Consider the following 131,198-nt stretch of genomic DNA (forward strand, 5'->3'; position numbering starts at 1 on the left):
CAAAACATGTACATTGATCCCCCATGATGGGGGATAATGCATGTTTACACACTCTGTGCATCTTAAAAAATTTTAATTTTGCAAAATACAACATTTTTTGGAGTTTCACACTATCCCCAAAACATCAGTGATGTTCTTCATTTTATTTTTAACTTCATTGATGTTTTGTTGGACAATTTTCAAATCCCGATTGCACCCCATTATCTCCCCGATCAAGATCTGGGCACTTTCACTGGTAAAACGAGAATCTTCTTCCACATCACCTACAAAACAAAGCAAACAAACACACCATGTAATCCAAATATGGTTATATACATTGATGAGCTTACCGGAAGCTGTGTTCTCCGACACTCACCTGTTGTGGTGACAATTTGCTCAACCTCCACAATCTCTCCTTCCTCCTCCTCCTCCTGCTCCTGCTCCTGCTCCTCTGTTTCTGCTTTTGGAAGTTGCCCTTCTTTGGGAGGGGTGTGGTCCCTGGTGTCCTCATACTTGCTGAGTCTTCTCTCCCCTATGAGAATGTAAACAAAGATTAATTAGCACACAGAGGGCAGAAATAGGAATCTGAAACATTGCTTGGAAGTGTTGTACAATTGTGTTTTTGGGCTTAGTTACAAAGTGAGAACATTATTGGGGACACTTTGTTAAGCTGGAATACTTCCCTGCAGAACGATGTTTCATACGAACAAACGAAACAATGACCTTGAAAGTGGCCATTTTAAAATGCACAACATGAAATCAAAGCACATGGAGCAGTATGCAAGCAAGAATAATCATATGAACACAAGACAACTACTTACTTTTTTTAAGAACACGCTTGATCCTTAGGTACTGCTCGTGCTCTGTCAGTTTCAGGTCTGACCAGCGTTTTCTCAGTTGATCCTTGGATCGGTGTACCCCAAAATTCTTCAAAAGACTCTTCACAACTTTATTCATGATCTTGGCCTTTCTGATATTTGGGTTTGGGTAAGGTCCATACTTTCCATCATAGTCGGTCCTGTTCAATATGTCGACCATCTCCAACATGTCTCCAAAAGACATATTTGAGGCCTTAAATCTTGTCTTCCTGGATCGGGACGTTTCAGGCTCTGGGCTTTCCTCACCCTCCTCGTCGTTAGTGGAACTATTATTAGTGCGCACCTGCGTTCTCTCTGCCATGTGCTCTCCCCACTGCGCGTGAAGCGAAGGGGCGGGGAATAGTCTGGAAAGAACGTCGGGGCGGGCGGAGTTTCACGCATGCGCACTGTATATAAAACGCAACACGCGTGTATCGTCCATACGATCTGGGAGAAGAGTGTGAGGCGCGGACGCGACGAACGTGGAAACGAAGGTAACATTTTTTACTTGGTGCTTCACTAGACTAGACTGCTTCTATCTAGGCCGATGTTGGGACAAGATTAGGAGGGTTCTTAATTGCATTATTAGTATTTGAGGGTTTGTCTTGTGTTGTGTCTTGCAGACAATATGGATCCTTTCCCAAATGCAAACTTTATGGGGCTATTCATAGAACTGTACATGGAGATGCCCTGCCTGTGGCAGTTCCACAACAAGTTTTATACTGACAGAACAAAGAGGAACGCAGCACTGGAGAAACTGCTTGCTTTGTTGCGGATCATGGTCCCCACGGCAGACATGGCCTATCTGATTGGGAAAATTGGGGACATGAAGCTATCATATCTCAGGGAGAGAAAGAAGCACCTGGAGTCCTTGAGAGCAGGAGATCCAGATGCTGTTTATTACCCCAGGATGGTTCACTTTGAGAGGCTGCATTCTCTGGTAGACCAAGGGGTACCCAGGCCACCATTCAGGCCACCACTCTCCAGGCTTCCTTCAAGGCATCCTTCACCCCCAGCTTGAGACAGGTATTGCATTGTTGAACATATTTCTTGTGTTACATTTAGTGATGTTAAATAGATGTTCTTATTGATCAGTAAGTTGTGATTTCTCAAAGTGGTTTACATCTCAATAGACAGTAGTGACCAAAAATGATTGGGACGGGAAAGAAAAATGCTGGGCTCAGAATGATAGTCTGTTCTATTTGGTAACATTCAATTTGCAAAAGCCAGGAGCACAAAACGGTGTGATTGATGATCAAAAAACTAAAACTATGTCCCCTTTTCATACACAGGATGACTTCAGTTGGGGGGAGGCTGTGGCAAGTGGCAGCCAGGAAGTTGACCAACGCCCTCCTCCTCCTGCCCCAGCTACAGGAGCCCAGCCACAGCCTCGAAGGATGCCTGGTGGGAAGTGCCGAAGGAAGACGAGAGAGTGATGGCCTGGGTTGAGTCTGGTCTGCCAGAAGATGCAGCCTCTTGAAGATCCACATCCTGGGGACAGAAATGGCATCTGAATTTCCTGCTCTCTAGGACTTCGGGACCAGACTTCTCTCCCTGAGATATATACTCCTCAGGCCACCAATTTTTTCAATTAGAATTTATTCATGTCTGCCCTGGGGGCCAAAGGCTGCACCAAAGTTAAGAAGTTTCTCCAGTGCTGCGTTCCTATTTTTAGTTTCTAGCGACCAAAATAAAGGGTTTTTTTTGTTTGATGAAATGCTTGTGTAATGTGTTTTCCTTCCAAAAGTACAGTTTATTTGTGAGCAGGCAGGCACATTTCAAAAATACAAAGTGAAATGAATAACAAGGGGTACCAACACTAAACAAACTCCTGTTGATTAAAAAAGAAAAACAAAATATCAAAAATAGAATAATGTTGTTGTTGTAAGTTTACACACAAAAAGAAAACACAAAAAAAGGAGAAATGAGCAAAGTGTCTTTAAAGGAGATTTTTAGTGAATCCCCCAAAAAAAACATCCAAAAAAGAAAAAATAAATCAAAAATTGTGTAGATGTGACGCAAACTAAAATTGTATTGCTGAAATGGTTAAAAAAAGAGTAATAAAATCCGTTCGGGAGAAGTGAGTGTGACTATGAGCATCAAAAGAAGTTCGTTCTTGCAGCATTGTAAAGAACAAGAGAATGCGCTTGATGAAAGAATTTTTAACATTGTAGCGTGACGAATGTGCTATATCGCTTACGAGCAGTAGTTTTACCTGAACGAGCACTTCCGTGTCGGAATTTGAATGTGAGCATGGGTGGCACTTGGTCCGATCAAAATTCTCTACACATGATCGGAGTATGTCCGACCGGCCCAGTTGGTCGGGAAATATTTCCAACATGTTGGAAAATTTGGTCCGACGGATATTCGGACGGAATCAGTCCGATGCATACCACACAAAGTCGGATTATCCGACGACACGGTCCAATAGGACACATTCCGACGGATTCTCCGACCGTGTGTACAAGGGCTAAGCCCACTTGCTAACAAACCCCCCAGGGTACTGAAGCATGTCCCTAGGAATTGTGACATATGCAGAAGTCCTGTTACTTCTAATTAATCACTATATGCCAAAGGTATATTGTATTACTAATTTATGTTGCTTTGACTTATTAGACAATGTTAATAAATCTATGTTTGACAGACACATGCTGTATTAGACATTAAATACATGACCACTTTTTAACTAGTGAAAAAGTTTGAGAAGTACACAGTAGACATACAGGCAAGTAGAGTAGCAAAGTATGTCAAAGATGTTAATATATTCTCCCAATCCTGTATAGACAGGTCTATATGTCAAGCAGAGCATACAAAGGAAATAATTCATGTAAAATATCTGCAAAGGGCTTTGGATATGTATCAGCAATATCCATGTATTGAAAGTAAAAAAAAAAGACAACTCTAACTCAGCATAGGTGAGATGCAAAGAAAATACAAAAAGATAAAGAAGTAGAAGAAAAAAAAAAGAGGGGAGGTGGAGGTGAAAGACAAGGAACCCCATCTCCTCTGTGGCAAATGAAGCCGGAAGAAACAAGGATTTCATCACTTTAGCTTTTAGGGATGTCATTCCCTGGCCATTAGAGCCAGAGAAGTAGCTGATTAAATACGATCTTGTGTCGGTCACCTTTTAGTACATTAGCAGGTGAACCTCTTTATTGCAATAGAACAATATTCAGCTACTGTTTTTTTAAGTTAACCATGTCCTTTCTGGTCTGGAATTCTATAGCTAATTTTAGCACAGGGCTCAATAACCCACATGAGCTAGAGCCAAATTAGGCATCCAGCAGCCAAATTTGGTAGTTAGAGGTCTGGTTGCGTGTCAGATTAGAAACTACTAGAGAGGGACTAAAGCACAAAGTAAATAGGCTGACTTTGAGTTCCAGTGCACACCACAGTCTCTGCATGTGAGAAGCTGCGTTCCAGACTGGCTGGACAACAGTTGGAAGATCTCCCCATCACCACTGATCTTGTCTTCAGGTCCTCAACACAAAGACAGATGCCACATCATGATCCTCAGGGTATCTTTATTAGTAACTGTTTATACCCAGGTATATGTGGACATTTTTCATACATAAAACTAGTATTCTTCACATACTGTTGTGAGTCGATATATTTGTGGTTAATGGTATATGTGGGTTGTAGGAGCTCCTCTGCGCCCAATTCAGTTACACGATTCAGCTACATTTGAAGAACGGATAATAATTCTTTGATGTACAGTATGTCTTAACTGCAGCCAAACTGAATGCCACAGGACATCGCTGGCTAGCTGCCTTATTTTATTTTCAGGTAAGTAAATGGTATTTTTCTGTTTTCAAAACAGTCAAATTGACATGGAATGCGTAATTATAGATCACACAAATTGCAATTTCAGAATTTTGTGGAATACATAAGCCTTTTAGTTCACTTTGTCAAGTTCATATTTTTCATAGAGTCGGCTTACTTATGTACGGTACATGCAATTTTAGCTTCTGAATTAACTAGTTAATATATTACTTTTTCTTGGCAATGCTTTCTCGATTATAAAAGTAATTTGTTTCAAAGCCCTAATGATTCATACTCACTCCCTTTACCACACCTTTGGATGCTTTTCATTTATTTAGATTACTCTGAGTCAGTTAAAGGTAAATGAGTTTAAAATTACACTATTCTGTTGACCTCCCAGCAGAGCCTCTTTCTTGTTCGCAGTGTGAATCTGGTGTCTGGGTCAAAAATGTTGTAGTGGTTCCCCATGCCCTGTATTTTATATCAATGGTACAACAATTAGTCAACACTAAATTCAATGGGAAATCATCTCTAGCTTGACTAAAATTAGATAAAATCTGATTAGATTGCTGTAGGTTGCTACACTTGGCATCTTTTTTTTTTTTTTTTTATTGAAAAAGCCTGATGAGGCAAGCAACTGAAAGCAGATATTGCTCGCCACAGGACTTTGTGGTAATTTTATTCATAAAATGTAGAGCACAGTGTCCAGAGTCTAAAGTGTGTTTTGGAGTACTGCAGAGAACACTCCAAGATACGAGGAGGCCTTATGGCATAACCTGTCCTCCTTTCAGCACTTTTTTCCTCTTTCAGTACACTGAATGAGGTTTGCATGCTTCAGAGTCCCAAAGCAAGTGCATTTGTAAAGTGTACAGATGTGCATTAACCCCTTCTCGCCACTGCTTCCTAGGCCTTTAAGAGCTTCTAAGGCCTTTAAGAGCTTCCGGGAGGCAGAGCCGGGCATTCATGTCATGTGACCTGTGATTGGCTGTCACAGTGGTCACATGACCGGTAAGCTCCCAAACGCAAGTATGCACCAGGAGTTTTCTGGTCCCTAACTGTGACTGTGCTGGGAGCACGCAGGGCGCGTGCTCTCAGCAGAGAAAAGCCATACCGTTACTCTCCAGAGCACCCTTAAAGGCAGTCTAACACTATGCTATGTATACCTCAAGTAAAGAGGGATCTACACCAGGGTTTCTCAACCAGGATTCCATGAAACCCTGCCATTCCTCCAGGGGTTGCTAGTAGTGCCTTGAACAATGAGTTATTTCTGCCCCTGACACTGACACCATTGATCTTCTTTGCTATCTGTAAGGGGGTAATTCTTCTCAATGACCACAAAGCTAAAATGCAGCTTTATAGAACTGTCTGCAAACCTACTGTTTAATATATAGAGCAGAACAGAATATAAAAGGAAAGGCAAGGCAAGTAGACCACTCAGGTTGGAAAGAGGTGATTTAAGGGGATTGATTTACTAAAACTGCAAAATCTAATGCTCTGCATAAAAAACAATCAGCTTCCAGGGTTTTTCTTCAAAGCCTAATTGAACAAGCTGAAGTTAGAAGCTGATTGGCTACCATGCACAGCAGCATCAGATTTTTCCCTCTCCAATTTTAGTGAATCAACCCCTATGAGTATTTTGGGAGGAAAGATGATACATGGTAAAAATAAAATGAGTTAATTGTTCACATAAGAAAGTCCAACTACAGTTGTGGAAATAAGATAGTAGAGTCTTAACTGGCTTTATCATGCCCAGGGCTCTTCATTTAGGAACTTTGGAAAAAAAGACAAGAACATAATCAAATTCTTACTTGTTCTTGTGTGCCTAAAAAAAAAATGTAAAAAAACAAATAAACTCATAGGCCTGATATACATATAAAATTAACACAAAAACAAAAAAAAGTATCTATAAGTATATGTATATATTATATATATATATATATATATATATATATATATATATTATTGTAGCAGGGCAGTACCCTGCCAGGGTCCAGGTCTATTGAACAGCCAGTACACTAATTGGTCAGCTGTGTTCTGAGCTTTATTTAAGTAATGACCAGAACAAGGTTCTGAGCTCCAACCTGGCAGATAGGAAGTCTGGCCCAGGAGTCAGGTGAATCTCCACCTAGATGAGAATTGGGAGCCAGTGTAACATGAGGCTGTAACGATTAGGAATGAGCTCTCGCATGCTCTACGTGTAGAGCCCACCAGGAAGTCAATGCAGCTCTGCGCTAATCACAGGCAGTGAGACATTGCTCGATCTCTGCAGCTGCGAATCGGGGCAATGTTTCACTGCCTGTGATTAGTGCTGCACCAACATCCTGGCCGGCTCTGCACATGGAGCATGCGAACATGCCTGAGCTCATCCTTACTAACGATAAGCACAGAGTTGCTGAGCGTGCGATCTGTGGGAGACAGACCAAAGCCTAAAGCATAAGGCCTGAGCGGGAGAACTGCAGTTATTAGTCAAGCACGCTGAATGTTGTTTATTTCTGTAGCAGAACTGGAATGCTGAGGGAATCTACTGTATTTGTTGAACTTTCTTTTGAATAAAAATGGGCAAAACCAGCCCTTAAATGATGAAGGAAAAGTGAGTGGTGATGTCCTTACAATATCTCCCTCTCTCTCGCTCTCCTTATTATCATTATTATTATTATTATACGCGATTTATATAGTGCCAACAGTTTACACAGCGCTTTACAATGTATAGGGGGGACAACACAATTACAATTCAATACAAAAGGTACAGGAGGGCCCTGCTTGTAGAGCTTACATTCTAAAGGGAGGGATATTACATACATACATACATACATACACACATATACACACACCACACACACATACATATACACAGTGGGTAAAATAAGTATTGAACACGCCACCATTTTTCTTCATGTAAATATATTTCTAAAGGTGCTATTGACATGACATTTTCACCACATGCCTGTAACAACCCCTGCAATCCATACATACAAAGACACTAAAACAAATAAGTTCATAAATTAAGTTAAGTGTAATAAAATGGAATTAGACAGGGAAAAAAAGTAAAATAACGAGGGCAAAGACAGACCAATATTAGCACCACATGCCTAAATAAATTGAAAATGAAGACAGGGACAAAGGGGTAAACAAAACCCCGGAACTTTAAAGGTGCTGTATGATGTATATAGAAAATAGATATGTATGTATCATAAAATCACACTTTTTTTTATTAACAAAAGTACAAAATCATGTTTACAATATATTAAAATTGTTATCCACATCAATACTCTATGATGAAACAAAAGAAATAGTATTTGTCACTTCAGAGTATACCACTCGACATGTTTCGCTCCTCTGAGCTTCCTCAGGAGAGAAGGTACACTTAGTGGATAAACTAAAAGTAATAATAGAGAGATACGGATCAAACATATATCATAATCAAATTCACATTTCCAATAACAATGATAAGATACAGTACTCCAATAATACCCAAATCATGGACATAACAACATTGTATGAATATGCAGTGTTCAATTCATGTATTTTTTTTAAAACATAGGTCCACATAAGATCTTACCAAAAATATGCCAATTAGCCAGTTACACTGCAACAGTATAGAAGCCACCAAGTGGAAGGTGCTGTAACAGGATTTTGAGTCACAAATGGGTATTTCTGAATCCGGGGGTCACAGGAAGGCTATGGATATATATGATGATCTGTATGAATAAAAACAGGCAGTTGAGTATACTGAAACCAACTCAACTGGCCCCCTCTATATTGTGTTATTGGGCAAATTACCTGAATACTAATTACAGTAGAATTAGGGAGGTATATCCTCATCTATGGTTAGATGCCTATTTGATCATTCGGTAATAACTTGACCCCTTAGGACCAAAAGCAAGATAGAGAAACCCCAGAAAAATAGTTCTATAGAGGTATAAAGAGTATGGATAATATGTTAATAAATAGTAGCTAGCCCAAAGTACATCCCACGTACACAAAGACAGCTAAATATAAAAAACTTAAGTACCTGATGTAATAGAGTATCAAGAGCTGACAGATCATGAGGTGATGGATGGATATACCACCCCACTGATACGCTGGCAGAGGCAGAAAATTGGTGGAGAATGCACCGCATCTAAATAGCCCTCCCAGCCCGGCGGTGACGTCAGGCTGTGGACGCATATGGAAAGACAGCAGCGAGAGCAGATGACTGGCTGCATTAAAGCAAATGGCGCATACAGCACCATAAAACTAGTACTGGGCATGCGTTTCTCCATCCAATCAGAATGAGAAAGACTCCCCGGTATTGGGCATTTGCCCAATCCTACGCTTGTAATATCCTAGAGGAAGGCACGTATGCCCTTCCTACAGCGGAAGCGCCATCTTAAGTACTGGATGCCACCTATTATATCGATGCCCAGAACTAACTGGCGCTTGGATATCACACAGCAACCAAATGCTCCAAACTATCGACTATCTCAAAACAGGCACAGTGTGGACAAGCGGCTGATTATCAGCCTGAATCGCTACTGTGCCCCGGGCGTCCATGTGACCCACCCAACAATATTCAGGCATACTCAGTGACAAAATCTCATTAAATTCAGTAAAATTTGGGTGACACACAAAATATAAAATCAAATAACGAGGGCAAAGACAGACCAATATTAGCACCACATCCCTAAATAAATTGAAAATGAAGACAGGGACAAACGGTTAAACAAAACCCAGCCACCTTTAAAGTCCCAGGGTTTTGTTTACCCCTTTGTCCCTGTCTTCATTTTCAGGGAAAAGGGGAGGTGCAAAAAGGCATGGAAAGCCAAGACACCAGCTGAAATCTGCCAGTAATTAGAAAGCAATCCTGCCACTTGTCAGTTCAAATTGATATCAGCTGGTTCAGTCTCAACTGATGGCCCATAAAAAGATGTCTCATTTTCAAGGTTTCACACAAGAAACCTCTCATGATGGGTAAAAGCAAAGAGCTCTCTCAAGATCTACGCAACCTTATTATTGCAAAATTAGGATGGCATTGTTTACAGAAGGATTTCTAAACTTCTGAATGTTCCAGTGAACACTATTGGGGCCATAATCTGGACTTGGAAAGAACATAATTTCACCATAAACCGGCCACGATCAGGTGCTCCTCACAAGATTTCTGACAAAGGAGTGAAAAGAATTATCAGAAGAGTTCTCCAAGAGCCAAGGACCACTTGTAGAGGGCCTGCTTCAAAGACCTGGAATTAGCAGGTACAGGTGTTTCAAAGAAACGAATAAGTAAAGCACTCAACCGCCATGGCCTGTATGCACAGTCACCAAGCAAGATTCCATTGCTGAAGAAAAAGCATGTTGAAGCTCATTTTAAGTTTGCTGCACAACATTTAGACAAGCCTGTGAAATACTAGGAGAATAGAGTCTGGTCAGATGAGACCAAAATTGAACTCTTTGTATGCTATAATACACACCATGTTTGGAGGTCAAATGGCGCTGCACGTACCCACAGTGAAGTTTGGAGGTGGGAATATCATGGTCTGGCGCTGTTTTTCAGCATATGGTACTGACAAACTTCATATCATTGAAGGAAGGATGAATGGAGAAATGTAACAATACATTCTTAATACAAATCTGCTGTCGTGTACTAGGATGATGACGATGAAATTAGGGTAGACATTTCAGCAAGACAATGACACTGAAACTCTTAGTTAGTTTCATATAAAGAAAACAAAGCTGCTGTACATCAAGCCCAGCCAAGTCAACCTACGCATGAATGACATGATCAGAAGGGACCCCGATCTGCTTTTATTGATAATTTTGGCTGTAGCCAAATTATCCGTAAAGAAGATGACTGAATGACCCGACCAAACCGGACCCCAAGTGACTGCTGCTGCCAGAATCCGATACATTTCAAACAAAGCTGAGGTCAGAGTAAACTTTGGCAGGAGGAAAACCTCAGGGGGCCAACGGCTGGCCAACCACTGATGACAAAAAATGGCCGAAGAACCGACTGACGCGGCGGCGTCTGAAAAAAATCCTGGGGGAATTACCCAATGGCCGGGGAATGAATATGGAGATGCCATTCCAGTCACACAGGAACTGATCCCACATGACAAGATCCACTAGGGCATCAGCTGGAAACTTAACCACCACGTCAGAATCATGATAAAGCGGAAGAAGAGCCAGCAACCTGGACACAAACGCCCTACCCTGCGGGATGATTCTCATCGCATAATTTAACACCCCCAACAGAGACTGAAATTCTTTCTTAGAACATACTGGTGACCGGACCAACAGATGAATGGTCTGCCTAATTCTAACCAGCTTCTCCAATGGCAGGCTAGCCACCATGAGATTGGCATCAAGTGTAATCCCCAAAAAGGTGATGACTTTTGATGGACCCTCCACCTCGTGAGCAGCTAAAGGGACATTTAAAATCTGAAAACAGCCTTGTAAGCGCATGCAGATCCCTGGGCGGTACATCTGGTTCCTCCAAAAGTAAAAAATCATCAAGATAGTGGATTACCTTCTGACAACCTTTGCAATTTTCCAATATCCAGGGAAGGGCCTGGACAAAGGTATCAAACAACTGAGGGCTGCTCTTTGACCCAAACGTTAATCTGGTAGCGAAATAATACTGACCGCACCACTTGACACCATGCCATTGTCAGAGAGCAGGACTGATGGGAAGTAATTTAAACGCATCAGTAATATCAGCTTTGGACAACCAAACACCCCTGCCTAACTGCACCATATGCTGAATAGCCAAATCGACTGATGAATACTTCAGTGAGAACTCTTCAGATGGGATGAGTGAATTAAGACGAGGGACATGAGATGAATGAGGCATGGACAAGTCATAAATCAAACGAAATTTATTTGAAAATTTGCATTGGTTATAGTTGCACCCAGTTTAATTGTAATTATTGCACAGCTGAGCTTTGCCTAGATAATGGATAGGTCTACCCATCTTGTCCACCTGACCAGAACTAAGGGAAGAACCACCCGCCACCTGTTTGGAGGACCCTGGTTGACTGGAGACCTCACAGTTTGGACACCAAGCTGTGGTGTGAGCTGATGACTGGCAGTTGGCACATACAGGGGACTTCTGATTAGCGAAATGCCTACAAAATAGTTCCATGTCGACGTTGTCCCAACACGTCACCACCTGAAACTGGGCCCAAGTAGCCGCCACCTTTGCTGCAAAGGAACGATGATAATCGTAAAACGTGAAACCCCCGTACTTGTGTGCCAAATCCACCACCTTATGACGATATAAGTCAAACTCCTCCCTCCTCCCTGGACTGACCAAACAGACAATGTCTCTGAAGCTGCCAAAAGCCAGAACAAATTCCGTCACACTAAGTTTGCGACTAAGCCTGGGATCCTTGGTCTTGAGCACCACCGACACCTCTCCGCAAGAAAAAGACTTGTTCTCCGAAACATCCCGAGCTGCTATTAGCAGCGAGGTTAAATTGACATCTTTCCCTTCCAAAATATCTTTTTTGATATTGGCAGGAATGAAATGGGCAGGAGACACCGAAGGCAATACTGCCAATGGTGAAGGGACTGCTGAAGGTAAAGACAGTGAATTACCTGTAACTGGGCTAGGTAGGACCGGAGCTGGGGGCGCAGCAGACACCTCAGTACTGGCCGTCACTGCCGTACTGACTGAGCGGGCTTCCGTCACCTCCATCCTATCCTGCAACTGCAGCATGGAGGCAGAGAGAGTATTTAAAACCGCATGTATCTGCGTCAAAGAGTTATGCACTGACGCATGTTCCACGCTGGTGGATGCCAGCGCTTGAGACGGAGATGGAAACAGCAACCTGAAGGGTTCTGCCTTCCTAGCCGCGGCAGGGAAAGGAATACCCTTCCGACTAAGCTCTGCCATCAGCCTGGGTACCGTCCAACTCCTCAATGATGGCGAACTGCCATGTTCCGAACCCAAATGTTCCGAACCCAAACTCAACACTCTCTCACATGTGAGACATATGGATATCTATGAAGAAATGAACTGAGAAAAAAATAAGAACAAAACAACACCCCCAAGAACCCCCCCCCCCCCCCACAACCCCAGTGCCTTGCTAAACACAACGTGTGTGAAAAAGGTGACAGACCAACAGCGCGTGAAACTAGAAAAGTGACCCACCATCTTACCGTGAATGAAATTAATAAGCCAGAGAAAACCTGCAGCGCAATACAGGCAATTAACAACGAACACTCAGGGCTTTGCAACCCACAGACTGTGGTGGGTAGATATAAAATGAAATGAGGTGAAAGTGCGACGTATGATGTATGTTGTACAGGCAAGACGATTGTGGTCCAAACAATCACTTAAAAACGAAACCTCAGCCTGTATGGGTCTGTAGACGTGACAGACCTTGAAATGTACCTGTATCTGCCTAGTACCTGTGGAAAACAAAGCAACACACACCTTTCTGTTGTTATAAGCAGAAAAATCCAGACCTGAAATAATGACAACACCTGCAAAGAACCCACCCGACGTAACAAAACATGACAGACACGAGTGTATAAGGAAATTAACATAGTCGTAACCCAATGATGAAAACACCAGAAAACACAAACGAGCATGGCCATACCACCCATGACAGTCAGCGAGGCTCAGGCCCAGCTGGTAACTGACCCCCCCCCCCCCCCCACCCAAGAAAACCTCCCCTGACCTGCGAAGCCAGAACAGAAAAGACCCCATGCGATAGAGAAAAACAACAGAAAACATGACAACGCATGACCGACGAACATACTGACACACAAAAAACTGACATACAAAAAATAGAAACACACAATCGACTGCGTGACCAAAAGAAAAACACAATCACAAGCTAGACCGCCAGACCAACCACAGACAGACCTTAAGAACCCACCAAAATAAATCGATCATACTACCGCCCCCACCTAAAACTGCGAATAAACACCAGCAGCAATTACTATATGAATGGGATTGGTCCCTGAACAGAAACCCTGGGGACCCCACATCCACCCCTACCCAATCCGAGTACTCCCCATTTAACACCACCCTCAGTACTTGCCCCTGTAGCCAGTTTAAACCATGTACTCACCCTATGGCCCATGCCAACCGACCTTACTTGTACAGTAACGATTAAATTAAATTGAACAGAATGCTATGCAAAATCCAGGTACACCATGTCTATACCTTCCTTTAACTAACGGCAGCTCACCTATAGAGGTGTAATCAGCATAGTACTTAGAAATACAGTAGCCTCTAAACACACTTTTTTTTTTTAAACATGACACAACCTGCTGATACTGCCGCCGCCCCCCCCCCCCAACAGGCTCCCACACATACCTGCTCCCACATACCTCCACACATTTAAACATGACACATAAATGAACCAGCACACGTCTGCCCCCCAACTGAGGCCCCCCCCGGATCCTCCGCAGTAGCCTGTGCCGCAACGATGAGCCCCCCCACCCCACAGCTGGGATACCTTGCCACGAGGTGACTGAGAGAAAGAGGCTTCCTCTGGCGATCCAGCACCAGACGAATAGCGTGCGCAAATGACGTCAGCAAAACCCGGAAGTGACAAGCGTCAGCTGTTATCACGGGAACCGGAGCCGAGCCGACGAGGGACTTGTAGGAAGTAGGAGGGATATATACCTCCTCAGACTTCTCCTACAAATCCAGCCAGCCTTCAGACAGATTGTCAGGACCCAAGGGGTTAACAAGCAGCTGTGAGACAGTTCAGTCAACTTAAAAGGCTTATTCAGCAAAAAACAACAGAAAATTGACAGGCTTTGTCTTTATAGGCAGTTCAAACAACACAAAAACTCTTCTTACCAGTATAGGTCCTTTTAGTTTGAGGATCTCTGCCTTAGGGGTTGATTTACTAAAACTGGAGAGTGCAAAGTCTGGTGCCACTCTGCATAGAAACCAATTAGCTTCCATTTTTTATTTTTTTTTGTCAAAGCTTAATTGAACAAGCTGAGATTAAAGGCTGATTGGCTACCTTGCACAGCTGCACCAGATTTTGCCCTCTCCATTTCTAGTAAATAAACCCCAAAGAGCTTTGGTTGTATGGTTGTACTTTTATGTATTTTTTTATTTTTCATTATACAAAGGAACACTGAAAATTTTGAGAAGAAAACAGTTCCCCCAATTTTCTGTTATAAAGCTATGCAAACAAACATTTTTTTTCTTTAAATAATTTAGGCCAAAATTTATTCTGCTACAAAAAAGTGTATATCTTTATAAATAAATTTGAAATTGATCAACCCTAATATTCCAAACACCTATCTCATTCCTTGATGCCCTAAATTGTCAGGATAATGCAAATACCCACAAATTGCCCCCTTTTGGAAAGTAGACACAGGTATTTAGTTAGAGAAAATAATAAGTTTTTTGCAGTTGAATACTTTTGTCACAATTTTTGGAAATTGAAGAAACAAATTCACTTTGATTTTTTTCTTCTCACAGATTGCATAGGCATACTTACAATTACCACCTATATTCTTCTACTCTTTCCAAATATTGGGATAGCATGTAGGAGACTTTTTCACTGTCTAGACAAACATTGGGCCAAAAATCCAAGGAGTACCTCAAGGCTTTCAAGGGGCATAAATTACTCATCTGAATTCCTGAGTACATAACACATTTCTTGAGACCCTGAAGTGCCAGGACAAGGGAAGCTCCCACAAAATTACCAGTTTTACACATCAGACCCTCCTATGTCTTTACTAAGAGGAATGGTTAGTCTTTTAAAGATCACATTTTTGCCACCTGTTTTTTGAAAATAAAAGTGTATTTTCTGTTAATGAATAGGATATTTCTAATGCATAGCATGAGCATACTTAGAATTACATCCCAAAAAACTTTCTGCTACTCCTGAGTATAGAGATACCAAATATGTGAAACTTTTTTGTAGTCTAACTGCATAGAGGAGCCCAAAATCCAAGGAGTATATTCAGGCTAAAGGACATAAATTACACATCTGTTACTTTGATTATGTATTACATTTTCGGAAGCCCTGGAGTACCAGGACAGTAGAAACACCCACAAAATGACTACATTTTGAAAGCAGACACTGAATGGTATTTTTCAAAAGGCCTCATGAGTCTTTTGAAGATGTTGTATTTAGCCTTTTTTTGGGAAAAAAAAAACAAGGGGATAGACGCAGGCTAATTCAGGTGATAGGACACTGGCAAAAAAAAAACTTTGCTAGGGCCACCCTTAGGGGCACCCCACCAACTATGTGAGACTCCAGTTTTTGATGATAAGCCTTAGGTGATGAGTCTCTTCTCCTAGAGAGGTTCCTTTCTGAAGGGACACCAAGGAACAGTACACTAAGCCGATTACCAGGATGACATGTTTCGGGGCATGCAACCCCTTTCTCATATACTCCCCACTAACTGACTCATTGTACTGTTTCTTGGTGTCCCTTCAGTTTGTTCCAGGTCAGCAGCCGAGGACTTCAAGTTTTTGGTGACATCACTTCCTGGTTAGAGTTCCTTGGAGCTTCCCCGCCATGGATGGCAGTCATCTATCTTCCTGTCCATGTTGGATGTTTGACTGGAAATCTTCACACTACATCTGCTCTCAGCCTGCTAACTTCCCATCACTGCTTGGGATTATTGCTCGGCACAATGTAAGATTTATTTGATATTTTGTTTGAGAGCTGATTGAGGGGAAGGACACACCCCCATTCACACAGCACAAAGGGACAGAGCTGAGGTTGTCAATCAGTGGAAGATCCCTCCCCTTTCACCATTTTTCTCTTGATGTCAGAAAAATTTGTCAAAAGTGATTTATTTAGCAGAGCAATGAAGCAGCAGATAGAAATTACACATAGTGCTCCTAGGTCAGATAAGCATACATTATAGAAGGATACAAGGATACCCTCTTTTCATATTTTGTGATGTTTACAACCACTTTAAGTTTTGACAGCAGGTGCATGTATTAGTGAAGGAAATAGTTTATTTGGACCAGCTTGATTTCAATTTAAATTAAATCTGTGAGTTAGGTTCTAAAACTGAAGGTATCTGCATATCTCACTTCCATAACAAATCTCAGAAATAAAGGGTTTATTTCTTATTTCAGGATAGTGAGCAGAGACGTGCAAATCATTTCTTCATTCCTCTGAGCAACTGTGCACCCGAACATTTGGGTTACAGGACAGTTACAGTCTAATAGCATGCCAAATTGGAACAGAAATCTCTTCCTTGATTCAACTTCCTCAACCAAAGTTGAGAGGAGTAGAGCTTACTTATAAGAGCTTGGGCTTTATTTAAAATTGGGCTGCTATGGGCTAAATACCCATTTATTACAATCGCATTCTTACAATCATAGAAACTCAAATAACAACTGTAGGTTGTAAATATTAATATTCCCAATTAATATATATATATATATTTTTTTTTTTTTTTTTAATCTGAGAGGTATCTTATTACAAATGAAACTGAATGTTATTTAATTTGTGTACATCAACCTGTGACTGCCTCAAAAAATGAAAAACAAATTTTATTTTCCAAAACAGCACGTTATATTTTATTTTGTTCTAGAACTATACATTATTATCATATTTACCAATCACTATCATTGTGTGTTACACTGAAAAAAATGATCTTAATGCATATGGACAATATAATGTGTCACAGTATTAATGATTAACAAGAGTCTTTTTAGGAACTCTGTGAGCTTATTGGTTGTCTTCATATCTGTTACAGGTAAAGCAAAGATTACGTTTATTTGAATTACAAAATGAATTTGTTACTTAATACATGACTGATGGTTTAGCACACAAACCTGGTACCAAGAAGTGCTTTTCTTTGTTTTAAGCAAACTGAATATGATTAGTGTGTGCCTTTCATTATCAGATTGGGTGGAGTTGAGCATTCTCTACAACTGCTTGGTTTGCAGTCCCCTTTACTAATTTGCTGCTGTGCTGCGTGAGAAAACCTACTCTACAATGTTCGGAGGACAATATGTAAGTTCATTTTTTTTTTCTAATATTTCTGAAGCATTACATAATTATTTTGTGAACCTTAAATATTAGGACAGCCATACATAAAATGCAGTAATATATCTAAAATCCCCCCCAATTTTTACCACTACAGGAGCTGCAAGTTAAAATTTATCTTTCAAATGTTTCTCCTTGCACAAATCACACAAAGATCTTTCAGCATGTTTGATAAATGTAATAAATGATAAAGATAATTTGTGATATATAAGCACATATTTACATATTTAAGTGATTCTGTGTGAAATGTGTACACGAAAACTTTAAACAACAGAGCTAATCAATATCATGTTTCCTGGGGCATATTTTGCATGCATATTTAAAAAAAAAAGTAGTCAGATGTTAAAGCGTATGTAAACAGGATGAATTTAAGTCATTAGTTTTAAAAATATGCAAATTTTAAGGCATTTACAAGCGTCAGTAGATCCATAACTAAATGCAAGCCTAGATGGCCTTGGAATTCTCCATTAAAGGGAATTTGTCACAGGGCTGATTAATATAATCACATTCAATTTAATATGTTTATTCTAAATCTGTTAGTGCCTGGATTGAGCAGCACAGGTTGTTCCTAACTGTATGCAGTGTCTATGTGGCTTATTGCAAAGGTGTCAGAGGTTCAGAACTGCCCTTACTGAACAACAAAATAACCTTCCACAAATTTTATGAATAACCCCCACAAAATAAAATTCCTCAAAACTACAAACTAAAGTGTATTGGAAACCATTTATTTAGTTTTGGATAGTGTTATTTCTTTTCTGTTTTAACTATCTTTAAATTATAATACATTATTTTATTCACAAGGGTCCAGCTAGTAGTTAGTAGCATCAGTTGATAATAGATTTAGATTTTTAAGTTGTAAGGTTTGTCTGGGATGGCTGATCCAAGCAATGTGTTCTATATTAGCTATTTCCTGGGTCCATTGTTTCACTTGGGTATAAAATTATTTTATCATTTGGTTTTGAATAGATTAAGAAAGTATTTTAGAAAATATTTTGACCAGTTATTTTTTTAGTAATTCTATTTTTTGCCAAGAACTATATTTAAAATATTAACCACTTCAGCCCCGGAAGATTTGGCTGCTCAATGACCAGGCCATTCTTTTTATACGATTCGGCACTGCGTCATTTTAACTGACAATTGCGACACTGTACCCAAACAATATTGATATCCTTTTTCTCCCACAAATAGAGCTTTCTATTGGTGGTATTTTATCGCCTCTGCGGTTTTTATTTTTTGCGCTATAAACAAAAGACGAATAACAATTTTGAAAAAAACACAATATCTTACTTTTTGTTATAATCAATATCTCACATTTTTTTATCAAAAAAATTATTTTTTCCTCACTTTAGGCCAATATGTATTCTTCTACATATTTTTTGTAAACAAAAATCGCAATAAGCATTTATTGATTGGTTTACGCAAAAGTAATAGCGTCTACAAAATAGGGGATAGGTTTATGGCATTTTTATTATTTTTTTTTTTACTATTAATGGCGGCGATCTGCGATTTTTATCGGTTTACACACAGATGTTTATGCAATTTTTTTATGTTTACACACAGATCCCGATTCTAACTCTGTCACGAGCGATCACATTCCGGGCACATGCTGCAGGCATGCACGTGTGCCCCTAGTGGCCAAAAGGCAAAGCGACGTAAGGTAACATCGTTTTGCCCAGCCGTGCCATTCCGCCACAGTAAAACAGCGGCTGCTGGTCGGCAAGCGGTTAAAGGCGGACATTTTCTTTTAAAACTTTAAAGTTTTTAAAATTGCATACATGTAGGCATACACTAAAGAAATTCATGGTTTTGCATGATCAGCAGTGCATCATGATCAGTGATTTTTTTTAAACATTTAAAGTGAAACATTAAAAATACCCAATTCCTTTAACCGCTTCCGGATCACCCCATGTACATTTACTGTGACAGGGCGGCCCAGGTGTGCAAAATTCTGCACCTGTACGTGATTTCCTGCACACGGTTTAGTGGCCACACAGCTCCCACAGTGATTGGACACAGCAGCAGCCACTCTGCGGGTCCGACGGCCACGATGACCGACTTGACCCGCCGATCGTTCACAGGAGAGACGGATCAGCGATGTGCCGATGTAAACAAAGCACACCACTGATCTATCTGGGATGAAAAGTGAGAGATCGTGTTTCACTGGTCACCAAAAAGTGTCACTTAGGGTCAGATTTGTCTGCCGCAATGTCGTAGCCCTGCTAAAAATCGCAGATCACTGCCATTAAAAAAGAGTAATAATAAAAGTCCCTAAATGTATCCCTTAGTTTGTAGACGCTATAACTTTTCCACAAACCAATAAATATACGCGTATGGGATTTTTTTACCAAAAGTATGTAGCAGAATACATATTGGCCTAAATTGATGAAGAAATTTGTTTTTTTTAAATATTTTTATTTTGGATATGTATTATAGCAGAAAGTAAAAAAAAAATTTTGGAATGGAATTCCTAACTACTTTGTTTACAAACACAAGAAAGCAGGTAGGAGCTGTCATTTTGCCAGCAATTTAAATACACCTTTTTCTTTGTAAATGTCAGCTTTGCTGAAGTAGGTTATATACATCATAGAACTGAGCCAACTCACTTCTTTGGTGTCTCTTTGTCAGACTTTGTATGGAAATAACACATTTGTACCACAGTGAGCAAGCCTTATGTGAAGGAGCCAAATTATAGTATGCACAGGCCAAGATTAACCTTTTTTTATTTTAGATAGTCTGGAGTCTCTTTCGCAGACTTTGGATAAAAGTAACAAGTAATAGGTAGTCAGGAAATTAGATGTGTAATGTATGTCCATTACCTGAAAGTGCTCTTTGGATTTTGGTCCACTCTATGCTGCTAAGCAGCAAAAAGGTCTCACATACAGTATGCAGTATCCCCATACTTGGAAGAAGTGGCAGAATGTGTTTTGTGGTGTAATTGTAAGTATACCCATGCTGGGGGTTAAAAAATATCTTATTACTAGAATATATTTTTCATTTTATTTTCACGTTACAAAAACTTGTGGCAAAAAAAAAATCTTTAAAAGATGCTCACTGCTTCTTAGATAATATCTTGGAGTGTCTGCTTTCCAAAATGTGGCCATTTTGTTGGTGTTTCTACTGTCCTAACATTACAGGGCCTCCAAAAGTGTGACAGGTAGTGAAGAAATTAGATGTCCCTTGAAAGTCTGAAATTGCTCCTTAGTTTACATTGTTGTGCAAAAAATAAATTTATATATTTATTTTTTTTCATTCATTTTCCATAAACTTGTGGCAAAAATGTGATCTTCAAAAGACTCCCTATGTCGCTTAATAAATAAGGTAGACATTCTGATTTCCAAAATGTGGTCATTTTGTGGATGGTTTTACTGTTCTGACATTTTAAGGGTCTCCACAAATGTAATAGGTAGTCAAAAATCAGATGCTTAATTTATGTCACTTGAAAGCCTGACGGTGCTCCTTGGATTTTATGCCCCTAAGACAGCAAAAAAAGTCTCACACATGTCATTTCCCCATAGCTGGGAGGAGTAGAAGATGTGTTTTGTGGTATAAATGTAAGTATGCCTATGATGTGTGTTAAATAAAACTTGTTCAAATGTAAATTGTATTTACTTTAATAATTTTTCAAAGTAGCAAAAAATACAATCAAAAAAGGTCACCATACTAAATATCTAAATACTAAATATAAATACTTCTAAATATCTTGGAGCATCTGCTTTCCAAAAAGGTTTCATTTTGGGTGGATTTTTAGTTTCCTGACTTTTTAGGGCCTCAAGAAATGAGATAGGCAGTCACAAATGAGATAGGCAGATACATTTGAACAAATACCATAGTTTGTGAACTAACTTTTACATGGTCTAAATAATATACACCTATTAGGGTTTATTTTTAACCAGAGAAATTGAGAAAAATACATGTTAGCCTAAATATACAGTGCCGCGAAAAAGTATTCATACCTTTCACTGCAATTACAGCTGCAAGTCTGTTTGGGTATGTCTCTACCAGCTTTGCACATCTAGAGTGAAATTTATTTTTCTTTGCAAAATAGCCCACACTGTCAGATTGGATGGAGAGTGTCTGTGACCAGCAATGTTCAAGTCTTGCCACAGATTCTCAATTGGATTTAGGTCTGGACTTTGACTTGGCAATTCTAATACATGAATATGCTTTGATCGAAATTATTCCATTGTAGTTCTGCCTGCATGTTTAGGGTTGTTGCCCTGCTGCAAGGTGAACCTCTGCCCCAGTCTCAAGTCTTTTGCAGACTCTAACAGGTTTTCTTGCCCTGTATTTGGCTCCATCCACCTTCCCTTCAACTCTGACCAGCTTCCCTGTCCCTTCTGAAGAAAAGCATCCCACAACATGATGCTACCACCACCATGTTCCACAGTGGGGATGGTGTGATCAGGGTGATCTGCAGTGTTAGTTTCACATATAGCATTTTGCTTTTAGGCCACAAAGTTTTTGGTCTCCTCTGACCAGAGCACCTTCTTCCACATGTTTGCTGTGTACCCCACATGGCTTCTTGCAAACTGCAAACATTACTTCTTATGGCTTTCAACAATGGCTTTCTTCTTTCCATTCTTCCATAAAGGCCAGATTTGTGGAGTGTACAACTAAGGCCCAATACACACTATTAGATTTTCTGCAGATTTTTGTCTTCAGATATACCAAAACCATGTAGTGCAAAGGCCTGCCTGATTGCATAGAAATGTAAACTCTTAAGTTTTGACCTCAGATTATATGGTTTTGGTAAATCTGAAGACAAAAATCTGCAGAAAATCTAATTGTGTGTATGGGGTCTAAGCCCTTGTACACACGGTCGGACATTCCGACAGAAAATGTCTGATCGGACCGTGTTGTCGGATAATCCGACCGTGTGTGGGCTCCATTGGACTGTTTCCGTCGGAATATCCGACCGACAAAGTTTTAGAGCTGGGCTATAAAATTTTCCGACAACATGATCCGATCGGACTTTCGATCGGTGCCACGCATGCTCAGATCAAATTACGAGACCAAAGCTATTGGCTACTAGCCTGAACGTAGTCCCATCGTAATGAAATAACGTCATCACGTTACGAACGATCGGATATTCCGACAACTTTGTCCGACCGTGTGTATGCAACACCAGTTTCGGACAAAATCCGTCGGATTTTGTTGTCGGAATATCCGACTGTGTGTACAAGGGCTAAGAGTTATCCTGCGGATAGATCCTCCCACCTGATTTGTGGATCTCTGCAGGTCCTCCAGAGTTATTATGAGCCTCTTGGCTGCTTCTCTAATTATTGCTCTCCTTGCCCGGCCTGTCAGTTTAGGTGAACGCCCACGTCTTGGTAGGTTTGCAGTTGTGTGTCTTTCCATTTTCAGATGATGGATTGAACAGTATTCTGTGAGATGTTCAACTGTTGGGATATTTTTTTTAAAAACCTAACCCTGCTGTAAACTTCTCCACAACTTTATCCCTGACCTGTCTGGTGTGTTTCTTGGCCTTCATGATGCTTGTTTGTTCACTAAGGTTCTTTAACAAACCTCTGAGGCAATTGGTTCTAATAGATTTTAGTTAATGGTATCAGAGTAAAGGGGGCTAAATACAAATGCATGCATGTTTATTTGTAAAGAATGGGGAAAAAAAATTTGTAAAAAATGTGAAAAAAAAATTTGAAAAACATTTATAATTTCCTTCCACTTCACAATTATGTGCCACTTTGTGTTGTTCTATCACATAAAATCCCAATAAAATACATTTACGTTTTTGGTTGGAACATGACAAAATATAGAACGTTTCAAGGGGTATGAATAATTTTTCAAGGCACTGTATGATGAAAGATTATTTATATGCAAAGTTTTATAACAGAAGCTAAGAAAAATGTTTTTTTTTCTTTTCTTTCAAAATGTTCAGTCTTTTATATAAAAATGTAAAAACCCAGTGGTGAGTAAATGGCACTTAAAGAAAGCACTCTCTGTCTCAAAAAAAAGAAAGAAAAAAAAAAAAATATATATATATATATTTATTTATTTATTTATATATATAATGCATTTGGGTACAGTGCTGAACGAATGAGTAATTGTCAAAGTATGAGTAAGTATTCCTGATTTCTGAACATGCAACTTTTTTTTTTTGTCTCAAATAGAGTGGAAAGAGATTATAACACCTGTCAGTTTCTATTGCTATCCATGCCTGCCCCGTTAGGGAGAGTCACCCTCTCTATTTGTCCTGTGTACCTTTATTACCGAAAAAAAAGGAAATCCCAAATCTTGAGTTGACATTACAATAGTGGGAAAATCTTGCACTGGGGACACTAGTTCTGGTGACCTTGTTGACACATGGGGATTACCTCAATTTGTAGGAATGTCCTCTCACTTTCCATTTTGGCTATGGGACAGGAAGTGAACGGAAATCTCCCCAATGGGACACATATGACAAAAAAGTATTTTAATCCTCCCTTACTCAATCCAACAAAAAAGTTCTGCCTTAAGTTATACTTTAAAAACTTAAAAAAAAACTACTACAGTGTAATAGAGTGTAAGCCTAGTTTCATGCACACAAGTTGTATGATCACTTACACAAAAGTTGTGTCAGAACACACCAGGAAATATTTTAAATGTATTACATATTTTGAAGCTTGGGATTTCTATTCAAGTTTTTTTTTCATGCCACTATTCTTTTTCATTAAGTGACTAATAGTCACATTGTAGCACAAGTGAGATAAGTTCATTACTTACATAAGGGATTGGTCACTAACCAGAAGTTGACTTTGTGATAAGCTATGTCCTATTTCAAATGAAAGTACAGTATGTGTAACTATATGGAATCAAGACTTTAAATTTTAGGCTTGAGAAATTTTAATATAGACAGCTGCTTCGGCAGGAAGCTGCAGGTAAATTTTTAGAGATTTTTTCAGCTGAAGTTGTGAGCTTTTATAATACCTACAGTATTACAATACATCTGGTGTCCAACTTAAAAGGACCCAAAGGCCACATTTGTATCCATGAGTCAAGTGGAGTGTCATAACCAAACCAAGCAATTTTGAAATTTTTCAATTAAAATATCAGGCAAGGCCATAGTTATTATAATGAAACCAAGAAAAGGCATGCAAAAAACAGAGAACCCTCTTTTTAAACATTTAAAGTGGAAGTCCATGCAAAAACTATAATCCCTGCATCTATAGTCACCAACATTCTAATGCCGCATACACACAAGAGGATTTTCCGCCAGCAAAAGTCCGATGTGAGCTTTTTTTGTCGGAATGTATGCTCCACCAGACTTTTGCTGGCGGAATTCCCGCCAGAAAAATATTGAGAGCAAGTTCTTAATTTTTCAGTCGGAAAAAGTTCCGATCGGAAATTCCAATTGTCTGTACCAATTCCGATGCGTAAAATTCCTACGCATGCTTTAAAGCATTGAACTTAATTTTCCCAGCTCATCGTAGTGTTGTATGTCACTGCGTTCTTGACGGTCGAAAGTTCAGAGAACTTTTGTGTGACCGTGTGTATGCAAGCCAAGCTTGAGCAGAATTCCGTCGGAAAAACCATCCAAGTTTTTACCGACGGAAAATCCGATCGTGTGTATGTGACATAAGACTAACCTCTCTAGTCCTGTAAAGAAAAACTCAGTATACATACCTTTTCAGCAGGCAATCTGACCCAATCTCCAGCGGTGGAAGCCCTGCTGAGTACACATCCAACAACGGCTCTTAAATGAATGGGAAATTACGTCACCCATAGAGTTACTTTGGGGCTTCCGTTGATGGACGTGTCCTCTCCACCTGCCCACACAGCAAAGCCGCGGCTGACAGTGAAGCGTGGGATCAGAGCTTCCGCCGCTGGAGATTGGGTCAGTTCGTCTGCAGAAAAGGTATGTATACAGATTTTTTCTTTATAGGGCTAGATAGGTTAGTTTTAGAATGTTGGAGGCTTCAGATGGAGGGATTTTAATTTTTGCATGGACTACTTTAAAGAATAGATTGAGCTGTAGTTTGGTGGGATATAATCACTGGGTTTTGTTTTTTTTGACAAAAAAAAACATTGCAAATAAATAATTTTTTTCATAAACGTAAGCCAGAATGTATTCTGCTGTATTTCTTTGGTAAAAAAAAACAAGTATCTGTATATTATTAAGGCTGTGTGAATGCTATAGAGTCTACAAACCATGGTATATATAGAGTTTGAAAATTGATCAGTCCTGATGTTCTGACTGCCTATCTCATTTCTTGAGGCCCTAAAATACCAGGACAGTACAAATATCCCTCAAAATACCCATTTTTCAAAAGGAGACAGTCCATGCTATTAAGTAAGAGGCATGGTGAGTACTAAGACAGTGGAAACACCTACAAAATTACCACAATAGGGAAAGCAAACATCTCAATGTACTTTCTAAAAGGCATAGTGAGTTCTAAGCAGTTTTACATAGTATCCTGAAGTACTAATTGCAAAAATCAAACATGCAATATCTTGTTATAGTATTGTGAACATTGCAAATTCATTTTTTAACAAAAAGTTGTCAATTATTAAGGTATTCATATCCCACAACATGGACATATTTTGAAGTATACTCCCAAAACTCATTCTGTTACTCAAGTGTGAGGATACCACATGTGTAGAACCTGTTCAAAGTTTGAATTAATTATGTTCCCAACATTGCATCTTGTGTACCAAAAAAATCAAGCAACACTGTATAGAAAACAGTGTACTGTTATGTCGCCCCTGTACACGTGGTCAGGGAATACAGTTTAGTGTAGCTTCACCTACAGCAGTGCCTGCTCCTAAAAGCCAAGCAGGCCTAAACTACTGCTAAGGGGCTGCCCCCATAGCACAATTCAATGTTCACTGGCCAGGAAATACAGGAAGATGAACAAAGGGTGAACAAAAGCGTAACTATGCTGTGCTACCAGTAATACAGTTGTCACAAAGGATGGCTGGGACTGGTGTCTTGTAGGAACCTAGTCAGTGGGACGTGCAAATGGATCAGTACTGTTGGCAGGCAGAGATGTAGCTAGCAAACAGGCAAAGGATAGGTCCAGGTAACAGACAGAGAGGTGGTCAATATGCAAGTACAGAAGCAGTGGCGGCAGACAGAAATGTGGTTGATAAACAGACCAGGGTCAATTCAGGCAGAAAACAGAGACATGTACAGTATTCAGGCAAAAGATCAGTCTGGGTGGAAGGCAGAAACATAGTTGAGGCAAAAGAAAGAGTCGTTGTTAGTAGCTTGCAAAAGATCACTCCAGGCTGCAGGTAGAAACATGGTCAATTAATGGGCCAGGATTAGTTCAGGTAGTCAGTATGCAAGCAAAGGATCAGTCCAAGCGGCAGGCATAAAGTGGTCAATAAACAGACTAGGGTCAGTTTAGGCTGCAGGCACAGACGTGGTCAGTATGCATGCAAAAGAAAAATCCAGGCGGTAGGCATAAACATAGTCGATTAATAGGCCAGTTCAGGCAGCAGGCAGAGATGTTGTAAATAGTTAGATTTCAGGCTTTATCATTTGATCAATGAAATCTACATCTCCCATGTATAGATTATATTTGTGAATGTAAAGAGGTTTTTGACTCAGATTTGACCTTCCCTGAATTCCTACTGAGGCGCCTTGGCGGGTGAAAGAAAGGACATCTTGCTTATCCATTCAATTTATTGTCAAAAGTTCCTTATTATGCAAAGTTGCTGCACCCCCCCTTTTCATCTTTGTGGTAACCAATCTTTACAGAACCCCTTGTGATTTGGTCACAGTGTACAGCCAGCTACAGTTTGCTGCAGAAAAAGGCACACTGATATAGAAAATGTCCACATAGAGGAGGTATCCCTTATAAAATAAGGATGACATTATTTTTCCACTGTTGCCCAAAGTTAAACATCCAGGGGGCTCCAGCTTTCACTACCTTTGTAAACGCAGTGATATGTGTAGCCTGTGGTCCTCTCACAAAGTTTATAAAACTTCAACCCATATCTGGCACGTTTACAATGGAGATACTGTTTGATGTTCAGTCTGCTTGTAAAATGTATTAGGGAGTTGGGACTCATCAATGCAGATATTTTTTTGTTGGGAGTATAAATGTCAGAACATTTTTGGGAAAAATAAGTGATAAGTTGCCTAATTTAAAAAATGTATCTTATGTGTGATGACTCCGGGGAGGGCATAGGAAATTGTGATTAAAATGTGTGAATCTCATAATCATTTTATAGCATATTCTGGTTCTAACTGAGGAATACATTGGCATATGGTGAATGGGGAGTGCAAACTAATAGGAATGCAGTTACATTTTTTGGGGGATTCTCATGTTTAGGGTAGGAAAGATTTTAAGTTAGTCCACTGTGATAGACCTCCACTCAAATGGTATGGCATGAAAAGAATTAGGACTATTGAATGTACTGTTGGCCGTACAGATTACATCGGTCCACATTTAAATTGATTAATTTTTAATTGAATCTTTAATTCTTCAGTGAAAAGAAAATACAAAGAAACATAATGGATGTAAAATGTTTTACATGAATGCCCGGTTGGGATGTAAATGAGTGAATGATATGCACTGCTGAAATCCGCAGGCAGTTTTCCACAGGTTCATATTTTGAAATGGAATCAGACACTGAGAGTTCATCCCTTTTACTCTTATCATTCTTGTTCAGAATTTTAGGCATACATTTAAAGTTTTTTCTTTTAGTGAAGTCTCAGTCTAAAACATTCATTAGAGATCAGGGCTGTGAAGGAATGATCCTGAAAGCACAGGGTAAAGCAGGGATTCCCAAATATTGTAGGAGGTGTAACAGGTTTAACATGTGTCCCCAAACATGTATCGGCTGTGTCTGTCCATTTAAAGGATTGGTGAAGAATTGTAAGGAGTTGTGTGGACAATAAAATGTTCATGGCTTGTGGTTTCCTAATATTTATTTTGAAATTGGTGAAGGTACCATATATTCTTGTAAGTTCCTACTGTACATTAGATTTGGTATGGCTGTTTTGGGGATGTAGTTTATGTTGTCCCTGACTGGTGGAAAATCCTTTGATATTGGGATTGTTGCATATATGGAGTAACAGGGGTTTGAGTGTAAAAATAAAAATCAAGAGGGATAACAGAAAGACCTGTCGGGTTCTGTTTTGCAGGGAAAATAAGTCTAACAGGGGTTCATTTGCTCAGACTGTCACAGTTAGATGAAAGTAGATGGCTTTGACCCTGCGATGCATATTCGGGCCCAGACCAGTAGATTTAAGGGTACAATTAAGGGCACAATTCCCCTTCAATCACACCTCCAGACTGTCATGAGGAAGAATGTGGTGTAGAAATGGTGTTAAAGAAGTCACTCAGGTGGGCTGCTATGGAATTGAATCATTAGGTATGCATTGCATCATATTTTAGGGCAGGGGTCAGCAACCTGCAGATCAGGATCTAGTAAATCACAGACAGGTGACTGGTAGATCACGGTGTGGCTTGCTGACCCACCATTCCAGAGCCTCAGAGTGCAATACAGAGGGACTGCTTGTAAAGTTGGAGCTGTAATAGGGACGAAGAGCCACATAAGCCGATCCCTCCTCTGTAGAGCAGGAAAGAAGAGATCTTCAGGCCAGTGTGAAGAAATACACTGGGCATAATAGTATAGGTTTACTTTCACACTGATTTGCTGCGGTTTACCCACACTGCGGGTGCAGTGTAGTGTACCTGCAGCTTTCCTTTGGATTTGCTGTGTTTAGCCATGAACGTCTAATATATCCTGCACGATTGTAACACGGTAGCAATTGGAGGTTTAAATAAGGTGTGAGGAGGTAACACTGTTCTCGATCATCTTTGACTTCTCCCATGTTGTTCAGGTAGATCTCCACCTCTTTAAGGTTGCCTGCACCTGTTTTAGGGGATGTTTCTCCAAGGTGTAAGGAGAAAGAAATTGACATGTGATCTGCGAGTGTGATGTTACCTATGGAAGAGGCAGATACCCTGTGAAGTTTGTGATGTTGCATAGATATAGTCACTTCATGAGTAAGAAGAACATGCATAGGAATAAAATGTATAATCTTTACAGTCAGGTTGTGAAATACACCAGACATCAAGCAGTCTGTCCATGGCAAGTCTATGCTTAATTCTGCTGAAGTACATAAGCGAGAGGTGGTGGTACCTCAGGAAAAGGGTCCAAAGCAACATTTAGGTCATCACTCACTATCCTTAACCGGTTCCCGACCAGTGCACGCCGATGTACGTCGGCAGAATGGCACGGGCAGGCAAATGGGCGTACCTGTACGTCCCTTTATATTTGCCGCCCTGCCATCGCGAGCGCGCCGGTCGGGACCTCCGTGAGACCGGTCGCGGGTCCTGCGGACTCGATTGCTGTGGGCATACCCACGATTGTCTCACGGGACGGCTGAACGGAGAGATGCCATTGTAAACAACATCTCCCCGTTCTGCCTAGCAACTAGTGAAGCTGATCTCTGCTCCATGTGATTGGAGCAGAGATCAGTGTTCACTAAATGAAAGCCCAGCCACCAACAGTTAGTAACACACCCCTAGGAACACTTAACCCCTACACTGCCACCCACTGGTTAACCCCTTCATTGCCAATGTCATTTACACAGGAATCACTGCATTTATATAGCAGTGATTGCTGTATAAATGACAATGGTCCCAAAAATGTGTCAAAAATGTCCGATGTGTCCGCCATAATGTCGCAGTCACAATAAAAATCGCTGATCGCCGTCAGTTAAAGCGATGCAGTGCCAAATCGCAAAAAGTGCTCTGGTCTTTGACCAGCAAAATGGTCCGGGCTGAAGTGGTTAAATTATCCCTTGCACTGAAAATGCAAGGGATTAGAGATTAACTAAGGTGACCTTCTGCCCATTTATTGTCCTTTTATTGCCAGTTTACTGATCTATCTATAAGGATTGAGACTACCATGGATTTTGAGTCTGTGGATATGCTATGGTATATGTAGAGGAAATATATGCACAGGAAAATAAGTGTAGCACACACAAAATATATAAAATACAATGTTGTGGGGATGCAACATTATCCTTATATAGCGATACCCTCACTTAAGAGGGCCGCAAGTTTGGTTTGGGCCCTGAGCACAGCTCCGCCAACCCCCCCGGCAATCTGCTCTACCCACTCTGGCACAGTTAGTATCTAGCAATCCACATTAAATCGCTTATACTCTAAATATGTGTGTGTGCGTGGGTGGATAACTCAAGCTCATAGACAATCTTTGAAAGTATATAACTGACTTTACTTGTTGTTTTTATAAAAGGAATAACATGAATCGAACATTTGGTTTGCAACACATAAGCAGGTCCCTGCAGTAACCAGTAATAAAGATAAACAGAGTAATCAGCATAATAAAGTATTGCTATGCAACTCTAGCGCTGCCCTTTTTCAGCTACTTCCCCGCATGGGTAAACTAACACCCAGCACTATCTACCTATGCAGTCAGGCCTGACTGATCTAGATGGAAGTCCAGTGAAACAATTTTCGCTAGCAATCTTTCGGTGGTGCACTTGAAGAACAACTTTGTAATCCAAACGAATAATAAAGATAAAGTATCTGTCTTTAAACAGCTCTCACCACCCGGACAAGTCCAAGTCCATCTCCTCTGCCAATTCGTCTAGGAACAGGAATCCACCGACCTCCGAGTCTTCAATCCTTCTGGTGTACTGCAGCAAGGATGAGAAAATGAGAAACTGCAGCACAGACCTCCTCTTGCTAGGAGAGGGGGGGGTGTCCAAAAAGAGCGAACTAGGCCTCTCCCCCTCCTTATATGCCCTCCCCCATGAGTCTCTGGGGCATAACTCCAAACATCCTGGGAACCAGCGGGGTTCTGGGAACAGTAGTTTTAAAGTCCTTAAAGAGACCCCGCTACACTTAGTTAATGTAGATCCCCCAATGTACATGTTCTTTTCTCAGGAATGTTGAGGCTTTTCATGTTCAGTGAAACAAAATTAAGTTTTTGTCATTGGGCATTTAGGCATTGGCGAAGGGTAGCCAGCTAAAAAGCACTAGTGGAGACTGGCTTGGGAGGAAAGAGAGGGATAAAGGGAGGGAAAAAGGAGGGAGGGGAAGAGATAAGGGGATAATACTGGATGGAGCATTGGCTAAATATAGAGCGAAAGCGAATGACCCCTTATTAGACTGGAGGTCAAGAAGGTACTGTGGGAAAGGTTAACTACAGCAGAAAAAACCCAAGATGCACCCAGATTCTGATATGATCTGCTTGAGAAGAGCTGCATGTGTGTAAGTAGAGAGTAATAGGGTACAAGATAACAGGGTTATCAGAATCTCAAAGAATGTAATGTTCTCCTAATATATATACTTGTAATAGGGGATATTAACACTTAATAAAAAGTAACCTTTTTTAAACAACATAGCTTTCAGATTATAGTCTACACATTCAACCTGTGGTTGAATAAATTAAATAGCCACAGGGAGGCAAAATGAGTACAGGGCAGACCGGACATTAAGCATATATGAAGTCTACCCAGATATAACAATATTGTAATAGAACTTAACTTAACCACTTAAGCCACGGATCATTTTGCTGGCTTAAGACCAGACCACTTTTTGCGATTCGGCACTGCGCCGCTTTAACTGACAATTGCACGGTCGTGCGATGTGGTTTCCAAACAAAATTGATGTCCTTTTTTTTCTCACAAATAGAGCTTTCTTTTGGTGGTATTTGATCACCCCTGCGGTTTTTATTTTTTGAGCTATAAACAAAAATAGAGCGACAATTTAAAAAAAACGCATTATTTTTTTACTTTTTGTTATAATAAATATCCCCCAAAAATATATTAAAAATTTTTTTTTTCCCTCAGTTTAGGCCGATACATAATCTTCTACATATTTTTGGTAAAAAAATCGCAATAAGTGATTATTGATTGGTTTGCGCAAAAGTTATAGCGTTTACAAAATAGAGGATAGTTTTATGGCATTTTTATTAATATTTTTTTTTTTTACTAGTAATGGCGGCGATCAGCAATTTTTATTGTGACTGCGACATTATGGCGGACACATCGGACATTTTTGACACATTTTTGGGAACATTGTCATTTATACAGCAATCACTGCTATACACGATGGCAGGGCGGCAAATTTAGAGGGACGTACAGGTACGCCCATTTACCTGCCCGTGCCATTCTGCCATTCTGCCGACGTACATCGGCGTGCGCTGGTTGGGAAGTGGTTAAAGTGGATGTAAACCCTCATATATAGTCAGTGAAGTGAACAGCCTCAGGTGACACACAGAGATGAAACAAATCCACCTACATAAGTTTTACATGTACAGTATCTCACAAAAGTGAGTACACCCCTTAAATTTGTGTAAATATTTTATTATATCTTTTCATGTGACAACACTGAATAAATTACACTTTTGCTACAATGTAAAGTAGTGAGTGTACAGCTTGTATAACCATGTAAATTTGCTGATCCCTCAAAATAACTCAGCACACAGCCATTAATGTCTAAACCACTAGCAACAAAAGTGAGTACACCCCAAAGTGAAAATGTCCAAATTGGGCCCAAAGTGTCAATATTTTGTGTGGCCACCTTTATTTTCCAGCACTGCCTTAACCCTCTTGGGCATGGAGTTCCCCAGAGCATCACAGGTTACCACTAGAGTCCTCTTCCACTCCTCCATGATGACATCACGGAGCTGGTGGATGTTAGAGATCCTGCACTCCTTCCGTTTGAGGATGCCCCACAGATGCTTAATAGGGACGAGGTCTGGAAACATGCTTGGCCAGTCCATCACCTTTAACCTCAGCTTTAGCAAGGCAGTGGTCATCTTGGTGGTGTGTTTGGAGTGGTTATCGTGTTGGAATTCTGCCCTGTGGCCCAGACTTTGAAGGGAGGGGATCATACTCTGCTTCAGTATGTCACAGTACATGTTGGCATTCATGGTTTCCTCAATGAACTGTAGCTTCCCAGTTCCGGCAGCACTCATGCAGCCCCAGACCATGACTCTCCCACCACCATGCTTGACTGTAGGCAAGACACACTTGTCTTTGTACTCCTCACCTGCTTGCTGCCACACATGGTTGACACCATCTGAACCAAATATGTTTATCTTGGTCTCATCAGACCACAGGACATGGTTCCAGTAATCCATGTCCTTACTCTGCTTGTCTTCAGCAAACTGTTTTCTTGTGCATCATCTTTAGAAGAGGCTTCCTTCTGTGATGACAGCCATGCAGACCAATTTGATGCAGAGTCCGCGTATGGTCTGAGCACTGACAGGCTGACCCCCCCACCCCTTCAACCGCTGCACCAATGCTGGCAGCACTCATATGTCTATTTCCCAAGGACAACCTCTGGATATGAGCATGTGCACTCAACTTCTTTGGTCGACCATGGCGAGGCCTGTTCTGAGTGGATCCTGTCCTGCTCTATGGTCTTGGCCACCATGCTGCAGCTCAGTTTTAGGGTCTTAACAGGGGTGAACAGCGGCGCTAGATATGTATGCAGATATTATGTAGCAACTGGAATATAGGTATACATAAAATGCGTGTGTGCGAATAAGCACACATAATATTAAAACGTTTGTTTAAAACATAATGTCCATAAATGATCCGAGATATTGTATGATTAGCACCTGGAGGCAGGTCCCTTAGAGTGAAGCGATGGGCTCTGTGTAGAAATGGGTACAATTAGTGTACAATTAGTAACTCACAGGTCAAATTTGATGAGTTCAGTATGTGGTGAAAATCACCAGTCCTGGAGTGTCATAAATGTCTTCCCTTTGCAGCCTGGGGCACTGGTGTGATCTTACAGGGATCCAAAGAATGCCGGGAACCAGGAGGCAGGAAACAAGAAGCAGCTGGTCCTGACTTCAAAGGAACAGGAAATGTGATAATGGATAATGATGGTGTAATCATGGGTAATGATGGTGATACCTACTGGGTACATATGTGTGCATATGTATTGTATTTGTATGTATGATTATAAGTGTGCACACATGTACCCAGTAGGTATCACCATCATTACCCATTAACCATTTATTATCTGAAGATTTGATTATTTCCCTTTGAGAAGTATTTTTGGTCATGATATAACTTAGAACCTTAATATTATATCTAGCATAGAGTCCTTTCCTTCCTCCATTTTCACCATTTTATTAACTCATTATAATTTATAATAATCGATTGATTACCAATTGCTAATCATTTTCTTCATTCATTTATCAGTTAATTTATTCATAAAAATGTATTCATTTTAAATCTGAGGTATATTTATACATTTATATTTATGCATTTAATCAATTAATTATTTGATCGATTTCTTCAAACTTCATAAAATTATTATCATCCACTATTAATCAGCAAGCTTTTTACTCATATTTACATTAACTTCGGTCTCCAACCGTCTACCTCTTTAAATCTGTCTATTTGATTGACGGGGCCCCTCATATCTCTCTGTTTCTATTTCCTCTATATTTAAGGCTGCCAGGTTTGCCAGCCAATCATGGTCTGATGAAGAAGCTGTAGCTTCGAAATGCATTACCATTCTTTGCCACTGTGAATAATCACATTTCCTGTTCCTGTGAAGTCACGACCAGCTGCTTCTTGTTTCCTGCCTCCTGGTTCCCAGCATACTCTGGATCACTGTAAGATGTAACATAGAGGCACTTATCCTCCGCCTGGAGGAGACTCACCGCTGTGATATCCAGGAGGTGAGGGACGATGTGAGTGCCCTGGCTGAGAGAGTGACCACAGGGGAAGCCTCCTTCTCCACACTGCAGAACCGGGTGGCGGAGCTGGAGAGAGACCACGATCATCACCGGAGAATCGCCATTGCCCTCCAGCTCCACCTGGAGGACGTGGAAGACCGGAGCTGCCGGAATAGCTTGCGGCTCAGAGGACTGCCGGAGTCCGCAGAGGCAGAGAACCTGGAGGAAAAGGTGCAGGGGATTTTCCGCTCTATTTTGGAGGACTCCGATGACCCGGTCGATATAGACAGAGAGCACAGATCTCTCGGGCCCAGAACAGTGGACCCAGGTCAACCGCGGGATGTAATATGCAGATTGCTGCGTTACCCACAGAAGGATGCCATCCTGTATAGAGCCTGGGACCAAGGAGAAGTGGAGCTGGACGGCGCACACATAAAAATCCTACCTGATCTCTCCAGGGCGACCCTGCGACTAAGGGCCATGCTAAGACCAGTCCTGCACTTGGCAAAACAAAAAGGGTTCACATATAGTTGGGGATACCCACTTGCAATAACATTCAGGAAAGACGGATCCGCTTTTACCCTGCAAACCCCAGCAGACCTTCCAGGTCTTTTTCGGTTCCTTGAATCTGAACCGATCCCAGTTCCAGACTGGCTCCAAATACTCCCCCGCCTCGCCGGCAGATCGGGTCCCTCCACATACAGAGGACAACTGCAACCACGCCAGCAGAGAAACAGGAGGAGACCACGGGCTGCACCTGGGGAAGAACAATGTGAGTAAACTTTGAACCAAATGCCCTGACCCGGTCCATACCTGTATGTAGTCCCACAGTTGCCCACGCTCCCTAGCAGTAATGCCACCAAGACCATAAGTCATATCTACAGGTGAACCATGCTGGAACCAAAATGGACGGTGCGCCTAGCATTTCCCTTCCCTGCATTGTAAACAATCCCGCTCCCCATGCTGTCTGTAAGCTGGGCTGATTTCCACCAGAGGTCCACACCACATGGCGGCTGGCACCAATCTGTGCCCCCACCCCCCTTCCATTATATGAGCGGTTCTGCTCCTCTTACTGTTGGTGAGTTACATCGCCATGCATTTGGGGTTCTGCATCCACTGGCTATTGGCGACAATCAGAACCCCCCCTTGTTACATGGGTAGCTCTACACCTTTTACTGTCGGAGAACTAATCTGTCATTCATCTGGGATCCTGCACTCAATGGCCAGTGGTGTTGGTCTGAAACTCCATCAAACCACTAACCCAGACAACATCCAAGTCACCCAATGGAATACCCCGGCCAGATGACCGAGATCCTGCCAGGGAGCTTCTTACCACCCCCGTGACAGGAGACCAGGAGGGTCACTCCTTCCACTGCTCAATCGAGCACTAAGATATAGGCAGACTACCATAACCGCTACCCCTGCCCCAGAGCAACAACACATGGCTTTTTTTGGTCCCACGTCGGGGAGGGAATTACAACCTGTGCGGATATAATGAGGGCTTGACCAGTCTCTCACACCCACCCCTCCTCCTTCCCCCCAAGAGCCGCACGACGAGCAGCCACGCCCCATGATCCGTCTCCTTCTCAATATCCCTGTGGTCACTACCATGGTACTGAGCGGGGCTCTACCCACATGCTGGACCACTGGCAGAACAGACGAGAGTCTCCCTTCAGTCACGCCGATGAGGAGTGGAGAAAGCCCAAGGACTGACACCCGGAACTGTCATTGCTCTTGTTGACCCTTAACGGCCTCCTAGAGCACAGCTGCCTGTTCTACTTTAAACCCCCCAACTACATAGCCAACGGTCCATGCCTTGCTCGGACACTGGTAAGAAATGGGGTTAGTTCTTCATTCATTTCTTTTTTTTTTTTTAAGGAAGGAGGAAGGGGAGATATGAATGGACACCTTATTCATATCCAGTTATAAACGTTTTTCAGTATTGTTTGATTGGCTTTAAGTTCGTTAAAAAGTGCATCATATATTGCCTTAATGCTTGTTACATGTTTTTTGCCTGTACTTAATTGTGACATGCACACTTCGGTGACATTCCAGCTCAGAAAAAAATAAAAATCAACAAACATAACAACCGGGGGTGGGAAAAAGGGTTTTGGGGGCTCATCTCTCAGCCCTGCTTATCCACTAACCCACCTAGGATAGAGCTCAATTCCCAGTGTTTGACTGGAGAGTGCTTTAGCGGGAATAGCTACAGTAGTACCCCTTTCCTCCGGAGGCTGCACGCCTGGTGCCTGCTCCCTCCCCTCCTACACCTAACTCTCCTTCCTCGGGCTTGCTTGCCTGAACTGTCTGACTCCTTCCCACATCTACCCCTCCTCTCGCTCCATCCCCCCTCCCCCCCTTCTAAAACATGGATGTACTAAATATAGTCTCCCTAAACACAAAAGGTCTGAATACGCCCGAAAAGAGGCGAATGCTGCTTCATGACATGAGACGCATGAAGGTAGACATTATTATGCTGCAAGAGACCCATTTCAGGGAAAATACGCTACCTATACTCAAAAACAAGTATTACCCCATGGTGTATCATTCCACATACACAGAAGCCAGATCTAGAGGGGTCTCCATGCTAATCTCAGCCAAAATAGCGTGGACACACATAGACACAATCACTGACAAAGAGGGAAGATTTTTATTTTTCGCAGGCCGTATTGGGGAGGTTAAGGTGACCTTTGCTAACCTTTACACCCCAAACATCCATCAGGATGTATTCTTGAAAAAAACACTAGTACAACTCAACTACAACAAGTCACAGAAGGACAACTTATTGTAGGAAGAGATCTTAACATCCCCCTTTCACCAAAAGAAGACACATCATCGGAGCTCTCCTCGACCTCACGGGACATGCGCAACAGAATTTCCGTTACCCTACATTCAAAGCAGCTGATAGACGCGTGGAGTCTCTTCCATCCCGGGCAACAGGATTATACATTCTATTCTAAACCACACCAGGTATACTCAGGTATTGACTATTTCCTAATACCCCATAGGCACTTACAAGAAATCAAAGGCACCACAATAGGATCAATTACATGGTCTGACCACGCTCCAATATCCCTAAGTTACGCCATAACAGATATCTAGAAAACACAGAGACAACCATGGAGGCTGAACGAAAGCCTGTTACGGGACTCTGAGGTACTAGCCGACTTAGTGAAAGAAATATAACACTACTTTAACACTAACTCCACACCTGATAGTGAACCGGGGGTGGTTTGGGAAGCCTACAAGGCTGTAGTCCGGGGGGTACTAATCAAACACGGCTCCCGCTTCAAACAACAAAAGACAGCTCAACTGAACGAACTACTGCGTAAACTACAAGACCTTGAGACAAGCCATAAGCAGACCCCATCTACACAACTAGATGCTGAATTAGATACCATCCGCAGACAGATCACTGACCTGCTACATTACAGAGCCAAAGCGTACTTCAAGTTTATCGGAAGAGGATTTACGAATCAGGGAATAAATGTGGGAAACTTAGCCCAGAGTAGGGATGAGCTTCGTGTTCGAGTCGAACATACGTTCAACTCGAACATCGGCTGTTCGCCCGTTTGGCGAATTCCGAACGTTATGGGCCGTTCGCGCCAAATTCGTGTGGCGCTCATGGCCCACAATGCACTGCGTCATCGCAGTGCATTGCTGGCTCATGATTGGCCAAGCATGCACTGTGACCCCGCATGCTTGGCCAATCACAGCGCCAGCAGTGAGGAGAGCCATGATTGGCCACAGGCAGGATGCCTGTGGCCAATCATAGCTCAGGCTGTGTAGTACACGCCCCACACTATATAAGGCCGCCAGCGCGGCGGCCTAGTGTAGTGTGTTGGCGTCTGAAGCAGTTAGTGGGTGTTCTGTGTACCTTCAACACAGTACACACCGATCGTTATCGGCCGATTTTCGATCTTGCTCTTCTGTAGTGGTTGTTGTCTGCTTGCCCTGACCGCAGTATACACCGCTATATTCACCTCACCTATATAGCTAGTGATCTATCTTTTATAATAGAGCTTGCAGTCAGTAGTGTTAGGAGCTTGTGCGTGCTGTCTGCGTGCTCTGTACCCAGTACACACCGCTATATCCACCTACATAGCTCTTCTCTATTTGAGCCCACTTGCCATCTGCAGGAGTTATTGGAAGTTGTGTGTGCCTCCAGCACAGCACAGTATACATCTGTATATACCCCTTTATCTCTGGTGTTCTATAATAAAGGCATCTGCAGGAGTTAGTGGGTTTTTTGTGCCTCCAGCACAATATACACCTGTATCTACCCTTTATTGCTGTTCTCTAATAGAGGCATCTGCAGGGCTTAGTGGGTGTTGTGTGACTCAATTACAGTATACCCCTTTATCTCTGGTGTTCTATAATAAAGGCATCTGCAGGAGTTAGTGGGTGTTGTGTGACTCCAGCACAATATACACCTGTATCTACCGTTTATTGCTGTTCTCTAATAGAGCCATCTGCAGGGCTTAGTGGGTGTTGTGTGACTCCATTACACTGCTGTTTTACCCTACTCCCTTCAGGCCATTACCATGTCTGGAAGGCCAGCAAGGAGAGGTAGACAGGCACGAGCCGATAAAAGAGGGCAAGCAGGCTCTGTGTCTAGAGACAACAGTGCTGGTTGTGGACGCGGTGCATTGTCATCAGCACGTGGCCATGGGACACGCTTGTCCTTCTTTTCGGCAGCTGGACATGTTGAACCGCAACATGCCAACGACTTGGTAGAGTGGATGACCAAGCCCTCTTCATCCTCCTCATCCTCTCTCACCCAGTCTCAGGGTACTAGCAAAGCAGCTGCCAACGCATTGTCTTCCCTCCTCTCAATGTCATCATCGGTGACTCCTTCCCTAGACCCACCACGTCCTCCTGAGGAGTATCCTGAACTCTTTGAGCACAGTGTTGGGTACATGCTCCAGGAGGATGCCCAGTGTTTTGTAGGCTCTGATGATGACACTCAGCTAGAGGAAGGCAGTAGCGTGAGCGCAGAGAGAGGGGATGCTCAAGAAGGACAGCAATCTGGCAGTCATGTTCCACAAGCTGCAGCATACTACCAGGTTTGCTACAGCGATGAAGAGGGAGGGGATGATGAGGGCACTGACTCCACGTGGGTGCCTGGTAGGAGAGAGGAGGAGGAGGAGGAGGAGGAGGCACATGTCCAATGAGGCAGGATGCCCTCCGGGGGCCAGCTTAGGGGCAGCACACCGACTGAATCACACCGCAGAGCTCCGCCTGTGCAGGGCGCTGCCTCTGCGCGTTATTCTAAAAGTTCTTTGGTGTGGGCCTTTTTTGAGACGAGTGCATCAGATCGCACCGCTGCTATTTGCAACATATGTCTCAAGCGTATCTCGCGTGGCCAAAACATCAGCCGCTTGGGCACCACATGCTTGACCAGACATATGTTGACCTGCCATGCAGCTCGTTGGCAAGCGTACCCCAAAGACCCACACCAAAGAACAAAGCGGACCTCTCCTTGCTCCTCATCAGCTGGCATCTACAACCCCACTAGACCTTCAGTCCTCTCTGAAACCTGCTCTGAGAGGAATGAAGGTGTATAATTAGGTGTGTCACAGCCAAGTGCTTCCGGGCACTCTGCTAGCAGTACACCCACGTCCGATTATAGCAGGCAAATGTCCCTGCCCCAGCTGCTGGACCGGCGAAAGAAGTTCACTCCCAGCCATCCACATGCCCAGCGGTTGAATGCTAGCTTGGCTAAATTGCTAGCACTTCAACTGCTGCCTTTTCAGTTGGTAGACTCGGCCCCCTTCCGTGAGTTTGTACAATGTGCGGTTCCTCAGTGGCAGGTCCCCAAACTTTTTCTCACGGAAGGCGATTCCGGCTCTCTACCGGCATGTGGAAGGCAATGTCCTTGCCTCGCTGGACAGGGCGGTCAGCGGTAAGGTGCATATTACCGCTGACTCATGGTCCAGCAGGCATGGACAGGGAAGTTACCTGTCTTTCATGGCCCATTGGGTCACTCTTCTGGCAGCTGGGAAGGATGCAGGACAAGGTGCAGTAGTGTTGGAGGTTGTTCCGCCACCACGCCTCCAAAATGCTACTATTGGTTGTGTGTGCATTTCCGCCGATCATTTAATGCCTGTGCTCGGCTGGCTGAGCTCCAAAAGGAGTTGAACCTGCCCAAGAACCGCCTTATATGTGACATGCCCACCAGGTGGAACTCAACGTTGGCCATGCTGCAGCGGCTGCACACGCAGCAGAGGGCCATCAATGAGTACCTGTGCGACTACGGCACCAGGACAGGGTCAGGGGAGCTTGGTTTTTTCTCACCACGCCAGTGGGGCATGATCAGGGATGCATGCACTGTCCTGTCACCGTTTGAGGAGGCCACAAGGATGGTGAGCAGTGACAGTGCATGCATCAGTAACACTGTACCTCTTGTCCACCTCTTGGAGCATACGCTCCGTGGAATAATGGACAGGGCACTTGAGGCAGAACAGAGGCAGGAAGAGGAGGACTTCCTTGCCTCTCAAGGCCTCCTTTATCCAGACAGTGTTCCTGCTGTGCCACCCATCACACAGGAAGAGGATGAGGAGGAGGAAGAGGAGGAGGAGGATGATTGTGTCAGCATGGAGGTGGAGGCTGGCACTCAGCATCAGCAGCAGCAGTCTTGTAGGGATGATTTACAGTCCCAAGAAACACGTGGACTTGTACGTGGCTGGGAGGAGGTAGCTGCAGATCATGTTGCCCTTAGTGACCCAGAGGACTCCGGACCGAATGCCTCAGCTAACCTACGCTGCATGGCCTCCCTGATCCTGCAAAGCCTGCGGAAGGATCCTCGTATTCTTCGGATCAAGGAGAGGGACCATTACTGGCTGGCCACTCTCCTTGATCCACGGTACAAGGGTAAGGTTGCCGACCTTATCTTGCCATCGCAGAGGGAGCAGAGGATGAGACATCTCCGGGAGGCCTTGCAGAAAGGTCTGTGCAACGCGTTCCCAGAGACTGGGAGGTTACAAACTCCTGGTCCTGGACAACGTGTTGCTGAGGCATCGGTCAGAAGGAGCGGTGGAGAAGGTGGCCATCTGACTGATGCTTTCAGACAATTTTTTAGTCCGCAGCCCCAAGGTATGATCGGTTCCAGCAACCATCGCCAGCGTCTGATTTACATGGTGCAGGAATACCTAGGGGCAAGGTAAGACTTGGACACCTTTCCCACCGAAAATCCTCTGGCTTACTGCGTCTTGAGGATGGATCACTGGCCAGAGCTTGCACAGTATGCAATTGAGCTACTGGCCTGTCCTGCATCCAGCGTTCTTTCGGAACGCACCTTCAGTGCTGCTGGTGGCTTTGTTACCGATCACAGGGTGCGCCTGTCCACCAAATCAGTTGATCGACTGACCTTCATCAAGATGAATCAGTCTTGGATCACCCACAGCTACCAAGCACCTGAAGCTGATGTAACCGAATAATTTTTTTTTGAAATATCACATCCCCTTCAAGACTGCCTATGCTGATGCTGAGTGACTGTCCTGTTATGTTGGTTGTCTATCCTCTTCCTCCTCCGCTGATATGTTGGAAGAACATTTCTGGTTCTGGGTGATGCCATCAGCCCAATTTTTCTGCCCCTGTTTAACAGGGGCGTTTAATTACAATTTTTGATGCAATGCTTTGCAGCAGGGCTAATTCCTGCAATAAAACTAGAGTATATGGGAGAGGTTGCAGTGTGGTGGCACCAGCACCAGTGCCTAAGGCCCAATTTTTCTGCCCCTGTTTAACAGGGGCGTTTAAGTACAATTTTTGATGCAATGCTTTGCAGCAGGGCTAATTCCTGCAATAAAACTAGAGTATATGGGAGAGGTTGCAGTGTGGTGGCACCAGCACCAGTGCCTAAAGCCCAATTTTTCTACCCCTGTTTAACAGGGGCGTTTAATTACAATTTTTGATGCAATGCTTTGCAGCAGGGCTAATTCCTGCAATAAAACTAGAGTATATGGGAGAGGTTGCAGTGTCGTGGCACCAGCACCAGTGCCTAAGGCCCAATTTTTCTGCCCCTGTTTAACAGGGACATGTAATTACAATTCTTGATATAATATTTCACAGGAGGGCCCGTTCCTGTGCCCACCCAGAGTAACTGTGAGGACTTATAGTGTTGTGGCACCAGCACCACAACCACCAAAGGTCAATTTTTCTACCACTGTTCAACAATGGCATGTAATTTCAATTCTTGATATAATCTTTCACAGCAGGGCGCTCCAGCGCCCAGCAAGAGTCACTTTGAGGGCTTACAATGTTGTGGCAAAACCAACACCTTGTTCCGCCATTTCTGCAGAGCATATAGGGCAGGCCCCTACTTTCAAACATCCAACTTACAAACATCTCCTACTTGCAAACGGAAGGAGACAACAGCAAGTGAGATGAAAAAAGATGTACGACAAAACAAATTAAACAGGGGTGATAACCCTTCCCTATGTTTTCCAAAAAGCTTAAAAATAGTTTTTTTGACTGGAGCTACACTTTAAAAATGTACCAGTTGAAAATTACAAACAGATTCAACTTAACACAACAAACCTACACAGTCCCTGTCTTGTTTGCACCGCCTGTATACTGCTGTTCTGAGTATATAGGGCCTGGGGGCCACACGCATTTCCTTTTTTTAATATGGGTACAGGGTTCCCCTTGATATGCGTACAAGACCCAAAGGGGCTGGTAATGGGCAGGGAGGGCTACCCATGCCATTTTTCTCAATGGTTTTCAACCATATTGCAGGAACCATGTATAACATTAAAACCACAAGCAGTTTTCAATGATGTTATTTCTGTTTAATGTCATTTTGTGCAGGGACTGTTCTAAACACGGGAAACACGTGGCACTTCACAGGCATACTACAGACACCCCCCAGGCACCATATTTAAAGGAATATTTCACTTTTTTTTCACTTTAATCATCATTAAAATCAGTGCTCCCGCCAAAACGGCCATTTTTAAAAACATTTTAGGCATTGACCCATGTCCCCTGGGACAGGAGCCAGGTCCCCAAACCCTTTTTAGGACAGTATCTTGCATATTAGCCGTTAAAATTAGCACTTTTAATTTCTAACATTCGAGTCCCATAGACTTCAATGGGGTTCTAAAGTTCGTTCGAATTTGGGGTCCGTTCGAAAGTTCTGGTGCGAACCGAACCGCGGGGTGTTCGGCTCATCCCTAGCCCAGAGCCTGCAAGCACAAAAACTGGCGTCTTACATTCCACATATAATACCTCCCAACGGCCAAAGAACTTCATTATCCCAACAAATTGCACAGGAATTCAGATCCTTCTACAACTGCTTATACAATCTAAACACACCACCACCCTCACAGGAAGCTACCTTAGACTACCTAACTACTTCCCTCATGCCGACTTTGTCATCTGAGGTTAAAGATCTGTTAGAGGAACCCATCACTCTGCCAGAACTTCAGACTGCACTAGGCAACGCCAAGCCAGGTTGTTGATAGTATACAGCCTCCCCCCATGCCTGCAATAAGACCTCTCATGGTGCGCTGCTCTCTGCCGGCCCCTCCGCTCTTCTCGTCCATCCCGGATGATGCCATGTACAAGCACCTGGGGTGGACAGGTGGGAAGGAGGGGCCGGTGGGGAACAACATGCTGTGAGAGGTCCTATTGCAGTCTGTAGCCGCTTCCAGTGCTAGTGTTGCAAAGCCTCTCATGGAGCCCCACTGTGCCGATAGGTCAGTCCACCCCTGCAGTACAGCAGTGCTCAAAGTAATAGCTGCGCGGGCTGTCACTCAAACAAGCCCACTGAGCCATCAGCCAGGACATGCCTGCCATCATTATAAGAACAGCTGTAAGATTCCGAATATTTGAGATTTGGATTATCGGATAATTATTCATTATGTTTTCCTATAATTGCTGGAAGTCTTTTTTCTTTTTATTGTTACTGTTGGTAGTTTGATCTATCTATTTACAAAAATGTTATTTGTTGAGGAAATCCTGGGTTTGGCAGATGTTTCATATTTTTCCTAATGCATACAATATAATGATGATTATGCACATGGGCTATCCAAAATCCTTACAATATGCTTCAATGTCCTTTTTATCATTTTGCTTACTGATGTATTTGGCTTGATCTCAAATGAATCAAAATGAAAACTGTAGAGTTGTATAATTTTTTTGTACAATTTGTTAAGAAACAGTTTTTCAAAATAATATACAGTACATATTGTTCTGTCAGTCATTATATCAATATGGTTTACTGATTTTTTTTAACTCTATTAAATGCAGCAGGTCCAGGGAACGATATTCCCAAATGCGAACTGCAATCCGATTATGGATGCACAAATGATTGGTGGAGCTCTCCAAGGTTTTGGTTAGTATTCATCTAATTAATCTTCACATTTAAATTTGCTTGGTGCCTACTGTATACATGGTTTGGATTGTTTAGTTACATTTATAGGTATTTATGTCTGATTATGTGCAAAAATGTGTAAAAAAACAACCAAAAAAACCCCATAACAATCAATCGGTTTACACGACCAATTTATTCAGATAGCCAGTCCTGATTTGTTGTTCACGTAGGCGAGCATCAAATGATCAAGAGACACGGAGACACATATTACCTTTTATAATCTTTTAAAGTTTAAACTGACTACCACTAAGCAGAGATGCAGAGTTCAGTCAACCGCACTTTGAAGAAGTTGTGTGGAATGGTCACGTATGTTAATTTAGAAAGACTAATTATTATCTTATGCAGTGGATTTAAAGAATAAATGCACTTAACAATAAATACCTTATTCCACTGTCTCGCACTTTACCGAATCTAGTTATAACTTATGCAGTTCTCAGACATACCATAATGTGATGTTCCCAGCCTTCCAATGGCCATGGCTTTGTTTGCATACTTTAGAGCAATACTCTGTCTAAGCTGACCAGGCCTGCATAGCTATTTTTGATAGCGATGAAGATGGCCATCTCTTGAGAGTCTCCAATCCCACCAGCCTGAAAATAATTGTAGCGCCTACTCCAACTTTCTGGGAGCCTGGTGGTGACCCTCAGAGGCTGGGAGGCAGGGAGGGCTGACATATTTCCTCTGGGTGCAGGTTACTAGGCATGGTGGGTGATGTATGAGATAGAATTTGGGCGCTAGTCATTTTTATGCTTAAACAAAGAGAAGTTTATTTCTCACAACAGGAAAAATGTGGGAGAGAGGGGATAGGGCACAGGACATCCTTAGTCAAAAATAGTAATGATCAGCAAATAGGCAGATTGGCAGACTCCTTAGACAAAAATAATGAGATAAGGTAGACAGCAGTACAGCAAAAGAGCATTTAAGCTGAACCAGCACACCTGTACTTTGTAGAATAGGCTGTCTCCTATGGCAACTGAACTTAACTCACGGAAGGTGTAAGAATTCTATGGATGATTCCATCTTGACGCTTTCCCAGGCTCTCCATGGGTCCCCTGTCCATGCAAAAGTCACCTCTGGTACTTCATCTCAGGTCTCCATCCTTTCCTTTACGCTTCTGAGTAGTGAGTAGGCATGCCTCTGCAGAACTTTGAGCACATGGTCGGGCCTCAGGCTTCGGGCCTAACTAGGCCAAAATTAGCAGTGTCAGAGATAACTTGCCCATATCCATATAGCTAATTTGCATGCTTGGGAATTTTTTTCTTATTGCATTTTAGTGTAAATATGAGATCTGAGGTCTTTTTGACACCAGATCTCATATTTAAGAGGTCCTGTTATGCTTTTTTTCTATTTACATGTTCACATTCCTTGTAATAGGAATAAAAGTGATACTTAAAAAAAAAAAAAACTGTAAAGATAAAAAATGAAAGGTAAAATAAATAAGAAAAAAAAATGTTTTTTAACGCGCCCTGTCCCGCCGAGCTCGCATGCAGAAGCAAACGCATACATGAGTAGCTCCCGCATATGAAAACAGTGTTCAAACCACACATGTGAAGTATTGCTGTAATCGATAGAGTGAGAGCAATAATTCCAGCCCTAGAACTCCTCTGTAACACAAAACATGCAACCTGTAAAAAATGTTAAATGTTGCCTATGGAGATTTTTAAGGGATTTTTACGATTTTTACGTTTGTCACCATTCCACGAGCGGGCACAATTTTGAAGCGTTCACATGTCAATTTTCTCGGCGTAACATTATATTTGACAATATTAAAAAAAAATTGGGCTAACTTTACTGATGTCTTATTTTTTTATTCAAAAAAGTGTATTTTTTTTTTTTAAAAGTGCACTCCTAAGACTACTGCGCAAATACAGTGTGACAAAAAGTATTGCAACGATTGCCATTTTATTCTCTAGGGTGTTAGGGAAAAAAATATATAATGTTTGGGGGTTCTAAGTAATTTTCTAGCAAAAAAGTTTTTAACTTGTAAACACCACATCTAAAAAAAGAGGCCCGGTCTTAAAGTAGTTAAAACAATATACTTTCTTAAATTTAAAAATAAGACAACAGTAAAGTAAAGAACAATTTTTCTATATTGTGAAATATAATGTTACGCTGAGTAAATTGATATCCAACATGTCACACTTCAAAATTGCGCCCGCTTGTGGAATGGCGTAAAAATTTGACCCTTACAAATCTCTATAGGTGACGTTTAAAAATATCTACAGGTTGCCGGTTTTGAGTTAGAGGAGGTCGAGTGCTAGAATGATTGCCTTCGCTCTAGCGATAGCGGCGATATCTCATGTGTGGTTTGAACACCATTTTTATATGCGAGCGCGACTTACATATGCATTCACTTCTGTGCATGAGCTCAGTGGGACGGGTGCTTTAAATGTGAGATCTGGGGTCAAGAAGACCTCAGATCTCACATTTACACTAAAATGCAATCAAATAAATAAATGTAATTAATTTATATTTTAAGACCATGGGGCGGGGGCCATCTTTCCCTCATTCGGTATCCAGCCTGTGAGGGAAGAGGATACGATCATCTCTGCTGCTACCGACGGCTCCGGTAAGCAGGCAACTGGAGCGCGGCGGGAGGGGGGCCCTCTCCCGCCCCTGATAAAAGTAATTTTGTTGCGAATCCACCAATGAGACAACTTTTATCGGAAAGCCGACTGCACGCTGTTGAAGAGAATATCGGGGTTATGGCAGCTAGCTGCTGCCATAAAAAATGGTATTCCCCTTTAAACAGCGGCCGTATAATGAACGCGGGCGGTCAGTAAGTGGTTAAAAAAAGTTTATATTTTCTAAGTACTAATTTTATCAAGAGGGTATTAAAGTGGAACTTAAGTAATTTTTTTCATCTTTCCATCTATTAAATCTTCTGCCCTTGTTGTTTTAACTTTGGATAGTAAAACATTTTTTTTCTGCCAGTAAATACCTTATAAAGCTCACTTCCTGTTTCTTGTCTGGAAAAAAAGCCTAGGCTTATATGACATCAGGCAAAGCTCTCTCTCTCTCACTCTCGTGGGAGTTTGCCAGGAAGGGAGGGGGGTGAGTCATAAGAGGGCCAATGAGTGCTGCAGAGCTGGAAGTGTGCTTCTGTGTGTCTGTGTAAATCCAGGAAGTTCACAGGCAGCAGGGTCAGCTGCCCACAGTTAAAATTATTGCAGCCAGACTCAGTGGAGGGAGATTTCTGCAGCATAATTGGCAAGTACAGAATCACAGTATATATAAAATAAAATGCAAAGTGGTTGGAGGGAAGCTTCAGAATGGCAAAGATGTTTTTATTACAAATTATGTGAGCAGACTGCAGTTCCTCTTTAACTAATAAATATACTTTGTCTTCTTTATATCCAGGCTGTGACAAGGATGTTTTGATTGATATTCTCACCCAAAGATCTAGTGCACAACGAATTATGATTGCAGAAGCCTATGGGAGTTTGTACAGCAGGGTAAAATTTGTCTATGTTTTATTTTTACGTTTAAAGAGTTAAACCTACTTTGATATAAAAAAGCTACTTTTAAGGTAGCGTTCTATATATATCTCCGACACACCCAACTTTTCCCAAATAGATGATCAAATAACCAAGTGCAAGGCTTGCTCCCCCTTGTGTCTGGGATAGGAAACACCACATTAGTGATCACAATGATCTGCGCTGTTGCAAATAGCCAAAAGCCAACTCTTGAAACTCATGAAACGCACACAGATGCAATCACTGGAAGGGAACTTCTTCTTCTAGGACAAGCCTCTACAGTCCATAGACTGTACTTATATGCAAAGTAAACTAATAGGTGTAATTATATATACTGTGCAAACATGCAAAATAGACTAATACATATGTGAATAAATCAATAATGTGTTATGAAAAATTATTAATAAATCTATCAGTCATATGTGTTAATATATAATTAACAATTAGGCATAATTGACATGACACCAAATATACATACATATATATATATATATATATATATATATATATATATATATATATATATATATATTGTAGACATGTCACTGGAGAAGTGGTTGAGGGGGTGTACATCTCACCTAGGTTGCTACACAGTGTGAGATGGTAAATCCAGGATGGATCAGTTTCTCAGCAGCGATATGCTGCTGAGTTGTTATTTAATTTTGCCGGGCCTGGGTTTATATGGAATGGCAGGTAGGTTTGGTAGAGGGACCTGTCATTCCACATCCCCCGATCCAGTTCTGGGTTTGGGATCAGGTGAGCTTTGATCCTAATTAGCCTGGCTAAAGGCACTGCAGGGTCTGCAGGTGGTTGCTCTCAGCCAGGGAACGAACAATCTGTGTGTTGAAGGAAGCTGCAAGCACAGCCACTGCTGGAGCTAAAACTCACCCTGCGATATCCAGGCGAAAGACGCTGTGTTTGTAAGTGTCAGATAGGTGAGCAGAACCTGTTAGTAAGCGCCCAGCCGGGCTAGGACTTTTATTTTTGTTGTACTTAGAAAGCACGGTGTTGCTGTATATTTTGTTTGCTGGACTGTTTGTACCACGAATAAACGCCAAGATCTGCTTTATAAATTCCAAGTCTGCTGTGAACTGTGTCCAAACACACCCTACCCCGGGAAGATCCCTTACAATTGGTGGAGGTAGCGGGCAACGCGGTTGCTAGGGGCAACGGTGTGGACAGACTTGGCTACAGCTGCTGATGTCCTGGGTGAAAGCTGCAACTACACTCCAAAAACAGTCCAGCAACATGGAGGAGATGCTGAAGCAGTTTATGCAAGTGAGTTTGCAACAACAGCAGGCTCAGACAGAGGCCAATAGACGACATGAACAGTCCATGGCTGAACAACAGCAGGCGCAGACAGAGGCCAATAGACGACATGAACAGTCCATGGCTGCACAACAGCAGATGATGGCTGCACAACAGCGGATGCATAAGGAAGAGTTGCAAGCTTTGCGCCAAAGCCAACAACAACTTATCGAGCACCTGATAGTAAATCGAGAGGCGCCTGTGGTTGCTAATCCACCCACAATGGAGGGAGCCGCTCCAGAGATTTTTTTTGGGAGAAGGACTGTGCAGAAAGCGCTGCAAAAGATGACTGCTGAGGACGATGTTGAGGCCTATCTAACAGTATTTGAGCGCGTGGCTGAGCGAGAGAAGTTACCGGCCGCTGAGTGGGCAGAGGTAATTGCGCCCTATTTAACAGGTGAACCTCAAAAGGCCTACTATGACCTCAGTGAGCAAGAGGTTAAGGACTATACTCGGCTAAAAGAGGAGATACTTGCCCGACTAGGAGTTACTACTGCAGTCCGTGCCCGGAGGGTACGCAACTGGAGCTACAGTCTGGACAAATCAGCGAGGTCCCAGATGTATGACCTAATCCATTTGGCAAGAAAGTGGTTGGAGCCAGACACTTCTACTCCTGCACAAATCCTAGAGAAGGTCGTGATGGATCGCTACCTCCGAGCGCTTCCTACTGACTTGCAACGCTGGGTGGGACAAGGTGATCCTAGGAACGCAAACGAACTTGTCAACCTTGTGGAGAGGTTCCAGGCGACTGAGGACTACCTCCGTGATGTTCCTGCAGCATCTTCACCTCCCCAGAGCGCCAGATCTGTGCCGTCAGCTGGTAAGAGACTTCCATCTATTGGGGGAGTGTGGAGGGGTGCTGATGGGGGGAAAAGGGCTCAAGTGGTGTCTCAGGGACAAAAGACTGGTGATGGTCCCGGGTGGCTAAGGGGCTCTGAAAAGGACTCCTTGCCAAAGAGACCAGGCCCTATCCAGTGTTGGAGATGCCATGAGGCGGGACACGTGTCTGCCCATTGCCCTCTTACCTCTGAACCCATGGAATGTGACGCTAGCCGGCGTCAGTCGCTATTTGCGGAACCATCTTGTGCTGCAGTTCCTGGACTAGAGACTGAACCGCAAATCTGCAACATCACAATCAATGACTTTCCTGTTAAAGCGTTAATGGACTCAGGAAGCCTCGTAACCTTGGTGCATGCTAGCCTGGTGACTGGGGACTTAGAGTCTAAAAAGCATATGAGTGTTGTGTGCATACATGGTGATACAAAAGTGTACCCTATAGTGCTGGCTAAAGTCGGGACTGAACAAGGCACCGTACAATATGAAGTGGGTGTGGTTAAAAACCTCATGCATAATGTAATATTGGGGCGCGATTTTCCATTATTCTGGGCTCTTTGGGAAAAAAGAAAAATCCCCAAAAGGAGTGAGGATACCTCTAAGGGGGTTGCCTTGTCCACTGTGAATGATAAAAATGTGCAGGATGAAAATGATTGTTTTCCTTTGCAGGTCCTGGCTGGGGAGGAGGAGGCTCCTCCCACTGAGCAAAATATACTAGACTTAGAGGTGTCTAGCGATAATTTTGGGACTGCACAATTACAGGACCCCACTCTCAAAAATGCGAGAGAGCAGGTTGCTGTTATGAACGGGGTACCTCAGGAACCAGATGCTGAAAAAAGATTTCCACATTTTTCGGTGACTAATGATCTTTTCTATAGAGTCAATAAGGTTAAAGATGAGATTGTGGAACAGCTTCTGGTACCTAAGCCGTACCGGCGTCAGGTGCTTGACATGGCACATAACCATGTTCTTGGGGGACACTTGGGGACTGACAAAACGCGAGAGAGGGTTCTCCAGAGGTTTTTTTGGCCGGCCATATATGATGACATTAAAAAATACTGTGAGTCGTGCCCCACATGTCAGGTTAGTGCCCCAGTGTCACATTTTCGCAGTCCTTTGGTTTCGCTCCCTATTATAGAGGTGCCTTTTGAGCGTATTGCCATGGATTTAGTGGGTCCCATTGTAAAGTCAGCTAGAGGACACCAGTATATTTTGGTAGTCCTGGATTATGCGACCCGCTATCCTGAGGCTGTACCCTTAAGAAACACTGCATCTAAAACAATTGCACGTGAGTTGTTTTATATGTTCTCTAGGACTGGGATCCCCAAAGAAATCCTAACTGACCAAGGTACGCCATTTATGTCGAAAGTAATGAAGGAATTATGCAAACTATTTAAAATCTCACACATCCGTACCTCTGTGTACCACCCCCAGACGGACGGATTGGTGGAGAGATTTAATAAAACTTTGAAACATATGTTGAAGAAAGTGGTGGCAAAAGATGGTCGTGACTGGGATCATTTATTACCCTACCTCATGTTTGCTATTAGGGAGGTGCCCCAAGCGTCCACAGGGTTCTCACCATTCGAGTTGGTCTATGGTCATCACCCTAGGGGTCTACTGGACATTGCAAAAGAGACATGGGAGAATGAGTCCACCCCATACAAGAGTGTTATTGAGCATGTAGCACAAATGCAGGACCGTATAGCCACTGTAATGCCCCTGGTAAGGGAACACCTCCAGAGGGCTCAAGAGGCCCAAAGTAGAATTTACAACCGGTCCGCAAGAATCAGGACATTCAACCCAGGCGATAGGGTCCTTATACTAGTCCCCACTGTTGAGAGTAAATTCTTGGCGAAGTGGCAAGGTCCTTATGAAATTGTTGAAAAGATCAGTGAGGTGAACTACAAGGTGCACCAACCAGGTAGAAGGAAGCCTTTCCAAGTTTATCACATAAACTTGATCAAGCCCTGGAAAGACAGGGAATCCTTGGTGGCGACAAATACTGTTAATGATTTGTCACAACCAATCCCTCCAGTCAAGGTAGGTGATACTCTATCAGTGTCACAGAAACAGGAGGCTCAGGAATTTTTACAGAAAAACAAAAACAAGTTCTCTGACCTCCCAGGGCGTACACACCTCATCCATCATCACATTGAAACTGAGCCTAGAAGCAGAGTAAACCTTAAGCCCTATAGGATACCGGAGGCACGTAGGAAAGCCGTATCTGCCGAGGTAAAACGTATGCTTGCTCTGGGGGTAATTGAGGTGTCACAGAGTGAATGGTCCAGCCCAATTGTGCTAATCCCAAAGCCCAATGGAACTTGGAGGTTCTGTAACGATTTCAGAAAGTTGAATGAGATCTCCAAGTTCGATGCGTATCCTATGCCCAGGGTAGATGAGTTGATTGAGAAGTTGGGTAACGCCAGGTACATAACCACTCTCGATCTCACAAAGGGCTACTGGCAGATTCCACTTTCTGGTGAGGCTAAAGAGAAAACTGCATTCTCCACCCCTGATGGGCTATTCCAGTATGTAGTGATGCCATTCGGGTTACATGGAGCGCCTGCAACTTTCCAGAGGTTGATGGACTTGATTCTGCGACCACATCGTGATTACTCAGCTGCCTACCTCGATGATGTGGTCATTTTTAGCCCTGATTGGGAAAGTCACCTCTGTAAGGTACAGGCCGTGTTGGATGCCATAAGTGATGCAGGGTTGACCATAAATGCCGAGAAGTGTGCTCTAGCCCTAGAAGAGGCCAAATATCTGGGCTACATTATTGGGAGAGGGTTGATTAAGCCACAGCTAAATAAAATTGAGGCAATACAGAATTGGCCTAGACCCCTGACAAGGAAACAGGTTAGAGCTTTCCTGGGTATTACGGGGTATTACCGTAGATTTGTGCCGAACTTTGCCTCAGTTGCTGCTCCACTAACTGACTTGACAAAGGGCGGAAAGACAGCAATGGTCACGTGGACCCCAGAGGCCGAGAAGGCTTTCCAAAGCCTTAAGTCTGCCTTGTGCCAACCACCTGTGTTAGTTTCCCCCGATTTCAGGCGAGAATTTCTGGTCCAGACAGATGCCTCTAACACAGGCTTAGGTGCAGTACTCTCACAAGTAGTGAATGGTGAGGAGCATCCAGTGACGTACTTGAGTAGAAAACTAACCCCGGCCGAGAAAAATTATGCCATTGTGGAGCGAGAATGTTTGGCAATAAAGTGGGCCCTAGAATCGTTAAAGTATTACTTGATAGGCAGGAAATTCAAGTTGGTGACAGACCATGCCCCCCTAACATGGATGAAGTTAAACAAGGAGAGAAATGCAAGAGTGACTAGATGGTTTCTCTCCCTACAAAACTTTAATTTCACTGTGGAACACAGGCCAGGGAAATTACAGGCAAATGCTGACGCATTGTCAAGGGTGAGTTGTCTGTGGGGACAAAAGGCTCAGCCCTCCGGTCTGAAAAAGAGGGGGGGGATATGTAGACATGTCACTGGAGAAGTGGTTGAGGGGGTGTACATCTCACCTAGGTTGCTACACAGTGTGAGATGGTAAATCCAGGATGGATCAGTTTCTCAGCAGCGATATGCTGCTGAGTTGTTATTTAATTTTGCCGGGCCTGGGTTTATATGGAATGGCAGGTAGGTTTGGTAGAGGGACCTGTCATTCCACATCCCCCGATCCAGTTCTGGGTTTGGGATCAGGTGAGCTTTGATCCTAATTAGCCTGGGAAGCTAAAGGCACTGCAGGGTCTGCAGGTGGTTGCTCTCAGCCAGGGAACGAACAATCTGTGTGTTGAAGGAAGCTGCAAGCACAGCCACTGCTGGAGCTAAAACTCACCCTGCGATATCCAGGCGAAAGACGCTGTGTTTGTAAGTGTCAGATAGGTGAGCAGAACCTGTTAGTAAGTGCCCAGCCGGGCTAGGACTTTTATTTTTGTTGTACTTAGAAAGCACGGTGTTGCTGTATATTTTGTTTGCTGGACTGTTTGTACCACGAATAAACGCCAAGATCTGCTTTATAAATTCCAAGTCTGCTGTGAACTGTGTCCAAACACACCCTACCCCGGGAAGATCCCTTACAATATATATATATATATATATAGCAATAATATCATTTCCCTAAAAAACAATTCTGCAATGTTCTTTGCATATATAATGGCTCTTCATGCCAATTGAACACCCAGTGTTCAAAAAAAAGTCCTTCACCAATTTCACTAATATAGATTTGCTGTTTGAGATTGTGGATCTTTTCAATGATCTCCAATCACTGATCCGGTGTATTATCTCAATCACAGACACATGTTGCCATGGAGTGTGTAATGAGTGAGGGGAAAGAAGAAAAAAATGCTTCTCATAGTGTAATATACTGTAGTTCACACAGGCATTCAATAAAAGCAATTATAATTTCCACTCATATATTTCAAATGCCTGCCTGGCACTAAGGATAACACACTCAGTTAAGATGATCGTTGTGTGCTCCAGTTATATCACATAACATGGGCTCCAACCATTCACCATGTGATATCGTCAATGTCCCTGTCTCACTCGACGTATGTTTCGTCTGATTGACGTTTTCATGGAGTGAATAACCAGAGCACACAACGATCATCTGAGCTGAGCGTGTTTTCCTTAGTGCTAGGTGGGCACTTGAAATATGTGAGTGGAACTTATAATTGCTTATATTAAATGCCTGTGTGAAATATATTACGCCCTGAGAAGCATTTTTCCTTCTTTCCCCTCGCTCATTACACACTCCATGGCAAGATATATAATTACACATATTAGTTTACTTTGCATATTTGCATAGAAGATACATGATTAGAAATATATTTAGTATTGTATTGAGGACTACATTCCATGCTGTAAACCAGTGGTCATCAACCCTGTCCTCAGGGCCCACTAACAGACCAGGTTAGCAAGATAACTGAAATACATCACAGGTGTTATTTGCTGCTCAGTGATTGCAGTATTCTAGTCTGCATCTCCCCAAGGTAATACATAAAACCTGGCCTGTTAGTGGGCCTTGAGGACAGGGTTGATGACCACTGCAGTAGAGTATTATGGACCTGCGCTAATCTTGCTTTTACTTTACCAGCCATACAAACCTTAGATGCATTAAAAAGCCCACTTTGAAGCTTAGCAGTTATCTTTCTGTTCATCTTCCCAGCACACTACAAAAGAATGTCTATTTGGATTCCTTCAACTTTATTTTACACACATTTTACACACTCTGATCCTGCGTACTTCCCTTTTATGAACTGACGAGCATCACTCTGAATAATACTGTGGGTTGTAGATTCCAAAGCCCCAAGGCCTCACCGCCTAATTCCTTGACTCTTGCAAATCCGCCCAATGCCAGTTCTAGAAAGTGTCTCTCACTAGATCCTTGGACACATAGCAAGTTTAATAAGCACCACTGGGTTGCACTCCCTTTGCTCACCTCCCATCGACAGTACATGTTTCCCACAGAAGGTCGATCCCAGTTTCCTCCATCCGCCTTACACCTACTTCCTCCTCTGCATGGTCTGGTGCATCCCCGGCTGGGACACCCAGTTTTTCCTCTGGGCTACATGACGATAACTGTTCTGATTATCCAGCACTGGGGTCTCTGAACCCCAAGGCCTTCAAACCCGTTCCTGCTATCCAGCACTGGGGTCTCTGGACCCCCAGGAATTCAAGCCTGGTCCTGCTGCAATCTACATCTTGGGTTCTCTCCTTCTCCTCCTCCAGGAAGCATGTGACCCCCAGCTTTATGTGAGTCCTGCCCCTGCCAACACAAATTAATGATTGGTCCAGCGCTCTCCACATAAGCTGCCTGCCTGTCATCCGCCGGGTCCGCTCAGCTCAGCAGGGGTTCAGCGGACATATTCCCTGCTGAGAAATACAGATCCTTAATACAGGCCTTAAGCTTTGACAATAAAACATAAAAGCTGGTTACTATGCACAGCTGCACCAGATTCTGTGTGCATCAGTTTTAGTAAATATCTCCCTTTGAGTCTGGTATGTATTTTAGGGGGTGATCTCTTGCAAAAAAAATAGGAAATCCATACAATATTTTGTTATTACACAAAGAAAAAAAAACATGGGGGTCCCCCTAAATATTCATAGCATTCAATTAATCCGAGTATGCAGCCTAGTTGGCCAGGAAAGGGGGGATAGCATGTACACCCCCTCCTGAATCATATCAGGCCACATTGCCTCAACATGGGGGGGAGTGTCTTGCTAGGGGGCCCCTCTGGCAAATCACTTGTCCCCATGTTAATGAAGGCAAGGGCTTCTTCTCCACAACCCTGGCCTGATGGTTGTGGGTGTCTGCAGGAGGGGGCTTAAAACTAAGAGGCCCCCAGAAACTGCTCCTCTTCCCATGTGACTAAATAAGGAGTACCGTATATGGTACCCATACTCATTTACAAAAAAAATAAAAAAATTGCAACCTAGAAATAAATACATCCAAACATTTCACAAGTCCATTGATTAAAAAATCCTCCAAAAAGTATCTTGTTAAACTATTATCAATCATGATGACTGCTGCACATCGACTCGCCAAAGGAAAAACCCAATGGATCCAGAGCACACGACCAATCCCATCACTCCCTGGAGTTGTCACCAGCTATTTAAGGGTGGGAATAATGGTGACATCACTGCCCACATATAGCCAGTGGCCATATGTGGGCAGTGATGTCACCCCTATTCCCACCTTTTTGTTTACAATGCCAGGAATTACCCTCTATGTTAGTTAATGGTGCTGGTGATCTCAGCAGTTGTTAGGGATGTGACATCTGCCAGCACCCGCCCTTTCCAAAGGAATCTTTGATAGCTGAAAACTATCATACTGTATATAAAAATAGTAGAAATACCATTTCTACACATGATTTTCAGTTCCTGCTGAGCAGGGTGCCGAACTCCCAAACAGCCAGAGTTTGGTCAGAACCTAGGCTTGGACTAAACCTTTGGCTCGTCCCTAGCCAGTGCCTTTCTATCCTGCTGGCATACATTCTGCTTTCTGCATTCTGGTGTCTCATTAGCAATGACCTTAACTGTGTTGCAAAACATGTGCCAGTATTGATGTAGAATGCATGTTTGAATATACAGTAACTAATGATGTGAAAAAGAAAAATGACGTATCTGACACTCTGTGTATATTTCTTTAAGGATCTAGCTAATGACTTGAGCGAAAATCTTGATGGGCACTTTAAGGAGGTCATGGTAGGACTGATGTACTCTCCTCCAGCCTATGACGCGCATGAACTTTGGCATGCTATGAAGGTAACTTTTATATTTTTATAAATAAACGGTTTATATTTTAACCACTTTAGCCCCAGAAGATTTGGTTGCTCAATGACCAGGCCATTTTTTGTGATACGGCACTGTGCCGCTTTAACTGAAAATTGCGCGGTCGTACGATGCTGTACCAAAATGCGACCTAGGCACATAAACTATAAATGAGGGTATCTTTTTGTCTTATTACTAATGTCTTGTTAAAAACTGTATTGTATAATTATTATTGCAAATCCCAAAAAATTGCTCTATCAAAATGTGCAACTTCCTCTGGTCTATATAGCAGGGAAGTGTAGTCTAGTCTAGTATCAGAGCCAGATACACACAGGTTATATATTCACAAGTTACTTATTCTATAATTATTATATATTGTGTTTAAGGTAATTTACTATATTTTCAACAACTAGCAGGTGGCCATTGGACACATTTATGAATTTTGAAATTATAACGTCAAACCAGTGATTTCATAGTAAATAGATAAATAATAAATGATTATGTTATAACATTTAGCATATCAATATATTATTTAGCTTGATTAAAGTACCTTTTCATGTTATGTCCTTTTAGTTAAGAGGGCACCGATGACACGTGGCACTTATACGCAGGACTGATGACACGTGGCACTAATACGTGGCACTGATGACAGATGGCACTAATACGTGGCATTGATGACAGATGGCACTAATACGTGGCACCGATGACAGATGGCACTAATACGTGGCACCGATGACGCGGGGCACTGATGACAGATGCCACTGATAAGTGCCATTGATGACACGTGACACTGACAACAGATGGCATGTGACACTGACAGGTGGCACTGATGACAAATGGCACTGGTACGTGGCACTGATGACAGATGGCACTAATATGTGGCACTGATGACAGATGGCATTATGTGGCACTGATGACACGTGGCACTGATGACAGATGGCACTTATACGTGGCACTGATGACAGATGGCACTGGGGACAAATGGCACTGACAACAGGTGGCACTGGGGACAGATAGCACTAACAGGTAGCACTGGGGACAGATAGCACTAACAGGTGGCACTGGGGGCAGGTAGCACTGGGGCGGATGGCACTGGGGCGGATGGCACTGGGGCAGGATGGCACTGGGGCAGGATGGCACTGGGGGAGGATGGCACTGGTGGAGGATGGCACTGGGGGAGGATGGCACTTTCATTTATTTATTTTTTTATTCTCCCACTTACGGCCGCTGCAGCCATTCATCTCTCCCCTCTCACACGCTGTCTGTGTGAGGAGGGAGAGCGGAGCTGAGAGATGATCTCATATGTTTACATATGAGATCATCTCACATTGGACACGCCGATCGCGCTGTAAACGGCCGCTGTGATTGGCCGTTTACAGCGATCTGTGTTTGCCTGTCTACAGGGGACACGGCAAACAAAAAACTTCCCCGATGCGCGCCCGCGGCGGCGCGCATTGCGGAAGTAAACACCAGGACGTCCAGGGACGGCCTCCCGGATGAAAGCGCCTGCTCTACGGCCGTCATTCGGCTATAGGGCGGGCGGGAAGAGGTTAAATAAAGATGAATTGCAGTAAAAAATAAAATAAAAAATAAAGATGAATTAATATCTATTAAAAAAAACATTGATTGATTCCAGAATGGTTTATATTTAAATTGTGTGCATCTTGAAACTGGAAATGTTGGCATATATGTTGTGTATATACAGCATATCTTTGTTTTACTCTTTTGACAAAGACACTCTTGGCACCTACAGTTTCCCCATACGTTTTTTCAGTATCAGCTGTGAAAATGTAGAACTTTCTTCAAAGGAGGTAGTTATAGCCAACTTCTTAGATTGCCAAAAAAGGGCTTATGTGTTTATAATGCACAAAATATTATTACGGTAGCTATTTTTTTTTTAATTAATACTGAAAACTTGATCCAGTGAGTAATATCTGTTTTCCCTGCTAGAGCAAACAGAATCGTAATGTATTTTTGGCTTCCTCTGGAACTGTGGCTCTAGGACTCTGAGGATGCAAGGGTTTTAGTCATAGGTGTGTGCAGCCTATTGCATTAGGGTGTGCACCCCAAAGCTCACACATGCATGTGTGTGTTTATGATATCAATATTTATTGATATATATATATATATATATATATATATAGATAGATTTTATATTTATATACATACATACACACTCTAATGGCAGAACCGATGCAGTGAAAGAGAAGTATGGTAGCACTCAATGAATGGCAGAACTGGTCAGAAGGAAATATTTTCTATCTCACTGCCAGCACAGAGAGCGATAATGCTAATGCGCACAGGGTGATTAGGGTGTGCCCAAGCACAACCGGCACACATCTATGCTGTTAGTTTTATTCTAGGGCTTGATATGCCTTTTTTTCAACCATTTAATATATAATTGCTCTCATGTATTCTCCTTTGTATGACAGTTTACTGTTGGGTTCTACTTTTCTTCAACAATAAAGGAAGTATGTGAAAATGACCAATGGACTTAATATTACAATGCAAAATAATCATATACAGTCATATACTTCCATACATGGGAACTTTTGAAAATCAGAATTGCTGAGAATGGGGACAGAGGGCAAGGTGTGGCTAAGGTGTGGCTAATGGTGGCAGAGGCTTAAAATGTGAGTCTGCATACAGTGTGAAGGAATCAGAAGTATGCAACATGTATAATGCAGAGGTTTTGACTAGATATAGTAAAAAGTGCAGGGGTCAAGTTTTGGTGGCGTATGGAGTGCAGCAGACCGGAGGGTAGGTAAAGTATATTGTACAGGGGTCAAGGCTGTGTAAAATAAATAGTGCAGCCAGGGGTCTGGGGTGAGTAACATATATAATGTGGGGTCAGTTGTGTTATGTAAAAAGTGTCACGGTCAGAGTGCATAAGTCAGGTGTATATAAAATATATAGTTTAAGAGCAGAAGTATGTACAGCCCAGTATGCAGCACCCCGTTTGATTCTGTTCACTATGCCCTTCTTATACTTAGCACAGCAATACCACCTATGCACATACTGTATATTCCCACTGCATATATATGTTACATACATACACACACATGTAACATATATAGTATATACCATGCTGCACATGCAACATCGAGGGCTCATTCAGTGGTGCAATTAAGCATGCAGGCAGCCTATAAAAGTGGATGTGCACGCAGTGGCTGCATATACACAATCGCATGTCAAAGTTGGACTTACGGGCAGGAGTGGGTGCACAGGTTCAAACGCAGAGGCTCAGCGTTTGGATCGGTGCAACCGCTCCTTCTTACAATCGATCGTGGCTGAGGAGCATGAGGAGCATGTGGGGGACCAGAGGAGCAAGTGGGGGAATAGAGGAGCACGGGGGGACCAGATGAGCATGGGGTGACCAGAGGAGCATGGGGGGAACAGAGAAGCATGGAGGGACCAGAGAAGCATGTGAGAGACCAGAGGACCACAGGGGTATAGAGGAGCACATGGGGGACCAGAAGAGCATGTTGGGGACCAGAGGTGCATGTGGAGGAGAAGATGAGCATGGGGGGGACAGAGGAGCATGTGGGGGAGCAGAGAAGCATAAGGGGGACCAGAAGAGCATGTGGGGGACCAGAGGAGCACAAGGGGACCAGAGGAGCATGTGGGGGACCAGAGGACCATGGGAGGGAACAGAGGAGCAGGGGGAACCAGAGGAGCATTTGGGCGACCAGAGGGGAAAAAGGTAACTCATGCAGCCATCACAGCTCATGATTGGCTTACCTAGTGTGGGGATCTAACATTGCGATTACGGGGATCGAGCGTGGAGATTGGTATCCATCCTGCTTTCATCCTGTAAAACCTGCTAGTGCCTGATCGATCGTGGCTGATTGAAGGATTCCTTTCCTATTGTATGCCTATTTGACCCCTGTAATAAGTGTCCAAAGAGGAGGGTAAGAGGCAGTGTGTCTGGGTGTTGGTGGTGGCTACCCTTTCCTAAACACTCTTCTGCTATACCCCATGGATTATGTGATTATTATCCACACTGATGATTAGAGGACTTATGGACATTTCTATTAGTGCTGCACCTATTATATATATGGATGAGTCATCCAGCCTAACCTCTAAAACTCTGACCCAATTACAGACTCACAAGCTAAGCATGAGTCAGAGTATAGTTTGCCTACTCTCACTCTAGTAGAACACACTAGGGGGTGCTACATATGCATACATTCAACATATACACACACTGCATACGGTACACATGCACACAACATGCATACACACATGCATACAACATACATACACAAACACTTCTCTGGTGTCCTCTTTATTTCCCCATGTCCCCACTCCTGTGTGCCGAAAATAAATAGGGGTAGCAGCTCACCCCCGCCTTGTCCACTTTGCCACCACTCAACCTCATCCCCTTCCTCTTCCTCTTCAGGCAGCTGGTAAATACAAGTTAAAGCATTCGTAACTCAGAAAAATTACATAATGCAGACTGTGCCTTGCTTACATCTCCAGAATAGAAATTCCAAAGATGTAGCCATTCCATTAATGACCCAGCAACCGGAGCTAAATTCTGGTATTGCCAGATCAATACTGCTAAGTTCCCAGCTGTGTAATCTAATATACTAGTTAACAATCAATTCCTACCCCCGGTTTAGCAGGAACCGCTAAATTTAGATCCATGTGTGGCCTTCTCTGTTTAATGACCGGCTTCTGTGGAATGGTCCTGCTGGAAAATTAACAATCGATCAGCGTATGCGGATAATGGGTTGCAGTGTTGATCAGTATAATCTGAGGGTGGGGGAGTCCCGTTTTCTGAATACAAAGACACAGTTAAGAGGATTTCCCCATCCACCTTCAAAGTTAGGATGATGAAATCGGTTCGGTTTTTTTGTTCAGCCCAAAGCAGTCGTTTTTTTCTGCAATAGCAACCAATCAGAATCCCCTTTGTATGGCTCTGAATTAAGCAGTGTAAAACCGATTGGTTGCTGTGGGTCAGTGCTCTTAAAAATGTACATTTAAAGACAAGCATTTTATAATGTAAGGTAGACTAAGATGTTTTAAACAAAACGCTGCACTCTGTCTTGTAAAAAAATTACATTGGTATCTTTTTTTATGATATTATGCCCGTGTTTACAGGGAGCTGGCACAGATGAAAACTGCCTCATTGATATTTTAGCAACAAGAACAACACCAGATATATTTCAGTTGAAGGAAGCTTATTTAATGCGTGAGTATTCTTTTAATGTGATTTATGCAACATAATTATTATTCATAGGATTAGCCTCCATGCACACTAGACACTCAAAAACCATGGAAAAAAATCTGGACAAAAAATACAAATATTTAGCTTTTTTTGCCAGCATTTTTACACTGTTTAGGAGTGTTTTCAACAGAGTTTAGGAGTGTTAGTGTTTTTGATAAGGATCAGACAGCCATTGGCATCCTTAACAACCAGTGAATAGATGGATGTTATGGAGCGACCAGGGAAGCCGGCTGCTGCATCCTTAACAACGGATGACTCATCAGCTGTCAGCAGGGTTCAATGTACAATGTACCCCATACTCATTCACATGGGGGGGGAAGATCTGGGGGCCCCCTTGTTAAAGGGGGCTTCCAGATTCCCATAAGTAACCTTCCCACATCCCCACAACCACTGGGCCAGGGTTGTGGGGAAGAGCAGGCCAGCAACCCGGGGTTGCCCGCTGACAGCTGAATGTAAAAACAACTTATGCCGACAGTATGGGGGTCACCATACTGTCAGTATGGTTGTCACCCTCAATCCATACCAGGCTCTTTTGGGTCTGGTACTGATTTTAAGGGGGAACCCCATGGCAAAATGTTTTAAAAAATTGTGTGGGGTCTCAGCCAAAATCCATAGCAGACCCTTATCCGAGCATGCAGGCTAGCAGGCCAGGAAAGGGGTGGGGGGGCAGACGAGCGAGTGCCCCTCCTTCTAAACCATACCAGGCCACATACCCTCAACATGGGGGGGTGTTTTTGGGGCAGGGGCATTTCTGCACACGTCAAAGCACCTTGTCTCCATGTTGATGAAGACATGGGCCTCTTCCCATAATCCTGGGTCTTTGGCTGTGTGGGTCTGTGCCCAGAGTGCTTATCAAAATATCGAAGTTCCTTTAATAATAAGCAACAAAGAAATGGATGTGCAAGATCCTCGGTAGAATGATTAAAGAAGTAATTTAATCCATAAAAATTTGCTTATTTGTTTTTATGGATTAAATTACTTCAGCATTCTAATGAGGATCTCGCACTGCCATGTCTTTGTTGTTTAAGCTTCTTGGATATTCCCGGACCTTCATCTAGCAAGCTGCATGACCCTTGTATGTTGGAATTAACATTTGTCCTCACCATGCTGATACCATAGATTGCTGTCTGTTGGGCTGGACCTTGTAGTGCGCTTTACTGGTTGTGTTTTTATATCCTTTAATAATAAGGGGGGCCCAAATACTGACCCCCCATGTGAATAAATAAGGGGTACATAGTACCCATAATCCAACCTATAGGCATAGAAGGGGATGTTATTCACGTGCAAGACCTTGCTTTTTACTGTGGGCCAAGCCCTGTCCTTAAGAAAGCAACCCACCACTGAAAACAGCAAGACAAGGTAACACCATACTACACTTCTGACTGAAACCTTCCAGCACACAGGCCACCACTATACATGTTCCGCATTGGCTGCTCTTTCCTCTATACACCAACTCATTTATACTTTGATACCCTTTTTGCATACACTGTGAAGGCACATATGAGCTCATCTTCATTAACTGACCAGACCTTGCAGAATAATTAAACTTATTTACTGAAGTAAAATTCAGAAATGGTACATGAAAAAACCCAAAAAGCAGTGTGGCACTAATATCTCCTTGTGACTATTTTAAATATTTTTACACCACCTTAAATATTATTTTTTTCCCCAAAAAATGACCATGTGCATCAAAGTTTCTCATGTGTTTTCTTCAGTGCTTTTCAATAGTTCATACACACTCTCAAGCTCTCCACTTCTCCACCTTTTGTGAAACCCCACCACCACCAGTTTATGACCCACATATATACTGTAAGGTCATAGACAGAGTGTATCCCTTTAAATAGGATCCTCTATGTTCCAGCTACTTATTTCCTTCACCACTGCAAGGGGCGTCAGATCCCTTTAAATGTAATCCTGTATCATCCAGCAGTCCGCTTATGCCTTGCTGTTCCTCCAAGATAATTATAAGAAAAAGAGAAAAGCTATTGTGCTTTACCTTCTAAAAACACTTTTATTATAACCCACTTTACAAACAATCCACTCACATTTAAAAGTGCATAAGTGCTCTACTAAATTACAGCCACAAAGCAACACTGCCGGTATTCTGACTGCCTAATAAGATACCGCACTTTCGGTTTCCGTACTGCGTGCTCCAAAGGCTCCACCACAATGCGTTTTGTCACCAGGACATGTGACTTCCTTAGGGGGAATGAGAAAGTCATGTGTTTTGAGCTGTCCCCAGAAAAGTAATAGAAGGGGAATCTTTTAATCGGGACACTGGTTCTGGTGACCTTGGGGGCCCCAAGAGATTCCTTAATTTACAGGGATTTCCTCTCACTTTCTGCTTTGGCTATGGGACAGAAAATTAAGGCAAATCTCCCCAATGGGATACAGATGGCAAAAAAAAATAAAAAAATAACATGGGTTATAATCAGGGCAGGACTTACCATTGGGCTTGACTGGGCTCAAGCCCATGGGCCCCACCCAATAGGGGGCCCCACCGAGATACATAGCCGAGTGTACTCGGCTCGGCTCGGCTCCGCTCACAGTCATGCCCAGTCCTGCCCTATGATGGACATAACACAGGGAATGGGCATCACTGTGAGCCGAGCTGAGTACTCTCGGCTCCACTCGGGACTGCGAGAGGACCCAAGAGCCGCCAAGAGGACCCGAGAGCCGCCAAGAGGACCCGAGAGCCGCTGAGATACACAGAACTCTGTATCTCAGTGGCTCCATTTTTAAACTTCAAGACTGCAATGACAAAGCTGCAAATGACACTGGACAAGGCTGCATTGATGGGGGTTTAAATGTAAGTTTTTTTCCTTAAACTTCCCTCCTAAACTTAGGGTGCGTGTTATACGCCGGCACATGTTATACACTGATAAATACGGTAATGTTTAGAAGGTAGGGCCCGAAAGTGACTCAAGCCCAGGGGCCCCCACCACCCTAAGTCCTGCCCTGGTTATAATACTCCCTTACTCTATTCAAAATTTAAATAAAAAGGCTTTGCCTATAGTTCTATATGTAATGTATTTTGTGTGATACGATATTAAAATGATTTTCATCAGATATTTATTTAGAAAGTTATTAACTGTTTTTTTAAGTTAGAGGGATGAAAATGTAATTGTTTTCAATGTTTCATGAAAGTGTTTGCATGCATTTAATGAAACCCATGTGTGATGTTTAGAGAATGGGCAAAAAAATTGTTTCTCTTGCAGAATATGGATGCAGTCTGGACCAAGACCTTTACGCGGAAACTTCAGGACATTTTAGAGATTGTTTAATAAATCTGGCCCAGGTATTGTACTCTGGATGGTTTGAATAATAAATACGTTCAAAGCTGCATTACTCTCATAATACTCTGATTCTCTTATTATATTGCCTCTCTCTTCCTCTCTATTGAGAATCATAACATTTTTGAATTGTATGAACTTGGAGTGCTTATGAAATACATGATATTTTGAGAATACAGGCCATCCCATGAGAAAAAAAAAACAGACTATATAACTGACATTATATTCCTAATCAACCTGTGTGCACTGTGTGACTCAAATAAAAAAATAAAAAAAGCAAGTTTTACTTCTTTCACTTGTTCACTGACAGAAGCTGTGATTCAGAACCATGAGCTCATTAAGTTCCACAGGAGAGTCAAGCAAAGCGAAGAAAGTGAAAGTGAACAAACTGAAAAGGTTTTTGGCAGTACTGCCTATTAGAACCAGTACATCTTCCCAGATAACAAGTAATTGAGCTGCAAGTTTGAAAATGACTTGCTAAGCTATTACTAGACTTGCCAGGCTTCACATGTTCGTTGCACAAATGCAGCAAGTCTGCATTGCATGACTAAGTTCTGGTTCATTTATGTTGTGCAATGGTCATCCTACCACAGGGGTCACTGTGACTGGCAGAGCTCTTGCTGTAGACTCACCACTGCAACGTTGCTCTTGTTAGAGACAAAAAATAATAAAAGAGTATGAGACTTTAGATGAGGCAGGCTCAAATACAAAGTAAAAGTAAATATTTTTTTATTGCACATGAATGTCAAATTGCGTAACGTTGTATATGACAAATAGTTACTCAAAGCATATGCAGGCATCTTAGAGAGTACATAGCATACATATAAACAGGATGTAAACCATGATTACCATAACAGGGGAACAATTGTACATGTTTCATGAGTATGATAAAAAATAGACCTAGTAATAAACAGTTAAATTCATAAGATATTGATGGAAATGTGAGGGGTTACATCCTCAAAATCCCGGCACGTTTCGTCGGTAAGCCGACCCATGAGGAGCGGATGCTGAATATCTGTAAGTAATAGCAGATGTTCTCAATCAAAAAAAGCCCATGATATAAAAGTATTATATGTAAAGAGGTTTATATAGAAAAAAAAAGATGGTCAAGTCCACAAACTTACATTCCATTGGAATGCTGAACTCGAAAGATCCTGGTATGCAGGAGTCCCCACATCAAGCCTCCCCAGGAGCTGAGGTGTAAAGGTCCACCCGTAACAACAGGCCCAAACCGAAAAGTCCCCAAACAGTGAACAAATGGGAAATCAGTGTAGGTGAAAAGTGGAAGGAGTGAAATAATAGAGGATGAACAGACCGTGACATACAGAATTACCCTTTAATAGCAGGTACAGAGTATTGGTGTGCAGTGAAGCAGACAGTGCAAACCGGTCATCTGGTCAGCTGTGAGTATTACTAGGTCTATTTTTATCATACTTATGAAACATGTACAATTGTTCCCCTGTTATGGTAATCATGTTTTACATCCTGTTTATATGTATGCTATGTACTCTCTAAGATGTCTGCATACAACGTTACGCAATTTGACATTCACGTGCAATAAAAAATTATTTACTTTTACGTTGTGTTTGAGCCTACCTCATCTAAAGTCCCATACTCTTATTATTTTTTGAATTTGGATTAGGGATGGAGGTGCACTACCCCCTTTCCTTGTGCGCTTCATTTAAAGTCCCAGTATATGGAGATATACATCCCCCCATTGCCTCTTGTTAGAGACTTAGCGCACACATTTGCTACAAATTGGAAAAGTGTCAACTAGAACTTGTGCTTCATGTGCTCTGCACGTGTACAACTTGCCAGTGAGCATGTGCAGCAAGTTAACAAGACTTACAATTCAACACCCGACACAAATGTTTGGCAAGTTATTATTGATATCTGGGTTAGCACTGTTAATAACAGACAAGGGCCAACACTTTAAATAACCCACAGTTTTTCTTGGACTTTAAAGCCATATTAAAATGGTTTCTCTGTGTGAAGGGGAATAGAGGGGAGAAGAGAACCAGTGCTGTTAACAGCTGCACCTCTTCTCCACTCTCTTCCTCTTCTCACAGGGACTCAGCAGTAACAGGAGCCATTGGCACTCAGCTGAGAGCAGAAGTCAGCTGTGCCTGTCCTTTCTCCAGCTCGGCACTCCAGTGAATGCTGGAGGAGCAGAGCATATCGTGGTGACTGACAGTCACTGTTCTCTGCTCAGAGCTGACCTAGAATTGAGCAATCAGTGGTCATGTAATTGCTCAGCTCTCGGGCTTAAAACCAGCGGGGTACAGCTGCTGCAGACCGATGGTGCAGTGCGGAGGTAAGTATGTATGTTTGGTTTTTTAATAACTCCAAACTTTTTCTTTAAAATCAATCATAAAGAAACAATATACTGTATGTGTTTTTCCCATACACTGCTTGATGATTTTTTTTAACAATACACAACTTTGAACTGCTTTAAAAAAAATGTTGCTATGATATCATACTTAATAAAGCAACTCAGAGTTGCTGATCTAGAAGCTTCTTAAAATATATCGATTCACTGACACAGGAAAATGTCTAAATAGACTGGCCTCATATATTTTATTAGCGGCTAAGAAAACTACCCTACTCAATCCCAACTCCTACAAATATCTCAGAGGTTCAGAGAATGGAATATGTGACTGCTCTGGTGGGCAATGCCGTGACTTGGTTCAATAAGATCTGAGTATGGATACCCCCCCCCCCCATCTTGATTGCGCCTGGTCTTTGTCGGCATTGCCTGATAACAAACCCTCACTTTTCCATATCTCCTTTTTACTGACCCGGAACCCCTGGTGTATATTTCTAATTAATTTTTAGTTTTCTAGTTTTAAGTATTGATATGTATACACGCCATATATGTGATTGTGTTTCTTTTGCAACGCTCTTCTTTTTTTCCAAAAATGCAAAGTTTGTATTTTCTTTTTGGAAAACATTTAAAAGACATACAATAAAAAAAAAAAAAAAATATATATATATATATATATATATATATATATATATATATATATATATATATATATGGAAAGCAAATATAGCCTGGTGTTTTTGAAAGTGCCTTGCTAAGTCTCCGTAGTCCACACATCACTATCGTTAAAAGTCAGGTGGCTTGATAGATTAATAATGCAATGCTACCTAGGTATTTAGATTCGATTATTCAAAGGATAATACATTTGGCTGAATAATGCTTTTGTTTTCATTACAGGCTGTAAGAGAGGAAGGCTATGCAGATCCTGGGTTAGCGGCTCAAGATGCAATGGTACATAAAAAGTACACTTACCTCCCTTTATATATGTAACATAGCTTGTTTACAGAACATAGGGGTTTAAAGTGGTTGTAAATCCTTTAAAACCACTTTAAACTACAGGCAAGCCTATAATTAGGCTTATCTGTAGCTGCACTGGATATCTCCTAAACCTGCACAGTTTAGGAGATATCCCTGTATTTGCATGTGCCGACATCATCGGCACTTGAGCACTTAAGCCAACTGAAGCAATGGCATGTACATGTCATTCCTTCAGTTGTACTGTGCTGTCCCCAGCGGCTCCCGTGCGCATGCACGGGAGTGACGTCATTGTGGCTCCGGCCAATCACAGCGCCGGTGCCGCGATACCCAGAAGTAAGTCCCCGGGGAGATTTCGGCCACTGGAGCGGTGAAGAAGGGCAGCTGCAGGGGCTTCGATCTCAGGTAAGTCATTCATAATGAGCTAGTATGCTATGCAGGTTTGACCAAAAATATGAGGACAGCTCTAAAGCCTCATACACACAATCAGATTTTCCAATGGGAAATGTGTGTTGACAGGCTGTTGGCAGAAAATCCGACCATCTGTACGCTCCATTGGACAATTGTTGTCGTATTTTCCACAGATAAATGTTGGATAGCAGGTTTTAAAATTTTCCGCAGACAAATATGTTGTCGGAGTTTCCGAGCATGTGTACAAAAGTCAAAAGTACAAACACGCATGCTCGGAAGCAAGGACGAGCCAGAAGCAGTCAGTCTTGTTAACTAGCATTCATAATGGAGAATTAACATTCGTGACGTGGCAAATTATGAAATCACTAAATACAGCGCACATTCTCTTCTTATTTAATGGGATAATAATGAAGCTGCTTTGCTGGTGATACTGATGGAGTTATTGTAAACAAATTTTCAAAGGTTTTTTTTGTCTAGAGATGTCAAGAATAATAATATTATGCTTCTTTTTTTTTGGGCAAGTTACCACAACACCATTATCCCGTAGTTTTTAAGCTCAAATATACAACTATGTTGGTGTCCCTTGTCAATTTTACATTGTATTTTTTTAAATGTACAGTAACTGCCTACTCCCAAGCTGTGCATTCTATGCATCCAAAAATATAGAAAATATACCAAATCAAATCATTATTCAACCAAAAAAATAATGTCAAAGCAATAACTCCAAGGCCAATAATAAATAACACGTTATCTCCTCCGATTCCGCAACATGTCTGGATGACGAATGGCCGGTCAGAAAAGAACTGAAAAGCACGAACTGAAAAGAACGAATCAACACTCACCAAACTTCTACTAACACGAAATTAGCAGAAGGAGCCTAAAGGGTGGTGCTAAAGAGCTGAAAAACAATGTAGTACATCACTACGTTCGTATTTGTTGGCCGACAATTCCTTGCCATTTGTATGCCAGACAAGTTGGGGCCAACGCCCTTCGGACAGAAGTCCACAGCTTTGTTGGCCAACAATCTGATTGTGTGTACGAGGCTTAAGGCTGGCCATACATTATACAATTTACCTTCAGTTATGTAGTCCAAGTGCCTGCCTGATTGCATACAAATTCAAAGTGTTTAGGTTTGACTTCATATTGTATGGTTTTGGCAAATGTAAAGGAAAATTGTATGAGAAAATTGTGTAATGTATGGCCAGCCTTGGCCTAAAATCTCAATTTATTGTGTATTGTGGAGAATCTCATCAAGGTGAGCAGTGGGAGGGAACAGAGCCAAGAAAATCTCTCCACTAGAGTCTCCAAGAAGCATGGAAAAGTGCTAGTGCATTAAGCCTTATACACACAATCGGATTTTCCGCCGACAAAACCGCTGACTTTTGTCCAAAGGGCGTTGGCCTCAAATTTGTCTTGCATACAAATGGCACACAATTGTCAGCCAACAAACACGAACGATGTATTATGTGTTTTTTCAGCTCTTTAGTGCCACAATTTGGGCTCCTTCTGCTAATTTTCGTGTTAGTAGAAGTTTGGTGATTGTTGATTCACGCTTTTCATTTAGTTTTTTTCATTTTGTGCTTTTCATTTTTTTTCAGTTCATTTTTGAATGGCCGTTCGTCAACCAGCCATGTTGCGGAATCGGAGGAGATAATGTGTTATTTATTATTGGCCTTGGCGTTATTGCTTTGTCCCAAGTCCAGTCCAGGAACAGGGGCAGGAGGATTTCTTGGACCAAAAATTGGTTGCTTTATTAATCGTGACCAATTATGTCATATGCCTTTGCTGCGGGAGCTCCAGGAGAATAATCCAGATGATTTTCGGAATTATTCCCGGATGACGGACCACTGCTTTCACCAACTCTTGGCACTGGTGATGCAGGACACATGCATGAGGCTTTTATTTAGTTGTGGTAACTTGCCCAAATAAAAAAAAAAAAGCATAAAAAAAAAGCCTTTGAAAATCTGTTTGCAATAACTCCATCAGTATCACCAGCAAAACAGCTTAATTATTATCCCATTAAAGAAGAAGAGAATGTGTGCTGCATTTTAAGATTTCATAATTTGCCATGTCACAAATGTTAATTCTCCATTATGTATGCTAGTTTACAAGACAGACCGCTTCTGGCTTGTCCTTGCTTCCGAGCATGCGTGTTTGTACTTTGGACTTGACTTTTGTCCAACGGACTTGTGTACACACGCTCAGAAAATCCAACAACAGACATTTGTCCATGAAAAATTTTAAAGCCTGCCATCCAACATTTGTCCGTTGAAAATCTTAACAATTGTCCAATGGAGCATACAGGCGGTTGGATTTTCTGGAACAGCCTGTCATTACACATTTCTCATCGGAAAACCCAATCGTGTGTACGAGGTTTTAGTGTAAAGAAAAGAGTTCTGGGTGCAAGTCACTGGCAGCAAAATAATCTCTTGATGAACCATCCCTTTTTTTTTTTGTAACTTATTGCATAACCCAGGTTCCACACAACATTTAATAGTTTTGGAAAATAAGCAACACGGTGCAAAATTAAGGGTTGTAACCAATAACCACACCTGCAGCATGGCTTCAAGAGTTTAACCCTTTCACTGACAAGCTTTGTGCTCCAACTTTAAATCCAGGTGGCTAGATCACTTTTGTGATTTTTCACTTTTTTAATTTTTTACTTACAGCTTTAAGGCCCCTTTCACACTAAAAATAGCGCCTGTATAGCGCCTGAAAAAAGCGTCTCCTTTCACTCCAGTGTGAAAGCCGGAGGGCTTTCACACTGGAGCAGTGCGCTAGCAGGAGGGTAAAAAAAGTCCTGCTAGCAGCATCTTTGGAGCGGTGAAACTCCTAAACCGCTCCTACTCATTGAAATCAATGTGGCAGCGCGGCTATACCGCCGACAAAGCTGCACATTTAAAAAAAAGAAAAAAAAAACTTTTTCTGAATCACTGTTTAGATCCATCCAGTTCTTACCTTGTTTCTTGCTCCTATGTAAAATGTGACGTATGACAAATTGTAATCCATTAATCCCATCCCCTGTTTACAGAATATTTTTACTGTGCAAAGTACATTTCACGTTGTGAAAATGATTTCCTTGTTATTTCATTCTGACCTTTATACCGTATTTGTCAACTAATAAATTCTATAAAAAAAAAAAAAAATCAAGCACTCTGGTGAAGTGTAAAAATGCATTGCTGCACTTGAACTCACACCAGCACACGCAGTTTATGCACTCTATAATGTGTGCTCACTGATGTGAAAATGGGCCTGTGCATTACTGTCATGTTTGTAATGCACATTTGTATTCACATTCAAGTGATAGTATAGGGATGTATGAGTGGGCCAATTTGAGTCCAGAATGTAAGGTTACACGTGTACAGCCACAGCATCTGTCAGCCTGTCAGCATCTGTCACCAAGCTATCCAAGCAGAAGTTCTCTTCTCCACCTCCTGCCTTCCTGCAGTCAACCGGGAAGCATCACAGGTCCCAGAAGACTGGAGGACAATTCGCAATGCGCAGCGTGGCTCACGCATGCACAGTGGGCACCCAGCTGTGAAGCTGCAAGCTGTCACAGCTTAGTGCCCACAGTTGACATGCCGACACCAGGAACAGAAGACCAAGTGAAGGGACAGCTCAGGTGAGCACATCACTGAATCCTGGGACAGGTGAATGTCTGTTTATTAAAAGTCAGCAGCTACAGTTTTTGTAGCTGCTGACTTTTATTAGACATAAAATTACTGAAGCTCCTCTTTAACCTAAAGAATTAGGATGAGGAGCTCCTACTAGGACCACAGGTATCAGTAAGGCCCCATTCACACCTGAGCATAGCGTTTTCAGACAGAAAATTATGCAATTTTACAGCGTTTTTAACACGATTTTGCTGCATTTTTTACTGCATTTTTGTGCAGGGCAAAAGGTCACCAATGTAAAAAAAAGAAAAACACCCAAATCTGCCCGATTTAAAGCGGAGGTCCACCCTAAAATGGACCTTCCGCTCATCGGAATCCTCCCCCCCTCCGGCGCCACAATTGGCACCTTTCAGGGGGGAGGGGGGTGCAGTTACCTGGATAATCCAGGTAAATGCACCCACTTCCGGGATAGCTCTCTGCGGAAAGGGGCGTAGATTATGCCCCTTTCCGCAAGTGCCCGCCCCTTTCCGCAAGTGCCCCGCTGCCTGCTGGGAAAACACACAGATCCCAGAGGCAGCGGGGACCGTCCTTATTGCGCAGCGCGGCTCGCGCATGCGCAGTAGGGAACCGGGAAATGAAGCCGAAAGGCTCCATTTCCTGATTCCCATACCCAAGATGGCGGCGGCAGCACCCGAGAAACGATCTACAGATCGGCTTCGGGTGCCGACATCGCGGGCGCGCTGGACAGGTAAGTGTCACTATTTTAAAAGTCAGCAGCTGCAGTATTTGTAGCTGCTGGCTTTTAAAAAAAACGCGGAGTCCCGGCGGACTCCCGCTTTAAGCTACAAAAAAGGGTCCAGAACTTGTTTGAGCTTCAGGCGTTTTGGAGTGAAGATGTGAACATCTCCATTGAGAATAATAGATTTTTTTTCCCCTCCAGCGTTTTGTAGCTTCAGGCTTCAAGCTACAAAACGTTCAGGTGTGAATGGGGCCTAAACAACCAACAGAGGATTCATTCTTGGTCTGGTTCTATTTAAACAAACCTAATGTTGTGACACTGCCTATGTACATAATTAGACATTTGTTGAATGATATTTATAGCATGCAATAAATTTTTAGTTTTTATGATAACCAACATAATGGAGGCTATGCTGCCCACACAGGCTTACGTATTATGTGCCTAATGCTGATAGTATAATATACTAAAAGATTTAAGGAACTGCAAAAACATTTTGTATTCTGCTATATTCTAGGTTCTATGGGAGGCTTGCCAAAGGAGAACAGGCGAACACAAGAATTTGATGCAAATGATTCTATGTAACAAAAGCCACCAACAATTATGGATAGGTACATATTTGCAAAACTTTGATGTTTAAACTTACATGATAGTGCTATAGCTAGTACACCAGTGATAAACACAGTGTAAAACATAGATAAATACACTCTCTGAATTTATTGCAAAAGTGTAACTTCTTGCCCATTGTACCCCATTCATGTCCATGAGTAATTATTAAAAACCTTTGTGAACAGATCAAATATTACAAATAAAGTTTTGCTATGTATCAGTTCATGGAAAAGAAAAAAACAACAACATTTTAACGGTTTTGAATTCCAAAATATTTTTGTACCATTTTTTAACTAAATTCTGGGCCTTCATTTTGTAATGTATTGTTGTTTCTATATTAAGCAGAGGAATAGACAAAAATGATATAAATTATTTTTATATATATATATATATATATATATATATATATATATATAATAAATAATTTAATTCTCAATGTTTTATTTAATTATTTTCTTCTATTTATCTTGAATTTCAAAAAGAATGTACTTATACTGTGTGTATACATATATACACAGTGTGTGTATATATATATATATATATATATATATATATATATATATATATATATATATATATATACACACACACATCTCAAAAGGGCTCATACAATAGCTTACTAATATTTATACTGAATACAGGAACAGCAAATATGTATAGGTTTTGATACCTACTTTGTATCAGTGCCGTACGATCATTTAGCAAACATGAATATTTTTGGTTTCAAGTACCGTGCTAAAATGAATTAATGAATTAATCTGCTTTAAACAGAATTTTCTTTCCCTATTCACTGTGATCGCCATTCTTGAATAATCATGGTGATCGAAATGGTCAGTAACCACTGCTTACCAACCAAGCTACTGGCTACCCCAGCAGCACTGTGCAGTACACTTGTAGAGAGTAGAGCGATCTCTGAAGCATGATATAGCTGCAAAGACAGAACTTTCAATTAATGAATAATTGGACAGGAGGACATACTTTTACATTGCAGGATTATACTGTAAGTAATAAAAAATGACCATGTAGTATGTAGTGTACGATGGTTATGTGACAGCTTTGAAAAACCTCATACATAGGAATCATTAGGAAAATAAAAGGTACTTAAGATAAGTGAAGAAATATTCTCTTTTGTTCTGCTTTTTAAGTTTTCCAAGAATTTCAAAATATATCTGGACAAGACATAGCTGCGACTATTGAAGAATGTTATGATGGCTACTTCCAACAGCTCCTCTTGGCAATAGGTAAATAGGTGTTATGTGTGCTACTTACATACCGCAATACTGTAATAAATAACATTGTAAAATATGGCAACGAATAATAAGTCATGGGTTATATATTTCCTTCCACAATAAGGCAAATGTTCTTTACACTACTATGGGAAAACACTTCTAAGCCCTTGTAGACACGGTCGGACATTCCGGCGGAAAATGTCCGATCGGACCATGTTGTCGGATAATCCGACCGTGTGTGGGCTCCATCGGACTGTTTCTGTCTGAATATCCGACAGACAAAGTTTTAGAGCTGGGCTATAAAATTTTCCGAAAACATGATCCGATTGGACTTTGTCCGATCGTTTGTAGAGAATTCCGATCGGACAAAGTGCCACGCATGCTCAGATCAAATTACGAGACCAAAGCTATTGACTACTAGCCTGAACGTAGTCCCATCGTAACGAAATAGCATCACCAGTTTCTGACAAAATCCGATGGATTTGGTTGTCGGAATGTCCGACCGTGTGTACAAGGGCTAAGATGTTTAGAACAGAAAATCCCTGATAATCAGCCTGTAGATCGGAATTTCTCTGCCTCCTTTTCACTCCCTTCAATACAGGATGGGAAATCCTATTATAAATCAATCTCAGATGCTAAGGCTGGCCATACATGTTCAACTCTCTTGTAAAATTTTCTTTTAGATTTACCAAAAACCATATAATATGAGGTCAAAACTAAACAACACTTTCAATTGTATTTAATTAGGCAGGCCCTTGCACTACATAGTTGAAGGTAAATCTAAAGAAAATTGTACAGAAAGTTGAAAGAAAATTGTATAATGGATGGCCAGCCTTAAGCCTCGTACACACGGTAATATTGTTGGCCAAACAAGCGTCTGATTTTTGTCTTAAGGGCATGTGCCAGGATCTTGTCTTGCATACTAACGTTACACAATTGTTGAGCCACAAACACGAACGTAGTGACAGAATTTCAGCTCTTGAGCGCCACCCTTTGGGCCCCTTGTGCTAATTTCGTGTTTGGTGAGCATTGATTCAGAGCATGTGTGTTTGTACTTTTGACTTTTCTGTGACGGATTTGTGTACTGATCATACAAAAATCTGACGTCAAACCGTTGTCCGCTGAAAATTTACTAGCCTGCCATCCAACATTTGTTGGCCAAAAGTTGGACAACAGTTGTCGAAAGGAATGTACTAATGATAAGATTTTAGGATAACAGTCTGTCAACAGACAATCCCCTGCCAATAAGTGTATCGTGTGTACGAGGCTTAAGGCTGCCTATACATTATACAATTTCCTTGTACAATTTTCCTTTATATTTACCAAAACCATATAATATAAGGTCCAATCTAAACACTTTCAATTTGTATAAAATCAGATAAGTCCTTGTACTACACAGTTGAAGTTAAATCTAAAGGAAAATGAACAAGAAAATTGTATAATGTATGGCCATTTTAAAGGTACTCAGGAGCCACTCAAACCCACACACCATCCAAATTAAATGATTGCACACTTTTCTGATAGTATATTCTATAGTACTTTCTCTGCACTCAGAGATGAGCCACCATTCTATCATAGAGTACCAAATTTTCAGGTAGAATGCTACATCAGAATCGGTTCTTTTTTCTATGGGGAAGGATGGCATCCTCTCTCAGTGGCCATTTATCTCAAGTGACTCTATCTTGCATATGTCAAATGCTCTCATACCTACTATGAGTTACCACAGGGGGTGAAGTTTTAGAGAAATGTTGGTCTGGACTAGTATCGCCCCTGTTCCTTTACTGGGGTATTGGCTTCACCTGCTAGATGTTTTCAACGCCCTGAATGAAGCACCGGTCATCACGTGACAACTGGCCAAATGTTCTTACACCCCGATTCTGTAAAACCTAACATGTACCTCATGACTTTCTCATTTACCTGCTCTGGTGTCTACGCAGCCTCTATTATATTGGTGAAACCATCACAGCATTCAAGAACTGATTCAATAAAACATATTGGAGAGCTAACCACAGATCTAAGGACGTAGGCTGCCTCAAATACTCTTCGTGTAATCCCAGACAGTGTGCTTATTAGTGGTCTTGACCTAGTTAAGCTACTGCTACTGCTGCTGCTTTAGAGGCCAAGGATCTGGTTGTGCTTTTGGGCAGGTGTGTCTGTTGTATTTCAGTGCTTGTTTGGATTTCAGCTTTAAAAATTGCTTTATTATGCAAACTAACGGCCCATGACTTGGACGGGGTGGTGCATTCAAAGCTCGCTTTCTTAATGGTAAATTTACAATTTAAGTATATATTATTATCATTTACTCTCCCTCTTTGTGCATATGAAATATAGTATTGCATATAGTTTTTGGACATGTTATAGTATAGCAGGGATATGCAATTAGTGGACCTTCAGCTGTTGCAAAACTACAGTACAAGTCTTATCATGTCTCTGCCTCTAGGTGTCATGCTTGTGGCTCACAGAGACTTGCTATACATCATGGGACTTGTAGTTCTGCAACAGCTGGAGGTCCATTAATTGCATATCTCTGCAGTATAGGCTCCTTTGATGTAAATTAAATACATTTTCTTTTTACATGCTTTTTTTTCCCCTTAAAATGAAAAGTAGACTCCATAATCAAACCTCAATTTAGAAGTAGATAAACCAGTAGGGCACATTTGCATGTTTATTTGTTTTCATCCAAGCAATTGTTATGCTTTCAAGTATTATTATGAAATGATTCAAATTACTACAAGACTTCTACTCCAAAACTTACGTTTGTGCTAACGCACTTGTAAATTTGTTATGCCAAAAATGTATTTTTATTTTTTGTTTTGTTTTTTTTGTTTTTTAAGTCAGCCTCTACCCACTCCCTACCTCCATTGTCACCTGTGCAAAAAAAGAAGTGAGCTACTACTGCAGCCTCCTGAGATATCTACATCAGGCAACCTAGGAGGAAGCAGTATCCATTGAACAGCAGCAGGAGCACATTCCTGGTTGCTACGTCATCAGGGGGCCAGATGGCAGAACCCAAATGAGAAAGCTGGCTCCCTGATGACATCGGGGGGGGGGGGGGGAGATAGAACCAGCGCGTGGTGCCTAGGGGTGGGTTATAGCAAGACAATGCTGGACTCGCTGGGCAGGTGAGTATGCTGAGAACACCACAGCATGACAGGTAAGAGGAGATTAAAAAACAAAAATGAGCAGGCAGGGTAACATAAAGTTCCCCTTTAATTACTAATAGAACACTGCTGAAAAAAAATGTAAAGTTTTATCTTTTGCTTTCAAAATAATTAGTAAGGAATAATACCTATTGGTTAGTTTAGAGGTTGTATCTTTTCTATACATTTTTATTTCCTGGATATCAGAAATGTAGTAATTATAAATGAAACTTGCTCGTATTTATAAAAAAATTGATAAAACGACTTATTTATCCTGCAGTGTCCTGTGTTCGAGACAAACCATCATATTTTGCATACAGACTTTACTCAGCAATTCATGTAAGTCATTGTATGTTTTAATCATTTCCTGCATGCTGCATACAAGATTTTTGTAGATTTAACATATCAAAGATATGAAAATTGGCTGGACTGGACTTAAAGTGAACCTGCACTTTGGCCATGTAGGGCAAAGTAACAGGTTCACTCAGGTTCACCTAACCCAGGTGCACATGCTCCCCTTTTTTTTGCTCTCTCGCATCTCCACTGGCTGTGTGGAGCGAAGATAGGAAGCTTGACTCACAACTTGTGCCCCGTACACACGATCGGAAATTCCTCCAGCAAAAGTCCAATGTGAGCTTTTGGTCAGAAATTCTGACTGTGTGTATGCTCCATCGGACTTTTGCTGGCGGAATTTCTGCCAGCGAAAAATTTAAAGCAGGTTCTCTATTTTTCTGTCGGAAAAACCATGTAAGATTTTTCCAATGGAAATTCCGCTCGTGTGTACGGGGCATTAGACTTCACACAGAAATGGGTACTCTTTTTCCTGCCCCATGTGACAATGCTGGGTGCCTAACCACCAATCACCAATTATCAGCGCTGTCAGTTGGGAGGAAAGGTCATAAGTCACTCCAAGAGCTGGGGTGGGTGGCAGGTAAAGCCTTTTTTACCCCAACATTTCATATTCCTGATAGGTGCCTGCTGTACAATGTAAAAAAGTATCCTGTTCTCTTTGCATTGCTTCCCTTGTGTGAAATTCCTGGTGTTCCGGTCAGTCCCTCTGCTTTCCTATTAAAAACTGACTACACTAAGCAGGAACTGGTCAGTTCTTTAGCTATACTGGGAACTCAGCCTACTCTCCTCCAATGATCAGACTTGTTCGGTCAACCCCCTACCCCGCACAGCCTTTCAATTGGAAACTCAGTGTAAAGTTGCTTCTCCTCCCAACAACTCTTATGCCGCGTACACGCGACCAGACTTTTCAACATCAAAAGTCCGACGGAATGATTCCGGCAGACCATTCGATCGTGTGTGGGCTGCAGCGGACTTTTGATTTGCAAAAGTCTGACAGACTTTAGAAATGGAACATGTTTCAAATTTTTCCGACAGAACTCCGCCGGACCCAGTTCCTACTGAGAAATCCGCTCGTGTGTGTGCTAGTCCGACGGACAAAAACCGACGCGAGGGCAGCTATTGGCTACTGGCTATGAACTTCCTTATTCTAGTCGAGTCGTACGTCATCACGTTCGAATCCGTCGGACTTTGGTGTGATTGTGTGTGGCTAAGTCCGTTCATTCGGAAAGTCCGTCAGAACTCTGTCAGAACTCCGTCAGAACTCCGTCGAAAGTCTGTCGGACCTAAGTCCGGTTGTGTGTACACTGCATTAGCCCTTGTACACACGGTCGGACATTTCAACAACCAAATCCGTGGGATTTTGTCCAACAGATTTTGTCTGACGAATTGTGTCCGAAACTGTTGCATACACACGGTCGGACAAAGTTGTCGGAAAATCCAATCTTTCAGAACGTGATGACGTAATTTCGTTATGATGGGACTACGTTCAGGCTAGTAGCCAATAGCTTTGAAGTAGGAATTTGATCTGAGCATGCGTGGCACTTTGTCCGATCGGAATTCTCTACACATGATCGGAGTATGTCCGATTGGACCAGTTTGTCGGAAAATATTTCCAGCAAGTTGGAAAATTTGGTCCGACGGATAATCTGACAAAACGGTCCGATAGGACACATTCCGACTGATTCTCCGACCATGTGTACAAGGGCTTAGGCTGGGTTCACACTAATGCGAATTGAATGTGGGTTTCTCTGCATCCAATTCGCATGACAGGAGATTGTGACCGGCTCTCAATGAAGCGGAGCGGTTGCGCAGCATATTGCACAAGGGTCCTGTGTATCTTTGGCTCTGTTTTAGGTCTGAATTCAGGCACAAATTTGGGCCTGATTCCTCCAAAGAACAGCACCGGACCCCTGCTGTGAGCCGCATCTGGCATAAGTGGGAACCCAGCCTTATGCAGCTGAGAACAGAGGGAATGTGATCACATATAAAAAAGGGAAACTTTTTTTTTTTATATCTATACAAATGTTTTAGGAGTTGATCATTTACAATCACTTTAATATGTCACCAGAGATGAAATCCCCAATGTGCCATCAGCCTAAAGGGCTTATTAAAAAAGTGGTCACCTGCCGCTGTAAATACACACAAAAAGAAAAAGATAAAAAAAGCATTACACACAAGCACAGTGATGCAGCAGCACGACCGAACTGAATGAAAGTTTTGTTAAATAAAAAAAAGCTAAGCGGACAGCATGTCACCAGGGATGAGCCAAACACCCCCCCAACCCCCCCCCCCCCCCCCCCCGTTCGGTTCGCACCAGAACCTGCGAATCGACCGAAAGTTCGCACGAACGTTAGAACCCTATTAATTACAATGGACGCGAACGTTCGAAATCTAAAGTGCTAATTATAACGGCCAATGTGCATGTTATTGTCCTAAAAAGGGTTTGGGGACCCGGGACCTGCCCCAGGGGACATGTATCAATGCAAAAAAAAGTTTTAAAAACTGATGTTTTTTCTGGAGCAGTAATTTTAATGATGCATAAAGTGAAAAAAAAAAGTGAAATATTACTTTAAATATCGTACCTGGGGGGTGTCTAAAGTATGCCTGTGAAGTGGCATGTGTTTCCCATGTTTAGAACAGTCCCTGCACAAAATGACATTTGTAAAGGAAAAAAGCCATTTAAAACTGCTTGCGGCTATTAAAGCATTAATTAAGTAATTATTAAGTAATGTTTTGTCCTGGCAATATGGAGGAAAATCTTTGAGAAAAATGCCTGTGCTTTATGTGATAATGACTTAGCCCCTCCCCTTCATGACATTGTCAAAAAGGGGAGGAACATGGGTGACCTTAAAGTGATCGTAAAGTCTCATTTGAAAAACAAAAATAACAAATATGTTATACTTACCTCCTCTGTGCAATTTGTTTTGCACAGAGCAGCCGGATCCTCTTCTTCTCTGGTCCCTCTTTGCTGCTCCTGGCTCCTCCCTCCTATCGAGTGCTCTCTCAGCCAGTAGCTTTCTATGGGGGCACCCCGAGCCGAGTCAGAGTTCCTTGTGTCCATTCAGACAGGGAGCCCCAACCTATCCCTGCCCTCTTTCTCCCCCGATTGGCTGACTGACTTTGATTGACAGCCGTGGGAGCCAATGGCGCTGCTGCTGTGTCTTAGCCAATCAGGAGGAGTGTCCAGGACAGCTTAGACACTCGTGGACATCACTGGAGAGAGAAGGGGCTCAGGTAAGTAATTAGGGGGTTCTGGGGAGGCTGTTACACACAAGGTTTTTTTATCTTATTGCATAGAATGCATTAAGATAAAAAAAAAACTTCTGCCTTTACAACTCCTTTAAAAGTATGCCCTCCTGAAAAAAGTTCTGTGCATACCCATGAATACAAATTAAAAGAAAGTCTCATACTTTGAGTCGTTACCCAAACAAGAATAGAGGGGAAATCTTCCTTTGGGGACACTAGTTTTGGTGACCCTGGTAACAACCAGGGATTACCTCACTTTTGTGGGATTTTCTCGCACTTCCTGGTTTGGCTAAGAGACAGGAAGTGAAGGGAAATCTCCCCAATGTGACACATAGGGCAAAAAATCCCTCCCTTAACCACTTCAATACAGGGCACTTTCGCCCCCTTCCTTCCCAGCCCAATTTTCAGCTTTCAGCGCTCTAGCGCTTTCAGTGACAATTGCGCGGTCATGCTACACTGTACCCAAATGAAATTTTTATCATTTTGTTCGCACAAATAGAGCTTTATTTTGGTGGTATTTATTCACGACTCCGTTTTTTATTTTTTGCGATATAAGCGCAAAAAAGCGGAAATTTGGAAAAAAAAAACAATATTTTCTTTTTTCTACTTCAATAAAAATCCAATAAAATCAAATTTTGTCATAAATTTAAGCCAAAATGTATTCTGCTACATGTTTTTGGTAAAAAAAAATCCGTTAAGTGTATAATAATTGGTTTGTGTGATCACGGACATATGTACGCAAATGATCATGTACATATGTGTGCAGGTGATCACGTACATATGTGTGCAGATAATCATTGGGACATGTGATTTTAGTGGGACATATGTGGGGGACATGTTTTTATTATTAGGGACATGTGTTTTTATTATTTGGGGACATGTATGTTTTGGGGACATGTGTGGGGACATTGTGTTTATACTGTGTGATGTGTTTACTGTGTGGTGTGTTTACTGTGTACACTAGACTGGTGATCAGTGAGTAAAAAGCTGTAAAAAGCAGCTCATACTCACTGATCAGCAGCCGGCTGCAGCGATCTGCTCTCCTCTCCACAGCGATGACTTCTGTGTGAGGAGAGGAGGAGCCGATTGCCTAGCAACCGGCTGTTTGTTTACATCACATGACGGCCGTGATTGGACACGGCCGTCATGTGATCAGGAGGGCCAATCACAGAGCCCTCCTGCCGATCTGAGATGCGCCGTGTCCGGGTGACACAGGCGCATCGGGATCGCGCTGCTGCGCGAGCGCGCGCGCGCGCGATCCCGCTACTCCTGAATGACGTTCCTGAACGTCATATCAGGAGTAGGCGGCTCCCACCCGGCCGTATATGTGCATTGGCCGGGTGGGAAGTGGTTAAGCTAGGTTCACACATCTGCTATGTGTGAACCTAGCTTAAGGGAAGGATTTTTTGCCCTATGTGTCACATTGGGGAGATTTCCCTTCACTTCCTGTTTTAGCAGATGCGTAAATTAATTATTAATTGCACCCCTATGCATTGGAAAATGGAGCACATTTTGAATGCGGGAAACCACATGGTGTCAGTATCATGCGGCACAAAAACCTGCACAAAATGCTGAACCTAGACTAAGACCCCTTTCACACTGGGGCATTTTTCAGGCACTTTAGCCTCTTTGGGGTGGTTTGTGAGCGGTGTATACACCTTCTTAACCACTTCTAGGGGGTTAAAAGCGACCCACTCCTGCCCGAATATCGCCGCCAAAGCGCCGTTATAACAGCAGTAAAGCTTTACCACTACCACCCCCACCATCTCAGTGTGAAAGGGCTCTTACTCTATCCAATATGAAAAAAAGTTTTGTCTTTACCTTTAGCTCTACTACAGTCTTTCTATGGTACAGTAGACTATTTTTACGTGTACTTTGCTGACACCTAGTGGTAAAATACATAATATAAAATGTTTGAACAGTTATCAGAGAGGAATACAAGAAGCAAAACTTTTTTTTGTTTTGTTTTGGATAGAGTCAAGAGGGATTAGAACTCGTCAGTTTTTTTTTTTTTTTTTAAGCTGTCTGTGCTCCCATTAAGAAGATCACCCTCTCTATTTGTTCTGTTTACCATTATCACTGAAAGCAAAAGTAAAAGAAAATCCCAAATTTTGGGTTGTCCTCAGAATAGTAATAGAGAGGAAATCTTGGGAAGTTCTGGTGACCTGGGGGCCCCCAAGATATTCTCTTAAATTGCAGTGATTTCTACTTCCTTCATCTTGTTTGGCTATGGGACAAGAAATTAAGGGAAATATCCACAATCTATCACATATGGTGAAAAAAAATCTGACGGGCTATAACCATCCTTTGCTCTATCCATAGTTCTACTTTAATAATTGCAGTCTTCATTAATGTCATTCCCTTACTAGGGTCATTAGTAAGTTTACTTATAAATCTCAGAAAAATGGAACAGCACTGTTATCTTGAAATCAAGCTTAAAGAAAAACTATATTATGATGATAACTGTATGTCGCTAGTACAGGCAATGATAGCATTCAGTGTATGAAATCTTATGTTTCATATGCATTCATTGTTTAATCACGGTCACGTGATATTTTAAGTTCTTTAAGGGTTTTTATTCAATATGTGCAAAAAGAGATCACACAAATACTTAAAAGTATAACATTTATTAAAAATGACGACAGATACAGATAAAGATAAAGAAAATATCAAGACTACTTAACTAAAGGTGCTATTTCCCACCATGGAGTCTCGTTTGCTGTTTCGCAACATGGCACAGGTGACCAGGACCAGACACTTACCTCATGGCCTTTCTGGGTGAAATTAGCCTCGTATAGGATTTGGCTGTGGTAATATAGAACTTGAAAAGACCTCCTTCAGCCAACTCCCTTGGCAATATGGCCGATCTATGACTTGACCACTTAACAATAAGCTATGCTTATGTCCTTATATGGCTCCTTGACCAGGATGTGGAGGCCTAGAATTCATTAGTGAGGCACAATATGAACCAACAATAATAGGGAAATATGCGATTTCCCCAACACTCATTTACATTGTTTCCACATTTACATGGTAGCTATCCAGTCAGGGTTTCTTTAACTGACAATTGCGCAGTCGTGTGATGCTGTGCCCAAATCAAAATGTATGTCCTTTTTTTTCCCACAAATAGAGTTTTCTTTTGGTGGTATTTGATCACCTCTGCGTTTGTTTTTTTAACGCTATAAACAAAAACCACAACAATTTTGAAAAATAAAAAATACAAAAATTCTTCATCAATTTAGACCAATATATTTCTGGTAAAAAAAATCCCAATAAGTGTATATTGATTGGTTTGAGCAAAAGTTATAATGTCTACAAACTCTGGCATATATTTATGGAATTTTTATTTATTTATTTTTTACTAGTAATGGCGGCGATCAGCGACTTATAGCGGTACTGTGATATTATGGCAGAAAATCGAACACTGACACTTTTTTGGGAACCAGTGATATTAATACAGTGATCAGTGCTAAAAAATATGCACTGTCACTATACTAATGACACTGGCAGGGACAGGGTTAAAGTGTTTGTAACCCCACTTGGCAATTTTCAGGCACTCACCTGTCTTCCTTAATGCTAAATGCCCTGTGGATGTGTGTTTATTAAAAAAATGCCATTCCATACCTTATAGCCTAGTGCCACTTGGTGCTCACATGACCGCCCACTGTAGCTGTCAGCTTGGGAGAGGGAGCAGCAGGCGGTCATGTGAGCACCAAGCAGCGCTCTCAAATATAGTATAGAACTGCAGTTTTTTTTAAAGAAACACATACGAGGGACATTTAGCATTAAGGAAGACAGGCGAATGCCTAAAGAATTACACAGTTATTTCTGCAGGAGGGGAGTAGGGGAGGGGGGCTGGCACTGACAGAGCTGACAGGTAGGGAGGGGAGAGGGGGTGAGGATGGGGAAAGGGGGACAGAGGAGAGCTATGGAGGCACGAAAACTGACCACGGTGTCAGGGCTCAGCAGCCATGATAAACAGTGGTCAGTTTACAGGGGAAGGGCAGAACCAGGCAGGATCAGCTAGGTATTTTATATTATACAAAGGGAAAAATTACACAGCACAAGCACTGTACTGTTAATCATACTTTAACCTCTTCAGCCCCGGAAGGTTTTACCCACTTCCTGACCAGACCTTTTTTGCGATACAGCACTGCGTCGCTTTAACTGAAAATTGCATGGTCGTGCAACATTGTACCCAAATAAAATGTATTTCCTTTTTTTCCCACAATAGAGCTTTCTTTTGGTGGTATATGATCATCTCTGCGGTTTTTATTTTTTGTGCTATAAACAAAAAAAGACCAACAATTTAAAAAATATATTTTTTTTTGACTTTCTGCTATAATACATATCCAAAAAAAAGTAAAAGAATGAATTTCTTCATCAATGTAGGCCAATATGTATTCTGATACATATTTTTGGTAAAAAAAATCCCAATAAGTGCGTATTGATTGGTTTGTGCAAAAGTTATAGCGTCTACAAACTACAGGATAGATTTATGAACTTTTATTTATTCATTAAATTTTTTACTGGTAATGACAGCGATCTGCGATTTTTAGCGGGACTGAGACATTGCTGTGGACAAATCTGACCCCAAGTGACACTTTTTTGGGGACCAGTGACACCAATACAGTGATCAGTGCTAAAAAAAATACACTGATTAATCGTGATTCATGTGCTTTGTTTATATCGGCACACCACTGCTCCGGTTCTCTTCTGAGAGATCGGCGTGTCCCCCCCCCCCCCAATACGGTGTGCATGAAATCGTCTACAGGTACGTGATTTTGCGCAGCCAAACTGCCGCAGTAAATGTACGTGGTGTGGGAACAAGATCATATATTTTTTTATTTTTTGTAGGCTAACAAACGCTTTAACATCAGGGGCGATCAAAGGGTTAAACATGTGCCTATCCTGTGTTTATGTACAGTGTGGTAGGTGATTTTACTAGGAGAAGACAGAAATCACTGTCCCTGCTTTGCAGAGACATAGGATCCACGCCTTCCCTCCTGTCAGAATGGCAATCTGCCTTGTTTACATAGGCAGACTGTCATTCTGCCTCTCTGTAGGATGATTGGGGGTACCCGCTAGAACTACACGATTAAGCGTTAACAAATCGTGATCTCGATTCAACCCCCCTCACGATCTCTTTGCAGAATTTCCCAATTCATTCATGTAACAAGTGTAGAAAGTTCTCTGCTCACTCAGCTGTCACAAGAAAAAAAAAGGGCAGTCTGACAAGTTTTTCACAACATTGTCTGTTGGTAGATAACTGTAAATATTGTAACTTTTCATTCTTGGATCAAAGGAATGAACTTCGATGTGTAACTGAGTGTAACTGAGGGAAGTTTAATCACTTAAAGACTAAAGCTTTTTTCTGACACTTGTTTCTCACAAAGTAAAATCAGAATTTTTTGCTAGAAAGTTATTTGAAACCCCCAAACATTATATATATTTTTTAGTAGAGACCCTAGGGCATAAAATGGCGACTGTTGCAATATTTTATGTCACACTGTATATGCGCAGCGGTCTTTCAAACACAATTTTTGGAAAAAAGATACACTCCAATGAATAATAAAAAAAAAAAACATTACAGTTTTTTTCCATACTGGGCCTGGTACCCCTACGCCATTTAAAAAAAAAATTTGGCTTGAAGTTCCCCTTAATATCCATACCAGACCCAAAGGGCCTAATAATGGACTGTGGGGGGGTCGTAAGCAATTTTAAATTACATGTTTTCCTTTAGAAATGTAATTTTTATGCGGTACTGTTATAAACATGGGGAAGATGTGCTACTTTACAGGCAGACTAAGGAAACCCCCCCAAGCACGATATTTAAACAAATATTTCATTTTTATTGTTTTACTTTATCATTATTATAATCACTGCTCCTGAAAAAATGGCAGATTTAAAAACTTTGTTTTGCATTGTTTCATGTCCCCTGGGGCAGTACCTGGGTCCCCACACACGTTTTATGACAATACCTTGCATATAAGCCTTTAAAATGAACACTTTTGATTTTTTACATTCGTGTCCCATAGACTTTAATGGTGTTCGCATGTTCCCACAAATTTCTTGTCTTTTGGCATGTTCTGGTGCAAACCGAACCAGGGGGTGTTCGGCTCATCTCTAAATAAAGTAAGCGCAAAAGGTAGTGCTCAACCCTAAATGGCTGAGGGTTGAACGCTACCTTTTGTGATCACTTTATTTATTGATTTATATATATTTGTTATAATCTGGTTAATTATGTGTATACATTATTGATAAACATTTTTGAGGGTCTGCATACTGATTATACCTTGGTTATGCATTTTACTTGATATGAAATTCTCTAACAGTGGTTTTATTCTTGTTCTTTTTAGGACTTTGGTTTTCACAACAAGACAGTTATAAGGACTCTCATAGCTAGAAGTGAAATAGATTTGATGACCATCAGGCAAAAGTACAAGGAGAGATATGGAAAATCCCTCTACCACGACATTAAGGTAAAATAATACAAACTCACTGTATTGGTAGGGTATGGCACAGTATTGGTAGGGTATGGCAGAGTATTGGCATGGTATGGCAGAGTATTGGCAGGGTAATCCAGAGTATTAGCTGGGTATTGCAGAGTATTGGCAGGGTATTGCCAAGACCCAGCTCTTCCAACAAGCAGGAAGCACAGGATGGATCAAGCGCCTAGAGGCGATTCAGTTCGCAGTTGTAGCACTATACAAGTCTTTCATTCATTCATTGTAGAGTTTTGGCAGGGTATGGAGGGATGGCTGTGACTGCAATTGTCACAGAGCAGCGCTGTGGGCACTACAGATCCAGCCCACAGCACTGCTGCCATCCGATCTCTCCCCTCCACTATACAGATCGGTACACAGAGGGGAGAGAGGAACCGGCGTCATGACATGACAAAGGTTTGTTAACAAGTGATAGCTCCGTCATTTGACGGTGTGATCACATTGTAAACAGCCGCCGGGTGTACAAAGATGGCCACCGCTTCGGAGCTAGGCCGAAGCCGTGGCCTTTCCTAAGGCCGAGGCCACGGAGTGTTCTGCGGATCGTGGCGCATGCCGATCCGAACAGGGTGACCTGTTCGGATCACGGATCAGTGACGATCCGTTGCACCCCTAATAGGCACTAATATCCATACCAGTGCAACCCTAGTAGGAATTGTGGCCAAAAAAGGCAGGTGGAGCAAAGCACTGTTCATCACTATTGCCTGTGGCTTCCTTGCAGCTAATCATTTCCCAATCACTGGCTTTCCATATCTTGTTCTGCACTGTCTCTCTGAGTGGAGGAGGCCACCATGGTAGAAGCAAAGGGCTTTGTTTACTCATGACTGAGCCTTTAGCAAAGAGAACAGTGAGCACCTACTTCAAATGCACAAAGAGAAGGGTCAGCAACTCTGGAAATTCCATCTGAATTGTAACATGACCATGTTAAAAGTAACGGCTAACGCATTTCAGCAGCAGGCCGTGTTCACAGCAGCTACTAGTGACATCACCAGATCTCATGCTAAACTTTATGGAGGCAGCAGTGACTAAGATTCACTCTGCAGGTATACATTTAAAAGGTTTTAGGTGCAGGATTGCCTAGGCACCATAACATATCGGAAAATGTCCTGCTATTTTTCTGGAGGAATTAAAGACAAATAGGTACATTTTCAGGGTAGTGCTTAAACAGATGTTCCCTATAACAAAACAAATCTTCAGTTTTTGAGACCCACTTTATTCTTACAATATCTTCAGTCCTCTTTCAACACTTAGTCTTTGAACTTCCAGAACTATAACTTTTGCCATTTAAAATAGGCAACCATCTTTTTTTTTTTTTTTTTTTAGAATAAGGAAGGGTTATAACCCCTGTCAATTTTTTTCCCATCTGTGTCCCATTGGGGAGATTTCCCTTGACTTCCTGTCCCTCGAAAGTGGGGGAAACCCTGGTTCTCACCAGGGTCACTAGAACGAGTGCTTCCATTGGAAGATTTCCCCTTTATTTTTTTTCTGGTGTCAACCTCAAATTTGGGATTTTGTTTCACTTTCACTTTCAGTGATTATGGTAAACGGGACAAATACAGAGGGTGAATCTCACTAAATAAGCATTAAACCCAAAAGCAAATGTTTATTATATTGCAGCTTACCAATTCTTAGATGTGATGGCTGTATTTGTTTTTTTTAGGCTTTCTTTCCTCTATTTTCACCTGGTGATCCTGCCAGGAAGTCTGTTGTTTTTCAAAAGAACACTCTCTTCCAGATATATCAGTTTACAAGGATGGGACTAACCATTTAATAAAGCAGGGGTGCTTCCAATGATCAGCTTTTATTTATTTATGTAAATCCTTTATCCCAAAAGGGAAAAAAGAAAAGAAAAGCCTACAAAGGAGATGCCATTACATCTAAGGATTGGTACGCTGCAGTATATAAAATTTTAATACGGCATTAAATGGGGAACAGACAGCAAAAAAAAAAATGACAGGTGTTCCACTACTTCTACACTTTAACCTAATAATTGCCCTTAGTTGTACCTTAAAGAAGCTGTTCAACATCTCTAGAACTTGTGTGACATAATTAGTGCGGACGCTACTGATAAAGCAACTGTATTCCTCAAATAAAAATAAGAAAAAATATATTTAATACTTCTTTTCTCTGCTGCCCATGCTGCCAATTGCTTCTATATTGCAAGCCATGGAATGAGGATTCAACACTCCCAGATATGATGTCCTGTTTACTATGTGGGGTACAGAATGTTCTATATATGATGTTGGGCCTCCAAGGAGAATTACAAAGCTGCTGCACAGAGTGTTTTTCTATCATCTTTCATTTATTTCTCTCTATTGATTTACCCAGTGCCTTACAGACTAGACCTAGCCTCTGAAGTTGCTTACAGTCTAATACCCCTTCCACATTAGACTACACAGCACATTACCTAACAGAGTTTATTTAAAGTGGTTGTATACCCTTATATATACCCAGTGAAGTGACTGGCCTCAGGTGATAAATGGATGAAACAATTCTCCGACATAAGCTGTACCTGTTTATCTGCTGTCTTCTCTTCGCTACAGCAGCTCAAAGCCCGGAATTTATAAAGCTTGTCTGAGCGATTAGAAATAAGGGGGGCAGAGAGCTGAAATTACACTCTGCAGAACTCAGTGAGGAGAGCTCTGACAGCTGACTGAAGGGAAGAAACATGCACCCCCCCCCCCTTCTCACAGCAACCGAGCTGAGGCTGCCAATCACATGTTGTGTTCTGCAGCTCCCTCCCCTGTCACCTTTTTTCTCTTGGTGTCAGAAAAACTTGTCAGAAGTGAGTTACTTAACGCAGTTACTTAAGAGGGTACGGAGTAATCTAACTGATTACTCTTCCCCCTCATGGTAATGCCGTTCCCATTACCGGGGCGTTACCACAATTACATCTACCGCCTGGGACCAGGTAGACGGGACTAGCGAGGGAAGTGAATGCCGCCACCTCCATCAGCGAGATTGACACCTCGCAAGCCTCGTCGCCTGCTATGGGTTTAAAGGGGAATCTACGCTAAAAAAATGGCGTGAGGGTCCCCCCAAGGTCTACAGCAGACCCTTATCCAAGCACGCAGCCCAGCCGGTCAGGAAAGGGGGTGGGCCCTGCGGCCCCCCCACCCCAAAGCACCTTGTCCCCATGTTGATGAGGACAAGGGCCTCTTCTTGACAACCCTAACCATTGGTTTCGGGGTCTGCGGGCGGGGGGCTTATCAGAATCCGGGATCCCCTTTAATAAGGGGGCCCCAGATTCCAGCCCCCTACCCTATGTGAATGAGTATGGGGTACAATGTACCTCTACCCATTCACCTGGGGAAAAAAGTGTTCATAAAAAAAAACAACACAGGTTTTTAACGTAATTTATTAATTGGCTCCGGAGGTCTTCTTCTGACTTCGGGGGTCTTCTTCTGACTTCTCCGCTCTGTTCGGCCTCTTCTCCCGGTGTCCGGCCTCTTCTCCCACTCTCCAGCGTCTTCTCATGCTCTTCTTCTGGGCTCCTCCGCTATCTTCTTGCGGCTCTTTTACTATCGAAGGAGCCCGGTCTCCTCTGGCCTTCTTCCCTCTTCTCTCTTCTTTCTTCTTCTGATGTTGACACAACGCTCTCTCCCACTGTAATGCCGTGTGAGCGCTGTGGGATCACTTATATTGGAATGGGGCGTGGTCACCGGTTGATGTCACACCGTGGCCCCGCCCTCGTTATGATGTCAGGTCCCGAGGCATGCTGGTACTGTGACATCATAAGGGGGCGGGCCACCTTGTGACACCACCCCCATTCCTATATAAGTGATCGCGCAGCGCTCACACGGTATTACAGTGGGAGAGAGCATCGTGTCAACATCAGAAGAAGAAAGAAGAGAGAAGAGGGAAGAAGGTCAGAGGAGACCGGGCTCCTCCAATAGTAAAAGAGCTGCAAGAAGATAGCGGAGGAGCTCAGAAGAAGAGCGGGAGAAGAGGCCCGAACAGAGTGGAGAAGTCGGAAGAAGACCCCCGAAGTCAGAAGACCCATGGAGCTGATTAATAAATTACTTTATAAACCTGTGTTGAGTTTTTTTTTTAACACTTTTTTTCCCCAGGTGAAAGGTTAGGGGTACATCGTACCCCATACTCATTCACATAGGGTAGGGGGCCGGAATCTGGGGGCTCCCGGATAGTGATAAGCCCCCCGCCCACAGACCCGCGACAACCAACGGCTAGGGTTGTCGGGAAGAGGCCCTTGTCCTCATCAACATGGGGACAAAGCACCCCCCAATGTTGAGAGCACGCGGCCTGGTACGGCTCAGGAGGGGGGGGGGGCGCTCACTCATCCCCACCCCCTTTCCTGACCGGCCAGGCTGCGTGCTCGGATAAGGGTCTGCTATGGACTTTGGGGGGATCCCCAAGCCTTTTTTCAGAGTAGGGGTTCCCCTTTAAATCCATACCAGGCGACGGGGCTCGCGAGGTGTCAATCTCGCCGATTCACTTCCTTCGCTAGTCTCTTCTATGGAATACTAAAAAAAAAGTCAGTTACTTTGCTGAGTAACTAATTACTTTTCCAATGTAGTAACCAAGTTACTAATGCAATTACTTTTTGGGAGAAGTAATTTCCAACTTAACTAATTACTTTTTTAAAGTAAGATGAACAACACTGGAAGTGAGCCATGCTGATAGCAGAGGTACGGGGCAGCAGACAGAAACTACACTAAAGCCCCATACACACTATCAGATTTTTTGATGATTTTTGTCTTCAGATATACCAAAACCATGTAGTGCAAGGGCCTGTTTGATTGCATACACATTGAAACTCCTAAGGTTTGACCTCATATTTTATGGTTTTGGTAAATCTGAAGGAAAAAATCTTCAGAAAATCTGTTAGTGTATAAGGGGCTTTACTGCTCCTAATTAAGACAACTACACACTATAGAGAGATATGCTTTGCTCCGTGTTTTATGTCTGAGGTTTGCAACCACTCTAAAGCTATTTATGATCGTTGTAATTAACCACTTGCCGTCCGCGCTATAGCCGAATGACGGCCACAGCGAGGACCTGAATCATATGACGGCCTCCCCTTTGCACACTCCCTGTGTGAGCCCTGCAGGGTGCGTGCTGTGATCAGTGAGTCAATGAGACTCGGGTGATCACAGATCCGAGTAAGGGGCAGATCCCGGCCCCTTTCCATGTGATCAGCTGTCAGCCAATGACAGCTGATCACATGATGTAAACAAAAGCTCGGTAATCATAATTTTTTTCAGCGTGAGGAGCAAAAAAAGCCGATCACTGGCTTATCTGCAAGGGACATCAGTCATGAAGAGGAAGAGGCAATTATGCCTCATCTATGCCCACCAGTACCCTCTGCCAGTGCCACCTGCCAATGCCACCTGCCAGTGCCCACAGTGCCCACCAGTGCCACCTATCAATGCCCATGAGTGCCACCTATCAATGCCCACGAGTGCCACCTATCAATGCCCACCAATGGTGCCAATCAGTGCCACCTAGCAGTGCTGCCTATCACTGTAACCAATCAGTGACCATTATTTCCACCCATCAGTGCCCATCAGTACCCATCACTGCCACCTATTTGTGCCCATCAGTGCCGCCTCATCAGTGTACATCAATGAAGGAGAAAAATTACTTGTTTGCAAAATTTTATAACAAAATATAAAAAATAATAATAATATAATATAATAATAATGATAATAATCTTTTTTTAAATTCTGTCTTTTTAAATATTTTTAACAAAAAATAAAAACTGCCGATGTGATCAAGTACCACCAAAAGAAAGCTCTATTTGTGGGGAAAAAAATTATAAATATTTCATTTGGGTACAGTGTTGTGTTGGGTACAGTGATGTATGTCATTCAAAGTGCAACAACTCTGAAAGCTGAAAATTGGTCTGGACAGGAGGAGGGTTTAAGTGCCCAGTAAGCAAGTGGTTAAAGCGCATTACATTACCTCCGTTTACCACCTTTTACCTATATAGACCCATGTTAAAAAATTCATATTTACGTTTGAAGGTCACTAGAAACACATGATTTTCTTACGCATTGCTTTGGAAGAGTGCCTGCATTGTTTATTACCAGAGCTTTAGATACCATATGGTGCATTTCAGATATTGAAGTCACATAAAAAATATAGGTTTCTTTTTGTGTCATTTCCCACTATAAACTATTCAGTTATGGTACATTTTAGCCAGAAGGGGTAATACTATATGGCCATTTTGCTGATTTGCAACTGTTTAGATAATGTGAAATGTCAAATGCTTTTGTCACATCAAATTTCACTTTTGTATTCCCATCACATTTAGTGAGATTTTGCAGCAAACATCCCACGCAAATGTCTTTCATGACTCTTTATATAGAAAGATATGCTACAAAGGATAAAAATCTACAGTGCATATGGCAGAGCGCTGGTAATTTCATCTGAATGACTGTGCGCCTATGACTATGGCACCTCTAATGTGTGTGTGCAATATATCTGTTCACATATTTGTCTCTAGAACTGTCATCCTCTGAAAGTCCTCCAACAAACATTTAGGCTTGGTTCACACCTAAACCATCCGTGAATCGCACAGCAACGCTGTCTGTCCCTGTTCTATGTTTCTGGGCAGAATCTTTGCCTGAATTTGGCCCTGAAACGGAGTCAAAGACGCACAGCGTTTCAGTGCAGTGTGCTCTGCAGCCGCTCCAGAGATATGTGAACCGGCTCCATGGAGAGCCAGTCATATTCTCCTGCTATGCGAATTTGATGCGGGGAAACCCATATCCAATTCGTATAGGTGTGAACCGGGCCTTAGATGTGGATGAAAAAGAACCACAGTGGCTGAAACAAATACAGAAGGTTATTGCTTAAAGGGTCATTACTCTGAAGACAACAGGATGAAGAACAGGCCAACTTAATTTTTCTTATTCCGCGTACAAACGCGCGGAATGTCCAAAAGAAAAAGTCAGACGGGAGCTTTTCATCGTTTATTCTGATCGTGTGTATGCCGCATCAGACTTTTTACGTAAAAAATTCTGACGGACCTAGAAATAGAACATGATCTAAATATTTCCAACGGAACCAATTCCTATCAGGAAAACCTCTCATCTGTATGCTGTTCCAATGGACCAAAAACGACGTATGCTCTGAAGCAAGTACGAGACAGAAGCTATTGGCTGCTGGCTATTGAACTTCTTTTTTCTAATCCCGTCATATGCATGGCCGTTTTTAAGGCAGGGCAAAAGGTCGTTGTTGTGGGGCCCAGAGCAGCTGCCTCATACTTGCCAACTATCCTGGTTTAAATTCCCTTGTCCCTTAAGGTTTTAGTCCTGTGCTGTGTCCCGATATCTCAGTGTGAAGTTCTGCTGCTAATGCTGCCCAGCTGTGCCCTATTGTTGTGTATAGATGGCTCACCTGCAGACCCTGTTTTTACATGTAAATTTCTGGCATTCATATGTAAATAGAAGTGGCATTTGTATGTAAATAGCAGTGGCATTCATATGTAAATAAAGGTGGCATTTATACATGAATAGCGGCGGCCAGCGGCATTGAAATGTATAAATGTCCCCCTGAGGTCATATTCACAGTAATCTCTAGCAACCAGTCAACAAGAAGAAATCATGTGCTGTAACCTCTAGCAACTAATCAGTGAGCCATAATATGTGCTGTAACCTCTAACAACCAGTCAGTGAGCGGTAATGATACACTGTAAGCTCTGGCAACCAATCGCAATAGCTGTCTGATCTGATTCAGTAAACTGATTTTGAGTCTAGCTGCTATTTATTGTATGTTTCAGAGCAGGTGGAGAGCGAAACTGCATGGGGGGGGGCCCCAAGAAAAATTTTGCCCAGGGTCCAATCAATATTAAAGGCGGCCATGGTCATACGTGTTGTATGTCACCGCGTCCTTGACGGTCGGACTTTGGTGTGATCATGTGTACGCACGACAGTTTCAGCAGAACTCCAACGGGAAAACTGGGCGTGTGTACAGGGCATGAGAGTGTCAGGAGACGGTTGGCTTTCTTATCATTTTGAAAATAATCAATTCATGTTATAATTTGTCAATGTCTCCACTTGTTTACCTAATAGATTCCCATTCACCAATTCTCTGATTCTTCAATGGATGATTCCGTTCTTAGCTATATTTTACATCACAGCTTGTTTTCAAGCGTCGACCTCTTTCAAATGGTGAATCATTAATTTCATCAAAGACATTAAAATGCATTAAATAAAGTTGTGGGACTTTTTAATCATACTAAAAAACAAAATTCAACAAAATTAACCACCTCAATACAGGGCACTTACACCCCCTTCCTGCCCAGGCCATTTTTCAGTTTTCAGCGCTGTCACACTTTGAATGACAATTGCGCGGTCATGCTACACTGTAACCATGTGAATTTTTTATCATTTTCTTCACACAAATGGAGCTGGTGGTAATCTCTTCTGGGTTTTTTATTTTTTTCCTGGGTGGCATTGATGGGCAGCAGTGATGGGCAGTGATGGGCAGCAGGGATAGCCACTGATTGCTGGCACTTGTGAGCACTGATTTCTGGCACTTGTGGGCACCTATTTTTTGGCACTTGTGGGCAAAGGTAGGCACTGATTTCTGGCAGTGGTGGGCACACATTGCTGGCACTGGTGGGCACTTAATTGTAATCAAGGCACTGATGATCACTGCCCTGATTACATCCCTAGATGTCCTCTGTGAGGAGATGCCACTGCCTCTGTCAGTGGGAGGTGAGGTGTGCCGATTACTGTGTTTACATGTGAGCAGCTGTGATTGGACACAGCCAATCACATGGTTAAAGAGCTGCAGCCGTGGGCCTTTACAGAGAGTGGGGCTGCGCCATGTCCAAGCAAAACGGCGCAGACGTGATCGACGCGATGCGTGCCCCCGCAGGGGCGTGAGAGTGGTCATTCAAATGAGAGCTGCACCACCCAGCCATCATTTGAGAGTGGGCGGGTGGCAAGTGGTTAATGAATTAACTGGAAGATATACTACTGAGGGAGATTTACTAAAACTGGAGCACTCAGAATCTGGTGCAGCTGTGCATGATAGCCAATCCGCTTCTAACTTCAGCTTGTTCCATTAAAGTGGTACTAAAGTCTTTTTTTTGTTAAAATGAACCACTTAAGGACTGGAAGACTTTGCTCCCTTAATAACCAGGCCCATTTTTGCGATACTGAACTGCGTCACTTTAACTGACAATTTTGCAGTCTTGCAATGTTGTACCCAAACAAAATTGACGTCCTTTTTTACCCCCAAATAGAACATTCTTTTGGTGGTAATTGATAACCTCTGCTGTTTTTATTTTTTTGCACTATGAACAAAAAAAGAACAACAATAAAAAAAAAGAAAAATATATTTTTAATTTCTGCTATAATACGTGTCCAAAAAAAAGATATAAAAAAAACACATTTATTCATCAGTTTAGGCCAATATTTATTCTTCTAAATATTTTTGGTCTACGGGGTATGGACTTTTATTATTTTTTATTATTTTTACTAGTAATGGTGGCAATCTGTGATTTTTAGCAGGACTGTGACATTGCGGCGGACAAGTCTGACCCCAAGTGACACTTTTTGGGTACCAGTGACATTATTGCATTGATCAGTGCTATAATAATGCACTGATCAATGAAAAAATGACACTGGCAGGGAAGGGGTTAACACTAGAGGGTGATCAAGGGGTTAACTGCGTTCCCTCAGTGTGTTCTAATTGTAGGGGAGATGGGATGCCAAGGACATGACAGAGATCACTGTTCCCAATCACTAGGAGGAGCAGTAGATCTCTGGCATGTCAAAACAGGGAATTGCCTTGTTTACTAAGGCAGTTCCCCGTTCTGCCTCTGTAATAGGCGATCGTTGTTTTGCTGGCGGACATCAAGTCCACCCGACCCGCAGACATGCTCCAGCAGTGTGCAGCGGGCCCGCCTGCAACTGCGCAAGCCACTGTACTGTTATGGATTGATACAGGTATGGCGATTCACACAGTGCTGCCAACCTGCCACAGTATATGTGCGTGAGCTGGATGTCAAGTGGTTAACAAACATGTTACACTTAGCGGCTCTGTAATGATTTTGCACAGAGCAGTCCAGATCCTCCTCTTCTCAGTCCCTCTTCGGTGCTCATGGCTTCTCCCTCCTGTTGAGTGCCCCTCACAGCAAGCAGCTTGCTATGGGGGCACCCAAGCCAAGCCGCAGTTCCCTGTGTCCATTCAGACACATAGCTGCAGCCCGCCACTGCCCTCTCTTTTTCTTCATTGGTTCACTGGCTTTGATTACCAGCAGTGGGAGCCAATGGCGCTTCACTGCTGTCTCAGCCAATGAGGAGGGAGAGTCCCAGGCAGCTGAGTTTCTCGTGCAACATCTCTAGATTGAGATAGGCTCAGGTAAGTATTAGTTGGGCTGAGGGGGGCTGCTGCTCACAGAAGAATTTTGATCTTAATGCTTAAAATGCATTAAGATCAAAAACCTTCTGCCTTTACAACCACTTGACAAGAAAGCCTGGAAGCTGATTGGTTACTATGCAGAACTACACCAGATTTTGCAATCTTCAGTTATAGTAAATCTCCCTCACTGTATCATAGTAGAAAACATATTAGTGCTAATGAGGGCTTTTGTTGCTGCTGGAGGATCTATTGTTGCTGGAAGGGGGTTTTATATTCCTGGGGGGTCCATTGTTGCTGAGAGGAATCTACTGTTGAGAGAGATGTCTATTGTTGCTGGGGTATCTATTGTTGCTGGCTGCAGGGGATCTATTTTGCTGCTAACAAATGCTATACAAATTACTTAGCGCAACAGAATGATACTTGGTTCTGTATTCTCTAAAAGGGGTGATCCTGGGAGGTGGGTAGGTGGTGGAACCAATGGATGGTGCTCGGAGGTGGGTAGGTGGTGGAGACAAGGGGTGACTTAGAAGTGGGGGTGGAGTTCCTGCACCTATTCTCTGAGAAAAAAAGCCCTGGTGCTAATAATGACATATTAGGACACCAAAAAATATTGACACATTCTAAATTATTGTATAATGTGTGAACTAGGCCAGGCTCACATGCGATGCCCTGACAGGAAAGGCTAAAAGACACCCATAATATCCCCACAGTAGCAGGCTCCCCCACCACCCAGTTCCACAGGGAGGAAACAAATTGTGGGCTGCAGAAGGGGAAACAAAAGGAACAGATGTATTGACACTCTAAAAATACAAAAAAATATATAAGAAAACCTATATAAGCCTAAATCCCAAAATAATAAATAAATTACAGAAAAAAATGTTTTTAATTCTAAAAGCATCACTGATGAAATCAGTAATTAAAGCAAACACAGAGGGGCCCTCTTATGTTTGCTCTCTTGACTGATTTTATCTGACATTTATTTATCATTTTGGGATATAGGCTTATCAGGGGTGGTGCTTCACTATTGCGCGCCCCAGGCAAGACTACCACCACCCAGGGAGCGGGTACCTACAGCCGTGTGCTGTTGTTAGAGCAGACTCTCACCGTGGCAGAGTGATCACAACCAGACAACTCCTGTACAGCCCGGAGATCACAGAGCACAACTCTGGGGGGACAAATCATACACACACACACAGGCTGATCACTCACCCGGGGCAGCTTCTCCTCCATCCTGAGTCATTGTGCCTGTCTCCTCCACCACCCCAGCTGTCCTCCGACTCCCGGGTGTCGGCTCGGTGTTGCCCTTCTCACAGGCTGAGCTGCTGCTGACCTGCTGCTGCTGCTTTTCTCTGGATTGGCCAGCAGAGAGTCAGTCAGTGCCTCAGGCTCTGTGTAGGGTGGCGGTCTTCAGCCCTTCGTGTTCCACAGCCAGGCTAGCAGGAAAGTCAGCGGCCGTGGCTGCGCCCCCTAGGCAGCAGTGTGCCTTATGTGGCTACCTAGTTCGCCTAGCGGGAGCACCGGCCCTGAGGCCTATATAGGTTTATTCATATTTGTTTTGTTGTTCTTATGACTTTGTGCTGGGTTGATCTGTTATTTCTCGAATGGGGTAGATAAAGAAATATATAAGCCTCTGCCATTTATGACAATCTGCATTTGCGATTGTAGATTTGCCAAATATTGTGACACAAGTACTAAAAGAGGAAATGGACTTGGCAATTCTGCAGACATTTATATCTGAGTGCATATAGTTTAATATGAGTGCAGTAATAAGGACACCTATCACCACACTGAAGGTCCTACAGACATGAGTGTGGGAATGCACAACATGCAACTACAGAAAATGGCACCTCCCAACTTTCTGATGTGGGAACGGGGGACACCTATTAGCAAAAGTATCTAGACATAGGCAACCCCTGCCACCCCCCCTTAAAGTAGAATTATCACAACAAAAACGTATTAGTTAAACCCACAAGTACTGATAGGTGGCACTGTGGGCACCAATGTATGGCACTGTGGGTACTGATGTATGGCACTGTGGGCACTGCTGGGTGGCACTATGGGTACTGATGGGTGGCACGGCTGGGTGGCACTTTTTTAATATCTGGGGGTTACTGGCAGGGGGCAGGTGGGCACTGATAAGCTGGCCGTGATCGGGACTGATGTCCGCCGGCCGCCGTGATCGGCGCTGTCAGCGCGAGGAGGAAAAATAGCCGATTATCGGCTCTGTTTTGTCACATGATCAGCTGTCATTGGCTGACAGCTGATCACGTGGTAAGGGGTCGGGATTGACCCCTTGCTCGGTTCCGTGATCAGGCGAGTCTCATAGACTTGCCGATCGCAGAGCGCGCCGCGCGCGCCCCTCAGGGGCCGCCCAGGCCGCTCGTGCACGGGACGACGTCAATAGATGTAGTCCCGGCAAAGCAGGTCCGCGCTGTAGCCATCATTCGGCTATATCGCGGATCTCAAGAGGTTAAACAGTTTACATATGATCAAGCCCTAAAATGTATCTAAGGGAAAACTTTAAAATGTATGATAGAGTGGGGAAGGGTTAGACCCTCTGTCAATTTTTTGACATATAGTGTATGACCCCACTGGGGAAACGCACTCCTCCATCTGTACAGATAAACATTGTCAATGAGAAAGCAAGTAGAGAGAAGTCCAAAATTGCTGCGTTGTTCACCGAAGTAAAGGGAAATCTTTCGATGGGGATACCTGTAAGAGGGTTACAGTCTAATGTCGCGTACACACGAGTGGAATGTCCGACAGAAAAAGTCAGACGGAATCTTTTCATCGTATATTCCGATCGTGTGTGTGCCTTATCGGACTTTTCTTTTTCGAAAATTCTGACGGACCTAGAAATAGAACATGTTCTAAATATTTCTGACGGAACCAATTTCTATCGGGAAAACCGCTCGTCTGTATGCTTTTCTGACGGACCAAAAACGACGCATGCTCTGAAGCAATTAGGAGATGGAGGCTATTGGCTACTGGCTATTGAACTTCCTTCTTCTAGTCCATGTTGTACGTCATTGCGTTTTTAACGATTGGGCATTGGTGTGATCGTGTGTACGCAAGACAGTCTCAGCAGAACTCCATCGGAAAAACCTTTGGAGCTTATTTTGACGGGAAAACCGGTCGTGTGTACGCGGCATAGGAGAAGAATTCCCTCCATTGTTTTAATTTGGGAAGTTGCCTTTAACTTTGTTGGACAGGAAGGCTAGGGAAGTTTACTAAGACAGAAAAAAAACATCAGTGGTTTAAGGCCTCATGCACACTGGACATTTTACAGCTGCTATTTTCGGCTTTAGGTGTTTTTTTTCTGCAGCAAGTAAACTCCCCACCATGTTATCCTATGTGACTATGCACACATAGGCTGTTATCAGCTTTTTTGGCAGAGGTGATTTCTGGCTGGAAAAACCCCCCAGAACTCGTGGGTTTTGAGAGGAGTTTTTCAGCTGTAAAAATGCTGAAAAATGTGACTATTCAGTGGTTATCAGCGTTTTTGAGAAAGAGGCTTTTGTGGGCGTATAGTTTTGCTAAGAAAAAGCTAAAAAAATGCAAACACTAAAGAAGCGCTTCTGCAAAAATGCTACAAAACTCATTCTACAGCTACAGCTTTCTACAGCTAACGCTACTGGCATTTTTTATAACGGCCAGTGTGCATGAGGCCTTAAGCTGTACTCTAGGGGGGAAAAAAATCCTCCCTAGCAGTGAGGCTTCCTCCACACTACAAGGTTTAAATGCTCATTTATGCCTAGGGTTTCAGTAAGGGTTTACCTAATCTCCAACTTCCAGCTCTCAATTCTTCTCCCTGATATTCAAACTTGCAGGGTCTGGTAGCAAAGCATACCTCCCAACATTTTGAGATGGGAATGAGGGACACCTACAAACATATGTAGGCATAGGACACGCCCCCTGCCACACCCTCTTAAAGGAGAATTAACCAAAACAAAAAGGTTAATTAAATCCACAAGAGCTTTTTTTTTTACCACTACTATTCCTTTATATTGGTTTTTAAAATTTACAAATGCACCAATTTAGAATTTGGATGAAAGGTTTAGCACTGGGAAACACTTTTTGAAAGATAAAATGTGCATTTTATATATAACTATATAGATCAGACGAAAATGAGGGACAAATGAGGGGGAATGAGGGACAGAGGGACATTGCTCCAAATCAGGGACAGTATCTCGAAATCAGGGACAGTTGGGAGCTGTGGCAAAGTGAGGCAGCTAGCGGAAGCAAGGAATTAGGTAGGTTAAAGTGATTTTTACTGGTACCCTAGACATAAAGAAGCATTTAATTCTTGCAGTGAGGGGATTGCCCCACTGCAAAGGAGGATATTTCTTTTTCCAGGTTTTCAGCCTTAACTCTTCCCTACTTGATCCAAAACTGGAAAAAAGTTTTAGCTCTACATCGACATTAATGGAAAAGTGTCATTAGTAATCCAGATGTGAAAATATTAAAATATTAACGGGTTAATTGGCGCTACCTAAAAAACAGGTCTCCATTACAAAAGGGTCTTATGGAGAATAAATGAATGGAGAGGCAGGACACGGTCTTACAAAAAAGCCCAGTGTTCCCTCTCAACCTACTTCTAATGACACTGTATATTGGCAAACCCAGAATTACCTAAAGAGCCAGGACACCATAAAAAGCCCCAGCTCCGCCCAAAGAAAGGTTTAAATCAAACAATAAATGTAATAAATCTGTGGGCCACCATAGAAAAAAGTAATCCAGATGTGGCTGTACTGATTGTGAGCATGTCTTTAGGACCATTTCTGTCCCTCAAAAGGTTGTTTAAACACTAACTACAGATTTAGTGAAGCAAAACTGCCATACAAGTTGGAGATATCTAATTGTGTAAGTGTATGCCACATCAAGCAATGTCTGCATTTTGGAAGTGCAATACCTGAGAAAGAAGGACATAAAAAGAGATATAAGTGAATACAAGACTCTGTGTACAGTACACAGTTTTTCTATTCAAAGTCGCAGTTTTTATATTTATTAGGGAGGTTTTATTTTTGTATAGAATGTAATATGTTATTGTTGTATGTATTCTGGAATTCATTTTTTTATGTGTGTTTCACGATGTGTTTAATGGAGAAAAACATTAATAAAAAGAGATTGAAAAAAAAAAAGTATGCAGTTGATTAAGAATTTATTACAAGAGGGAAACACCATCTGTAAATTACTCCACAATTTAGACCATGTTTCATATTACACCCATATTTACAATGTGACATAAAACATGATCAACATGCACAACCCCCCACCCCCAAACTGGTTTGCACACTTGAAAGATTGTGTGGCTCTTCTCCCTGCTGGCTCCAGTCATACCCTGTTTCCCCGAAAATAAGACCTAGCGTGATTGTCGGTGATGGCTGCAATATAAGCCCTACCCCCCCCCCCCATAAGCCCTAGTTAAAGTCTGTGTAGGTCTTATTTTCAGGGTAGGGCTTATTTTTGTGGGAAAACAGGGTAGAGCTTATTTGGGTGGTAGGGCTTATATTGCAGCCATCACCGACAATCACGCTAGGTCTTATTTTTGGGGAAACATGGTATATGACACACAGCTGCAATATTCATTCACAGGCATACATGAATGAAAAAATGTCCCAGCTGCCATTGTAGCAGAGGGACTGTAGTTCTCAGTGAAGCGCAAGTGTGATGATGTCATGGCACTTGTAGTCCACAGGGGCATAGATAAGGGGAGGATAGGGGGATTCAAACCACCCCCAGAGCATCTGCAGCAGCTAGTGCTGACATCAACTGAGCATTGCAAAGCAGGAGCCACTCTTGACTTCTGTTTAGACAAATAATGGATGTGTGTTAAGTAATTTAAGGGGACAGCAAATGTACACTATTATACATGCTGTACATTATAGCAAAGTGCAATTTCTTCAGTGTTGTCACATGAAAATATATAATAAAATATTTACATAAATATTGTAAGATATACTGTGTGTGTGTGTGTGTGTGTGTATGTGTGTGTGTGTGTGTGTATATATATATATATATATATATATATATATATATATATATATATTGTATATACACACACTTACCTTTTAAAATGTCTTTATAGATGCAGGGTCCTCTTTAGATTTCCTCAACAATATCAGTGCTGCTCTCTGCATCATTGTATGTGTGTTCAGGGCACTGTTAGTAACTCCCTTCACTCAAAGGATGTCCTCCATCTTTATTTATAGGAGAATAAATACAAATATAAAAATATGAAAAATACTGTGATAATCATAACTGTTCTTAAACTCTTGTGTGTTTTTATTTTTTAGCATTATGCATCAGGACACTATGAAAAAGCCCTTCTTGCCATCTGTGCTGGAGACATACAGGACTACTGAAAATGAAATTCAAACTGGAAAACATTTGTCAAAGCATTCTGAATCAAATGATGTTACTTTTAATAATGATTACAGCAGAAAAAGTTTAATCAGACTATTAAGGGTGTAAATTGATTGTATTTCTGATTTTAAAAAAAACATAAAAAACAAAAAAAATCACATATTAGCAATTTCTGCATTATTTAATGTATTTTTACTGCACTATATTTTTGTATGACTCTTTGCTATAGAAAAACAGCATTATCACATGAGACTTTTTATTATTTCCCAGCAAATGTGTGCCCATTAATTTAGGTGGAATATTTTATGTTTATTTTAGGTTAATTGCTTAAATATATATAAATGTTCAAAAGTAGCAGTCTATCAGCTGTGGCGTTGTGTGCCAGTTGAAAGTATTCAAGATACAAGTAAATATTATGTTTAATTAATATCAACAAAGACAATTTTCCCTGAGTTAGTATGCAAATTCAATAAAAATGAATGTGACTTTGTGAATAGTGTATACTCCTCAATAGGGATGGCCGAACTGTTCGCCCGGCGGTCGGTTCACTGCGAATTTTGCATGTTCGCGATTCGCCCGATCGGCAGACTATTACTGCTGTTCGCCCGGCGGACATATGTGTTTACAGTGTGAAAGAACTTTGGCCCATGATGACACATCCATCATGGGGTACATCATGGGGTACAGGACAGCCAATTGAGACATTTCAGCACATGGACAATTGGACATTCCCCCTACCTTATAAATAGACCTGATCTGGCGGCCATTTTACATTCTGTCTTATGTCAGTTTAGGGACAGGACGCTGTGTGGAGCAGGGAGAGACTGTAGTGACACAAATTGCTAGCTATTAGGTCCACAAAAGTCCTTTTTTATAGGTGTAGTACAGTATATAGGGTTCAGTGCACTGCTGTACTGGTGATTGCAGCAGCCTGTCTTTTGTCAGTGCAGGGAGGGACAGGACGCTGTGTGCAGCAGGGACAGTCAGTTTAATCACTAGCTAGCTATTACTATTAGCTCCACAAAGGTCCTTTTAAGGACTGGTATAGGTGTACAGTATATAGGGTTCTGGTGCACTGCTGTGCTGGTGATTGCTGAGTGCACTGCTGACTGATTCTGCAGCTGTCTTTTGTCAGTGTAGGGACAGGACGCTGTGTGGAGCAGGGACAGTCAGTTTAATCACTAGCTATTTCTATTAGGTCCACAAAGGTCCTTTTAAGGACTGGTATAGGTGTACAGTATATAGGGTTGTACACGTATAATATACTTTCTTACAAATATAGAAAGAATATTATATTTGACTGCCCGATTCTGCAGCTGTCTTTTATCAGTGTAGGGACTGAGGGACAGTCTGCAAATCACTAGCTACTAGGTCCACAAAGGTCCTTGTAAGTACTGGTATAGGTGTACAATATATAGGGTTGTGGTGCACTGCTGCTGACTGCTGCCCTATTCTGCTGCAGTCTTTTATCAGTGTAGGGACTGAGGTAAAGTCTTCAAATCACTAGCTACTAGGTCCACAAAGGTCCTTTTAATGACTGGTATAGGTGTACAATATATAGGGTGCTGGTGCAGGGCTGTGCTGCAGATTACTGCCCTATTCTGCAGCAGTCCTTTATCAGTGTAGGGACTGAGGGACAGTCTGAAAATCACTAGCTACTAGGTCCACAAAGGTCCTTTTAATGACTGGTACAGGTGTAGTACAGTATATAGGGTTCAGTGCACTGCTGTGCTGGTGATTGCAGCTGTCTTTTGTCAGTGTAGGGACAGGACGCTGTGTGGAGCAGGGACAGTCAGTTTAATCACTAGATAGCTATTACTACTAGGTCCACAAAGGTCCTTTTAAGGACTGGTATAGGTGTACTATTTGGCGTGCAGTATATAGGTGTGTAATACACGTATAAAGTACTTGCACATATAGAAAGCATAGTATAGTGCATTTCCACTGTGCTGTATTGTGACTGCTGAGCGTTTCTGCAGCGATACTACAAAGAGTGACAAACTCAATAAAAAAAAGTATTATAACTGGTGTGATAGACCAGTGGCCCCCAAAAACGACAGATTGAAGCGGGGTGTTATATAACTTCTTCCACATACATACTGCACTTCTCTAGAGACTTTTGTCACAGGGTCATTTAAAAAAATGACAGGCAGAGGAAGAGGCAGGCCCTTCCGCAGGGGTGGTAGGGGTAGGGCAGGAGCAACAGGCTTGAGCCAAAGACTTGGTTGAGTGGCTCACTCAGCCTTACTCTTCTGCACCCTCCTCATCCTCTCGATCTGCACCCTCTTCTTCACTCTCTGCTGTGTGCACCCCCAAAGACACTACCACCAACACCACCACCACCACCATATACCTTCCGCTTGAGTCACAGGAATTATTTTCCGATCCATTCGGATCAGGAAGAGGAGGTAGCAGGGCTGCTGATAGAAACCATGGGGCTCCGTACAGCCTACCTGATGGGGCCCCCTTCTGCCCCAACCTCAACCCCACCTATCCATCCATCGAAAGGGCTGATATGGGTGGGAAGGGGTTAATGATGCCAAGAGGTGCCCATGTCTTACTTTGTAAACTTACAATCTTTTTATTTATGTACATTATATTAAAATATGCAGCAAAGTCAGTATAACTGGCAGAAGATGCGGGGGTAGGTCAGTAGAACAACGGACAGAGTCCCCCATTTCACATCAGAGCCCCCTCCATCACAGCAGAGTCCCCTCCATCACAACAGAGCCCCTCCATCACAGAAGAGCCCCCTCCGTCACAGAAGAGCCCCCTCCATCACAGAAAAGCCCCCTCCGTCACATCAGAACCCCCTCCGTCACATCAGAACCCCCTCCGTCACATCAGAGCCCTCTCCGTCACAGCAGAGTCCCCTCCATCACAGCAGAGTCCCCTCCGTCACAGCAGAGTCTTCTATATCACATCAGAGCCCCCTCCATCACAGTAGAGTCCCCTATATCACATCAGAGCCCCCTCCATCACAGCAGAGTCCCCTATATCACATCAGAGCCCCCTCCATCACAGCAGAGTCCTCTATATCACATCAGAGCCCCCTATATCACATCAGAGCCCCCATCGTCACAGCAGAGTCCCCTCCGTCACAGCAGAGCCCCCTCTCTCACATCAGAGCCCCCTATATCACATCAGAGCCCCCTCCATCACATCAGAGCCCACTCCATCACATCAGAGCCCACTATATCACATCAGAGCCCCCTATATCACATCAGAGCCCACTCCATCACAGCAGAGTCCCCTATATCACATCAGAGCCCCCTATATCACATAAGAGCCCCCATCGTCACAGCAGAGTCCCCTCTCTCACATCAGAGCCCCCTATATCACATCAGAGCCCCCTCCATCACATCAGAGCCCACTCCATCACATCAGAGCCCACTATATCACATCAGAGCCCCCTATATCACATCAGAGCCCACTCCATCACAGCAGAGTCCCCTATATCACATCAGAGCCCCCTATATCACATAAGAGCCCCCATCGTCACAGCAGAGTCCCCTCCGTCACATCAGAGCCCCCTCCGTCACATCAGAGCCCCCTATATCACATCAGAGCCCCCTCCATCACATCAGAGCCCACTCCATCACATCAGAGCCCCCTATATCACATCAGAGCCCCCTATATCACATCAGAGCCCACTCCATCACATCAGAGCACCTCTCAACATCAGTCCCCATTTCAGGTTGGTGGGGGAGGGGGCCTCTCAGGAGGTGTTAGGATCGTTTACATTACAAAACATTTCTGACTGTTCATGTTGTGTCTGTGCTGGCAGGCCAGATGCAGTGTCAGTGGGCCTGTTTTAATCTGTGCCCACATGAGAGAACTCTCCTGCACAGCAGCATGTCTCTTACCTAAGAAGCTCCTGTCCCGGGCTGCTAATCCTTAGACTTCTCTCCTCCAACCAATGAGAGCAGCGGAGGGGTGTGGTCTTGGGTCTGTGGAGAAGGCAAACTAGAAGCTCTGGACTGGATTACAGAGCTCAGCTGAGGTCCTGGGAGACACAGATTCCTGGATTCTGTTTCCAGGATTTTGTAATGGAAAGATCCAGTGTGTAGTATACAATGAGCGTAGGGAGCCACGGGCCCCCCTGAGGGTGTAAATTAGAAAACTTTTTTTAGGTTTTTTCCACTGAACTGTATTTGAAGCTGCACAGGCCCCCCCTGCTGGCCGGGCCCAGTACAACAGGGCTGGTTGTACTGGCTTATCAGAGGCCCTGGGAGGTAGCAACAATCGCCACTCAGGAGTCTGACGACAGTACCCAGATCAGCCCAAGGAGGAGGTTGGTCCCCGCTGTTGCTGCCTACTCCGAGATCTCTAATTATGGCGGTGGGGAAGGTGACGTTGATGATGACGTGTCTAGTGATGTCACGTGGGTGCCCACAAGAGAGGAAGAGGAGGGGAGTTCAGAGGGAGATATGGACCAGCAGATAGGGAGTAGAAGCAGGCGGAATTTAGATTGCACAGGAGGGACAAAGCAGACTTTGAATGTATCAGGAGCGAGGAATCAACCATGTACGGTCACATCTGGCGCTCCCAGGATGCCGGCACATGGCTCCGCAGTGTGGGCTTTTTTTAACGTGTCCGCTGCTGACAATAGTGTTGCCATCTGCAATCTTTGCAGTCAACGCATAAGTCGTGGTAAGCCCAAGACTCACCTAGGGACGACCGCCTTAAGAAGGCACATGAGCTGCCATCACGAGCCCAGTGGGAGCAACAAAACCCACAAAGCCACACTCCAGGCTCTCACTGTCCAGCCTCGTCTTCTCCTTCTCCTCTCTCCTCACAATTGTCCTCCACTCCACCTTCCATCACGCCATCCTCACGTTTTTCTGCAAAAAGGCAGGCTTCCGTGGGCCAAATGTTCGATGGCTGGCTTGTCAGAACTGATAGCCCGCTAACTACTGCCATCTAAACTGGGTGACTCGGAGGCCTTTCGAAAATTTGTGGCCATTGGAACACCACAATGGAAGGTCCCAGGAAGGAAGTATTTCTCACAGAAGGGCATCCCAGAGCTATATGGCCATGTTCAGCGGCAAGTGAATGTATCTCTGGCACACAGTGTCGGTGCCAAGATACATCTGACCACAGATACGTGGTCTAGCAAACACGGGCAGGGAAGGTATATCACTTTTACTGCCCACTGAGTAAACCTTCTGACAGCCATCAAGCATGTAGCCCATGGCACCCATGTTGATTTGGTTTTACCGCCATGGATTGCATGCAGGCCTGGCTCTTCTTCTACTCCATCCTCCTCGGCTGACTCCTCCTTTTCCGCTGCTAGCGTCTCTTCCGCTGCGCCGCCCAAGCTCCCCAGAACCTATTCGACATGCCAGGTGAGATGTTGCCATGCCATGCTGCATCTGTTGTGCCTGGAAGCCAAGAGCCACACTGGCCCTGCACTCCTTTCAGCTTTACATTCACAGGCAGATCAGTGGCTAACACCGCTCAATTTGACAGTTGGTAAAGTGGTGTGTGACAACGGTGCCAAACTGCTTAGCGCATTGAAACAGGGCAATATTATGCACGTGCCATGCATGGCACATGTCTTAAACTTGGTCGTGCATCGATTCGTTGTCAAATACCCTGGGGTCCAGAACATCTTGCGGCAGGCAAGGAAAACCTCGGCCCATTTCAGAAGATCTTACACGGCCATGGCTCGCCTTGCTGACATTCAGCGGCGACACAATCTGCCGGTCAGACGTCTTATTTGCGATTTCCCGATGCGATGGAACTCAACCTTCTATATGCTTGATAGGCTGCTCCAGCAGAAACGTGCAGTTAACAACTACCTGTACGAACTCTGCGGCAGAACAGGTTCTGGGGAGCTGGGTTTTATTTCACCGCGCCAGTGGCTGCTCATGCGCGACACATGCAGACTTCTGCGGCCATTTGATGAGATTACCAAACTGGTCAGTCACAGCCATGGTGCCATCAGTGACATGGTACCTTATGCCTTCTTTATGGAGCGTGCATTGAGTCGTGTCATTGATCAAGCCGTGGAGGAGCAGGAGCAGGAAGATGGGGAAGTCACAATGCTGGATGAATTCCCAGGGGGGGGGGGCTACTCTATCTGAGACAAGTCAACAGCAGGTGTCTGAAGAAGAGTCAGAGGAGGATAGTGCCGGGGCGGATGAGGAGGAGCAAGAAGAGCATGCTTTAAACATTTCTGGGATCCCTGTTGTTGTACGTGGATGGGGAGAAGAGAACGAGGAGGACGACATTATCCTGGATGATGAGCAGGAGCCAGGCCACCAGAACGCTTCCAGTTTAGTGTAAATGGGGACCTTCATGCTCCAGTGTTTTAACAGGGACCCCCGTATAAAATGCATAAGGGTCAAGGACCAGTACTGGGTGGCAACATACTTAGACCCCCGGTACAAACACAAAATGGCGGAAATGTTACCACCGTCACAGAGGGCTGTCAGAATGGATCACTTCCAGGCCTTGCTTCGAGAAATGCTGCATTCTGCTTTTGCGTGAGCTGGCAGAGGAGGAATTCCCACTCCCAGAGAAAGAGTTGCGGGTACCAATCCAACAGCGCCTGCAAGAAGAGGGCGGTTTGAAGGTGTGTTGGTGACTTCTGATATGAGGTCATTCTTTCAGCCGACCCATTGTCAGGTCTCATCCGGATCCAGCATCAGGGAACGCCTAGACCGACAGGTGTCCGACTACATTGGGTTAACGGCCGATGTGGACGCTCTGAGGAGTGATGAACCCCTGGACTACTGGGTGGGCAGGCTTGACTTCTGGCCAGAGCTTGCCCAATTTGCAATGGAACTGTTGGCTTGCCCCTCATCCAGTGTCCTGTCCAAAAGGACATTCAGCGCAGCAGGGGGGATCGTGACCGATAAGCGCACCCGCCTAGCTCACGACAGTGTTGACTACCTCACATTTATAAAAATGAATGAGGCATGGATCTCAGAGGAATTCAACACATGTGACCAGTAGACCATGTATATCTCTATAAACGATTTATTTAATCGAGCACATGGACCTTTTTTCTACATTTGGCTCACTTCCTTGTACAAAAAAAGCACACCGTACTATATGCCCATACCCTCCTGTTTGAAGAGGGTGAACGGTGTCATATTTTTGGGGCCCAACAGTGAGTTGCTGGTATCAGTGCTGCTGTCAGTGCTCTCTATCTCGGTGCTGGTGTCAGTGCTCTCTATCACGGTGCTGTTGTCAGTGCTCTCTATCTCGGTGCTGGTGTCAGTGCTCTATATCACAGTGCTGGTGTCAGTGCTCTATATCATGGTGCTGGTGTCAGTGCTCTATATCATGGTGCTGGTGTCAGTGCTCTATATCACAGTGCTGGTGTCAGTGCACTCTATCATGGTGCTGGTGTCAGTGCTCTATATCACGGTGCTGGTGTCAGTGCTCTATATAACGGTGCTGGTGTCAGTGCTCTATATCACGGTGCTGGTGTCAGTGCACTCTATCACGGTGCTGGTGTCAGTGCTCTATATCACGGTGCTGGTGTCAGTGCACTCTATCACGGTGCTGGTGTCAGTGTTCTATATCACGGAGCTGGTGTCAGTGCACTCTATCGCGGTGCTGATGTCAGTGCTCTATATCACGGTGCCGGTGTCAGTGCACTCTATCACGGTGCCGGTGTCAGTGCTCTCTATCTCGGTGCCGGTGTCAGTGCTCTCTATCATGGTGCTGGTGTCAGTGCTCTCTATCACGGTGCTGTTGTCAGTGCTCTCTATCTCGGTGCTGGTGTCAGTGCTCTCTATCTCGGTGCTGGTGTCAGTGCTCTCTATCTCGGTGCTGGTGTCAGTGCTCTCTATCACGGTGCTGGTGTCAGTGCTCTCTATCACGGTGCTGGTGTCAGTGCTCTCTATCTCGGTGCTGGTGTCAGTGCTCAGTCTCTATCGCAGTGCTGGTTTCAGACAGTGAGGGAGATAGCAGTGGAGAAGCCAATCAGCAGGCAGTGCCAGCACCATGGCTGAGGGTCAGCACTGGACTGGCACCTCTGGACCACCGCAGTGGAACCCCGCATAGGTGGGAATAAGGGCCGGGCAGAGGGAGGGGCTCAAGCACAGGTTAGCACATTGGGACACTGGCACAGGACTGCGCTGCCCTGACTGTAGCATTGATCATCTCCTTTAACCCCTTCATAGCCTGCCCTGACCTTGCCTCTCCTCCATGGCCTTCATTCGCTCCTGAATTGTCAAAATTTCACAGATAAAAAAAGAATGCTTGTTGTGTTCGATCCCAGAGTAACTTAATACTTTTGTTATGTCAGTGTCCATGTGGTGGGACTATGTGTGCACAGCTAGTAAGTATTTTGTGGCTGAAAATATGACCTGTAGGTTTTTAAGGTTCGCCTGCTATTAAAGTCAATGGGGTCCGCCGCGAACTTCTAGCTGTGTTCGCGGTTCTCGTTCGTGAAACGCCCCGTCGGAAGTTCGTCCATCACTACCCACTATTATGAAACTCTGATTAGCACTTGGGAGTCAGGAACACACAATGTTCAAGGTGTCAAAAGTGTTCACCATCGATGGTACAGCCTCAAGCCTGGCACACACTACTAGATTTTTTCCATTCAACCTAGCGAGTTTGAACGAAAAAAAATTGTCACCTTCGGTCGGAGCTGCTGTACTCACTATGCAAAGCAAGAACATCGATCTCCTCCGCTGAGTTGTTGTGTTCTGACAGGGGGGTGGCCCCCTCCGGAACAATCTGATCAGCGCTCTCTGCCATTGGCTGAGAGTGCTGATTGGGAGACCGTCGGCTGCTGGTTTTCCAGCATACTCGTCCAACAGAAGCCGGCTTCTGTCAGACAGACCGACATACACACGGGCCAAATGACGGTCTTTTTTTGGACTGGCAAATGTTTCCCGACATTCGGCCCGTGTGTACCTGGCTATAGGGGTTGAAAATTGGTTGGTAATGGAACCCTCTAGTTGGGCTATGTGGTGATTTTAGTTGCCAGTAAGGCCATCATTTTCATCACTTGTGACATCTTTGACTTCAAGGCTGCTATCTCTGCATTAACCTCTACTGCACCCACTTGTATTATTGAATGCACAGCAGGTGATCTTCTTAAAGTATAACTTAGGCTGCTTTCACACTGCTCCATCAGCAAAATAAAGCATGAAGACATAGATGGTTGGGCAAGTTTGTTGTGAATATTAACCCTTTCCTGCCATAACCACTGGTCCTTTAGGAGGTTCTAAATGCCGGGAGGCGGAGGTGGAAATTCTGATCATGTGACCGCTGTGACTGGTTGTCAGAGCGGTCACATGATAAGAAAGCTCCTGATCACAAGTAGGCATCGGGAGCTTTCTGGTACCTGTCAGTTACTGTACTTATTGCTGATGTCCGTATGAAAATATGTGACCTCTCGGTGGGTGGGCTTTAATGCAACTTATATGTGCCCCCAAATGTAAATATTGCTGTGCCCAGAGCGTGCACTTTGTGTGTTCTGCATTTGGGGGCACATAGATGTAGCGTTAAAGCCCACCCGCCGAGAGGCCGCATATAAATGCGTACGGACATCGGGAAGAAGTTAAAAAGAAGAAGTTAAAAATTACTTTACGTAGTGTTTTCAGTTTGTGGTGCTACAATATAGAAAGATGGTTCCTATGGGGTCATACTTAGGGTCATACTTGGGGGGTTCACTCCTGCGCCAGGCTGTGGGCGTCCACTGACACACATACAGTCTGGCTGGGCCCCGTCCCTTGCTCTCTCCTCATTGGATTTGACTGACAGCAGCAGGAGCCAATGGCTGCACATGTAGCGTTGCCACCTTTATTTCAAGTCAAATCTGAGAGTAGTAGTGTGGTGCGCATATCGTGCTGTAGCGAACAGTGGGTGTGACTAAATTACGCTTGCTGACATCATTGCCCTGCCCTCCCCCAGTGATGCCGAACTTGCCCTCAGACGGCAACAGATTTGTGCTTGACTATCTTGGTTACTTGGGGAGCCACAGCCCAGTCTGGATATGTCTGGGTTTCAGTCCGCCTGAAACCTTGACACATGATTCAAAACCCGGACTGCCCGGATTAATCCTGGACAGGTAGCAACCCCATGCACATGCAAAGGCTTGCAGTTATTGCAGTTTCTGGTGGGACTGGGTTCTAGGTATTTGAATGGAGGGGGGGCACAGTTAATCATAAAGCTTTTTTTTACCTGAATTCAAGCAATGCATAAAAAGAAAAAGCTTTAGAAGTGAAAGCTGAACACTAGGTAGATGCAATGCAAAGAAATTGGAGTGATATCAAATGCAAAAAGAAGCATTACCGTATATACTCGAGTATAAGCCGAGATTTTCAGCCCCTTTTTTGAGGCTGAAAGTGCCCCCCTCGGCTTATACTCGAGTCACCGCCGTCTGTCTACTCGATCAGCGTGTCGAGCAGACAGACGGCGGCCATTCCACAATTCAAAAGCCGCGCCTCCCTGTCTGTGATAGGCGGAACACTCACTTTCCCAGCAGTCAGTGGTCCGCCTATCACGGACATCCGCTCATCCTCGTACTACGGACGAGGATGAGAGGATGTCCGTGATAGGCGGAACACTGACTGCTGGGAAATTGAGTGTTCTGCCTATCACAGACGGAGGCGCGGCTTTTGAACAGTGGAATGGCCGCCGTCTGTCACAGACAAGAAGAGGTGCGGTGATCCTGGCATGTTTTTACATGCAGATCGACACAGGCTGCAGAAGGACAAAGGCACAGGACACAGGTAGGATGGACACACAGGGATGGACGGACACACACACAGGGATGGACGGACACACAGGGATGGACGGACACACAGAGATGGACGGACACACAGGGATGGACGGACACACAGGGATGGATGGACACACAGGGATGGACAGGCATGTCTCACCCTCGGCTTATACACGAGTCAATAAGTTTTCCCATTTTGTTTGTGGTAAATTAGGGGCCTCGGCTTATATTCGGATCGACCTATACTCGAGTATATACGGTATTTTTCCTGTTATATTAGATTCCAACCATATGGACACAGGGCAGCACACAGAGGTGTCCGTTTATGAAACGGTGATGAATCATCACTGCAGAGATCGCCAGCATTCTCTGTGTAAATGGTTCACATGAGTGTGCCGGTTTATCATCCTGTGTAGATTGCTTCTCTTCAGGTGAAGAGAAGCGATCTATGAACGTTTAGAATGCTCGCTGTGAATGCAAGGCTGAAGTCTCTGGAGAAATCCCGAGACTACGGTAAAGTAGAACAAAGTGAAGCACAACACTTCATTCATAAAATAAAAAAAATTAACTTTAAAGTCCACCACTCACAAATATACACCCCCTTTATTATAAAATGTAACTAATATTAACATTTTACATAATAATTACACATGTGCTTTTATTCTCATGAACAGTGCATATATTAAATGGTTGATCCTGTATCTGTCAACCATCAGTACACCGTTGATGAGATTTTAAATTCAGTGGTAAGATAAATTAATAATTAAAATAAATATATGCAAATACAAATAATGAATAAAAAAAATAAAGAATAAATTATTTATTAATAATAAAATTGAGCTGTCCATGGATTTGAACCATCTCTTTGGGTGCCAAAAATACAAATAAATAAATAAATAATATATATAAAATATAAAATATTATCAAAAATGTTTTTTATTTTAAATTTATTGATGGAGTATGGAGGGTTTGAAGAAAAAAAGAACTGCAAAGTTCAGCCATGGGCAGAATTACGTTTTGGTGTTGAGGGTGGTAAGCAACTGGGACCAATTATTTGGTTCCCAGTCTAAAAAACTTTCATACTCGAGGAAAGCGGAAATATGGCATTCCATTGTCCAGGAGGTCAATGCCTCAGGGGACATTGCCCGCAACATCAATACGTGTAGGCATCGATTAAATTATATAAGACAACAGATTAAAAAAAACTTGCCTTTATTGTAAGGCATCAACGTGGCACTGGTGGAGGACCTCCAGCAAATATCACCTTCTCCTGCTATGAAGAAGAGTTAAAGGGGTGCCTCAGGCCCGACATTGTCAGCGGTGTACCGGGAGAACATGATTCTGATGCTCATAGTAAGTAGCAGTAAGTAGCAGTAATCAACCTATGCTGGTTTTGTTCCGCAAACACCCAGCTATAAATTAAAAGTGAACCCCGGACCACAACTGCCCACTTTGCCCCTGTTCACATCAGGCCGTTTTGACATGTAAAATCGCATGACAAATTGCCGCCTATTGCTGGCAATGGCACTGTCCTAATTGTTGCGATGCTGACTTTGCAACACCGCACCGATTCCCAAAAGTAGTTTCTGCACTACTTTTGGTGATTTCAGGGGTGATTTCAATAGACATTGGTGCAGCAACCCGCTGCAGTCGGACTGCAATGCAGGTTTTAAATCGCGTAAGTTCAGCTGAACCCTCATGATTTCAAACCTAGGATGGATAGTGGTGGGAGACCGAGGCACAACATGCCTCAATCTTCCCTGTTCTGAAAGAAACAGAATTTTGTCACTTATGGTTTCCCATCTTCCATTTCCTGCATGGTTCAGACAGGGAAACCTCAAACCAAGCAATATGTGCTTGGTAAGATGCTGTAAAGGTCAGGTATCTTATTCCCCCACTGCCAGGCCAATTAGAAAGTGCAGTGCGCTTTGTGCATGCGCAGTAGTTAACCAGCTGTGAAGCCAAAAGGCTGGGTTTCCTTACAAGGAACGGTGGCAGCAGCACCCGGGAGTTGATCCTAAGATCGGCTTTGGGTCCCGACATTGTGGGCTCCCTGGACAGGTAAGTGCCCTAATATTAAAGGTCAACAGCTACAGTATTTGTACCTGAACAACATAGGAAAAGTCAAAGATAACCGGGCACAGTGTCGCCTCCTCACACCTGATTTAAACCTCTAATTGCTATACTACCATGTTGCAATTGCGTGCATTACATGGCACTTATGGGTTTAAATCAGGTGGAGAAGAGGCAACGTATCACCTCTTCATTGCCTGTCAAACACACTTTGATTGCTTTTCAGAGGAGTAGCAGTGCCTGCTGCACTTGTGAATGGGCCCTTAGTTGCATTCGGCAGTGGCACCCTTAAGGGTTGTTTACACAAAGTTCGTGGGTGGTAAAACCCTGCAATTGAGTCATGGTTTTATAACCCCCAATCTCTACCCCCTTTAGCTGCTGAGGCAGCATTCAAAGGTGTACACATGCTGCAGCAGGAATTCAGCCCCATGTTACTTTTGGTGGTTGCTGCTGCCTGTCCATCGCAACCCTTTCCAGTAAATGTGGCCACTCTGCAAGCGCCACACAATTACATGCTTCTGCAGGGTGCAAGGGGTTAAAGCATGTGCTGACAAAGCAGCACAATGCTGCCTTCTTTAACACCTTGTTTGTTGTACTGCAAAAGGTTGCAGGGCACTTGCAGAGTGGCCTCATTCACTTGAATGGGTCATGCTTGGCAGTTGCTATAGCCACCAACTATGGCAGCCTGTACTATTATGCCCAGTCTATTGCTTCACACTGAACTTAAGATCTTCTATTTTCTTCTGCTGGCACCACTCTGGAGACTGCTAGCTGGGATAAGAGGTGGAGTGCAGTTGGTATCACTTTGCAGTAGGGGTGCAACGGATTGTCACCGATCCATGATCCGAACGGGTCACCCCACTCGGATCGGCACACGTCGCGATCCACGGTCTTGGCCTTAGGAAAGGGTGCAGCTTCGGCCTAGATCCGGAGCGGCGTCCATCTTGGTGCACCCATCAGCCTTTACAATGTGATCACTCCGTCAAATGACGGAGCGATCTCCTGTAAACAAACCGACGTCATTATGACGCCGGTTCCTCTCTCCCCTCTCTGTACAGATCTGTACAGTGGAGGGGAGAAATTGGATGGTAGCAGCGCTATCGGCTACATCTGTAGTGCCCACAGCGCTGCTCTGTGACAAATGCAGTCACAGCCATCCCTCCATATTCTGCCAATACCCCGCCAATAGTCTGCAATACCATGCCAATATTCTGCAATACTCTGCCAATACCCTGCAATACCCTGCCAATACTCTGCAATACCGTGCCAATACTTTGCAATACCCTGCCAATACTCTGCAATACCTGCAAATACTCTGCAATACCCAGCCATACTCAGTAATACCCAGCCATACTCGGCGATAACGGGCCATATCCAGCCATGCTCAGCCAATATTACATTGGGCGGAATGACATGGATATTACAGTGGGGGAGATGTATATTACGGTGGGGAGATGATAGTGTTACATGCCATTAATCGATATTGTCTATATTTTGTATATTTGTCTCACAGATGGCCCCATACATAGGGAGTTATTGTCCACATCTTTTAGAGGTGCCTTATCATGAATATTAAAACGGAGTGGTTTAAATTCTGATTAATGTGAACCAAATTACATTTTATATGATTGTTGTGTTTTAAAGATAACACTCAAATCACTTTTCTTATTGAAAATTAAGACAATTGTGTAGCATCAATCCCGTGCATCCTCTGTGTACTCTGGACATGTCTCTGGGCCTCCATCCCTTCTAATCTATCCCGTGCATCCTCTGTTTGCTCCCCCTACATGTCTGCATACTCTGACCACCACCTGTACCATTTCCACATCCACTGACTACCTCCTGTATCCTGTGCACATGTTCCGACCACCTCTTGTACCATGTCTGTAGCCTCTAGCCACCCCCTGTGTCCTTTCTGCAATCTCTGACTATCTCTTGTCTTTTAACGTGTCTGCAGTCTCTTAGGGGGAGTCTGGAGAGGAATCAAGAGTGAGAGCACTGCCAAGATTGGGAATACGGGAGGAGTCAGATGTGTATGGACTGTGGAGAAGAGACTATAGAATAAAAACCAGAACCACCAACCTGGAGCCGTCTAACTGAGCCCTGCACGCTGCACTGGAGAGGAGGTCAGTGACAAGAGGGCACTCATATAAAGGTTTCCCTTCATCTCAGTAACACCCCGCCTAGTGTATTCACTCTGCGGAAGGTGGTCTCTGGTCACCAGAGTTCCCCCCCCACATAACATTTCCCGGCATTCCCCCTTACATCAGAGTCCGCAGGATTCTTCCCCAAGGCAAAGGAAAATGCTACAGAGCATGATCTAAGGAGGAACTCTGATGTAAGGGGTGCTCTGGTCACCAGAGACCACCTTATATCAGAGTCCACTGCATTCCCATTTACATCAGAGTTCCCACTTACATCAGGGTCTGCAGCATTGCCCTTTGCATCAGGGTTCGCAGAGTTCCCCCTCTTAGATTAGAAGGGATGGAGGCCCAGGGACATGTCCAAAGTACACAGAGGATGCACAAGATAGATTAGAAGGGATGGAGGCCCAGGGACATGTCCAGAGTACACAGAGGATACATGGGTTAGATTAGAAGGGATGGAGGCCCAGAGACATGTCCAGAGTACACAGAGGATGCACGGGATAGATTAGAAGGGACGGAGGCCCGGAGACATGTCCAGAGTACACAGAGGATGCACGGGATAGATTAGAAGGGATGGAGGCCCAGGGACATGTCCAGAGTACACAGAGGATGCACGGGATAGATTAGAAGAGATGGAGGCCCAGAGACATGTCCAGAATACACAGAGGATGCACGGGATAGATTAGAAGGGATGGAGGCCCAGGGACATGTCCAGAGTACACAGAGGATACATGGGTTAGATTAGAAGGGATGGAGACCCAGGGACATGTCCAGAGTACACAGAGGTTGCACAGGATAGATTAGAAGGGATGGAGGCCCAGGTACATGTCCAGAGTACACAGAGGATGAACTAGATAGATTAGAAGGGATGGAGGCCCAGAGACATGTCCAGAGTACACAGAGGATGCGCGGGATAGATTAGAAGGGATGGAGGCCCAGGGACATGTCCAGAGTACACAGAGGATGTGCGGGGTAGATTAGAAGGGATGGAGGCCCAGAGACATGTCCAGAGTACACAGAGGATGCGCGGGATAGATTAGAAGGGATGGAGGCCCAGGGACATATCCAGAGTACACAGAGGATGCACGGGATAGATTAGAAGGGATGGAGGCCCAGAGACATGTCCAGAGTACACAGAGGATGCACGGGATAGATTAGAAGGGATGGAGGCCCAGGGACATGTCCAGAGTACACAGAGGATGCGCGGGATAGATTAGAAGGGATGGAGGCCCAGGGACATGTCCAGAGTACACAGAGGATGCACGGGATAGATTAGAAGGGATGGAGGCCCAGGGACATGTCCAGAGTACACAGAGGATGCGCGGGATAGATTAGAAGGGATGGAGGCCCAGGGACATGTCCAGAGTACACAGAGGATGCATGGGATAGATTAGAAGGGATGGAGACCCAGGGTCATGTCCAGAGTACACAGAGGATGCACGGGATAGATTAGAAGGGATGGAGGCCCAGGGACATGTCCAGAGTACACAGAGGATGCACGGGATAGATTAGAAGGGATGGAGACCCAGGGACATGTCCAGAGTACACAGAGGATGCACGGGATAGATTAGAAGGGATGGAGACCCAGGGACATGTCCAGAGTACACAGAGGATACACAGGATAGATTAGAAGGGATGGAGACCCAGGGACATGTCCAGAGTACACAGAGGTTGCGCGGGATAGATTAGAAGGGATGGAGGCCCAGGGACATGTCCAGAGTACACAGAGGATGCGCGGGATAGATTAGAAGGGATGGAGGCCCAGGGACATGTCCAGAGTACACAGAGGATGCACGGGATAGATTAGAAGGGATGGAGACCCAGGGACATGTCCAGAGTACACAGAGGATGCACGGGATAGATTAGAAGGGATGGAGGCCCAGGGACATGTCCATAGTACACAGAGGATGCACGGGTTAGATTAGAAGGGATGGAGGCCCAGGGACATGTCCAGAGTACACAGAGGATGCACGGGATAGATTAGAAGGGATGGAGGCCCAGAGACATGTCCAGAGTACACAGAGGATGCACGGGATAGATTAGAAGGGATGGAGGCCCAGGGACATGTCCAGAGTACACAGAGGATGCACGGGATAGATTAGAAGGGATGGAGGCCCAGGGACATGTCCAGAGTACACAGAGGATGCACGGGATAGATTAGAAGGGATGGAGGCCCAGGGACATGTCCAGAGTACACAGAGGATGCGCAGGATAGATTAGAAGGGATGGAGGCCCAGAGACATGTCCAGAATACACAGAGAATGCGCGGGATAGATTAGAAGGGATGGAGGCCCAGAGACATGTCCAGAGTACACAGAGGATGCACGGGATAGATTAGAAGGGATGGAGGCCCAGGGACATGTCCAGAGTACACAGAGGATGCACGGGATAGATTAGAAGGGATGGAGGCCCAGGGACATTTCCAGAGTACACAGAGGATGCACGGGATAGATTAGAAGGGATGGAGACCCAGGGACATGTCCAGAGTACACAGAGGATGCACGGGATAGATTAGAAGGGATGGAGACCCAGGGACATGTCCAGAGTACACAGAGGTTGCACGGGATAGATTAGAAGGGATGGAGGCCCAGGGACATGTCCAGAGTACACAGAGGATGCGCTGGATAGATTAGAAGGGATGGAGGCCCAGAGACATGTCCAGAATACACAGAGAATGCGCGGGATAGATTAGAAGGGATGGAGGCCCAGGGACATGTCCAGAGTACACAGAGGATGCACGGGATAGATTAGAAGGGATGGAGGCCCAGGGACATGTCCAGAGTACACAGAGGATGCACGGGTTAGATTAGAAGGGATGGAGGCCCAGGGACATGTCCAGAGTACACAGAGGATGCACGGGATAGATTAGAAGGGATGGAGACCCAGGGACATGTCCAGAGTACACAGAGGATACACGGGATAGATTAGAAGGGATGGAGACCCAGGGACATGTCCAGAGTACACAGAGGTTGCACGGGATAGATTAGAAGGGATGGAGGCCCAGGGACATGTCCAGAGTACACAGAGGATGCACGGGATAGATTAGAAGGGATGGAGGCCCAGAGACATGTCCAGAGTACACAGAGGATGCACGGGATAGATTAGAAGGGGTGGAGGCCCAGGGACATGTCCAGAGTACACAGAGGATGCACGGGATAGATTAGAAGGGATGGAGACCCAGGGACATGTCCAGAGTACACAGAGGTTGCACAGGATAGATTAGAAGGGATGGAGGCCCAGGTACATGTCCAGAGTACACAGAGGATGAACTAGATAGATTAGAAGGGATGGAGGCCCAGAGACATGTCCAGAGTACACAGAGGATGCGCGGGATAGATTAGAAGGGATGGAGGCCCAGGGACATGTCCAGAGTACACAGAGGATGTGCGGGGTAGATTAGAAGGGATGGAGGCCCAGAGACATGTCCAGAGTACACAGAGGATGCGCGGGATAGATTAGAAGGGATGGAGGCCCAGGGACATATCCAGAGTACACAGAGGATGCACGGGATAGATTAGAAGGGATGGAGGCCCAGAGACATGTCCAGAGTACACAGAGGATGCACGGGATAGATTAGAAGGGATGGAGGCCCAGGGACATGTCCAGAGTACACAGAGGATGCGCGGGATAGATTAGAAGGGATGGAGGCCCAGGGACATGTCCAGAGTACACAGAGGATGCACGGGATAGATTAGAAGGGGTGGAGACCCAGGGACATGTCCAGAGTACACAGAGGATGCACGAGATAGATTAGAAGGGATGGAGGCCCAGGGACATGTCCAGAGTACACAGAGGATACACGGGATAGATTAGAAGGGATGGAGACCCAGGGACATGTCCAGAGTACACAGAGGTTGCGCGGGATAGATTAGAAGGGATGGAGGCCCAGGGACATGTCCAGAGTACACAGAGGATGCACGGGATAGATTAGGAGGGATGGAGGCCCAGGGACATGTCCAGAGTACACAGAGGATGCGCGGGATAGATTAGAAGGGATGGAGGCCCAGGGACATGTCCAGAGTACACAGAGGATGCATGGGATAGATTAGAAGGGATGGAGACCCAGGGTCATGTCCAGAGTACACAGAGGATGCACGGGATAGATTAGAAGGGATGGAGGCCCAGGGACATGTCCAGAGTACACAGAGGATGCACGGGATAGATTAGAAGGGATGGAGACCCAGGGACATGTCCAGAGTACACAGAGGATGCACGGGATAGATTAGAAGGGATGGAGACCCAGGGACATGTCCAGAGTACACAGAGGATACACAGGATAGATTAGAAGGGATGGAGACCCAGGGACATGTCCAGAGTACACAGAGGTTGCGCGGGATAGATTAGAAGGGATGGAGGCCCAGGGACATGTCCAGAGTACACAGAGGATGCGCGGGATAGATTAGAAGGGATGGAGGCCCAGGGACATGTCCAGAGTACACAGAGGATGCACGGGATAGATTAGAAGGGATGGAGACCCAGGGACATGTCCAGAGTACACAGAGGATGCACGGGATAGATTAGAAGGGATGGAGGCCCAGGGACATGTCCAGAGTACACAGAGGATGCACGGGTTAGATTAGAAGGGATGGAGGCCCAGGGACATGTCCAGAGTACACAGAGGATGCACGGGATAGATTAGAAGGGATGGAGGCCCAGAGACATGTCCAGAGTACACAGAGGATGCACGGGATAGATTAGAAGGGATGGAGGCCCAGGGACATGTCCAGAGTACACAGAGGATGCACGGGATAGATTAGAAGGGATGGAGGCCCAGGGACATGTCCAGAGTACACAGAGGATGCACGGGATAGATTAGAAGGGATGGAGGCCCAGGGACATGTCCAGAGTACACAGAGGATGCGCAGGATAGATTAGAAGGGATGGAGGCCCAGAGACATGTCCAGAATACACAGAGAATGCGCGGGATAGATTAGAAGGGATGGAGGCCCAGAGACATGTCCAGAGTACACAGAGGATGCACGGGATAGATTAGAAGGGATGGAGGCCCAGGGACATGTCCAGAGTACACAGAGGATGCACGGGATAGATTAGAAGGGATGGAGGCCCAGGGACATTTCCAGAGTACACAGAGGATGCACGGGATAGATTAGAAGGGATGGAGACCCAGGGACATGTCCAGAGTACACAGAGGATGCACGGGATAGATTAGAAGGGATGGAGACCCAGGGACATGTCCAGAGTACACAGAGGTTGCACGGAATAGATTAGAAGGGATGGAGGCCCAGGGACATGTCCAGAGTACACAGAGGATGCGCTGGATAGATTAGAAGGGATGGAGGCCCAGAGACATGTCCAGAATACACAGAGAATGCGCGGGATAGATTAGAAGGGATGGAGGCCCAGGGACATGTCCAGAGTACACAGAGGATGCACGGGATAGATTAGAAGGGATGGAGGCCCAGGGACATGTCCAGAGTACACAGAGGATGCACGGGTTAGATTAGAAGGGATGGAGGCCCAGGGACATGTCCAGAGTACACAGAGGATGCACGGGATAGATTAGAAGGGATGGAGACCCAGGGACATGTCCAGAGTACACAGAGGATACACGGGATAGATTAGAAGGGATGGAGACCCAGGGACATGTCCAGAGTACACAGAGGTTGCACGGGATAGATTAGAAGGGATGGAGGCCCAGGGACATGTCCAGAGTACACAGAGGATGCACGGGATAGATTAGAAGGGATGGAGGCCCAGAGACATGTCCAGAGTACACAGAGGATGCACGGGATAGATTAGAAGGGGTGGAGGCCCAGGGACATGTCCAGAGTACACAGAGGATGCACGGGATAGATTAGAAGGGATGGAGGCCCAGGGACATGTCCAGAGTACACAGAGGATGCACGGGATAGATTAGAAGGGATGGAGGCCCAGGGACATGTCCAGAGTACACAGAGGATGCACGGGATAGATTAGAAGGGAAGGAGGCCCAGGGACATGTCCAGAGTACACAGAGGATGCACGGGATAGATTAGAAGGGATGGAGGCCCAGGGACATGTCCAGAGTACACAGAGGATGCACGGGATAGATTAGAAGGGATGGAGACCCAGGGACATGTCCGGAGTGCACAGAGGATGCACGGGATAGATTGGAAGGGATGAAGGCCCAGAGACATGTCCAGAGTACACAGAGGATGCACAGGATAGATTAGAAGGGATGGAGGCCCAGGGACATGTCCAGAGTACACAGAGGATGCACGGGATAGATTAGAAGGGATGGAGGCCCAGGGACATGTCCAGAGTACACAGAGGATGCATGGGATAGATTAGAAGGGATGGAGGCCCAGGGACATGTCCAGAGTACACAGAGGATGCACGGGATAGATTAGAAGGGATGGAGACCCAGGGACATGTCCAGAGTACACAGAGGATGCACGGGATAGATTAGAAGGGATGGAGGCCCAGGGACATGTCCAGAGTACACAGAGGATGCACGGGTTAGATTAGAAGGGATGGAGGCCCAGGGACATGTCCAGAGTACACAGAGGATGCACGGGATAGATTAGAAGGGATGGAGACCCAAGGACATGTCCAGAGTACACAGAGGATACACAGGATAGATTAGAAGGGATGGAGGCCCAGGGACATGTCCAGAGTACACAGAGGATACACGGGATAGATTAGAAGGGATGGAGACCCAGGGACATGTCCAGAGTACACAGAGGTTGCACGGGATAGATTAGAAGGGATGGAGGCCCAGGGACATGTCCAGAGTACACAGAGGATGCACGGGATAGATTAGAAGGGATGGAGGCCCAGAGACATGTCCAGAGTACACAGAGGATGCACGGGATAGATTAGAAGGGGTGGAGGCCCAGGGACATGTCCAGAGTACACAGAGGATGCACGGGATAGATTAGAAGGGATGGAGACCCAGGGACATGTCCAGAGTACACAGAGGATGCACAGGATAGATTAGAAGGGATGGAGGCCCAGGGACATGTCCAGAGTACACAGAGGATACACGGGATAGATTAGAAGGGATGGAGACCCAGGGACATGTCCAGAGTACACAGAGGTTGCACGGGATAGATTAGAAGGGATGGAGGCCCAGGGACATGTCCAGAGTACACAGAGGATGCACGGGATAGATTAGAAGGGATGGAGGCCCAGAGACATGTCCAGAGTACACAGAGGATGCACGGGATAATTTAGAAGGGATGGAGGCCCAGGGACATGTCCTTATAAGAGCTGTCACAGGAGGGCCCTCACACAGGACACATGGCCGGCAGGGCAGTGAGGTTGGCGCACACAGGGTGATCAGGTTCCTGTTCTTAGGGGAGGTGGGGTCCTGATGAAATATTCTGTTCTGAATAAGTCTCTGACGGACACGATTCCCTAGGTCTAAGGAATCTTCAGAGGCAGCCGGGAGTGCCGATATTTCTGGTGGCAGATCATCATTGATGTGCAAGTCTACATTGTTTGCAAGAGCAATAATGTGTAGAATTGCGCATACAATAATGATATCTGACACCAGTTCTAGAGAGTGCTGTAAAAACCCACCAGTTTTCGATGGCATCAGAATATGGATTTCCACATTCCAAATGTCCTCTCGATAACTGAACGGGTACGGATATGTGCACTATTAATCTAACCTCAGCCACAGTCTGGGGATTCGACAGAGGCGTCAGCAACCAAGATTGACATCCATATCCTGCGTCTCCTATAATAACAAACGAAAATATCATAAGTAATATTTAACAATTAATTAACATCAATAATAAAGAAATGTAAATTTTCTTACTCACCAGCCAGCCCTCTGGCATTTGTCTTCTTTGGAATCGTTCAAAGAGAGCTGACTGCCGCAGGATATGGCTGTCGTGTCAACTTCCGGGAAACCCAGATCTGATACTCATAATGCTCTGGTGGGAGTCTACCACCACTTGCACATTTAACGAGTGGTAGCTTTTCCTGTTACAGAATTGCTCCTCCCTATTATGTGGTGGTATCAGCAGAATATGAGTACAGTCTATGGCTCCCAGGCAATTTGGCATCCCTCCTTGTCGGAAAAATCCAACCTTCACCTCTTGCCACTCTTCATCGGTTCTAGCGAAATGGATGTACCTATCCATATGTCTTTTGATAGCTTGCAGAACCAGTTTCAGGAATCTAGAAAGACTGGGACGACTAATTCCAATGATCCAAGCACATGACGGCTGAAAGCTACCCGTAGCTAAATAATTTAGGACAGCCAATAACCTGACAATGGCAGGGATTGCAAGGGTTCTCCTCGTCGGGGGTTCAATTTCATCTGATATGATGTGGTAAACCTCCATGACCCCCTGACAGTTCAGCCAAAACATGTCCTCGACATCATTGTCAGACAGCTCATCCAGGACGCATTCAAACTCCTTCCAATCATGGACCACTTCACCCCATGGCAGTGGCATGAGGTGAAGTGGAGGGGGCTGTACTGTTTTGCCACCAAGCTCACCTTTGGTTCCAAAAGCAGCCCTTGGCTGTTTGATGCGTTCGCACAAGCACTCAAGTGGATTCTCGTTCATGTGGAGGGTTTTCAGAAGGTCATCCACTACCTTGATGACTTCCTCCTCATTGAGAGTCCCGGGCAAGCTCCTGTAGACTTACAGAAGTTGTTGTCAGTTTTCATGGCTCTCAATGTCCTGCTGGCTGTCAAGAAGTTGGAAGGCCCGGCAACAGCACTTATCTTTTTAGGGATTATTTTGGATACCAAGGCCTTGCAGGCCAGCCTCCTGGCCCACAAGCTCAACAGGATAAGAGAGTGTATCCATACCTTCTCGATCTCGCAGTCTTGTTCCAGGGTAGAGTTGTTATATTTGTTGGAGATGTTGAACTTTGCAATGAGAATTATTCTGCAGGGTAGGTCTTTCATATCAAGGTTGTTAGCTTTTTTTTGCCTTCAGCCCCAGATACAGAGTCTGGAGTCAAGCTGGATACTGCTGCACTAGCAGACCTGTGCATGTGGGACCAATTCCTCTGGCATTGGAACGGGATTGCCGTGTTCATTCCGGCAGCATCCATATCCTCTCCGCAGGTGGGGTCGGATGCGGCTGCCATGGTAGGTTATGCTGCCATTTTTGGCACCCACTGGTTGGCTGGGCCATGGCTGGAGGAAATCTTGGCCATCCCAGGTTTCACAGATTCTTCTGCCTTGTTTGAGATCTTCCCCATAGTGTCAGCAGCCCAGGTGTGGGGTGGGTCATGGACATGGCAGACGGTGGTTTTCTCTATGGACAATTTTGCGGCCGTGGAGATTATCAACAAAGGTAGATCCAGGTCTTTGGTCATCATGTCCTTTGTGCGCAGGTTAATTTGGTTGTCCCTACAGTTTCATTTTCATATTCATTGTGAATTCATCAGTGGAGTGGAGAATGTTGCTGCAGATTGTGCGGTCACAGCTCAATTTCCCACTATTTTTCCAACAGGTCCTAGATGCAGACGCTTACGC

The 131,198-nt window shown here is 43.6% G+C and overlaps 1 protein-coding gene across 1 annotated transcript; it reads left to right on the forward strand.

Moving 5' to 3' along the window:
• Positions 1-17,377: 17,377 nt before the first annotated feature.
• Positions 17,378-107,328, forward strand: ANXA10 (annexin A10). Its single transcript, XM_077477169.1, has 12 exons — positions 17,378-17,533; positions 45,446-45,530; positions 48,930-49,024; positions 58,345-58,458; positions 63,571-63,661; positions 66,916-66,995; positions 70,211-70,264; positions 75,567-75,660; positions 76,804-76,899; positions 80,308-80,366; positions 89,984-90,106; positions 106,765-107,328. Exons 1-12 carry the CDS (start codon positions 17,516-17,518, stop codon positions 106,831-106,833), a joined length of 978 nt encoding a protein of 325 aa, XP_077333295.1. The 5' UTR covers positions 17,378-17,515; the 3' UTR covers positions 106,834-107,328.
• Positions 107,329-131,198: the final 23,870 nt, after the last annotated feature.

Source organism: Lithobates pipiens, unplaced genomic scaffold, assembly GCF_037356315.1.
Source record: "Lithobates pipiens isolate NorthernLeopardFrog02 unplaced genomic scaffold, aLitPip1_a1.2 Scaffold_13, whole genome shotgun sequence".
Classification (NCBI taxonomy): domain Eukaryota; kingdom Metazoa; phylum Chordata; class Amphibia; order Anura; family Ranidae; genus Lithobates; species Lithobates pipiens.

What these genes read in the sequence shown, in the direction of transcription:
- ANXA10 (XM_077477169.1), top strand. An exon ending in ATGGGAGTTTGTACAGCAGG is followed by an intron (nt 49,025 to 58,344) that starts GTAAAATTTGTC and finishes TATTTCTTTAAG; the next exon opens with GATCTAGCTAATGACTTGAG. An exon ending in CCACCAACAATTATGGATAG is followed by an intron (nt 75,661 to 76,803) that starts GTACATATTTGC and finishes CTGCTTTTTAAG; the next exon opens with TTTTCCAAGAATTTCAAAAT.